The following is a 144,179-nucleotide window of genomic DNA, read 5'->3' on the forward strand; positions in this document are numbered from 1 at the left end:
GATTTCCCTGGTCTGGGTTAAGGCTCTGGAATTGGGAAATTTCAAAAGCTCCCAGGGGATTCAAACATATTGTCATGGATAAGAACCACTGCATGGGTCCAAGTCTTTATTTTACAGATGAAAAAACAGTGGATGGAAACCTCCATAGCTCTCCATGGCTGATCAATGGTAGAAGCTGTGCTGGATTTCAGGTTCAGTTCTTTTCCCACTTGGCATTCTTCACCGTGCTCAGGCCTAGGAAAGAGTCTCGTTCATTTCCAACCTCCTTTAGCCTTGTCTGCATTTAACAGCACTAGGCCTGTGGTAGGTGTTCAGTGAATATTAATGAAATAAATTCCTGTCTCCTGTCCAGTTGCCAATACTGGCTGTGTTGGAAAAACCTGTCAATGGAGGATGAATATACAAACTGCCATGAGGTTTGCAGAGGATTGAAGCATTGAGACAGTTTCTGAGGGTCTGTTTTTTCATTCAACAAGCTGTCCTCACATTACCCTAGAACCTGCAAGGACGTCTGTCAGTTTCCATGGTACTAGCTAATTGTAGAGATTTTAGGCCAGGTTGGGGGTCCCTCAGGGGTGGGGCAGGAGAGGACTGCAGAAATCTTACACATGAACCACATGTAAAAAGAAGGGCAAAAATCCACTACCAGATCTTGGTAGGATTAACAGACTTGAAAATGTGGGAATCTGGGGATGGTATGGATTTTTCCCTGGATCTGGGCATGTGCCCACACAGAAAGTGCTAGAAGAGGGGAGGAAGAATGACACAGTTTGCAGAACAACGGCGTCTAATAAGGATGTGCCCACACAGAGGTGGACGTCTGGTATGAACTACACTCCAGGTTTTCTTCTGAGTTTTTCGCAGGAGCGCCTAGGAATTTCATTTCCTCTCAAACTTCATGGGCCTGGGCCCCATCCCAGGGGATTTCAATTCTACAGAAAGAGTGGAGATTCTGATGCATCTGCTTAATTTAAGGGGAGTTCAAATCAAACTGACTGACAATGATCTTAGTCTCTCACCCATCCTGCTAACGCCTGAGACTCCACATAGAGCTGTCATCCCTTGTTTACAAGTTTGTCTCTTTAATATGAAAATTGCCCAGGGAGAGGTTACAATTAAGGCTTTATCAATTATTCCTTTCAGATAATGGGTGAATGAGTTTCTTCACTCGCTTTCATAAGAGGTAGTGTGGATGATAATCATTACAAAAACAATAATGAATTTCTAGCCTGCTGTCTTCACTCTTCACCAGGTGAGGAACCCGACCACCAAGCTTGCACAGTGCTTGACAGTTGGCTATTTTATCATTTAGTCATTCATTGCAGCATGTCCCCTTCTTACAGATGAAAAAAACCAAGCAACTTCTCCTGGCATTCTCTTCTATCACCAGCCTTGATGAGGAAGCAGCTCAGGTTGAGAGAAATAAGGCCTTCGAGTGGGTGGAGTCACTCAACTGTTAGACAGATAGCCCAGAGGCACCACAGCTCTTCCCCAGGAACACATGTGAGTCAGACCCTATCCCAAGCCACTTCCTCTTCCAAGCATGGCGATCTTGAAATAAATGATTAGAAAAACAAGCCAAGTATTTATTTTTTTATTAAAAAAACCCAACAATTTATTGAAAAAGCATAATGCTTTATACAAATTCCCATTACAAAACCCCCAAATATCTATTGTTCTGTTTCCAGGTATGGTAATAGAATACAAAAATATCAAAATTGGATAAATTCTGGTGTAACAATTCTGTTGGCCATTTTAGACTTTAGATTTCTTGGTAGAGTTTAGCAACTAGTAACCACATGCATTTACACTCACACATCATTAGGATCTACATATGGAGCAAAGGGTCTTTGAAGTATGCCTTCTAGGAGCATAGACTTTCAGGTGTGGAAGACACTCTAAAATGTACTAGGTTCAAATCCTCATATGATGCAGTCTTTTAGATAACTTCCGCCATGTGGTTTCACTATGAATTACCATTCCCAAAATAACTATCCTAGCAGTGTTGGCTGCCAGCTAATAGCCACACCTCTGATGGCATCACTTAACAGATATCCACCTTGTATACCTTTGCAGGTTATTATAATTCAAAAAATCTTCTATACTTTGGCTTTGCCAACACTTACACTTTTCTTTCACCCATTACATCTGCAAACTTGTCCTAGGTCAAGTCTGCATTCCTGAAAGGAGAAACCCTTAGACCCAAAAAAGCATCAGGCCATACTGATTGAAGAAACTAAGATGTCCTTAGAATCCTTTTCATTTAGTAAGCCGAATTTTGCTCTAGTTTCTCATCACTTCAGAGACTGGTTAAGGCGAGAAACCTCTTTCTTAAAATTTCCCTCTTTTCAGTCATTTGAAAAGTAATCCAAAACCTATGCACTTAAATTCCTTAGTTTTTTCCACTAGCACAAGACTTTTCACCTTACAAAACCACATTTACACGTCTTGCATCTCACCGGATCCCCACAACAGCCCTGTGAGGTAGGCAGGTCAGGAATTACAATCCCCTTTTTACAGATGAAGCAATCAATCTAGGGCAGTCAAGTGCCCTGCCCAAAGTCACGCAGTAACTGATAGCACCAAGACTCGAATCAGGTCTCCAGACACCAAAGCCAACACCCTTTCCATTACATCATCTTGCCCAAGTGAAGGAGCACTTTCCACCGACTGGAAAACTAAGAGCAATTGTTAAAATGGAACAGAGCACCAACCACGTGCTAGCCAAAGCCAAAAGAAAAGAATTGGCCAGTGGAGAAAGGGAGGTGCTGAACAATGTGAAGGCGTGTGTGTAGGTTTGGTTCAATGACTTCTTAACAGCCAATTGAGCAAATAAAAACACGACTTAGGCACATTTCATGTTCAAAGAATGAGCATAATATCAGCTAATTAATACTCATTCCACCTCTACCAGCTGGTTAAGTATCATTATCTCAATTTGACAGATGGGAAAAGAGGAGAAAGATTAAGTGACTTGCTTACAGCGACAGAGAGAATATTTGTCAGCAGATTATCACTACAGAAAGTCTAGCATTTCATTCAGACAAACATGCCATACCTCTCTGGGAAGAGTAAACTATATGATAATTACACATAAGAAAATACTACAAGTGAGGAGGGGGGTACGAAATCGGTAGTTAGGGGGGATATACAACTGTGAATAAGATGCTTAAAAATTCAATCAATAAAATTGTTACAACACCTGAGAAAGCAGCACACCGCTACTCAAAGGGACAAATATTTTCAAAGCAAACAAGAGTGTTGTAGGTCAGAGTACAGGGATTGTGTGGGAAGGTCAACAGGAATATATCACCTGGTCATGCAGACAGATTTGCTCCGAAAGCTCTGATCTGTAAGAGATTCTTATGAACTTTTAGGAATTAAATTGCAGGTATATGAAATGTTATCAGATTCAAGGGTTAAGCCCAACCTCCTAAAAAAACAAAGGCATGAAAAATGATTGACTGATGACAAAGCAAGTGCTATAAGATCATAGTAAAAAAAAGAATAGAAAATTAGCATATGAAAAGGGCACATGTGAAGAATTGAAATAATTCATACTTGGTAGAGTAGGTTAGGGCTTCTGTCAAAGACTCTAAAAGCTGATGAAGGAGAGTAAATAATATTTGACCTAACATATATGTGCAGTGCTAGAGAGAGAAATATACCAAATAAACTGCTTATTTAATTAAAATAGAATTAAATATATATATATTTAGATATATTTTAGCTATGCTGGTACCAACATAATGAGAATAAGAGTTTTTACTATCTAATTTTTTTTATAGAAAAACATGTATATATACATATCTATATATATTTAAGGAGCGCCCTCTCCCCACATTTGAGATGATTCCTCAGTGGGAAGCAGTAATACAAATGGAAAAGTCTTCCCTTCCATATTGAGGAAAGGAGATAAGACTAAGTCACTTCTAGCAATGGGTATTTAAAAAAATATGTGTTTTTGTAATACCACGGTTCAGACTACAATAGTCACAAGTCTAAGGTCCTAATGTCAATGACAGTATTTCAATGTCCATTTGCTGTTTGTTCCAATAGGGATGTCTCCTTCTGCTTCTGTGTCACACATAGTCTTTCCCACTAGAAGGTGCAGGTTTTGGATAGGGCCGTGGTGTTGGGTAAGACGTTGTTTTTCGAGGACAGGAGCAGCAAAGTAGGCCACCTCCCAGAAGGCAGAGAGAAGCAGCAGCCCAGCCAGTGAAGAGAGCATGACCAAACTCATACCTGAAAAGACAAGACAGTGCATTTGTTTAATCAATGAATCACTAGAAACTTTTCTAATATAATTAAGGAAAGAAATCAATATCATACTCATTATATTTTTTTCCATTGAAAATAATCCCCTATGATCCCTTGGGGAAGCACTTCAAGGTTTGTGAGCACACACACACACACAGAAAAGAATGTTTACATTGCAGTTGTTGACAACCGCAACAATAGATCAGGCAATGTAGCATGCAATCCCAGGTTAATCACACAAGTATTTCCAAAGACATTTCCATGTGTAGGAGACTTGCAAAGCATGTTTATATATTTTAGAAGTCGGGTTTGTTTGGACCATGGTTCCTCAGCTAAAACTTAACAAGTCATGTTACTGCCACGTAGCAGTCTATATCCTATAAAGAAACTACTAGAGTGTGATGGAGACTATTAGAGTTTTCGATAACTGATCCCAAGTACCTATATACACTGAAATCTGATATTTATGATTTTGCAAAAATAGGCTTCTAAGCAGTCCATGGATCATTCCAGATTAAGCTGATCAAGGTGGATGTATTAAGCCAGACTCTTGGGGAGAGGATCTGTGACTGACTGACGGTGAACAGTAAGGGTAGAGAACGATTGGATCTAGAGTTATAAGGCCCGAGTTTGAATCCTGATGCCAACTCTCAAGTGCTGCAATTGCGAGCTAGCATCTTCACCTCTCAACCTCAGTTTCTGCTCTTCTTAAAGCAGGATCGTGCCATCTGCCTCACTGAACTGTTTTCGGGATCACATGAGACAATGTAAACAAGTGTACAGTGCACCTAGCAATTTACAACATGCTTTCACATCCATTACTGGTAAAATTTTAGCCTGTTGACCTCCAGCAGTCCCTACATGGTAAATCTTATGGGATGGGCTCCAACACAATCACTGCAGTATGTGCTTTCCTGCACGTGAGTGATTATATAAAAAGAAGCACACTTAATCTTCAGCCACAGGGGTTTTTCATCCATTCATCCTCATGGTCAACAAACAATAATTATATCTTAACATCCTGACTCTGAATGTAGTTATTAGGCTTTAAAGATGTGATCACACTGAGACAAAGAGCCTTGTCTCTGATCACAGTGTCGTGTCAGCACCTGAGAGCCAAGAATCAGCTCTTTAACTTCCACAACTTGCGATATTAAGAAACATGACCTTAGTAAAGTCAGTTTTATAGTTGTGATGGAACATAAAATTTCAAAGTGGTGTCTCAGCTAGTTTTTTCATAAATAAATTGATTTTTCATAAATAAAATTAAACTATTGGGAAGGAAGTATTATTCATTAACCCCCTGCAGTCATACTATTTTTTTCCCGAAATCATAAGTGTTAGTGGTGAACAATCAGAATTAAGTGTTGTAAGTATCAGAATAAACTTCAAAAAAGGAAATTTCAAATATATTAGCATCTTTACTAATATTTAAAAAAATAGTCCAGCATACAGTTGGAAAGTATAGAGCTTGGAACTTTTCTACTTTTAAGTGTATTTTGTCATCAATATAGGTTATTAAAGCGATTATTAAACTCATTTTAACATGAGTCACAGGCCATTCAAATTATTTTCAAGTTTGACATAAAATTTCATAAAATTCTGAAAAGTATATCTGGGAAGCTATGGCACTAGCTGGATTTTGCAGAACATAAAAAGGATATTTTCTCAGAAAACAAACTATTTTGCGCATGAACAGCATTACCTGGCATTGACCGGGGTCATGGGGTCATAGAATTCTTGAACAATTCTATTGCCATACCATGCTGTAGCAACTAAAACAGCCAGACCTACAGAAATTCAAAACAAAAGACTGTTAATCACTATGGAACACTGAGCAAAAATATACAGCCCATTAAATTTATAAGTATTTTACAAGAATTAAATTTCATCATGCTGACATTTTTAATTTAGTCAATTTTAATTTAGATAATTTTAATTTAGGGAGATTAGAAGTTCAGACATGATTTATTCCAAGTATTCTGTTAAGACAGAGAAAACTAATAGGCCAGAGTTAGGCATAGTTTATACCCCTCTTGTCATCTTATTCACTTATAGTCCAAGGTCACTGGCACAAATAATGCTTTCTTTAGAAACTATTCAACGGATTTATGTCATTAAAGATCTCCTTCAAAGATACTGTTACACAGTAGTGTACTAACTACTTTAGATAAAACCAATGTCCTTATTACTATAGATAGAATCACTTGCAAAAGGGATGATGCAAAAACTCTTCTATATTCTTCTTGACCAAAACTAAAAATTTACATTTCTGCAGGATCAAAAGGAAAGTAAAGAGCTAGATAGCAGGGAAGAGCATGACCTGTCTCAGAAAGAACCAGACCACAGACCACGCAAATTCCTACTGCCCCACTGGCCAGACATGCCAGGTATTGCCTTGAGATTTGCTGAGGTGCCATGTCAGACCAATTTATGCAGCGTACCCTCAATTTCCCACACATTTCATATTTCAGTAATACCAGAGAGACTACTTAATCAAAATAATTCCGTCATTTACAAGAAGTATAATATCTCAATTTTTCTTATCCAAAGAAATTAAATAATCTTCTATAGTAATTCTAAGAAACCATCAATATAAACATTAAATCTTTCTATGCTACTCGCTTTTCCCCCTTACCTCACCCTCCAAAAATGGCCCAATCTAATTGCCTCTTAATACTTGACAAAAAACACTACTTCTTTTGGCTGCTTAGATAGACCATGAGTATGCTCTGGAATTTGCAACCCTCACTCCCTAGGAAGCCCCTGAAACAGAAGTGGGAATGATGCCATCACCGATGGCAGTTACAAGAAGGCAAGTGAAGCCACGCATAAGTTTATTCACGGCCTCTGACGCCAGATTAAACCATTGTGAATAAAATGCCAGTCATGCTTTTTCTGACAGAAGCTAATCTGGATAAACTGAAAGACTGATCACTTTAAACTAATCAAACCTTTAGCAAAGCCACAGGCACTCTTCCTTCATTATTGCTTAATTCCACATATTATGCTGGCACAAAGACCCCTGCAAGGTCTTTTGTCAAAGAGAAAATAAGAAAGGAAAGTCTAATTCTAGTTTTTCCTAGTGGTAGATTATATCGCTGGTGTCATTTTCAAAAACAATAGACTACTACACATAATATAGTATACATACACTATATATAATATATACAGCAGTCTATTGTTTTATATATATATATTTATACATACATAAATCCACACACACAAACACTATTTTATACACACACACTATCTTATTTAATATAAGCCTTGTTATAAGGCTTTACAATGGAACTATCCATGTCTTCTTCTGGCTCTCATTTTTCTTAAATGTCACATATCTAACTCATCAATCAACACTTGAATAAAGCAACAAATACATTTTTATTTTCTATGGAAAATATAACCTCATCCTTTTATCAAGGTTTTTTCAAGGGCTTTCTGTATTGTTTGCTTTTTTTAACTCATTTAACTTTATTTCCTACCATTTCAACATTCCACCTCCACTCTCACTGGCCTTTCTCTTCACTGATCTATGGGTACATCCACCCACCTGGAACGTTGTCCTCATTTTTCTCCAGTAATCCCAATCCCATTCAGTCCTTACAAAGCAGCATGATTCACACATTCTTTATGTTCTCTCTCACTACATAGACCTGCTTGCTGTGAGCACAGATCTCAAATTTTCATGTGGCTCCTGCTTGAGAATGTGAAAGTCAACTGGAGTTAAGGTTTCTATGTCTTCAGATTTAAAGGAGCTGAAATACATCAGTTGAAGTGCAACAAATCCAATATAATCTAAGGAAACTGAAAACTACATCTTAAACCATGTCAGAGACAGTGCAGTAAGGTGAAAAGGGAGCAGGGCCTCTCTTACCTGCAAAAAGAAATATCACGCCCCCAATGACAGCCATCCGCATCTTCTGCACCTCATCATCTTCCATGCACTTCATACATTTCATGCCAACAGTGGCCACAAAGATGGCTATTAGTCCCAGCAGAATGCCAATCACCATCAAAGCTCTGGTTGCTTGTAAAGTACCTGGCAGAAAAAAATTTTAGAACATGTAAAAATCAGGCCTAGACCAACAAGAGAAGAGTGGCAGAAGACCTAGTATATTTCAATATTGTGTGGAAGAGAGAAAACTGAACCAGGAGCCAGGAAACCCCAATTCTAGTGATGTTTCTAGGTAACCAACATAGTTTCTTTTCCAGAAAAACAAATGCCTGGCTGGATGATGAATAAGATCCTCTCCAGCTCTAACATTTTATGTTTTCAACAATAAATTCAAAATCCTCTGGAAACGTAATTAATGATCTGCTTGAATAGGTTTAGCTGACCTAATACATCTTTAATCCTTACTAACAAAGCATTTTAATTCTAAAATAACAATCATATGTATTATCCTTAAGGTTAAACCATTTATAATTAAACTGGTTAACGATAGATCTTGATATTAGTCAACAGCTATATACTCCAGTCAGCAAGCTCAGAAAAACCAGGTGAATATTTGAAGATAAATGAATTTCTTATAGATTGTCCTGGCTGGATAAGCAACATTAGCAGCTCTAGTGGCTGGAGTGTGAGTGAGGAGTATGAATGTCATTTTCTTAGAACAAAATAAGATGACCTTTGAGATGTTACTTTAGAACATAGTAGATTCATATTCAGAGATATCACCAGTTTTTAAAACTATTTAAACTGTCATGTTGTAAAGTAGTAGAAAATAACTCAATGTAGTATTTCTCAGGATTCCACTAATTTTCGAATTTCCTGTTATTGTCATTGTTGTACTAAGTCATGATCAATAGACAGAGTCAGGTTTGAGAGATTATCCCAATTTGTTTCTTAAAGAGTAAAAACATTATATCATCATTGTGGAATAAAGGCACAGACTTAAAAAAAAAAACAAGCTGAAACTACACTGGATAGATGAGATTGATTAATTCTAGATGTATTTCCTCCTTCAAATAAAGATCATTATCTCATTGACAATGATAACATGTGACAAGTATTTTTGCATATATAAATATTATTTACATTGTAACAAACCATGCTATCTTGGGTAAGCTACTTGTTATTCCTTAGGACCATGTTTCTATTAGGTAAAGTGTGAATAATGATACCTCTAACCAGGGAGTTGGAACAATCGACTTCTTGAGGTTTTTCAAAAGTGGCTGACATGACAGAAACGTTTTGTATCACACTAATTTAGACCTAGGCTCAGTCTTGGTAATTTCAGAGGTGAAAACTTATGGTACCAATCATAATTAACAATGAAGATTTCTAAAACATTATTCAGTTTTAATTTGTTAATATCCTTGCCATAACCAGACAACCTATGATAAAATCATAGTAATCTCTTTCTAAGAAGTATCAAAGGTATTTTTTTTACTGTATTTGAGAGAGATTTTGGAAGCCAGGATAAATTTTTACTTGATTTAATTATAAAGCAAAATGGAGGCACTCCCTGCTCCCCTCACATATCCACCTCCTCATAAGCTTGTGTGGCCACAGATGCACCCTACCCACACACTTATCTTAAGATTCCACAGTGGCATAAGAACTGCTGAATCAAAACACATGTTCCACGGACCATGGGCTTACCGGGAACTGAAGCTGCTTATAAGATTATTGTGAAACTTCTTCCCTGGAATCACAAACCATACTGTGGTATGAAAAGGAAAGTACCAAGGACTCCACAGTTACGGTGTGTCTTTCCTTCTGATTTACCAACAGGTTTTGCAAACACAATCATTACATAGAAGGAAAATGAAAAATAAAATAACGAAGCCCTTATATAAAACATACATTTCAGATTTGGTCCTAAATTCCACTCAGAAGGAAAGCATTACAGGCAAAGAAACACTGGAAGAAGGGATGCTGAAAGTCACAGTGATGATCCACGTGCCAGGAGGAAAGAGTCATCACCTGTCTGTTTGCCTGGACTATCTTAGTTTTAAAACTACAAGTCCTGCATCTCGAGAAGGTCCTCAATCTTGGACAAACTGGGACAGGTGGTCACTCTATGGGAGGATGATAGGATGTGGAAAGGTGGGTTTAGCAGGGCGGGCAGAAGACATGCATCATGCAGGGCTTTGCAAACTAGGGTCAGGGGTTTGGAATTTATTCAAAGTGTAATCAGAAGTCATGGGAGGGTCTTAAAGAAGGAGTGACAGAATTTTTACCCTCAGTAGAGAGAGTACAATTAGTATATTTTTCTTATGATAGTTCTTCAAATTTGTATAGCCTCTTACATCTCTCAGCCCCTCAGCTTTGCTTTCTCATAAATACCCAGTTGTCCAGCCCTTCATTAATCACTTTTGTTGCTTCCTCTGATTTCTCTCCAAGTTTTCCATTTTGTCTGCATTGTAGGGCCCCAAACTGGACCCAGCTTCTATAATAACCATTCTGACCTGTACCTCACATAAAAACAGCAGGCCACCAGTCCAGCAGGTCTGAGCACTAGGCTCACACGGCATTCTTCACGAGGAGTCGACGGGGCCTCAGCCTCATGAGTCATGCTTGTATAAAACCACCCAGGAGGGCAACCCACACGGATAAACCACTCCAAGGCTCCATCTGCACTCACCTGGAATGTCCTAATAGTCACAGTGTCCATCTCTCAGGGTTTCTTTCCCTTTCAAGTTCTCAAGGAAAACACATTTGATTCACACCATACCCATTTACTCTTTCCACTTCTTTTACAAAGAGGGGGCAGATATTTTATTCTATGTTTGCTACAAACTTTACTATGTTTTATTTCCTTATAGAATAACGTATTATTTGTATAATACACAAAAAATAACAGAGAAAATGAAGAAAAACTATCCCTAGGGACTCATAAAAACCATATAGAGTAGGGGATCATGTTTCATTTTTTCAAACTGATAAAGTAATGGTGTTATCTTGAAAAGAAATATTTTCCATTTATAGCCTAGGATCCATTGACATACAAAATTTATTTCTACTTTACAATACTAGATGGATATCAAACACAAAATCTCATCTTGCTTCACTGCAGACATTTGGATGGATTTTTAACTATATCGATATGTGGGGAGAAATGCAAAACATACAAAAAAAAAGGGCAGAGAATCATACCAGCAAGAAAACTCAAGGGCTAGGGAAATGTAAGGATGGATGACAAGTCACAGTAAGCAGGTGTTGTGTTATAAGTTATGAGGGTTTTATGCACAGGTAGAATCTAAATTGCACAGTTTTAAGCTGGAACCAGACGAATCCTTCAGATTAAGGTCTTATGGCAGCCTTTTATGTCAGAGATCTAAACTATGCAATTGTGAGCTCCCCGACGACGCGGGCCAGATATTTGTTCATATTTCCAACCAAAACACTAAGAACAGTACTTGGCAGGCTACGTGGATTATTCAATCTGTGTTCAATTAATTTAAATTAGAACATGTCTTTATTCTTTCAAAATTGTACTAATATGATAGGTAAAAATACTTCCTCTATTGTGTTTAGCTTAATCTTTGAAATAATACCGGGAAATGCCTCCCTGGAGAACCTGGCCGGGGTGTTACAATCCTGCTACAGAAAGCCAGTCTTAGTTGAGACCATTAAAAGCTAGAAACACATACAGGGAAGGAAAAAAAAATCATGCTTTTTGCTTAACTTGATTTATCTTTTAAAATTTTCTAGATTTTAAAATTATGTATCAAATGAGCTTCCAAGATGAAGTTTTTTCCTAGTGGAATGAGGATCGGCAGGGTAAAGAAGTTGAGAAATGTTTGAAAGCCACAGAATACAATTTTGGATTAGAGAGATACAGTATAGCCTTGGACTATTAACTCTGAGCTGGTCTAATTGGATCAAATCTAGAAGCAAATACATTCCTTTCCTGGTCCCTTCCATTTGCCGATATGTCTACAATATTATCATCACTGACTAAAGCTGTCTGTGGACAAAATGGTTAGCAAAGATTCAAAGGTTACACTATTGTTTCTCATCATTATTCAGCAGTAAAGGGAGAAGGCAGGCTTTTAATTATACTTAGCTAGACTCATAATCTTGAGAGTAAAGACCCCCTAAGGAGTTCTCACCATTTGCAACCTGAAAGTATAATTTGGAAAAGTACTTACAAAGATCTCTACTTACAAGACAAGAAATGAGTTGGAAGTTACCAACCTACTACAGTTAGGTTAATCGACATAAGTGCAGCAAGACAAGCATAGACAAGTATGTGGAATTCTCCTTCTTTTTCTAAAGTCTTACTATACAAACAGCAGAATCTCCTGTGAATACCTGACATTGTTTATACTATCTACTGGCTATATTACTACATTGTTACCCTATGTACTATGTATTATAAATAAAATACATGTTAATTATATTTGCATTCTCACATAGTCCCTCTTTACGTCAGTAGTTGCTTAATAAGCATTAGACAAATAAATGAATTGACCGTTGGGTAACTAGAACAAAAATGCTCTCTTCTCCTCTGCAATTAAATGAGCTCATCACAGACTGTCACAGAATTATGCTTTCACAGCTTTTTCACTTATTAAATCTTTCGTCCCTACTCCAGTTGAAAGTTTCTCAAGAGTGCTCATTGTTAGCATTTCCATTTTATTGATGGGTGTGACCTCAGAACACTGGCACGGTCAGTAAGCGAAGTGGCCTGGGATGAGGGAGGAGGTACCACTTTTCAGGATGAGAGCAATTTTGCTGCCTTTTTTGTCTCTTAGAGAAAATGCCTCACGATTAAATTTGTGGTTCGATATTGCCTCTGTGCCACTTACTCATCACTCCAATCAAGGAAACCTGAACCATGCCTTTTTGCTTTCAATCACTGCAGTTAGTAACAAAGAACATTGGCACTGGAAGGAAACAATGTTGGTACCTTATAAATCATCTTAGCTGCATCCCTAGGAACAAGAATAGGGCCTGGCTCACGTTTGTTGGATGGATGAATGAATCATGGATAGATGAATCATGGATTCATCTCCCCACTCCTCCCACTCTGCCCTATTTTATAAGTGGGGAAACTACAGCCCAGACACATCAAGTGGCTCATATACATGGCTAATTAGTGCAAAATCAGGGTAAGAACTGAGAACCTCCGATCTCAAGCCTGGATTTTTGTTTTGACTTCCCTCATGCCAAGAGTCTGAACTGATTCTTGAAGCAGATATGAACACCAACAGCCCCTTGAACACGCTTGGTTCAGCAGGCCTCATGCAGTCTGGGGAAGTGTAAGTGGGTTCCCCCCTCTCTGCCTGTGCTTCAAAGACTGTCCAAGTCAGTGATTCTGCCTCTTTGATTGAGCCTGACATCATGGTGAGAGTGCTGGGAAACCTCACTGACAACCAACACTCATTAAACACACCTACACACATGTGGATTCATGCAAAGCAAGTTGAACAGGCTGGAGGAGCTTATAAACAAATTACAGAATACCAAGGTTAGATGAGACTTAGCGAGAGTCTAGCCTAACCTCCCATTTGTCTGGGGCTTGGATTTTCCCTACAACATTCCTACAGAATGCTTACTTAATTTCTCTGCTTGCACACCTCCCACCACGCAGCCTCCTAGGGCAGCCCAATCTTTGGACAGCTCTAGCTATTAAAATTAAGCACATAAAACAGGCACTAGTTTGCCAAAAGTTTGAGAACTGGATCAAAACAAGGCAAGATGTACAATTTAATTAAGAAAAGTCCACCGCAACTGTATCTGGCACTCTCCTTTGTATATTCCAACTATCAGCTGCAGGAGTCATCAATGTCAATAAACATCAAGTACTTTGGACAGAACTGAAATTTTCTCAGCCACAGCAGAACCACAACACACAGTGTAACATTTGTTTCCCCGGGAAGTTTCTCAGTTACATTTTCATAAACTGCTTTGCGAGAACCACCTAAAAGAAGCCCTGCTGTATCTCGTTTCCTATATTGGTTTAAGCACCCTGCATGCCTGTAGACATTTTATGAACGTCACGTGCTTTTTACAGCTGACACCAGTTAGAGCAGAGGAACAAGGGCTTTTAACACGTCTAGTGCTACAACCTTGATAAATCCCTGTGTTTCAACCCTAAGATGCCAAGCAGGCTCCACTGGCAAAGAGAACAAGGTACAATTTCAGGAAACTTCTAGCCAAGCTTTTCACCTGAAAGCACTTCGTGGAATGCAACCTTTTACAAGGAATAAAAGGAACCTTTTACTATTTATATAGACAGATAATCCTGTTCACCTTTAGATGTCACAAAACGAGATGTACCCAAATCAACCAATGAATAGCCACCTCAAGTGTCTACATCAGGTGGGTGTGAGCACCGCCGCACAGGTGGAGAAATGGAGAGAGGTTCTCTGGGATCCATCCAACGGCATGCAGTGAGTCATTGGAAGGTTGGGGAGAGTCCCAGTGAGTCAAGGCTCCCTCTTCTGAGTATCAGTTTTGAAAGACAGGCCTCCGCCCCACCTTGGATAAGTTCTAGCTTTAATTAAAACAAAAAAGAGGAATCTGATCTGGAATTGAAAAAAAAAAAAATTCAACCAAAGAAATCTCCAAAATGTGTATGGAGGGGAGAGGGAGGGTATTGTTTAGTTCTTCCACCATCGATTCAGAAACTGTACTAGCTATATTAACTACGAATAAATCAAAACGAAATAGCTTAACACATTACCATGTGAAGAGATGATCTGAGTATTTACAACATGGATCAATCTGCTTCGATTTGGTCATTTAAGGAAGTTAAAAGGAAACCCATTTAAACCTGTTGAAAACGAACTATTTTGTTCAGAAGCATCAGAGACTTCTCTGCAATTGCCCGTAGAAACTTCTCCATCTGCCGATTCCTCCACGACACCCAAAATGCCTGACACCATTTCCTTACACGAATTTATCTTTCCATGGGGAGAGTCAATGGTTATATAAAGGAGTATACCTAATATACTCCTTACATTTGGTATAAAGGAGTCCTGATATAGGAACTTTGAAAAACTGAAACGACAACACTCAAAACCGTCACCAAAGTCCACAAGTGTTCAAGGTGTTTACGCAGATTCGGAATTGATTCCATAACTCTAAACTACACAGCTTCTGACAAAGCTACATGCAGGAGGCAGACAAAGCCACTGAAGTAAACCCGAGTGATGACAACACTGCTCACCCTCAGCACACAAGTGGGATGGTGGGCCGGCTTGTTTATCTAGGCAAAGACTAAGCCAGCTTTTCTTCCATTTAGTTCAAGGGCATAACACAGACGCACTGCTTGACGACTAACCTAACACCTCAAGGAAGATACTCTGGCCATGAATTGTTATTACCTAAGTGAGTGGGAATTTAATGAGTTTCTGACAAGGCACTCAAAAGCTTTTATTTAAAAAAATAATACAAATAAAAAGCGATCCTGTCATCCTTCTCCCCACCATCCTTAGGAATATTTCTCTCTACATAATCCTTTCCAACTTGACAGAAATAAGAAGTGAACATCTGTGACAGAGAAATACCCTTGTGGAAGATGGAAACTTGGAGAAGACCCACCCGTCTCTCACTACCTTCCTTCCTGGCTGACCGCTGCTGAATTCCTCAGCTGTGTCTCCTTTGTGACGTTTTTCTTCACCTTTACTCGTCCCTCATATTATGATGGGAAGTTATCTGGAACTTTTCTCCCTTGTCATCCTTTTTCCACCTGCCAGCAGCCTTCACTCTCCAAAGTAACAACACAATCTGCCTCCTCCGAAGACCCCTGGCTTGAAAGCTAAACCTGTCAAGGGGAATCTCAAGAGGCTTCTTCAAGGAGCTATGGAAGGGGATGCAAAGGGGCCTCCAGGCACGTACTGGATCTTAAAAATCAAAAGAATCAAAAGATTCAAACTCAAGTGTGAGTAGCAGACCCTGAGTTGCGATGTTCCATATAGAAATGTGACTTTCACCGTGAAAACTCATAGTAAAGATAGAGTAAAGAAACGTATCTAATACTCTGGGATTATCTATTTAATTTTACAAACTTGAGAAGCTATCAGGCTCCAAATTTTTCAAGGCACACAATTTTCTTGTCCAAACCCTACCATTCTTCAATTTACAGAGAATCTTAGAATGGCCAGGAGAGGCCTAGGAAGGAGCTCAAGCTCAAGGTCGGCCTTCACCTCTCAATCTTCACCCGACTCTCAATGGAATGTAAGAGGAAACCACACCCAGCGGAGCAGAAAAGCGCCACCCAGGGAGTTAGAGGAAAAACTGGAGCTTAGGCTCGGGCCTCCCCTTTCCCAAACCACCGTTCTCTCCACTTCCTCCCTACAAAGCACATGCTCAGAGGATTTGATCAATTGAAGACTAACCACCACGTAGTCACACAACAGAATCATTTGGTAGCCACTATTCCAAAACGGAGCCACTGCGGGTCCGGGTCTCTAGGTCACACCTGTGGGGATGGGGAATGCACTCACTGCTTAGATTCAGCAAGGAGTCGAAGACTTTGCACTGGATCTGCCCGGTGCTCTGCGATACGCAGGACATCCACAGCCCCTCATAGATGGCCTGGGCCGTCACGATGTTGTCGCCCGCATAGGAGTAAATCTTCCACTGGGGCAGCGCCGTGCTGACGATGGCGCCGATCCAGCCCAGGAAGGCCAGGATGAAACCCAACAGCTGCAGCCCCGCGTTGGCCATGACTTGCTCGGGCGCCCGCGCGGCTCAGGGGTGACAGGTGCAGAAGGCGGAGTTGCGGAGTTTGCAGGCGCGCACCCGGGACTCCCAGGGGTGGCGGAGCCGCGCAGAGGAAGTTATTGCAAAGAGCCCTGTTCCCTGCGCCGCTGCTGGAGAAGCTCTGGGTCCGGGTCCGGGTCCGAGTCGGTGCTGGAGTCGGGATGCCAGAAGCTGCGGCGGCTCCGAGACTGAGACGCCGACCCGCTGAGCGCCGCGATTTAAAGCAGCTCCGCCCCCGGCCCGGCCGCCCGCAGCGCCCCCTGGCGGTTTCAGGTCGGCTCGCTGGGAAAGCGAGAGGGAGCATCATCGGCCGTCGCGCCGTGGCGGGAAAGTCCAGCCGGCGGTGCGGGGACAACCTGAGAAGGATCGGGTATGCGGTGTGCTCCTGGGCGCTCCCCCTCTCATTTCTCCCCTCCCTCCCTTTACCCTTGTGAGCCTTCTCAGGCTTTCCCTTCATTCAATCTACATTCATCCAAAAATTACTATGCAGGTGTAAACACATTTTTAAATGATAAAGCTGAAAAATGGAGCCCTCAAAGGAGACCTAGAGTTTCATTTTCAACTTTTTTTCACTATCTTATAAAAGGCATCTCCTATTCTCCACTCTCCTCCCCTCCCTCACACACACACCTCTCCATTTTGCTCAGCTTCCTCCGCTTCCCCTTTCCTGCCTCTGCTCCTTCCGCTCACCGTCTCTCCTAGAATCATATATTTCTGCAAGGGATGTAAGCCATCTCTAACTTTATAAATTAGGAAACCGAGACCTAGAGAGGAAACAGGATTTCCATACGATCCCACAGCAAGTTAGTAGCATATCCAGTGCTTGGTTCTCAGCCCACTCTGCTTTCCACTGCATCTCAACTTGACTGAAATACATGTCCTTTAGTCTGTTATCATCCTCATGAAAATGCAACCTGACCTCCTCGGCTCCTACACACACACACACACGCACACACATACACACCCCGGCCTCTTCCCCACAGCAGTTTCTCTTAGAGCTATGATTCATTCTCAGGGGGACCTGGCCCATGAACCCCTCTCACCCCTCCCCAAAGGATGCTTCATTAATGAATTATCAGATGCTCTTCGTCAAAGGCAAGAGCGTCTAGTCTGTCTTCCCCAGCAGAAAGAGGACTGGGCTGGGATTGAGTAAGTCTGGGTTCTGTCTTGATTCTCACAGTGACTGGCTATAGCCACCACACCAGGTTTTGGTCTAGTTGAGCCTTTAGTTTCCCTTATGGGTCTCTAAAACTTCCTTCTTTGTAGTTACTCAGAAGTGATGTTGTGGTTTGGAATAATTAAAATGTTTTCCCAACTGATTTTTGTGTGTGGCGGGAGTGTGATGGGGAGGAGAAGCTTCTATAGTTTTAGTAAAAACAGAAGCGTCTCGGAGGCAGAAATAAATGTGCTAAGGAGAAAACAAGATATGCCCCAGTATTTACTATGGGAGCTGCCAGTTCGTGCAAAGGAAGGAACATTTAAAAAGTTCAGAATGTGAATGGGAGGAATGAGAAAGCTCTCTCCCTTGGGGGATGTTGACACTGGGGGAGGCTGTGCATGGGTGGGGACAGGGGGCACTTGGGAATCTCTGTACCTTCTGCTCAGTTTTCCTGTGAAGCTAAAACTGCCCTAAAAATGTCTATAAAAATGCAAAAAAGCAAAAATCTCACCACCTCACTTCTTCCTGGCTATCTCCAGATACTTTTTGAAGGTTTAAGTCCAAAGGACAGGTTTGCACAGAGATGTGAAGACTAGCAATGAAGAGTGTAACACACAAGCTGGATGAAGAGATTTAATTAGGAGTAATGGAGAGTCAAGCAGTGAATGCTGCCCTTCTTCGGCCAGTCTGTTCAGACCCCAGGAAGGCTCTAAGGCAGCTGTATAGGGCAGGACTGCATCCAGGTTGAGTCCCCAGAGTCTGGGCCCACAGTCAACAAGTCTTTCTGGGTCCAGATGGAGGTTCTGTGGGCCTGTGGGTGTGGATGAAGCAGTATTAATCCCATTTTATTTATTTATTCCCCAGGATTACTTAGTTCAGATGAGGTTCTTAGAATTTGCAGGTCCCTGTGAATCATATAACTTTATTTTTTTGTTGTTCCAGTCAATTCAGAATTAAAGCTATTTTTTAAATTGTTTCTCTATTTGTTGTTTAGATTGGATTAATGAAGACAAGATTTGAGTTTAGCGAATATACTTGTGCACAGGGCTTTTAATCTACTTGAAGTCCTGTTTCTATCAACTGACTGTTGGCAAGGAATGGGAGGGATGAATTCTGTGGTCAGTATGGCCCCGTGTTTTTGTTTTTTATTCCAGGTCTATGTGAGGCTGATTACTTCATTGCCCACAGCCATGTTTGTGGGGTTGCGGTGAACGCTGTTTACTCCGTTGTGACCCAGGCCCATCTCTGGCGTCCTTAATCCTGTCTGGTTTTCTGTCCTTCCCTCAGAGCAGATAGGTGAGATCATGGCTCAGCACGAATCCATCAACTCAAGGGGAAAAACAACTTACAAATGTTGGCCTTTCATATATGAAACATAAACAACAAAGACAGTACTGTGACCAAGAAGTTTCTAGAAAGCCTGGTAATGGTATGGCAAATGTCCTGACTTGTTGAGTAGGACTATCTGCTGTGTACTTTCAGATAAATTAATTCCTGTCTCCGTTTCCCTATCAATAAAAGTTAGGAATTGACTTCTAAAAGGCCACCCAAATCTAAAGCTTATGACTTCAAGTAATAATAGCTGACTCTTGCGGGTAACAACCATCGTCTCCAACTGTTGAGCTCAGAGATTTTTATGTGCTGTCTCCTGTGTGAAGGTGATGGAGACACAGAGAGGACAAAACACTTCTCCAGGGTCATGTTTGGTAAATGGCAGGGCTGAGATTCCAAACTACACACTTTGACGCTGGAGCGCATGACTTTAAGTATTATCCTACAGTAGTTCGCTGTGTGAATCAAATCAATGGAGGACAATTGGCTTTTTGGACGGCCTACACATCCTTACCCCGTGTTCCTACCTCCAGGCAGTAGTGAGATGTTCCACTCTGTGACTGCCCTTCTGTTCCTTCCTATCCCTTCACAATCTCTGTTGCTGCCCACTGAGATTCTACACTTTAGGAATCCTGAATCATGTCGGGGAGGTGTTGCTGCTGAGGAGGGAAGTACGAATGAAAACAGCAAAGAGCCTGCATTTACTCCTGGTCCATATGTGACTGATGCTTAAGCCCAGCCATGCTCCCAAGACCCAGGAATAAGTAGAAGACATACACAGAAGATGAAAGTACCGGTGAGACTAAGAGTAGTAGAAGAGACTGTAGGCAAAGAAACACATTCCCAAGAGGCAGCATGGCAGGGTCTCAGAAATGGTTATTGATGATAGTCAGAAAGCCTTTGGGATGTACGTTTTTCACTTCTTGACAGTGCTTGCTAACATTGACTTTTCACGGCTTCTCAGGTGGTAAAAGCAGGATGGATGGACACATTACTAAGTAAACAGCTCATTGTGTAATTATTTAGAGCTTGAGAGAGGGATCAGAGAACAAATGTGAAAATTTTACATGAGTTTTAGTATTAGAACACGCAGGTTACTAATATTAAAAACCATTGGTGCCTGCCTGTCATAACTACTCAAAACAGTCCTTTGAAACTCCTGGAGCTTTTGAGAGGTAGCAAGATGTAAGTGGTTAAAAGCACACACTTTCTGAAGCCTAGTTCTATCACGTACCAGTAGAGCAACCTTGGAAAATTTGTGGGACATACTTGTGCCTTGGACTTTTCCTCTTTCGGACGAGTAAAAGTCTACTTCATGGTGTTACGATCGTTAAGCAAGTTCATACATGCACCTTGCTTGGAACGGTGGTTGGCACACAGCAAGCACATGAAATGGCAGTTATGATTCTTTCAAGCGGAACAGGTACATTTAATTTGCTAACCCTGCCATTTACAAGTGATCCTCACATTTGTTCAGAAAGATTTTTTTCTTTTTTTGCCTTGATCCTATGAGAATCCCACTTAATGCCGTAGTTAAATCAATGGTGACAAGGTATTCAGTGTTTCTAGCGGGCAGATGCAATTTTGTGTCCAGAAATCGAAAAGACAGCAATGAGAGGGTAGGGGCTCTAGATGAGATTTCTAGGCTCCCTCCCCTGGCTCTGGACAGGTTTCCCCTCTGAGTCCTGTGTAGTTTCCATGGCTAGGACTAAAGGCCAAGGATCTTTTTCTGAGATAAGGTGGGCCCAGCACAGAGGGGGGATGGAGATGGGGCGCCACATAACTCTCTCTGCAGATCAGTGAAGCTCTTCAGAGGGCCAGGGGGAAAATCCCCAGTTTAAGATTTTTATTACCAAATCTCGGCCTTGTTATCATGTGGACATAAACTCCCCCTTAGGCCTTCCCCTCAGCTCCTAGCTTGGCAGATCTATCTCTTCAGAAAGGAGGGAGCAAAAGGTGGAATTAATTTCAGCCATAAAATCTACCCTTTGAATCATAAACATTTACTTTCAAGCAAGTTGCAGAAGGACTATTTCCTTACTTTATCCCTTTGCTTATATTCTATTTGACGAAAGGTTTCTTTTTAATCATTAGGGATGCTAGAAACACTCCACTAATTTGATTATCAAGAATGAAGGTCAAATTGCTAATGATATTTTACATTTAATCTCTTTTATGTAATGCTAACTATATTAGTCAGGGTTCTCCAGAGAAACAGGGCCATTAGAAGATATGTATATATTGCTGCATTAGACATGATGTTAGTTTGATTGATTGATAGATAGATAGGGAGATATTTTATGGAATTGGCTCAAGCAATTGTGGGAACTGCAAATTCAGAAATTTCTAGAGTGGGCTAGAAGTCTGGAGACTCAGTTAAGAGTTGATATTGAGGTCTTGAGTCTAAAATTTTGCAGTCTTGAGGAGGATTTCTTCTTTTTCAGGAAACCTTAGTCTTTGTTCTTAAGGCCTTCGACAGATTCAATGAGGCCAACCCAAGCTATGGATGGCAATTTGCTTTACTTGAAGTCTATTTAGATCATGTTAATCACATCTAAAAAAAAATACCTTTCCAGCAACATCTAGACTGGTGCTTGATCAAACAACTGACCACTATAGCCTGGCCATGTGGAGACATAAAATTAATCATAGTAACTAATGCTTACTGATCATTTAGATTCTCAGGGGTTTATTTGTATGAACCCATTTAGTATTCAAAAAAGCGAGTGAATTAGGTAACTATCACTATATGTGAGGAAACTGAGTCCCAGATGAATAAAGTAGTTTGCCCCAAGTTAAAGGACAGAGTTGGCGTCCAAACTCAGTAGATCTGGCTCCCAAGGCAGAGAGCTTGTGCAGTGCGCTGTACTAACCCTAAGCATGTGCTTACCTTGTACCTCCTGTGTGACTCTCCCAACCACCCAGAACAGTGATGTCCACAAGCTGAGCCCTCAACAAGTCCCCAGGTCAGGGTCATATCAGATGAGTAGTAGGCTCAGTAAGTATTGGATAACTAAGTGAATGAATGAACAGATGGATGGACTGATGGGGCGGACTCTCCAATCTTTACGATGAGGAATCTGAGGCACTAGAATACAACGGTGAGTAAACATAGTTTTGACCCTAAGGAGATTCTGGCTTAGTGTGAAGGGGAGATTAAAACAAAAACAATTGTCAATGTCATAAAAATCATACTTTTTAATACTTTGGTCTTTGGGAAAACACGGAATCTAGGATATAATACTGTTTCTTCCCTGCATGAGCCTGCATGAGATATTACGTTAGGCAAGTTAATTCATCTCTCTTTGTCTACTTTTCCTCATCTTTAAAATAAAATCTGTCTCTGTCTGTCTATCTATCTGTCTATCCATCTATCATCGATCTATAACCCACAGTGTTGTGAGTAGACAAAATTGATTGAGGTAATCCATATAAAATGCTGAGTCCTGTACCTGACCATAGAAACTGGTTGGTAAATGATAGCTGTACTCTAAGAACCTGGGTGAGTGTCCCACTGCTGTAGAATAGCGGGTGGTGGGCAGGCTGTGATTTCATCATGTTGAACTAAATAGTTAAACTTCCAGCTACATAAGGGGAAGGACATTTTAGACAAAGGACAGAATTTATACCAAAATATAGGGCAGAGTTACAAGCTGGTGAGCTGCATCTCAAATTTGACCTGAACGTGCATTTTGTTTGAACTTCCCAGGAATTTTCCAAAAGCTAAATTAACTTTAACTTTGACAAACTGGAAGATTTCCTTTGAAAAAAATCTAGACTTTAATTAAAAAGAGATGGCAATACAGTGCAGTTCTAGATGGATGCTCTGGTTTCCCGTTTCTCTACAGTGTCTGCTATTCCTACTTCATTCACTTATATTAGTTATATAGATCCTATCGGCCTTTGGTGCCAATGTATACATAGCAAATGCATGTAGTAAGTAGCTGAGTTGACAGGACTTTCATGCCATGCTAAAGAGTATGGACTTTATAAAGTACTAGGCGATAAGAACTGATCACAGAGTTTTAAGAAGAGATTTGAGAAGATTTGCATTTTAGAAAAATTTTTCTGGGTGGTAGGAGGCAGCGATAGAAGTCAGCTAATGAAAATGCTCTGGAAAGAGTGTGGGAATGAGTTGATGAGACGGTTTGAACAAGGTCACAGGCAACAGCATGGGAGACAGAGAGAAGAGTGCACCTGCCAGTGATGGGTGGAGATGAATCTTGCATGCCTTTATGTGACTTTAAATATTTATGTTGAGCCAAGAGTGGTAATAATATTTGAAAATACTAGGTGGTTTTGTCCACCAACACAGGGCACAGACATTATGTGTGTCGCTAAAAGGAGAATGGTAGATGGGAAACAGGACCACCATTCCCTCCATTCAAAGATGGAAGAGAAGCTGGACCTTTTAGATTTACACAGTATGTCAGCTTTTAATATGGTTCTTTCCTAGGAGATTTTCAAGGACAATAACATTATACACGATTTTAGTCTGTAAAACACTACTCTGCTATATTGTATGGAGGAAGAATGAGACTTTGGATGGGGAGGATTGGTGAGGAAGAATGAGTATTAGAGATTATTTCCAATTAATATGTAGATATGAATGATTAGCTCTACTTGGTGTTATTTGGATTTTTTCTTGAGGGCAATAGGAAGACATTAAAAGGTTTTAATTAGGAGCAAGACCTAATCAGGTTTGTTTGATAATGTGGTTTTTTGGTTTGTTTGTTTGTTTGTTGCTGAGGAAGATTCAGCCTGAGTGAACATCTGTTGCTAATCTTCCTCTTTTTTATGTGAGCTGCCACCACAGCATGACCACTAACAATTGAATGGTGTAGGTCCACACCTGGGAACTGAACCTAGGCCGCCAAAGTGGAGAGCACTAAACTTAACCACTAGGCCACCAGGGCTGGCCCTGTTTGATAGCGTATTTAACAACATTACTCTGAAGAGTGAAGAATGGGTTGTGGAGGGGGATTGTAGAGGAGTACAACAGTGCATTACAGGTAGAAGGATGCGACTGTGTTCTGGGTGAGAGCTGAAGGCCAGCACTGGAGGGTCCAAATTGAGAGAAAAATGGGAATAACCAGTTGAGTAAGTATACGAGAATTAGCTCAATGGTGTGCTGGAGACCAGTTAGTTGCCTAATTAAGGGGCTATTGAAATATTGTAAGACAAAGATCTCAACCTTTTCCTCTTTACTTACTCATATACATGGCAGAATGAAGGATAATGTGTAATTCCAGGTGCAAGCTATAAATATTTCCCAGTTCACAAATATAATCCTTGACATTTATTGAGTTCTAACTCTATCTCACTATTCTAGATCCTCTGCCTAAGAATTTTAGAAACATAAACTTGAATTCCCTCAGTTTTACTGAAAAAGAATTATTGCCAAATGTTGGCTCCAAGGAATAAACTAACTAGCTATTAAATTATTCTATTAACCAGACTATTTTATAATACTAACAAATTAATTATGATTCATCTTCTAACTGATGCTCACTGGCTGGCATGATAATGAATTTGTTGAAGTCAATGTAGCAAAAACGGCTAAGAGCAGGGGTTGGAGCTTCAGATTTCTGGCATTCCAATCCTGGCTTTGCTGGTTGCTAGCTGTTTAACATTAGGCAAGTTACTCATTATCTTTTGGATAGTTCATTTCTTCAACTGCAAAATAATGATACTAGTAATAGTACCATCATCGGGTGGTGGTAAGAAGGTTATTTCATAAAACATGTTTAGAAAAGGGCCAGGCACATGTTAACTGCTCAATAAGTCTTATTTCATAATAATTGGAGTAGGAGGAAGACAGTGAGGCTCTGAGCTAGTATGTAATAGTGAGGATGGATAATGAGGCAGAGAGAGATTTTGCAGTGAGAGAAGCTGCCTTATTGTGCCATAAGATGAAGTCTAAATAAATAATTAAAATCCCATAACCCACAGAAAAATAATAAAAACTAATTGAAATTAATTTTCCAAAGGCATATGCACGTATACGTACATTTTACCTTCAAATTAAAAACTAAACTTTCAAACTTTGCCCTGTTTTGGTCATCTCCCCCATCCCATTTTTCTCCCACCTGAGAAAACTTTAGAAAAGACTACTTGTTCTGTGAAAGTTACACAAGGTAGAGGTTAAACCAGGTGGAACCAGAATCAATGAGTAAACAGGAGAAATAGGAAGAGAACAAAGGATGCGATATTGCAAAAGTCCCACAGTTAGGAGTGAATTTGAAACTGATTTTCTGTTACTCTGACCTGTCATACCACACACACATGGGGTCAGGGCCAGTAGATGCGAGTGGTTTGCTGGTTGGATGCTCCTGGCCTTACTGCTGCAGAGGCCAAACGGGCTGGAATTTGGCTGCAAAATGTTGCTATCTTTCCCCTGGTACTTGCCTTCTTCTACCTCTTTGATATTAATGGTGGCTGCCACCACATTCCCACAAACTTCATTAAATATTTACTGACTACATAGTTTACTAAACACGGCTCCAGTACTTACAACAGGCAAAGACTAGTTTCTGATTTGAAATGTTATTATTTTGTGAGAATTATCTTTCAATCACTTGGCAGGATATGGGGGAGAGCATTTAATTATAATCCAGAAACCAACTGTGCTCTCCAATTGGTAGCCACTAGTCACATATGACAATTTAAATTTTAATTAATTAAAATAAAAAATTCGGTTCCTCTGTCGTACTTGCCATATGTCAATGGCTTAATGTAGTGAGTGGCTAAGTACTGGACAATGCAGATGGAGAGCACTCCATCATCACAGATTCTTCTAGTGTTCAGCACAGTACTGGAGTGTTCTGGTCACAGTTCTGCAATGGATTTGACCAAATACATGGATTCTACATCTTTTGACATTTGCTTTTTATATCCCTCTAAAAATGAGTATATTAATTTTCTATGGCTATTGCAACAAGTTAGCATGAATTTAATGGCTTCAAACAACAAGTTTATTATCTTACAGTTCTATAGGTTCAGAAAACTGAAATGGGTCTCACTGGACTGAATTAGGTTGTCAGCAGGGCTCCATACCTCTTTGGAGGCTCTTTGTCCTTGTAGATTCTAGAGGCCACCTGCATTCCCCGGCTCTTAGCTCTCTTCCTCCATCTTCAAACTCAGCAACTTAGGGCTAAGTCCTTTTCTCCTTGCCATCTCTTTAGTTGTCTCTCTTTTGTCTCCTTCTTCCAGTTATAAGGACCCCTGTGATAACATTAAGCCTACCAGGATAATCCAAAACAATCTCCACACTTCAATGTCAATTGTTTAGCAACTTTCATTCCAGCTGTAACCTTAATTCGCCCTTTGCCATGTCATGTAACATGTTTCCAGGTTTAGGGAGTTAAGACACAGATATCTTTGGGTTGGGTTATTGTTCTATCTACCTTGATGAATAAACGTTTTATAAAGGACAGTGATTTTCCTTGAAGTGAGATGCTGTGTAAATATATTATGGATAACTACTAATATGTTTCTGATTTAACAAAAATTCTGATTACGTGTAATGAAATAATTTAATTACAAGAAAAATAAGATATCAATAGGTTATACTTAATATGCACCAGACACTGAGGTCTAAGATTCTAAGAGCTTACATGTAAGAACTCATGAATGAATGAGTGAATACAGACATTAATGGCACCTTAACCAGTAGTGTGGAATACATGAAGGAGATGTAGAGAATATTAATCAGGAAAACAGGGTACTATCCCTAGCATAGCCACCTACTCACCCGTGCAATTTCTCTGAATTTGTTTTTCACGTGGCTAACAGGAGGGCAGATAAAATTTTCTCTAATGTCTCTTCCAACTCTTAAAAGTTTCCTTTATGAATTAAAGTAGAAGAGAGGATAAGATTGTAAAAAAGCATAATGTTGAGCAATACAGAATTGCTCCATATTGCTTCAAAATAAGACAAACAGGGAGATCTCATCAAGATGGTGGAATAGGCAGACTCTAAACTCACCTCCTCCCACAAAAACAACCAGGTTACAACTATTCTTGGAAAAATTACCCTGGAGAGAAAACTGAAAACTGGATAAAAAGAACCCTCACAACAAGGGATAGTCCTGACTGAGGTGGAAGAGGCAGGAATTCCTTCTGGAGAGAAAAAAGCCTTCAAGAGCAGCAGCGCTTCACAGCTGGCCGAGTGGAAGCCACCCTAAGGGATACAGCCCTCCCTGGAGAAGTGGGAACCTTAGCAGGGGCATATATACATACATACACTGCTATAAGCATCATCCTTCAGATTCAGCACAATTGAGACTAGTGTCCAACTATCTGGCTTCGCTGGCTATTAACTGCAGCAGGGAATACCCCCAGAAAAGCTATCAGACAAAAGCCAAAAACCTAACTCTTAAAGTGCCCTTGTACAAATTCACCCGTCTTAGAGAGCAACCTAAAATCACCAAAAAGAATGCTGCATAGTCCTTTGGTGAAACGAGACTTACCTGGTAGGCTCTGGGTGCATCTCGGTGAGACGTGGGACCTCTCCAGGAGACTGAGACATTGGTGGCGGCCATTGTTGTGACCTGGTACAGGCCTGCTGACACAGACCTTGGCAGATGCTATTGAAGTTCTCCCTCTGGTCTGATAGCCACTAGAGCACAGATTTAATCTAGTACAGCCAGGGCAGGCAGCCCACCCTAGGGATCAGCCCCACCCAACAGAAAGCCCTCAGACTACTTGCTGGCCTGCATAGGCTAGGTGCCTTGATCCTCTACAGGCAGGTGAGTGTGTCCACCTCTGTGTGGCAGGGCCTGTGTGAGGACTAGGTGAACTGTGCGTGGCATTGGTGGAGAGGTGGTGGCCTCTGCAGTGGAGCAACTGGGTACACTCCAGGGGGTGGGGAAGTCTGTATGGACCAGGGCTGTGTTGATGATGTGTGTGGATCTGTGAGAGGTGGGGCTTATCAGTGGGGAAAAACCTGTGCTTCACAAATAGCCACAAAGAAGATTGGCCCACCTTCCAAAGCCTGAAACAACTGGGTGCTCCCATGCCTGGGGCCAGCGCTACTCAGCTACACTCCTAAGAGAGCTGACAACAGACTTTTAGGCCTGAGGCCTACAGCAACTGTAAGCCCTTGAGCCTAGCAATTAGCTATACTGGGTACCTACACAATTAGCAGGAAAACTGACAAGATTGTGCTATTAGACCTTGCAGCCAACAGTGCTGGGCTCCCCAAAGCCAATTTACAAACAACTGGCCAGGAAGGGAAAGACTAGACTACCTGGGTACCTGAAATAAGAGCAACCCATCCACAGCAGAAGGGCATGAGTAGCCCACACAGGCATCACTCTTGGATCATTTGGACTGGTGACAAGAGGGAAGCAACTGCTAGGCCTGAAAAGGCATCTCTTACACAAGGCCACTTCTCCAAGGTTAGGAGACACAGCTGACTCACCTAATACATAGATGTAAGCATAGAGAAAGAGGCATAATGAGGAAGCAAAGGAATACATTCCAAGCAAGGGAACAGGACAAAACCCCAGAGAAAGAACTAAATGAAACAGAAATAAGCAATCTACCTGACAAAGAGTTCAAACAAAAACTCATAAGGATGCTCAGTGATAGGAGAAGACTGGATGAACACAGTGAGAACATCAATAAAGAATTGGAAAATATAAAAAAGAACCAATCAGAAGTAAAGAATACAATACTGGAAATGAAAACTTCACTAGAGGAAATCACCCAAGTTTAACAGAAACAAGAAAAAAGAATTGAAAACAATGAGAACAGTATAAGGGAACTCTGGGACAATATCAAGTGCACTAACATTCATATTATAGGTGTTCCAGAAGGAGAAGAGACAGACAAAGGGGCAGAAAATCTATTTAAAGAAATAATAGCTGAAAACTTTCCTAACCTAAGGAAGGAAACAGACATCCAAGTACAGGAAGCACAGAGAGCACCAAACAAGATGAACACCAACAAGCCCACACCAAGACACATTATAATTAAAATGTCCAAAATTAAAGATAAAGAGAGAATCATAAAAGTAGCAAGAGAAAGGCAACAAGTTACATACAAAGGAAAGCCCATAAGTCTATTGGTGGACTTCTCAGCCAAAACACTAAAGGCTAGAAGAGAGTGGCATGACATTTTTAAAGTGCTGAAAGGGAGAAGCCTACAGCAAGAATACTCTATCCAGCAAGCTTATCATTCAGAATGGAAGGAGAGATAAAGAGCTTCCCAGACAAGCAGAAAGTAAAGGAGTTTATCACCAAGAAACCAGTTCTACAAGAAATGCTGAGAGGACTTATTTAAGTGGGAAAAAGAAGACCACAAATAAGGGTAAGAAAATTATTATTTTTTTTAAAAAGGCAATAAAATCACTGGTAATGGCAAAAATACAGTAAAGGTAGCAGATTAACCACCTATGAAGATAATATGTAGGTTAAATAGAAAAGCACTAAAATTACTTATTTCAATGGTAAGAGGGTAATGGATAGACAGACACAAGAGATTAGATGTGATTTAAAAAACATAAAATGTGGGAGGAGGGGAGTAAAAGAATAGAGCTTTTAGAAAGAGGTCAAGCTAAAGAGTCTACCAACTCAATATAGATTGCTATATATGTAGAATATTATATAGGAACCTCATGGTAATCACAAACCAGAAACCCATAATAAGTAAACAAATAAGTAAGAGGAAAGAAGTCAAACATATTACTAAAGAAAGCCATCAAATCACAAGGGAAGAGAACAAGAGAGAAGAAAGGAACAGAGAAGAACTACTAAAACACCCAGAAAATAAAAGTAACAAAATGGCAATAAATACCTATTTATAAATAGCTGCTTTAAATGTAAATAGACTAAATGCTTCAATCAAAAGACATAGAGTAGCCGATTGGATAAAAAACAAAACTCATATAGATGCTGCATACAAGAGACACACTTCAGTCCTAAAGACACTCACAAACTGACAGTGAAAGGATGGATAAAGATACTCCATGCAAGTGGCAAAGAAAAGAAAGCTGGGGTAGCAATACTTATATCAGACAAAATAGACTTTAAAACAAAAACTGTAACAAGAGACAAAGAAAGGCACTAAATAATGTTAAAGGGAACAATCCAACAGGAGGATATGATGCTTATAAATATCTATGCACTCAACATAGGAGCACCTAAATATATAAGGCAATTATTAACAGACATAAAAGGAGAAATAGACAGTAACACAATAACAATAGGAGACTTTAACACTCCACTTACACCAATGGATAGATCATCCAAACAGACCATCAATAAGGAAACATTGGCCTTAAACAATACATTAGAGGAGATGGACTTAGTAGATATACATAGGACATTCCATCCAAAAACTGCAGAATACAGTCTTTTCAAATGCACATGGAACATTCTCCAAGATTGATCACACATTAGGCCACAAAACAAGTCTCAATAAATTTAAGAAGATCCAAATAGTACCAAGCATCCTTTTTGACCACAAAGATATGAAACTAGAAATCAACTACAGTGAGAAAATCAGAAAATCCACAAAAATGTGGAGATTAAACAAAATGCTACTCAACAATGATTGGGTCACTGAAGAAATCAAAGGAGAAATCAAAAAATACCTGGAGACAAATGAAAATGAAAATACGACATGCCAAAATCTATGGGATACAGCAAAAGCAGCTCTAAGAGGAAAGTTTATAGCAATTCAAGCCTACCTCAACAAACAAGAAAAATTCCAAATAAACAGTCTAACAGTCCTCCTAAAGGGACTAGAAAAAGAAGAACAAACAAAGCCCCAAATCAGCAAAAGGAACAAAACAATAAAAATCAGAGCAGAAATAAATGAAATAGAGACCAAAAATAATTGGAAAAAAGTAACGAAATCAATAACTTGTTCATTGAAAAGATAAACAAACTTGACAAACCTTTAGCAGGACTCACCAAGAAAAAAAGAGAGAAGGCCCAAATGAATAAAATCAGAAATGAAAGAGGAGAAATTACAACAGACACCTCAGAAATACAAAAGATTATAAGAGAATACTATGAAAAGCTATATGCCAACAAATTGGATAATCTACAAGAAATGAATAAATTCTTAGAATCACACAACCTTGCAAAACTGGATCAAGAAGAAGCAGGGAATTTGAATAGACCAATCACCAGTAAGGAGATCAAATCAGTAATCAAAAATCTCTCCCCACAGGGGCTGGCCCCGTGGCCGAGTGGTTAAGTTCGCGCGCTCCGCTGCAGGTGGTCCAGTGTTTCCTTGGTTCGGATCCTGGGCGCGGACATGGCACTGCTCATCGGGCCACGCTGGGGCGGCGTCCCACATGCCACAACTAGAAGAATCCACAACGAAGAATATACAACTATGTACCGGGGGTGTTGGGGAGAAAAAGGAAATAATAAAATCTTTAAAAAAAATAAAAAATCTCCCCCCACAAAAAAGTCCAGGACCAGATGATTTCCCTGGTGAATTCAAAGATTCAAAGAAGACTTAATACCTTTCTCAAACTCTTCCACAAAATTCAAGAGGAGGGGAGCCTTCCTAACTCATTCAATAAAGCCAACATTATCATGATTCCAAAACCAGACAAGGACAACTCAAAAAAAGAAAATGACAGGCCAATATCACAGATGAACATAAATCAAAAAATCCTCCACAAAATACTAGAAAATTGAATACAATAAATACATTGAAAAGATCATATATCATGATCAAGTAGGTTTTATTCCAGGGATGCAGGGATGGTTCAACATCCTCAAATCAATCAACATGATTCACCACATTAACAAAATGAAGAATAAGAATCACAGGATTATCTCAATAGATGCAGAGAAAGCATTTGACAAGATACAGCATCCATTTATAATAAAAACTCTAAATAAAATGGGTATAGAAGGAAAATACTTCAACATAAGAAAGACAATATATGACAAACCCACAGCTAATATCATTATAAATGGAGAAAAACTGAAAGCTATCCCTCTAAGAACAGGAACCAGGCAAGGATGCCCACTTTCACCACTATTATTTAACACAGTATTGGAAGTTCTAGCCAGAGCAAACAGGCAAGAAAAAGAAATAAAGGGATCCAAACTGGAAAAGAAGTGAAACTGTCGCTATTTGTGGATGACATGATTTCATATATAGAAAACCCTAAAGAATCCACTAAAAAACTTTAGAAATAATGAATGAATACAATCAAGTCAAAGGATACAAAATTAACCTACAAAAATTGGTTGCATTTCTATACACTAACAACGAAGTAGCAGAAAGAGAAATTAAGAATACAATCCCATTTACAATTGCAACAAAAAGAATAAAATAGCTAGAAATAATCTTAATCAGATAGGTGAAAGATCTGTACACTAAAAACTATAAAACATTGTTGAAAGAAATCGAAGAAGACACAAAGAAATGGAAAGATATTCCATGCTCTTGCATTGGAACAATTAACATAGTTATAATGACCATAGTTCCTAAAGTAATCTATAGTTCAATGCAATCTCTATCAAAGGTCCAACAACATTTTTCACAGAGTAGAACAAAGAATCCTAAAATGTATATGGAACAACAAAAGACCCCAAATAGCCAAAGGAATCTTGAGGAAAAAGAACAAAGCTGGAGGTATCACACTCCCTCATTTTAAAATATACTACAAACCTATAGTAACCAAAACAGCATGGTACTGGCACAAGAACAGACACACAGATCAACGGAACAGAATCGAGAGCCCGGAAATAACCCCCCCACACACATATATGGACAGCTAATTTTCAACAAGTGAGCCAAGAGTATACAATGGAGAAAGGAGAGTCTCTTCAACAAATGGTGTTGGGAAAACCATTCAAAAGAATGAAAGTAGACCATTATCTTACATTATGCACAAAAATCAACTCAAAATGGATTAAAGACTTGAATGTAAGACCTGAAACCATGAAATTTCTAGAAGAAAACATAGGCAGAGGGCTCTTTGACATCAGTATTAGCAGCATATTTTCAAGTACCATGTCTGACCAGGAAAGGGAAACAAAAGGAAAAATAAACAAATGGGACTACATCAAATGAAAAAACTTCTACACAGCATAGGAAACCATCAACAAAACTAAAAGACAACCTAACAATTGAGAGAAGATATTTGCAAACCATATATCAGATAATGGGTTAATATCCAAAATATACAAAGAACTCATACGTCTCAATAACAAAAAAACCAACAACTCAATTAAAAAATGGGCAAAAGAGGGGCTGGCCCCGTGGCCGAGTGGTTAAGTTCGCGTGCTCCGCTGCAGGCGTCCCAGTGTTTCGTTGGTTCGAATCCTGGGCGCGGACATGGCACTGCTCGTCAGACCACGCTGAGGCAGCGTCCCACATACCACAACTAGAAGAACCCACAATGAGAAATATACAACTATGTACTGGGGGGCTTTGGGGAGAAAACGGAAAAAATAAAATCTTTAAAAAAAAAAAAATGGGCAAAAGATCTGAACAGACAATTCTCCAAAGAAGATATACAGATGGCCAACAGGCACGTGAAAAGATGTTCAACATCATTAGCTATCAGGGAAATGCAAGTCAAAACTACAATGAGATAGCACCTCACGCTGGTCAGAATGGGTGTAATTAACAAGAAAAGAAACAAGAAGTCTCGGAGAGGATGTGGGGAGAAGGGAACCCTGGTACTCTGCGGGTGGGAGTGCAAACTGGTGAAGCCGCTGTGGAAAACAGTATGGAGTTTCCTCAGAAAATTAAGAACAGATCTACACGTATGATCCTGCTATTCCACTCATGAGTATTTATCCCAAGAACTTGAAAACACAAATGCATAAAGATACATGCATCCTTATGTTCATCACATCACAGCATTATTCACAACAGCCAAGACTTGGAAGCAACCTAGGTGCCCATCAAGGGATGAATGGATAAAGAAGATGTGATATATATACACAATGGAATACTACTTAGCCATAAGAGATGATGAAATCCGGCCATTTGTGACAATGTGGATGAAACTGGAGGATATCGTGTTAAGTGAAATAAGTCTGAGGGAGAAAGTCAAATATGATATGATTTCACTCGTAAGCAGAAGATAAAATCAACGAGAAACAAACACATAGCAACAGAGACTGGATTGGTGGTTACCAGAGGGGGAGAGGGGAGGGGGAGGGTAAAAGGGGTAATTAGGCACAAATGTGTGGTGATGGATTGTAATTAGTCTTTGGTGGTGAATGTGATGTAATCTACACAGAATTCAAAATATATTACGATGTACATCTGAAAGTTATATAATGTTATAATCCAATGTTACTGCAATCAAAAAGAAAGAAAGCATACATCTTGTGACCTTTAGTACTTCTGTTGAATGACAGAGAATAAAAGAATTCATTAAAAAATTCAAAAACCCCGACAAAACAGTAGGTACAAGAAGATGAAAGAGAGGCGATTTAATAAGAGATAGCAGAGCATGTTTGCATTTTTGTTACAAGATAACTTATACTATGGTTGTAGAGGTAAACAACTGGGTAGAAATAGTCAAACTGAGCCTGGAAACTGTGATTGCATACACTGACTTATTTAGGATCAAGATTAGAAGAAAGCATACCAAGAGAGCATATTTCCAGTTGGGTTAGACTGACATTAACTATTAGTCCAAAACATTTTCCAACAAGTTTTCATCTCCCTGCTTTATTTAATCGGGTGTTTAGAAAAACACATGAATATTATTGCCAGTAGAAGGGCTACGGTTTTGTCAAAAGCTACCCGACTTTACACAAATAAACCTTTGCACTCAACAAAGTTCATAAACAACTGAGACTGTTGTGCTGTAAGCATTGACATGTGTGTTACGCAGGAGTTCACTGAAAGATCATTCCAAAGGATGAGATAAGGGCTTTTTCTCCGTAAAATTCTGGAAGGAGGAGCTTTTTGAATGAAATAAACCTTGGGCTTGAGAACTCTGAAGAACCACCACTTTCAGATCAAGGTGTTTTAAAAAGATTTTGTTTAAAGGGTGTTATTCTAGAAATCAGTCAGATTCTTAGAAATCTTTGGGCCAATGATACTCTAAAGATATTAACAAATTAGCAGTTTTGAGTGCCTTAAAACACTCTACCTTAAATGTATCCTTATTCAAAAACTATAGATAAAATTAATATAATATCAATTGGAAATTTTCCTGTATAGGAATTGAAAACTAATTAGATAAACCTACCCTATCTCTGTCTATATAATCTAGCTACATGTAGATCATCTTTCTATCTGTGATATTCTGTCAACTATTGTGCAGCCCATTGAACATGTCAAACTTATTAAAATCTCACTATAATCTGGAATTCTTCCCCTGATTCTGAAAAAGAAAAATATGCTCCCTCTCCTGGTGATTATATGGTTTCTTACTGTCTATTACACTAATTCATTCATTCAATCATTTATCCATCTTTCACATTCTTCAAGGACCTATTATCTGTCAGGCACTGGAAATATAATGATGAAAGGCTCATATTCCATTGTGGGTGGCAAACACTTGACCAAACTATTATAATGCCATATGGTAAGTTCTATGAAAGATGTAGGTAAAGAGTTATGGAAACAGGGTGGAGGAGCACCTAAAATGAGACAGGAAGGGAAGGCCAGAGTTGTCATTAAAAAAGATTTACTTAAGACTGAATCTTGAAGGATATGAACAGATTGTTCATTATTTCTTCTGTTCATTTACTCATTGCTACTCTGTGCCAAAGCAATGCAAAAACAAAGCCATCCCTCTTCTCAAGTAATTCAAAATCTATTTGAGAAATAGACCTATAAAGAGCTAGAGTAGACGGTGATTGTTGTTAGGATAAAACTGTGTGTATTTCTGGCACAATATGGGGAAGCTGTGGTAGGGTGGCAGGATGAGGTACTGAGATTGGGGAGGGGAACACCAGGGAAGGTATTTCAAAAATGGAAGTCTGAGAAATTTAGGTCAGATTTATATCAGGTAGGGACCCATGAAATAAGCATCCTCAAGGGAGGCAAGAAAGAGAGGCTGTGAAGAGCCCACCATGCCGAAGAGTTTGAGCTTTATCTTTCAGTTTATGTGGAAGCCCTGAATGATTCTATGTAGGAGCACTGGACATTTTCTGTGTGCTCCTCCACATCCATTCTGCAATCATCTCCACCATGCTCTGTGTCCCAGAAGGTGAATCCTTATAATTGCACCTGTGGTCTCTTTTGCCCTCTGACTTTGAATGAAGAGAACCACCTTTAGGAAATCAGAGGGCTGGAAGAGAGTTGGGACTGCTATGGTAGATGCTATTGGTACCCTACCCTATCTTCTTTGTCAAGATGGTATACTCATCTTACAAGTGCTGCAAGTATTGACTACTAGCAACTTATATTTTAGCAGCAAGGAGGAGAGCCCTTAGAGAGAAGAAGAGATCATCTTACCAGGAGATGTCTAAGGTTGTTCAAGCCTCCACTTTATCAGTGGCCAGTAACCAGTGATTGACCAATGCAAGGTAACAGCCCAGCCCACTTGGATCTAGATAGTACAACCCCTGTAAACAATTTAGACTCCAGAGCGCCTCATGGGTTTAAGCTGAGGATGAATTTCTTCTAAAACCACATCTTTTTCTAGCTTCTTCCCCAGCCTGTCCTGCTTCCCTCACTCCTTTAAAGGTTTATCCTCATAGCATTCCCTGAATAAATCATCTGCATAAGATTCTCTGCCTCAGACTCTATCTCTAGGGAGCCTAATTTAAGATAGTTGGTATCAGAACTAGTCCTGTAAAGCAAACTCTAAAGATTTAATTCTGAAGTTGGATTATATACCAGCTGGATGGCAATGAAGATCTCATTCCTAGCAGTAAATGGAATGTTGATAGTTCCTTGGATGTTGTAGTAGTACAGTTGCTAAAATAATAGGGATGTGTTACCTTTTACAGTGTCTCTGGTGTTTGAAAGATACAGGGAAAATAATAAAATTAAGGAATGCAGAATTGGGTCACTATTGGTGAGTGTCTGCTGGTGCATTCAGGATAGAAAATGACTAACAATAAATTTAAAGCTGAGTGAAAATCAGAGGTCCTCCTTGGCAGTCTTTAAAGAGATCCTTGTCACTTGCAGCTGGAGGGCATACTGAGTGCGTGAATGGGCACAGGACTTAATTGTCAGAATAGCAGACCATCAGAGAAGGCTGAATTCACGTCCTAGGTAAGACTCTAGAAGCCATGATAAGAAATGTGCTTCAGAGAGTAGGGGAGATAAGCCATATAAAGATTCAGTGGCTTGTCTCATCTGTGACACTTTTAGGGATGTAGTGATCTGGGACATCCTCTCCAAGGTAAAGGGGAAAGTATTTTGCCTTGTGCATTCTACCGTTAAAAAAGAAACAAAGTGAAGCAAATACCACACTTGGGAATACTGCACAGAATGATTTCGCAAGTGATGTGGAAAGCTGCCTGTTTTCAGTGGGGGCCTTGAGCAAGAAAGGGCACATCTATGTACCCTACGATAGTACAGTCTTACCACTTGGGTCATGTGACCCAGCAGATCCTACAATGGTGCAAGAGTTATCTGTAGGAGATAAAGATGTGATGTGTGTGGAGTCTCTGACAGGCCCCAACAGGAGACTTTGAAAGCAGACAACTGAGATTCCAGAACAAGATCATACCATCTGCAGCAGAGAACACCATTCAAAATGCAGCTGTTGGAACACTACTGGGCATAGCTTGTTAGAGTTCTCCAGAGAAACAGAACCAATAGTACATACAGTATTATATGTCATATATATATTATGTTATATATTATATATAACATACAAATGATATGATATAAAATGTATATTATATTAATATATAATTATATATTGTTAATACGAAGCTATAGATGATATATAAAATGTATTTTTTATATATATATATATGAGGATATCTATTATAGGAATTAGCTCACACAATTGTGGAGGCTGAGAAGTCCCACATCTACTGGAGACCCAGGAAATCCAGGGTAGAATTCAGTCCAAGTCCAATGGCTGGAGAACCAGGAGCACCAACATCTGAGGGCAAGAGAAGATGGATGTCCCAGCTCAGGCAGAGAGCAAATTCACCCTGTCTCTGCTTTTTTGTTCTATTTAGGCTCTCAATGGATTGGATGATATCCACTTGTACTGGTGAGGGATATCCTCTTTACTCAGTGTACTGATTCGGATACTAATTTCTTCCTGACACATCCTCACAGACACACCCATGAGTAATGTTTTACTAGCTCTCTGGGCATGCCCAGTCAAATTGACACATAAAATTAACCATCACAAGTCCACCCCTTGTTAAGTTGGAATCTATAAGCATCTTTTTAAACTATACTTACTTTCCAAATAAAGACAATAACAAGGTCATAATTCCACCTTACATCAACAACTATCCTGTGAATTAACCATCACAAGTCCACCCCTTGTTAGTTGGAATCTATAAGCATCTTTTTAAACTATACTTACTTTCCAAATAAAGACAATAACAAGGTCATAATTCCACCTTACATCAACAACTATCCTGTGTACAACTGAAAATATGCTAATCCCTTCTCCAGAAGAGGAGGTAAAGTCCTTGAGTGATGTTTACTCTTCTCCAGATATTTCGTAACTTAAATACTATGATGCAAAATACTTAATACTAATATACATGAAGTATACTAATATAAAGTATGAAATACTTAAATACTAATATAAAGTCAATACATCTTATTTTACATGATAAGGGAATAAGAGAGGAAAGAAAATAAGGATATTTGCTTAATATATTTTTATATATACAAATGTATTCATAACAAAATTAGGAGGAAATACTCATGACAATGGCAGTCCTTGTTTCTATACCTAGTAACCTGGTCATAACTGGTGTTTATAATTACTTTCTACTACCGATTCTGTATTCTCTTTGGCTTCAGCAAGCAAAGAGTCATGGTTCAGCTGGCCATGGTTCTTTACCTGGCAGGATGACCCAACCTTTACTCCTGAAGGGTCTGGACCATTAATAGTCCTGCCTGGTATTATTGGGTTATTGTAATTTTTCATTGACCTTAATTTTAGGGTGTGGTAATACTAATAGATGCCCTAAGAGATCTCCTGTATTCTAGACATACCCTTCCTTACCTCCATTGTGGAGTAGTATTCCAATTTCCCATTGGTAGACAAGATCACAGAGAGAGTAAACATCTAACCAAAGGACATCAAGCAGCCATGAGACCAGAACTGCTTATTGTAAGCTGGTGGCTGTCAGACCCAACAAGTTATAAAATTTAACAGCCCCAGCAGCAATTATTTATAAAATGGAAGTGCTACATCTTGAATCAGCCTTAAGGAGATCCAAAGGGCATTACTAAGCTGGATGAACAAGTATCCTAGACTTCCACGTCATCCAGTGCAGTCTCAGCAGACACCACTCACACAGCTCACACTTGTGGCTTCATGGGAGATCCCTTATGACCAGCTTAATAGAAGAAAACAACTCAGACTTGGTCCATGGATGGTTCAGCTCAGTATTTTAATGTGGGCTAAAAGTGGGCTGCTCTTACAATACAGCCCCACTCAGGGGCAGCCTTGAAAGACAGTAGTGATGAGAAAGTCCAGATAGTAGACAAGGCTTTGGTCAGTATTACTCATCATCCAATTTTGTAGAGAGAAGAATGGCTCAAAATAAGGATATACAGGAATGAGTGGGTAGTAGTGAATGGGTCAGAGCACTATAAGGATCAAAATTGGCAGATTAGGGACAAGGAGGTTCAGGAAAGAAGAATTTGATGGACATATGAGATTGGGCAAAAAGTAAGAGAAATTTACCATGATATGTTAGCACCTACCAGAGAGCATCTGTGGTCAAAGAGACACAAAACAACCAGGAGTGGTGGATGACTGGTCCAATAGATTATAAACTGACCTCTGTGCTTTCTCAGTGGACTCATGAATGGAGTAGCCATGGTGACAGAGATAGAGACTATCTATGGACCCAATAGCATGGGTTCCCTCTCACTGAAGCTGATCTAGCTAATGGCACAGCCAAATGTCAATCCATCCAGGAACAAATTTTAATGCTGAGCCCCCAATATGATACCATCCTTTAAGGAAACCAGCCAGACACTTGGAGGCAAGTTGATAACATTGGACCCCTGTGATCCTAACAAGGGCAACAATTTGTCCTGAGCAGTAGTGACACATATTTCAAGGATGTGTTTACCTTTCCTGCCAGCAGTATTTTAGTCAGCATTACATGCAAGTGCTCACAGAGTGATCTATTGGATGGGATCCCACATAATATCATCTCAGACCAAAATACCCCCTTTATGCTGAAAGAGGCATGACAGTGGGAACATAGCAAAAGGATCCTTTGGTCCTACCATATATTGAATCATTTGAAGCTATTGACCTGATAGAGTATGGAAATGCCCATTTTAAGGCACAGCTGCAGCACCAGCTTTGAGATGATACCCTGTAAAGGGCACACTATCCTTCAGAAAGCAGTACATTTATTCTAAACCAATGGCCATTGTATGGTGCTGTGTCCTGAATAGGGGCAATATATGAGTTCAGAAATGAAGAGATGGAGGAAGTCGTGGCCCTCCTTCACCATCACTGCAGGGCCTCACTGAGAGAATTTGTGTTTCCTGTCTCCTCAACTTTAGATCCTGCGTGTCTAGAGGTCCTATTTCCCAGAGGAGGGATGCTTCTGTAACAGAGAAAAAAGGGGCTTGTTCTGCTCACTGCAATCTGGTGCCAATCAATTTCAAATAAGCCAGTGGTTGAGAAAGGAAAATGCATATGATTAGCGAGCATAATTGGAAGATGGCAGACTAGTGTCCTAAAGAACCATCTTAAAATCACACAGAATCTTGAGGCAGTTATATTGCGGAAGTGGGCAGGGAAGGAAGGGGGGTTAGGAATGTCTACTATCTGGTGTGACAAACTTCAAGGCTCCACATTATCTCTTTCTTCTGTCATTCATGATGGGTACCAATGCGGAATTTTTCTTTCTGGAGGCCATCATGTTCCTGGGGAACTTAGAGAACAAAATTGTCTTATCACATCTGAGAGCTATTTGTAAGCAAGAGTCATAGAAATAGCAGATGATGTATTTTGTAAAAGTGAGAGGTGTTTAACCATCTGGCTATGTGCAGGCTAGAATGTATTGACAGACTAGTGAGTCAGGCTCATAGTTAAATACTGCTTCCTTCCCCTAAGATGGCCCCCCTCATGTTAACTTAAGATCAACTATTATACTTCCACTTGGAGACACAGCAAGAGTCCCACTAAACTTAAGCCATGGCTGCTACCTGATCACTTAGAATTCTTCAGCAAGCAAAGAAATGAGTTGGTATACTGGCACAACTGTATACACTGGTGTATTTTAACCTAATTATCTCTAGGAGGTAGGACTATTTAAGAGGGGCATAGAGGAATATATTTGGTACTCAGGTGAACTACAGGATATCTCTTGGTACTTCCATGCCTAACTTTAATTATAAGTGAACAACTACAGCTATCATTGCCTGGCAAGGATATGATAACCAGGGTATCAAGCCTCTCAGGGATGAGAGTCTGAGTCATTTGAAGCCTAAACCATCTGAAGTTCTAGCTGAGAATAAGAGGCATTTAGAAGGGTAGGAGAAGGAGATGATGAATACCACTTACAAACTTGAAACCAATTGCGGCAAAGAAGGCTGTAATTCATCCTACTAATGCTCCTCTTCCAAGTTTTCCCAGAAATTGGGACCAATTCAAATTCTGAAGAAGCTGAGAATAATTAATTGGGTGTGGCGATGGCCTCCTTACTCTACTGAGGACCACAGCCTCATCTGGTGGTCGTTTCCTGGAACTACAGCTCTCTCATTGGGTTTTGGTAAGGCTTTCTCCTCTTTCCTTTTTGGATGCCTTGTGGTAGTGGCTTTCTCTTGTTGAGAGTCCCAGGAGCTTTACCATTCCTTGAATCTTGCTCACATCTTTAAAAGTAGCCCCATCATTTAACTCTTCCCAATTCCCCCATTTTTGTGTGACAATGATTTCCTGTCACAATCCTGACTTATAAAGTAGGGATAAGCAGGGAGAAATCTGATCAGATTTATGTTTAGAAAGATCAATCTGGCAGCAGCATAGAGGGGAGATTGTAAGAAAGGTAAGTCTAGATGTAAAGAGATCATTTAATAAGTTATTATAATAGTCCAGAAAGTAATTGAAAAAGTTTAAAGTTCAATAACCATGGAGATAGCATGTTGGGGCTAAATTTGAGAGGTAGGCAGTAAAATTGATTTAAAGATTAAAATGTTGTAACTTCCTAAGTGAACTAAAACCACACATGGTGTCTTATTAATTCATTAAACAGTGATTGTGTCCTGTCAAAACTGACTATAAGAGAGCCATTTTAAAATGGAATTGGAGCTGTCTCTCCAGAGAAACTGCCTTGTTGTCTTGAACCCTGGACTCAGCCAAGCCTTTGGACGGGGCCAAAATGGCAGTTGTTTTACAAGAAATTGTTCGAGAAGTCAGCAGGAGAACAGACATCCTGATCACAAAGACTGAGGATTGTCAATCAATAGGCAATCAATGGTTAACCAAGACTAGCTCTCTGCTTCCAATTCCAATTAAAATATCATGTAAAACAACCTCTCCCTTCTTTGCCTTTAAAAGCTCCTGACTTTTGCTCCCTAGCAGGACACTATTTGGGCTTCTACCTGAATCTGTGCTCCCTGAATTGCAATTCTTTGATCCCAGATAAACACTTTGCCTCTTAAACTGGTTTATGTGTTTTCAGGTTGACATATGGTGTCAGAAGTGGGACCTGAAGCCATCTTACTTGTGTGGACCAGAGTCCCCTGGAAACATGTTTGGTACCAACATGAGCCCCCTTTTGTGCTCAGCCACTTCCACAGACAACTGACCCCTCTGATCATGGGACCCCATAGGCGCAGACATCCCTCCCTTTGGTTGAGGTCGGTACCTTTCTTTGAGATCAATGCGGCGGCTTTCATCATTGCAGAATTTTCTCTCAAGAAAGCAGGGGATTCTTTGGTTATGGTGGTGATGCAGATCTTGCTGAGGGAGGAGATTCCCTCAGATGATTGCTCTGAATTCTCTGAATTAGAGGGGATTCCCGCAATAGAATTGAAGGAGATTCCCTCAGTAGAAATGTCTGCTTAGACAAACTTTGCTGTGGGAGAATATGCACGTGAGGTAAAAGCTATTGCTAAGGGGCATCTTGGAAGCCAAAACTGCAAAATTGGTGTGCATGGGTCGAGCATTTAAGAGACATTAGGGCATTCACCACCTCCAGAAGGCTCCTGTGATAGGAAAAGTTGGTCACAGAGCAGGTTAGATCAACACTGGGTCACCCACCATCCTCAAGAAAACTTCCAATTTGGGAGATGAAGTACAATGGTGTACACTAACTGCATCATCCCCATCCCTGTGGCACATGTCTTTTAGGTATTAATTTGGCTCCAAGAGACCCAAGGCTTAGCTAATCCTGTAATGTGCATATAAAAAACACTATTTCCATTCCAAGTTGTGCACTCTTCTTTAACATGGAGCTTTCACTTTCTGAAAATCCCTTACAGGTAACTCCCTCGGGAACTCCAGCTGATTTTATGCTCAAAAATTGTGGTCCCTCAGGGCTGGCTGGGTGGCGCAGCAGTTAAGTTTGCACTTTCCACTTTGGCAGCCCAGGGTTCGCCAGTTTGGATCCTGGGTGTGGACTTGCACACCACTTGTCAAGCCATGCTGTGGCAGGTACCCAAATATTGAGTAGAGGAAGATAGACATGGATGTTAGCTCAAGGCCAGCCTTCCTCAGCAAACAAGAGGAGGATTGGCAGCAATGTTAGCTCAGGGCTAATCTTCCTCAAAGGAAAAACAAAGTAAAAAAATTGTGGTTCCTCTTCTTGTAAATTTCTACCTCAATGGAACAAAATTACTAAAGGTGACTTAAAATTACCATGATCACTTTGGTGCTCTTTAGAGCTTCCAAAACTTGTCTTTTTATGTAACCAACTTGAACAACCACAAATTTAAAATCAGGGTGGCAGAAAGGAATGCATTTTTCGATTGGCTTTTAGAAGCATCCAAACAATGAAAGGAATCTAAAACTGGCGCCAGCCTCAGAGGAGTTACATTGACCGTTAGAAGGAACGTTCCAATTAGGTAAGATCATTTAAGAAGTGCATTTAAAAGTGAAGCCTTCAAAATTCCAAAGTAGCCTTATTGAAGTGTCATTGCAAAAAACTAATGAAAAATTAAGATGTAAAAAGTACCTAAAAGAAAAGACTATACAAAAGTCTGTTAAGTTAATGGCTTTACAGACAACCCCCTATCTACCTTTGAAGGTAGGCCCCCATATAGAGATTTTCCATTAAACTGCTATGTTATTTCCTTAAACAGCCGAAAGGAAACTAAAATTAAAAATTAATGAAGTTATTTAATAATGCCAGAAATATTTACTGTTTGTCCCAGCTGAAACCTGACAAGATATTTGAAAGGATTTAATAACTTGTGATCAGAAAATTTGGCCAAATTGGAAGCTGATATTCAGAGCCTGGTAGGATTGCTTTTTTTAGGCTTTCCTCCCCAAGCTACAATGAAGCTATGTACTCAGAGGGAAGGAAACAAGCTAAGGATAATGTAGTTGAATGAGTGTGTCAGCCCTTGCTAAGCAACTAACATCTCCTGTTTATCTTAAAAGGCTTTTAACCTCTCCTGGAACTGTTATCTAGACCGTCCCTGATTTAAGACTGAAGGGAAAAAAAGTAGGTGAAAGAAGCTTTTGGAGACGTAGATTGCTATGGAAGCATCCTTGCCCAAAAATCTAATTTAAGGAAAACTTTAAAATGGAGGCTGTAAGACCCCTGTTTGCATTTGTTTGTGTGTTTAAATGCGCATCTATGCAAGCATCTTATACTCATGTGATGTTTTTCTACCTCTGAATGGTATTATCAAGACTAGTTTATAAGAGAGCGCTATTTAATTGACTTATAAACAAGGTGTATATAAATTGAGTATACGCTCAAAAAAAAAAAAAAAAACCCAATAACTAACCCAAATGAATTTCAGGATCACATGATCTAGGAAACTATTCAATATTAAAGCTAGTTTAAATTTGTTGGCTTAATTAAAATAGGCATGTCTTTGATGTTATCAGCATTAAACATAAAACTCTTGTTCTATGTAGGTTTACCAAATGTTAAGCAAGTTCATGTTATCTCTGCTACAAAAGTGGCAGCAAAAAAAATTTGATGGTTGATTTTATCTAATGTTTCATGAAGTTTTTATAAGCAATCTAAACATAATTATTGGGAACAAGTGTACTAAATAGATGTAAGTAAGATAAAAGGTGAACTTTTTATGTGTTATGGTATATGTACTTAAAAATATCTTCCAAAATCATTTTGGTAACTTGAAACCTTAGAACTTTGCTAAAGTACCTTAAATTACGTAAATGTAAGTATCTAGATCATTTCCAAACAAGACAAAATATTAGACATTAATTACTAAGTACAGAGTTATCTACTTTTGGCTTCTTATTACAGAAAAAGTTAAAAATATTTGGGTTTATTAATAAAAGTGTTTTGTTCCATGCTGAAAAATTTCTATGAGAAAGCACATGTTTCTAGAAAGTATTTATAAGTCTGCCAATCCACAGAATACTGATGTAAAAGACAGTTCATAATTGCTTACTTCTTAGTTTTCACTAAAAATTAAGGGTTAAGAATTCTAATTAATATATGTGATTAAAACTACTAAAATTAATAAGGGAAACATCTCTTCATGCAAGGAAGGCAAGATATATGTTTCCAGTAATAGACGGTGTGAGGAATGGAAATACATTCATTGTGAAGAAGAAGGAAAGTAGTTTTTCTCCTAAGGAGAAGATGGGAAGGATGGAAGGCAGGGGACAAGAGCTGAACAAAAAGGAAATCATGGAATGCTTGTGAAGGGAGATCTTTGGAGAGGCATTTTGTGCCTGGCCAGGACTGGCTGGATTAAAATGAATTTAATTGAAAGAATGAACTTTAATATCAGACAGAAACTGATGCAGGACTAGAATTTGGTTTCCTCTCTATTAAAAGACAGTTTTCTTGGACTGTTCATCTGCTCTTGACAAAGAGATTATGAAAGGTTTTTCTTTATTTTTGAGCAAGTCTACCTAAAAGGCAGGAATTCTATGTTTTGTCAAAATAATTTTCTACATTTAAAAGGCTGAGACCTTGCTATTGAGAGCTAATATTTTTTTTAACTGTTTGACTCTCTGTGTTTGCCTTTAACATCTTGTATTGTCACTTTGGTTAAATGGATAACTAAGCATTGTTTCACAGTGACCTATGATCCTATTTATAGACCGTGTTTTGAAATCTTTGATATTTTTGACAGACTTCTCCAAAATTCAAATCCTAAATAAAGGCTTTTATTTTTTTTTTATCTGAAAGTAATTTTGAGAATTTTCAGGGGGCCCCTGGGACTTTGCAAAGAATTGGTTCTCTCTTCCTATAGAAAGGGAGATACTAACTAATTAAGCATATTTGGTATGTTAAATCACATGGGAAGCATTGTCAAATAAATGTTGATAAACCTTCTTAGGTTATATTGCATGGGTGAATGTTATTAATATGTGTTCTAAAAATTATACAAAATTCTTAAAAATCTTATATGTCCTAGTATAATGTTATCAGTCATAATTCTAGGTATCTTAAAGTATTATATATCACAGAAATGATCAAATTTCCTTGTCAATTGCATTGTAATCAAATCTTTATCCATGCCATCTTAAGTCTTTTGTCATTTATAGTTAGTGTTTTACTTTGATGCTTTTTTTTCTGCTTTTTCTCCCCAAATCCCCCCAGTACATAGTTGCATTTTTTTTTTTTAATTTGTGGGTCCTTCTAGTTGTGGCATGTAGGATGCTACTTCAGCATGGCCTGATGAGCAGTGCTACGTCTGCACCCAGGATCCAAACTGGTGAAACCCTGGGCCGCCAAAGCAGGGCACTCAAACTTAACCACTCGGCCATGGTGCCAGCCCATATGCTTTTGCAAATACATTTCATCTTCAGGAAGATTCATGAAAAGCACCCTGACACTTTCAGTTTTCTGACAAACTTTCAGATCATAAAACTAAACTAGGTAAGATATTATAGAACTCTAATGGAGAAACTGATGGCCTCATAAAATGGCTGACAAAAGATCAAGAACAAATATTAATTATATGTGACTACACAAACCAAGGAAGATGCTCTGATGTTTTGTTTTTCCAGATTTAAAGAAGTCTTTTCTCTTAAGCTATCAACAATTTTGTAAGATATACCTTTGTGAACAAAGATGAAACATTTTCTCTTTCTTTCTATCTGATCCCTCTAGAATTCAGAAACCCTTGGTGAGTATTCTTATTTTCACTTTTATAAATAATCAGGCCAAGTTTTAATATAAACAAATTAGTTTTACTGTGATTATCTTTGGTTAAAAAAAAATAAGGATAATTGTAGAGAGAAAAATTATGTTTGCACCCTTGTAGATATTAGATTCTAGTCCTGTTAACTGTCTTTGAAGTTTTGTTATAAACTTGTAGGCTGGACTCCCCTGGCCTAAAGTATTTGCTGATTGTTCACAGTACCCTCTTTAAAATATACAAACTCACTCCACATGAGATAGTCACCATCGGATCAATGTCTATTGGTATACAACCTTCTGCTGATTTCTTGTTGTCTTATGCTGGTATGACCAGCTACTATAAGTCTCTAATGTCTTATACTCAGGTCTATCCTTTACAGCTTATAGAAGCTTTCCTGGATTTCAATTTAGAGAATCCTATTGGTCACAGTCTAGAGCCTGGTAACTGGGTATTCTGGAAGTGTCCTCAGAGGAAGACAGCCCTTGAGCCTGGTTGGAAAGAGCCTTACCAAGTGCTCCTGACCCCTGACACCGCTGCAGAACTAGAAGGCATTTAATCCTGGAGTTACATCTCATAGCTAAGAAGTCTCTACCTGACATCCTATCCTGTACAAATGCTGGAGGCCTCCAAACCAAATTGACTAGGAAGAAAAACAACTGACATCTGAGGCAGACAGCTTTCCCCACATGGCCAGAAAAGGCTTCTATACCTTTTAATCACTCTTGCTTCTTACCTTGTTTTCTCCCTCTCTTTCTTGGCAAGACAATACCCTGATATGCATCTTCCAATCTATTATAAAAGGGGGAATTCTTTCTGATTGTTGGGGTTGTCATCAGAAGCCTCATTCTGTACACGAATCTATAGATCCTTTAATTACCAATCTCTCTGTCATTCTTTCCCTAATTCCCTATGCTAAGTGTCTAGAACTCCTGGCCTAACCAACCAAGTCTTTGGTTTAGTTGATTTCATTATAATGACTCCAAGATTTGTGCTCCCTTAGGGTATATTTTCACTTGTACTTGGCAGAAAGATCTATAGGGAACACACTGTTTAAATTCCTTTCTAACTAGAGATCATAATGCAATTTGATTATTGGTTATACCTATTTTATTATATGATCAATCAGAAACTCAGCCTTGGGCATCACCTCTGAATCTACTTCACAGAGTAAATGTGAAATTAGCTGAATGCATAGTCAAGGGTGTTCAACGCCTGATGGTAGCAACCCCTGGTAGCAAAGATACCAGATTTGGAAAAATACTTTTTCCCTGGGTAGGCATTACTATGAATGAATGTATGATCAGAAATTTATCTATAACCCTGGAGGATGTTGCTAACTCTGTCACTAAAGCAATAGCTTCCCAGGAAAATTCTTTGGATTCCTTTGTACAAGTTGTATTATGTAATAGAACTGCTCTTGGGTACCTCCTCGGTGAACAAGATGGGTTTGTGCTATGATAAACACCTCTGTTGTACTTGGGTAAACACCTCTGGAGAAGTAAAAACTGAACTAGACAGAATCTGAGCACAGGCTAAATGGTTAAATCCAATGCTGACTGACATCCCATAAGTTCTTTGATTGCTTTAGCTGGCTGCCCTCAGGAATTGCTTCCTCATTCAGAGCTATTCTCCAGTTTGGACTTAGCATTTTGTTGTGTATTATAGAAATTCTCACTGTTGTAAAACTGTCTCTCCTGCATAGCTCAATGTTAAAAAAAACACTACTCAGATAATGGTTGCTCAGTACTTTGAAGTGATTACTAAGGCTTATGAGTCTTCACCTGAGAAACTTCAAGGAACTGCAGACAACATTTGCCCTTAAAGGAACTTGATGGTAAGGCTCTTCTCTGCTCTGGCACTCTTGTTGCTCAAACACGGCTTAATGCTCCTATCAAAACCACTTTCCCTCCTATGTGGGTCATGGCGTACCTGAAATGAGCCTTCTTGGTAACCAGGAACAACAATGCTTTGATGGCTGATCAGCAATGCTTTCCAATTGTTGATCAGCAATGCATTCAAATGGTTGATCAGTGATGCTTTCAGAGAAAGATCTCAATCAAAAGGGGAAAATGTCAAAATTGACTGTAGTGGAGCCATTTTAAAATGCAGTTGGGGCTGCCTTTCCAGAGAAACTACTTTGCTGTCTTGAACCTTGGAATGGGCCAAAACTTCAGACGTGGTCAAAATGTCAATTGTTTTACAAGCAATGGTTTCAGAAGTCAGCAGGAGAATAGACATCCTGACCACAAAGACTAATGACTGTGGGCTTTCTTAAGATACGATGAATAGTCAGCCAGTGTTCAGCCAAGGCTAACTCTCTGCCTCCAGCTCCAATTAAATTCTTCTTTGTAATACAACCTCCCCTCTTTGCCTTTAAAACCCTCTGACACTACTCAGGTTTCTACCTGAATCCGTGCTCCCAAAATTGCAATTCTTTAACCCCAAATAAATGTTTTGCCTCTTAAATGCTTTGGATTTCTTTTTTTGCAGGTTGACCATTCCTATAGATCAAATAAATTACTCTTACCCTCTAGGAGCTTGTGGTCTTAATGGAGAATCATGCCTATTTTGATAGTTTTTATAAAAGGCAAAGCAAAGTAAATGTTATATTACAGTTTTAAGCAAAAATCTGTGAAAGCACATAATAGGGAATAGCCATCACTCTCAGGTTACAAAGTACAGAATTGCCTAATTTCCAAAACTAAACACGTATCTTCAAAGAAATTACTGCATTAGCCAAACATCTCTGAATAACTTCTTAAACCTCCCAAAAAGCCAAATGTGGATTTTTTGGCATTCTTCTCCCAGGGGCTGTGTTTAATTATCTTAATAATATTCACTACTGCTATTAAAAGAATTACAAAGAAATTGCTATTAAATATTATTTAAACAGTCAGCATTTGATGGGTTTAATGTGTCTATAAATTGCAAACTCTAAATTTTCATATAAGTATAGTAGAGTAGTGAATAATGTGTATGTTATGTATATAGACTTCATAATTATACATGCTGTATACTTTATTACATATTGTATATTCTATATACGTGAAAATAAATTAAAATTATATAATATATTAAAATTGTATATGAATATATAATTTCAGCCCAAATTTTTATTTTGTCAAAACATTCAGAATTAAATGACTATAACCCTTGCTCCTGCAGAAATGAATAACAAACAAAAATATGAAAATGCAGAAAAAATACCTAAAGATTTCAGAGATCAGTGTGGCTAAAGTATAAAGTATATGAGGACAAATGTCTGGAGAGAGAGAGTTTTAAAAGTTAACTGAAGCCAAGCTATGAAAGATCTTCTTGGCCATGCTAAGAATTTGGTGGGCATTTAGGGACTGACTGAAAATTGGCAGAGGAGGGTCAGGTAACTGAGTTTGCCAGATTGACTGATTGAGTGGATATAATTCCATTTACCCAGAAGTTTAAGTAGAGGGACTAGGAAGACTGAGCTTTTACTCAGAAAAGAATATAGGACAAATAGGCACAATTCTGGGACAGAGGAAGAGTTAATCTAACACCAGTGTGACACTGGAATTTGTGGATTTAGGAGGCAAAGGAATGGGACTAAAGATACCCCTCCCAGCCCTGAGATAGGATTTTGGCTTGGATGGTTACTACTAAATAAGAGGTCTTTCATAAACTCTTTGTTCCTTCTGTGATATATCTCAACTTAGGGAATTTCTCTTCTCCTCCTCCCCAGATCACACACTTGCTGAACTTCAGGAATTTAATTTCTCCTCCCTTAGTTACACTTTCTCTCACTGAACTTAAGGAATTTGAGTTACTTCCTATCATTTTTTAATCACCCTATTTGGCAATCCTGGAATCATTTGAACGTGGTCTCACCTCATTGGTATTATTTCTGCCCTCTGTAAACAAGTCTAGTGTATTTCCTGGGTCCATTCCTGGTTGTGTTATCTCTTATTCATTTTTTTTTTGAGGAAGATCAGCCCTGAGCTAACTACTGCTAATCTTCCTCTTTTTGCTGAGGAAGACTGGCCCTGAGCTAACATCCATGCCCATCTTCCTCTATTTTATAGTTGGGACGCCTACCAAAGCATGGCTCTTTGCCAAGCGGTGCCATGTCCACACCTGGGATCCGAACCGGCGCTGGGCCCCCGAGAAGCAGAATGTGCGAACTTAACCACTGTGCCACCAGGCCAGCCCCTCCATCTTTCTTTAGTGTAAGCAGCATAACGCTGTGGAAGAACTCTGGAGAGGAAAAGAAATTTTGGTTATATTTTTTGCCATTGATGGCTGTTTAGCTTTGGGCAAATACTTTACCTCACTGGGCTTCTGGTTACTCATTCATGAAATACAAGAAGGGGGTGAAATAGATACAAGTTAGTGACTTTCCTATCCGTAAAATTCTGTGAATCCTAGTTTGTCTTAGGTGACCTGAGAGCCTGCCTATCTGTTCTCCCTTTATGGGTCATGATTGTATATTTATTATTGTATTTATGAGTTTATATTTAAATAATCTTATTCATTTATTTATGTAATATATATTTATTGAGTTAGTGCTGACTATATGCCAGGTACTGGCCGAGCACAAAGAACAGGACAATTGCGGCCAGTCCCTTTAGAGCTTACAGTGTAACTAAGAATACAAATGAATGTTCACAAGGGTGACGAAAGTAGCAGAAGACAGAAGTAGAGGGTACAAAGGGATGTAAGACAGAGGAATCTCTCCTAATCAAGAAAACCTCCCTTATAGGACTTTACTCAGAAACCTAAAGAATGAGAGTGTCCTGGGAAAGCAAAAGGAAGAATGCTCCAGACAGAGGGAATAGCATGTTAGAATGACTGGAGATGGGTGAGCACAAGGATTTGAAGGAAGGTCTGTATAGCTGGAGAAGAGAGAATGAAGGAGAAAGAAATATATAGAGGTGGGTGTGTGGTCAGATTTTGTTCAGGGCATTTGAGCTAGCTCCAGGTTTTGGATTCTATCATGTGGACAATAAAAAGCTTCTGAAAAGTTTGAAGTATGGATGTGCCCTGATCATATTTACATTTTAAGAGTTTCAATGAAAACAAAATAATAACTAACTTTTATTGCATGCTTACTACAGGCACAGCTGTAAGTTCTTTACATCAATTGTCTTACTTAATCCTCACAAGAACTGTATTAGTTTCCTAGGGCTGCTGCAACAATTTGCTACAAACAGAGTGGCTTAGATAATAGAAATTTGTTCTTTCACAGGTCTGGAGGCTAGAAGTCAGAAATCGAGTTGTCTGCAAAGTCATGCTCTCTTTGAAGGCTCTACAGGAGAATCCTTCCTAGGTTTTTCCTAACTTCTGGTGGTTGCCAGCAAGCTTTGGCATTCTTTGACTTGTAGATTCATCACTCCAATCTCTGCCTTCATCTTCACATAGTATTCTCCCTCATGTCTCCCATCTTCTTCCTTCTGTCTCTGTATCCAAATTTCCCTCTTCTTATAAGGACACCTGTCACTGGATTAGGGCCCCTCCTAATGCAGTATGACCTCATTTTAACTTCATTACATCTGCAAAGACCCTATTTCTAAATGATCACATTCTGAGGTTCTGGGTAGATGTGAATTTTTAGGGGGGGGGGCGCTATTTAACCTGTCACAATAACCTTAAGACATTAACCCAAGTTAAGAGGTGAGAAAACGGAGGCATTGTGACATTAAGAAGTATGTCAAAGGTCTCAAAGATAATATGTGGCTGAAGTGGATTGGCAGGGAGGCCACTTAGGAAACCAATGCAGAGTGATGATGGTAGTAGCAGTGAGGATGGAAAATGTAGATTGTTCTGGTGAATATTTTTAAAGTAGAATCAATAACATTTGTTGATGATTTTGATGTGAGGATACATGAGAGGGAGGAGTTAAGAAAAATTACCAGTTTTCTGACCTGAGCAACTGAGTGGAGTTTCTATCATTTACAGCAATAGAGAACACTGGCCAAAGGCAGCTTTAGAGATAAAGAGAATACATTCAGAGTTGTTAATGTTGAGTTTGAGGTATCCATGGAACATCTAAGTGGAAATGGATGTAATGGTCTAGCATTCAAGAGAAAGGATTGGGCTGGAGCATCAGAAAATTAAATCATTCATTCATCATTCACCAAGTATTTGTGAGTACCTACCATGTATCAGTTACTGTTATAGGCACCAAGGACATACCTGTGAACAAAATAGGCCATTTCTGCTCTATACATATGTCATTCTTAATGGTGGAGATGGATGATAAACAGCAAAAATAAACAATTTCAAATAGAGAAAAGTGCTGTGTAGACGACAAAAACAGATCATATGAAAATGAATGATTGGTAGAGATTACCTTCTTCAGTTTGGATTGCATGAGTAGGTTTCTCTGAGGAGGTGACATTTGAACTGAGACCTTCATGATATGAGGAGCTGACTTCCTGGAGCTAAGTGTACAAAACCCCAGGGGCAGGGATGTCCTTGTTGTTCATGAGGAACAGAAAAAAATGACAGTGAAGCTGGAGCATAGGGAACCTAGGAAGTTGGGAGGGTAGTAGGGGATGAGGCCAGGATGCCAAGGTCAGTAGGAAGCCCTGCATGGGTATATGTGTGTGCATGTGTGTATCTTTGGAAGTAACAGAATCTGATTTTTGTTTTGTTTAAAGCCATGGAAATGGAAAATATCACCCAGGCAGAGATAGCAGAGTGAAGAAAAAGACATGCCTGCAGTTACTTAAGTCTCATGGAGAAGAGGTGGTCAGACCAGAAAATAATACGCTTTCACATCTACTTCCCCTATTAAATTGAAAGCAGTTCCCTCATTGCCAAAACACTTTTCTTGCACAAAATTGTGTCAATATATATTTAACAGATTAATTTCAAAAGATAAAAGGCAATAGTAAGGTAGGACCCCCATTTGTGGTATTTTTAATCAATGACACCAAGTCTTTATTTTTTTCCTGAGTCCATGTCCTTGGCTATGTGACTTTAATTTTTTTTTTTCCACAAAAAGAATGTAGTATACTTTCCCAACTGTTGACTTGCATAGGATTTGACTGTGTGACTTATTTTTCCAGGTGGAAATGACAGTGTGCCAGCTCTGAACGCAGACCTCAAGGGGCCTCATGTGTCTTTTCTTACACTCTTGCCTTTCTGCCATCACCATAGGAAAGAGATGCCTTGGCTAGACCCAGGCAGAGGAAGGAGGATAATGGATGCCAGAATGCAGCTGCCCCAGCTATGCTGCCCCAGAAAGCCCAGCCTAGAGAAGATGCCCTTTGTTAAGATGCGGGTATGTACTGTCATGCGTTGCTTAATGACAGGGGTACATTCTGAGAACTGCACTGTTAGGCAATTTCGTCCTTAAGCAAACATCATAGAGTGTATTTACACAAACCTAGATGGTATAGCCTACTACACACCTAGGCTATGTGGTACTAATCTTACGGGACGACCATCATACAAGTGGTCCATCATTGACTGAAACGTCATTATGTGGCACATGACTGTGAGTGAGTCTTGCCTAGATTAGCCTACATCAACCCAGTCAACTCACAAGAATAAAAGTTAGAAAAATGAAGGTTTGGCATTAAAACCACTGATTTAGGTGGTGGTTTGGTATGCAGCAGTAGCTAGCTGATACACCAATCTTTTAAAGGGGTGACCTAGTTGAACAACCTATAGAACAATAAGGAATTGATGGGTGTAAGGAATTGATGGGTGAGTCAGTGCAAGGCATGAAAGACAGCAGTTAGTCAGCACTCACATCTAACTGTATCTCAATATTTCATGAAGGTTCTAAGAGTCCAGGAGAATATATACAAATATATATACATTATATGTATATATATATATATACACAATATATACTATATATATATACCACATCTTCTTTACCATTCATCTGTAGAAGGGCACTTGGGTTGTTTCCACATCATGGCTATTGTGAATTGTGCTGTAATGAACACAATTATTAGGGAAATGCAAATCAAAACTACAATGACATATCACCTTACACTGGTCAGAATGGCTATAATTACCAAGGTAAAAAACAACATATGTTGGAGAGGGTGTGGAGAAAAGGGAACACTCATGCACTGCTGGTGGGAATGCAAACTGGTGCAGCCACTATGGAGAACAGTATGGAGATTTCTCAAAAAATTAAAAATACCAATACCATAGATCCAGCTATCCCACTACTGGGTATTTATCCAAAGAATTTGAAAACAATGATCCATTCTCTTTTGTCAATGACTTTGGCTCAAGGGCCCCCAACAGTTTTGCTAAAACTGCCTTAGCCTGCAGGCAGTCTAGGATGCACCCAACCTCCTCGCCCTTCCTCCTTTATTCTGAGTTAGACTTGGTTGTGGTCTGGTTTCTCTCTCGGTCTCCTCCAGTTCCCTCCATATCTTCTTTCACACAAATGTTTCCTCTAATAAATTTTTTGCACATTTAATCCCATTTTGGCAGCAGCTTCTTAAGGACCCAGCCTAACACTCTGGCCTTCCTGAGTCTGTTTCCTCATGTTCAAAATAGAACCCACTCCGTAGGATTGTAATAAGGTTTAAAAGAACCAATGAATTTAAAGCAAAATTGTATAGTGATTGGCATTTATAAAGTTTAAATTAATTAATAAACTCATTTATTATTGTGGTTGTTATTATTACCTGTTAAGGTATTTTTGTAAGTCAAAAACGTGTACTTCATTAGCAGATTCTGTGCTGAGGACTGTCTGTTGCTAAAGAGAAATAGGTGTAAAATAAGTGGAAAATGAAATAATGATCAAGAAGCACCCTATAGACACGATTGATGCAAATATAAGTAGTCAAAAAAAATCACAAAAAGACCTGTGGTTATTTTACCTATTAGCCATCCATAGTGAAAAGTGGTATTTGATGCCAGGGTGAAGTAACCTGGCCTTGGTGTTATAGAGACATTGGGACTAAGTTCTCTTGATTATGGAAAAATTCAAGAGCATTCAGGTTAAACATCTCCCAAATATAAATCAGAACGTCAAGGAGAAGTCTAGCAAGTGCCACAAAATGTTTTTCTTGGCTTGAATTATCCCAGTAATTACATACATTCTACATTTTACTTAGGTAGAGGGCAGGCACACAGGTAATTAATGGTCTTAATTTGATGGTGATTGCAATTTGGATCACGCGTTACTCAATGTTACTTGTCTGAAACTGAAACTGGAGGGCAACTAAAGGAGTGGGTTTGTTTTAAAATAAAGGAAAATAAAAAACCTTAACGAAAGATGAAGGGAGTTCAGGATTGCTTCTTTCTAATGTCAAACACAATTAAAAATTTTTAAAGAATAAGGAAGGATTACCAAGGGAATTTTAGTTTGCTTTTCTAGACACTGTGCTTAGCACATAAATCCTCAATAAATATGTTGCGTTTAATTATATTGGAGTATTTCAGAAATGGGATACAGGGTTCAGAACAGAGGACAGGATGTAGATCTCCCCTACAGATCTACAAAGGATGAAAGTGGAAGGATGAACAAGGTGAACATTCAAGGTCATTTCCAGCTTTAGGAATATTTATGCACTATTCTGGAATGCTTAATCCAACAGCAAATTCCACTTTCTGTAGCAAAGTGCCGTTTGAATTACTTAACCCAGACAGAGCTAATCAGGTTAGCTTCTAATCATGTAATTAGAAATCAAATTAGATATGGTTGAGAAAAATTGCACAGAAAACTGCTGTATTTGAATGTGATGGCTTTCTTTTTCTTAGTGACTCATTAGTATAAACCAAAACTACAATTTCAGGACATCAAAAGGACCTTGAAATGCTGCTGTTGCTTTCAGAATAGTTTGGGACCCCCAGTGAGCATCTCTTAAGAGTTTATCAGGGCTCTGTTCCTTTTCTCATGTCATCTGCCTCCAGGCAATGGGTAGATTACTGGTTTTAAGCAATTAGGATAGCCCTAAATTATTTCATGTTTGGCTCTCTTCTTTCTTCTGCCCTTTAGAAATAGGTGTCAGACAGACCTGAATGTGCAATCAGCTCAGTATCTAGAAGTTGTGTGACCTGGAAAGGCCCTTGATCCCAAGTTAATCTTAACTTCCTTCTGAGTCTCTACTAAACCCATCGTAAATGCTCAATAATGTTTGTTGAATAAATGATCTTATAAAACGGAATCAACATAGTATTTTTGTGAGGATTAATTATTATTATTATGAGAATTAATATAAAGTCACAGAGACTGCCACACACTTGGCAATCCTGTATGTTGCTTATTGTTATATTATTAACTAGATTAACTATAAGACTGTGCTACCTTCATCCATAATTCTGTCTGAGTGACCTAGTGTGAGCAATCTACTCCAATAACCACTTCACTGTTCTCTCTGCTTTCCATCTCTTCTTTTTAATCCCTATTTTCCATTCTACTACCAGTTATTTTTCTAAAATATAAATTTTATCATGACAGGCCCATGATCCCAAGCCTCCAATAGCTTTCCATTTTTTTGTGGATATGGCCTTCAAACTCCTAACAGTAAAAAAGCCCACACACACACAAAAAAATCCTACAGCATATACTCTAGAAACGTTTATATTTAATTAGCTATTTATTATATTCATAGACCATTAAGTTGTTATACTACTTACATTATAAACACATAAAAATAAACCTTAAAAAAAGTTGTGATCAAGATTAAATAAACACTAATTTAAAAGGTTCTACTAATCGTGGTGGATATATTTTAGTATTCAAGCCACAATATTCACTTAAGATAAAGTCCATTTTAACAATTGAGATATCAAGTAGTTGATATCTCGATATAACTTTTTTTGTTTGTTTGTCTCTACCAGGCCTACTTGTAAACATCATTTTTAATCATAGAGTTGCAGACAAAGAGCTGGTTCCAGTAGAAAAAGTGACAGCCCTGCTGTTCCTGTGGAGTTTGCCTCTTTTAACATTATTACTCTTTTCAACTCATGGTTTCTGTGTTAGTTTCCTATGGCTGCTGTAACAAATTATCACAAAACTGGTGGTTTAAAAGAACAGAAATTTATTCTCTCACAACTCTGGAAGCCGGATGTCTGAAATTAGTTTCTCTGGGCTGAAATTGAGGTGTTGGCAAGCTGTGCTCCCTCTGGAGGCAGGCCCTAGAGGATAATCCTTTCTCTGTCTTCTAGCTTCTGCTGGCTGCCAACATTTCTTGGCTTGTGACCACATCACTCCAATCTCTACCTTCGTGATTACACTGCCTTCTCTTCTGTCTGTATCAAATTTCCCTCTGCCTCCCTTTTATTAGGATGCATGTGATTTCATTTAGGGCCCACCTTGGTAGTCCTCAATAATCTGCCCATCTCAAGATCCTCAATGTAGTCACAGCTGCCAAGTTCTTTTTTGCTGTATCAGATAACATTCATAGATAAGGACATAGATATCTTTGACGGTGGGGGCGGGGTGGGGGGGGGTGATTATTCCCAAAGCTCCTTTGCAGGAATCTTTAATAAGCCTAGATAGGCAGAATTCTGAAGTGGCTCTCCAAATTTCCATTCCCTTGTATACACACCTTTTATAAATCCTTCTCCTTGGGTGTGGGTGGAATTGTGACACGACAGATTTCATTCTTGTGATTATGTTATGTTATATGGCAAAATTGATTTTGAAGATGCAATTTATGTCCCAAATCGGTTTATTTTGAGTTAATCAAAAGGAAGATTATCTGGGTAGCCCTGACTTTAAAAAGAAGAGATTTGAAGCATGGGAGAGAGATTTTTCTCTTATTGGTCTTGAATAAGATGGAAGCCACCATGAGTACTACAGCTAAAAGGAACTGAATTCCTCAATGAACTCATTGAATAACTTGAATGAGTTTGGAAGAGAATAGCAAGGCTCAAGTGGGATGGAAGCTGCAATCACTGCTTTGATTGCAGCCATGCAAGACCTTACAAAAGATCCAGGTAACCCATGCATGGACTCCTGACCCGAGAGAACTGTGAGATAATAAATGGGTGCTATTTTAAGCCACTTAGTTTGTGGTTCATTGTTATTCAGCAACAGAAAATAGTAACAGGATAGCAGTACAAAGCCAGGTAGCCTTTTGTGAGAATTGGGGTATCTAAACTTAGACAAAATCGTCTACTGATATGGATACATGTAAACTGCAATATGTGGCTGTACTCTCAATGTAAATAAGTGAGAGGAAGTGCCACTGTCAGCCTCCCAGCCTTGTGGGCCTCCCAATTTATTCATCTGAGGATACTTTGCTTAGCACATGTTTGACATTTGACTAGTTGACCTAAAGCTAGACAGACTACCTAGCTGGTCTAACAGAATCTGAAATCATTACTCTGACATTTAAGGACCCCTACAATGTGATTTCAACCTATTTTTTGATCACCCTCCCTCAATCCACCTCCCATCCTCGTGGCCCATTTGTTAATGCTAGAGCACTCACTCATCTCCAAATGCATAGTTCTGTTTTCTACGTTTTTTAAGACTCTTATTTCAACAGCTTCACCAAGAATTCCCTTGTTTCCCTTCACTTGCTAAACTCCCTTTCGTTATTCAAGATTCAGCTCAAATATGACCTCCATGGGAATCCTTCTCAGCCAACTACCATTTTTGGTACAGGTAAAATTTGTCATATCTTTGTCCATTAGGCCTTTGTACATACCTTTGGTACAGCACTCATATCGCGGTATTATAATTAGTTTTTATTGCATTTATTACTGAATTGTGAATGTCTTGAGGCCAAGAACTGCATATTATTGATGTCTTGTTCCCCTACTGTGGTGGGCATCCTCTCTTCTGATAATAACACAACCTTTTCTTTGGGAAACTATTCTTTCTCCACGTGTTTTGTGTTGACTGTCACAGTCCTTTTGTTCCTATGATGGCAAGACAGGTGGACCAATCATTGTACCCTCAGGCCTGGGCTACAGTCTGAAATGGCATGTGACCTAAACTGGGCCAATGCGAGTCCTTTCTACTTTTTAAAAATAATGACAGTAGGGAAGAATTTTGTCCTCCTTGGTTGTAAGACTGTGGGGAATGTAAGCCTAGAACTGCTTGAAACCATGAGTTAGGCCTTGTGGAGTTTCTGCCATTAAAGAATGAAGGCGATAGATAGGAAGAAACAGAGGGAAGAGATGGGAAATCCTAAAGGGTTTAAGACCCTGGATTTGGATGTCCCTGAGACCAGATCTACCCCTGCCGCTTCTGATATCCCTACCTTTTTGTGTCAGCTCATAAAGTCTTCTCTTTTGCTTTCAGTAATTGGATTTCTATACACATTACAGAGTTCTGCTTAACACATCTGGAATACCTAACAAGTGGACTGGTTCACAGAAGGTGTTCACAGTAGTTGTTCAATGAGTAAACATTATTCTACAGATCTTTCATTTTAGGAGTGGTTTTTATTTTATTGATCTAAAGAAAAGAAACTAAAAGAATCTCAAATATATATAAAACATTATGAAGTTATTTTTAGAACTCCCTTGTGTTAGCCTTACTCTCACACACAAGAAACCCTCCTAGGAATCTGGCCTCTTTCTCACACCATCATTATACACTATCAGAGATAATTAAATGTCTGTGATAAATAGGATTGCTGTGGCTAGACTCAGACTCATTTGCTTTTGACTTGTTGACACCTTTCACTTTGTTGTTTTTATATTTTCGTTTCTACCAACATATAGATTTCTGTGATCTTTCTTTATCTCACTTTAGCCAAATACTTAAACAGTTACTGACTTGTTGAAAATCCCCAGAGTTTAATCTTTTCTTTTAAATTTTTGATTTGGGAATATAAGGGCAATGTGCTATGCGCTTTATTTATTGTTGGCTTTTTGAAAACTTTCTAATAAAAACTACTTAAGAAATAATTTTGTAGAAAGTTCCACCTTTTCTTTGGGATGAGTTAAAAATAATAAGAATCTAAGAGAAAACATCAAACCTCAGATTACTAGAAAAATAATGTGATTCATGGGTTTTGCATATTATTCTCTAGTGATTCTAATAATAAACACACATGTTGTTATGACAGTTTAGAAAGACAGTTTTCCTCACAATCCTGTAAGAACCAACATAGGGCATTTTAATAGTATGTTCACATTTGCTAACATCCAGTGACGTGTATATAGTCAATGCCAGGAGATCACCCATATAGAAGGAAAATCGCAATATAACTAATTATTGTCATGCTTAGGTATGAAATCAGACTAAAAAGAATGGAGCAATATCCAGGTTCATAGTTAGATTTCTAATTTGTCGATTTTCTTTTTTTTACTATTCTATTTGAAGGACATCTGAAGTTCACATTTTACCTTTTAGGGTCTTTACCATGAAGATCTTTAGGGTCATTAAAAAGTGAACTGTGAGCCAGCCCTGATGGCCTAGTGGTTAAAGTTTGGCACTCACCACTTTGGCAGCTCGAGGTTAACTTCTGGGTGGCAGATCCACACTACCCATCTGTCAGTTGCCTCGCTGTAGCGGTGGCTCATGGAGAAGAACTAGAAGAACTTACAGCTAGGATACACAACCGTGCGCTGGGGCTTTGGGGAGGAAAAGAAAAAAGAGGAAGAGTGGCAACAGGTGTGAGCTTTTGTTCTTTTAAGTTCTTATACCAAATAAAGGTAAACAATAAATTAATAATCACGTCTTTAGGTTATTTTTATAACTGCATTTTATGAGATTAAGAGGCACCAAACTTGAATATGTCTTTTCCTTTTTTTCAGATTGTTCTGCTTTAATTGCTAATAAAATATTGCTATAGTAAGCATAAGATGATCTGAAAGCCATTATAACTTTCAAATTTAGATAATCCTTATTTGTAACAAAATGTTTGCATACATGGAGCATAGATACATCATGTCTGAGTGAATCTGTAGATTTTCAGACTAATGTGCCTGTTGATGGAAATTTTTTGACCTGCCAGGCACAATTAACACTGTAGTAAATTACTGATCTGTGGTCAGCCAAAGGCATGTTTATCCAAAATGATTAGATAACCTTCCCCAGTCTTGCTTAAAACCCAGCGTTATTCAAATTCGAACATATAAAATAATTTACCTTGTAATAAACCTGACATTTAAAAGCAATTACGGATATGATATTCAATAAATGGTATTGAAATAGCTCTGTATTTTTAAGAAAATAAAGTTACATCTTTCCTTTACACCACAAAGTCTTGCTAAAATAATATTCAATGCTATAAAAGAAAGCAAGCATTATTATTACAATTATGAATCATTTATATAATTTTGAATTTTAATAACTGTAGATTCATTATTTGTGTTGAAAATATTTTATCATTCAATTATCAAGCATGTTATACAATATTGCACTCAAATTGAGAAATTATCCTGTGTGAACTAGTATACAAGGATATTAGTATAGTCAGTAAGTGTTTCTTCATGCTAGATTATACACTCTCTCACTTTATAGTCTCAAAAGATAAAAATTAATGCTTCATATTATGAAAATGCCTTCTGATTGTTATCCAATATACGCAAAGTTTTTTTCAAATACCCTACCCACTTTAAAGGAATTTAAATTAATCATAAACCTCATTTTTTTAATCTCAATAAGTTGCCTCCATTTTTACAAAGGATGTTCTGAAGGAGTCAATATCCTCTCAGGGAGTATGTCCTAATTCATACTTTTTGTATTATTGGCAGAATTCTGGAGATGTGCTTCTAAGACAGGAGACTTCTCCAAACTATGCAGCTAGTGAATAGCAGAGCTGGGATTAGAATCAAGATTCCAAAGTTCTCAGTTAGGGGAGAGTATGACTTGACTCTACTTAATCGTTAAACCACACTTTTCCCTAACTGAGAACTTTGAATTTTGTCATTGAAAAATTTCCCACGTTAATTACCTCCTCTTTATCCTCACAGCCTACACTTTGGTTGAAGCATTCTATCTTTTTTAAAAAAATTTTATTGTGGTAAAATACATGTAACACTAAATTTGACATCTTAATCATTTTTAAGTGCACAGTACAGTAGTATTAAATGTATTCATAATGCTGTGCAACCATCACCATCATCCATTTCCATAACTCTTTTAATCTTGTAAAATAGAAACTCTATACTCATTAAGTAATAACTCTCCATTTTCCCCTTCCTCTCAGCTCCCGGCAGCCACCATTCTATTTTCTGTTTCTATGATTTTGACTACTCTAAGAATCACATATAAGTGAAATCATACAAATTTGTCCTTTTGTGACTGACTTATTTCACTGAGCATAATATCTTTGAGGTTCATCCACACTGTCAGAATTTCTTTCCTTTTTAAGGCTGAATAATATTCCATCGTATGCATCTACTACATTTTGCTTATTCATTCATCCCTCAATGGGCACTTGAATTGTTTCCATGTTTTAGCTATTATGAATAATGCTGCTATGAACCTGGGTGTACAAATATTCTTTGAGACCCTGCTTTCAATTCTTTTGGATGTATACCCAGAAGTGGAATTGCTGGATCATATAGTACTTCTATTTTTAGTTTTTTGAAGAACTGTCATACTGTTTTCCATAGCGACTGTATCATTTTACATTCCATCAATAGTGCACTAAGGGTTCCAATTTCTCAACAACCTTGCCAACATTTGCTTTCTGTTGTTTTGATAACACTCATCCTAATGGGTATAAGGTAGTACTTCATTGTAGTTTTGATCTGCATTTCCTTAATGATCAGTGACGTTGATATCTTTTCATGTGCTTATTGGTCATTTGCATATCTTTTTGGAGAAATGTTTGCTCAAGTCCTTTGCTTATTTTTGAATTGGGTGATTTTTTTCCTGTGGAGCTTTAGGAGTTATCTATATTTCTGGATGTCAATCCCTTATCATATATATGGTTTGCAAATATTTTCTCCCATTCTGTGGGTTGTCTTTTCACTCTGTTGATAGTGTCTTTTGATGGAAAAATTTTTAAATAGTCATGAGGCCAAATATGTCTATTTTTTTCTTTTGTTGTTTATGCCTTTGATGTCATATCCAAGGAACCACTGCCAAATCTAATGTCATAAAGATTTTATCCTATGTTTTCTTCTAAGAGTTTTATTGTTTTAGGTCTTACATTTAGGATCTTGATAAATCTTGAATCAATTTTTTATACGGTGTTAGGTAAGGGCCCAACTTCATTCTTTTGCATTTGGATATCCAGTTTTCACAGCACCATTTGTTGAAAAGGCTGTCCTTTTCCCATTGAATGGTCTTGGCAGCCTTGTCAAAAATCATTTGACTATACATGAGGGTTTATTTCTGGGCTCTCTGTTTTATTCCATTGGTCTAGATGTCTGTCTTTGTGTCAACACTGCACTGATTTGAATACTAAATCTTTGTAGTAAGTTGTGAAATCAGAAGTGTGAGTCCTCCAGTTTTGTTCTCTTTCAAGATCGTTTTGGTTATTCAGGGTCACTTGAGATTCCATAGGAATTTTAGGATGGGTTTTTCTATTTCTGCAAAAAACATCATGGGGATTTTGATAGGGATTGCATTAAATCTGTAGATTGCTTTGGGTAGTATTGACATTTTAACGATATCAAGTCTTCTCATCTGTGAACAGTGGACATCTTTCCATCTACTTACACCTTCTCTAATTTCTTTCAGGAATGTAGTTTTCATCGTACAAGAGTTTCATCTCCTTGGTTAATTTTGATGCTAAAAATTTTATTGTTTTAGATGCTGTTGTAAATGGAATTGTTTTTATAATTTCCTTTTTCAGGAAATGAACGATTTTCAGATTGTTCATTATTGTTGTATAGAAATGCAACCGATTTTTGTGTCTTGACTTTGTGTCCTGCTACTTTGCTGAAATCATTTATTAGTCCCACCAATTATTCTCTGTGTGAAATCTTACGGGTTTTCTACATGTAAGATCATATTAGTTGCAAACAGAGATTATTTTGCTCCTTTTCTAATTTGGTTGCCTTTTATTTCTTTTTCTTTCCTAAATCCTCTGACCAGAACTTCCAGTATTATGCAAGTGCTCTTTATCTTTGCCTGGACTAAAACAGCAAGCACTTAACTATTTTCTTTGCCTTCATTTTTTTCTCCTTTCCTCTTCTCAGTTATTCCTCCACACTTTACCCTGTTCTAAAGGGATCTTTCTAAATTCCAAATATGATCTTTTAGGGCCTCTGATTTCCCGAAGACTAAAGTTCAGTTTCTCAGCACGACTCTTAAAGTCTGTCACAAACATGATCTGAACTTACCTCTCCGACCCTATATCACATCCTGCACTCTCATTATGCATTTTCCCACTTTAGTGCTTTACTCATGCTTTTTTTTGTCAGCCTAGATTGAAAGTCTGCCTCTTTTGTGCTGTTTGTAAATTCTTCCCTTCCTTTAAAATCCAGTTCAAGTGTCTCAGCCTGTCTAAAGCCATCTTGGAATCTCCCTGTGACTTATATTTCCTTCTTCATGATCCTACAGCACTTCAAACTAGTCTCATGGCCCTTATTACATTTTAATTTATATTAGCAACAGTTTATCTCTCTGCCACAATTTTTAAATTCTTTGAGGGGAGGAATTGTTTGTTTTAAATTTGCATCTTCTCCAGGTCATAGGGAGTAGCACAGAGGCCTATAAGTAGTAAATCTTCAATTCATTGTTATAGATTGGGATTCTAAACATGAGACTTATACATATTGAGGAATAAGAAGTATTATAAAATAGTAGGAATTTGAGATTTTGAACTCTGTTCCTTGGGTTCTCTCCTTGGGTTGAATATAAATTTCTTTGTGAAATGGGGAAAATTATTTTCTTCTAGCCTCAAATTCCTGTTTTGTAAGCCCAGCACGTGACTCTGTGGATTTCATATCATAATAAGGCCCACTGAGAGATGCTATAAAGATAAATCAGAAATAAGTCATGATTTACAAAGCATATTTTCTTTTACAACGTAAGAAGAATATCTAACCATTAATGCATTCGTTTCCCCAATTCAGCAACTTTCAAAGGAGAAAGGCCACATAGGACTGAGGACATAAGTAGCATAAAAATCTGGTGAATTCCTCCTGAATACAAACAAATGGATCAGTCAGATAGAGAAACTCACTCTATAAATTCTCTACCACATACGAAAGGTGGGCAGGAAAGTAAGAGCATCTCCAGGGAGAGCAGCACTGGTAAGCTGATTGCAAATTGTGTAGCGTTTTAAGATGAGAGCAGGCTGCTTATTCCCCGGATGTCATAATTAATCTCCACAGTGAATTTTTACTGGAAAATTCAAACATGAGTTCATTGCTCAAGACTCCAACATACCAAGATTGTATTAGAAAATAGCCGATGGTCTGATTTATTGTATTGGCCTGGCTAAATTGAAATTTAATGAACAGTCTTTTAATTAAATCCAGTTCTGCTGCAGATTATGTTTCTTTTTTCCGGTTACCATTCTTGGAAGGACTTCAGTAGTTATTGAAATTTATAGTTCAATTTAGTAGGTAAATTTACCTAAATAACAAAACTTATGGCCATTCCTTTGGAAAGTTTTCATGATCCAGGACATTATTGAAACCTAATTCATTATTATTATTTTTAAAGAAAGCAGCTTAACAAATTGAAGATGATCTCATCCTGGGCTAACTTTCTAATATCCTATTGTTTTGATGTATATGTTTACTTAACTTAATTAAATTATTATTGAATAGAAGTCTTTAGGAACTTTTTTTAGAGCACAGTATGATTTGTCATCAGGGTAGCAATTTTCTGTGTATAATTGAGTACTTATAAAGTGCCAGAATTTGGTCATGGAAGTGTTTTAAGCACTTCCCACAATCTTGTTTGTACTATAATTTGCCCTATCTCTGCAAAAATGTTGCTAAATAAAGATTATGATCAATTTTGCTCCTGAATAAACAATCCTGACATTTAAGTTCAAACTTCACACATCTTGCATGAAGGGCTCCTAAATCTGACTCTCTCTCTACCTATTCAGCATTATTAACCATAAGTTTGGTCCACATACTCTTGAGCTTTAATTCCATATAAGTTATTAGTAAACTCTCGTTGAATTAAATGAGTGAATTCAGACCAACTTTATTGCAATCTTACAGTTGTTTCTAACCAGTTAATGGATACAACTCCATGCTTTTTTGATAAATTTCTTGTTCTAGGTTGTAACAAACTGTATATTCAGTCAAGGTTCACTTAGTGAAAATATTTTAAATATCAGCATTAGTTATAAGTGTGAGGAGGATCCAATGAAAAACAAAATCTCATTCTTCACAATTTGATGGTTGGAGCAGGCAGGCAATACTTATAATGTGATCTGTGCTGGTGATCAAAGTATCATAGGACACTGAGGAAGAGGAGGCAGGCTAAGTCTGCTTGGGAAACAGTATGTATGAGTTTTGGCTAAGTCTTAGAGGATGAGTAAGCGTTCCCAAAGCAGAGAATTGGTTAGAGTATTTCAGAAAGAAGAGAGATGGGGCAGAAAGATGCAAACAGAAGATGGAGAAAGGTGTGTCCAGCAAATTTCTGAAATTTTAGTGTAGCTGTAACCTATGGCTGAAGAAGGAGCTGTGGGGCTTGATGTGAATGAAGGCCAGGATTCTTAACTGGGCTGGACTGGCCTATGTTGTGTTGGGCTGAGATAGGCTTAACCCTTGGCTGACTCTTGACCTCTAAACTGTGGAGCAAAGAAGAAACTGACTACAGTATTTAGGGCAAAGTAGATAAGAAACAAAGAAACCTTGCAAAACAAGCATAGATGCCCAAAGAGCTAGACCAGAGAGTCAGAAATCTAGGCCAAGGAAAAGGGTTGGGTTTTAGAAAGATTTCTCTGGTGCTAGAGTGGCATGTGAGGAAACTGAGGCAGGAAGGTCATTTTAGGAAGCCTTCTCAATCATTAAAATGGAGATGATAAGAAGCTGCACTGACATAATGAGAGGGTGGAAATGGGGAGGGTGGGTGAGGTAAGAACAACGTATAGTTAGAGCTTTCAGGCCATTTACGTTTAAGGTAATCATTGATTTGGTTGGACTTAAGTCTTATATCCTGTTACTTGTTTTCTATTTTTCTCATTCTGTTTTTATTCCTTTGTTGTACCTGCAAGGCGATGAGGCGACAAGATTGGACAGAAGGAGAAGTTGAACTGTGTTGCAAAAAGGATTTGGTCAATCCCATAGGGAGCTCTTGATTTGGAACGACCCTTCAGAGTCTTGCCAAATTGGAGAAGGGGGCCATGAGTTTGTTTCCCTACATCCTGAGATGTGAGCTGCTTCCCAGGAAGGAGTACATGCTTCGATGAGAAGCTCTCCGTAACTGACAGCAACACCAGGAAGAAGGTCTCAGCTGAGATCCACCAGCATCCAACACTCTGAGAAGCTTGGGGGAGTGAATGCCTAACTTTTAGAGGGATTTGGGCAACACAACACAGCTCTCATTATATTTGATATAATGTGAGCTGAGGCCTCCAAAAAATAAGAATATCTGAGGATTGTAAAGGCCTTAAAATTGCTCCAGGGCAGGATGTAGGAGTGTTCAAGTCACAAGATAAATACAAGCATTCAAAATTTTCATTTTGACACAAAATTTAAAACCTTGGGTTATTTTAAAAATCCTTCTTATCTTCAGCAAAGACTATCATTCACATCTTGCTTCCTTTTAAAGAGGGAGATTCATTTGTCATTCTGAAAGAAAAAGTTTTTTTATTCTTTATTTTGTGATAGGATAATACTTTCTATCTTGGTAACTGCAAAAGTTTGTATCTGATGATGGCTATAAAAGTGCACAGTGAAACTGTGGAGTGTGATAGAAAGCAAGATCATATATATCATTATTACTTCCATGAAACAATCTTTCTATTCTTTGTCCTTTTGGAAAATTGATGCTTAGAACTTGAAATTATAGGCATAAATTGTCCCCCCTCAGGAATTTACTCACACACCAGATGAAACCTTTTGAATAGTGAAATTTAGCTTGTGAGCTAGAGACTCAGAAAGACTATTCCAGTGAGAATTTCTCCAGGAGGACCTTCAACACACGCTTGTTGAATAAGCAACAAGTATGTAATACTTTAGGATTAGAGGAGGATCAAGGGGAAAATCTTTCCACATGTCTAATTAATTTTCGTCAGAGAATATTCCACATAAATCAGGACCTACAGAATGCTTCGTTTTGAAAGAGTTTTGTTACCCAAAAAGAAACCTATTAGTTTTGTTTTGTTTGCTGAACTTTTTTGGCCACAGATCCCACTTTATTGTAAAACTCGTTGTAATTCATCAGAATTAGTGTTCCATGGGAACACAGTGGGGTCTAATTTATATTGGGTTCCCATGTGGTGTTAGGGAAGCTGACACAGCTCCTAGCTGCAGAGGGGTGGACAGCCTCCAAGATAGCCCTCGGAGATGTCTCTCCTACTGGTAGTCACACACTGGGTAGTCTCCTCCCACATTTTACTGGCATTAGTCTGTGTGACTGATAATTTGGCAGAATTGATGGTCTGTTACTTCTGAGATTAGGTTGTGAAAACATTGCAGCTTCCTTCCTGAGAGCACACTGTTTCTCTCTGAACACTCACTCTGTGGGAAGCCAGCTGCCATGTCACGAGTACACTCAGGCTGCCAATGGACGGGCCTATATAATGAAGATCTGAAGTGAGCAGCCAATAACCAGTGATGCACTGGGGCCTGCCAACAACAATGGAGTGGGAGGACATCCTCTCAAAGTTATGCCTTCAGATGACACTGTAGCCCAGCCAACATTTTGACCTCATGGAGAGATCTTCAGTCAGAACCTCCCAAGCAAGCTGTCCCCCAGTTCTTGATCCATGGAAATAAATGTTTGTTGTTTTAAGATGCTAAATTTGAGGATAATTTGTTACACAGCAGTAGATACTTAATGCAATAATTTTAACTAAGTCAATCAGTGCATTTCACTCCTCTTGCCACAGTGATAGAAACAAAGGTGAACACTTGACCCAAGTTAGTCCCTTTAGAATGACTTCCAGGACTTTTAGTGGGGATTCTAGTACATGGACAGTCTCTGATCTCCTAGATGGTGAACTGTGTGTGCAAATGTTGGCATCATTCTTTCAGGATGAGGAAACCCAACTGGAGAACACAGCTGCCATTGTGAAGAGGATAGAACATAAAGAATTGAGCAGACAGAGCCAGAACGCTGATAAAACAAATTTTAAAAGCTTGAAATTCCATCTTTCCTCTCTATCTTTTCACTTATGTAAGCCAACTAAAACTTTTATTGTTTAAACTAGTTTGATTTGGGTTTTCTGTCATTTGCTAACAAAAACATCCCAGTGTGTATACACAGGCAGAAACCATGCCTTTGAACCTTAACAAGCATCTTAGCTTACATTGTATTATTAGAGCAAAAAGAGCCGTCTTGTCAAAGAGCCCTGAGTCTCTGATTCGCTGGATCTCAAACACCTGGTCATAGATCTTGGCAACATGATTAGCTCTCCTTCCTTTTCCCTGGATGGTGCTGTCTTGAGTCTTGCTTCTTGTCAAATGAACTCCCTTCAGCGTAACATGGTTGTTCACCTCATTTAGGTTGTCTCTACTGAGCAGCAAATCCTACTACTCTGGATATGCTATGCTCCAATTTAGACCCCATCCCCAGATAGCAACTGCCTCTGAGGGGCCAGTCCTAAAGTCAGGTCAGTTCTACTGGCCCATTCTACCTGACCATACCTTCTCTTTTCTCTCTAGTGATTACTACTAACGTCTCAGTTCCAGCAGATCTTTTAACTAACTCACTCACAAAGCTACTGTGAGGTTCAAATGAAACTGTAAAAAAGTCTGATTTATAGTAATTGCTCAGTAAATGTATGTTAGATGCATAAAAGTTCTCTTTAACTTGAGATCTAAATGTTCAGAAAGGAACATGAAATAAAAAGCCAGCATAATTTGATTATTCTATCATTTTTATTATACAATGAGTATTCATTATGGAAAAATTACAAAATCTAGATAAGTAAACCACTTTCTCAATTAAAATAATCTGAAATATATCCATCAGCGGGAACTCCTGACTATTTAGATTTTGATGGAAATTATCTTAGCCTTTTTCTAATAAAAACTGTATATGTACTTTACAAAAATAAGCTCATTATTTATTAATTAGCTTTTTATCATTTAAAAATTTATCATGAACATCTTTCCATGTTGACAAATATAAATATGTTAATTTGTTTATTGAGTTCTATGTCATAATAATCATTCTATTACTTATTTCTTCCCGCCTATCTTTAGGGAAACAGTGACTCAGGCTCATTATGATAAACAAGATTTTACAAAGGAATGGCTGGAAAAATGACTAAACCAGCTTTGGCTTTGTTGAGACTTGTCGGTGAGAAGGAAGAACTAAATATTATTTTCTCTTGCTCAAACAAAAGTAGGTGTGCATAGACGAAACCTGTGGAGGTTCTGTGAACTGAATCAGAATTAATACAAAGTCTCCAAGCAAATTTTATATTCTGAGAAAACCTGAGGCAATACAGAGAACATTTCCTTTTACCCTAAACAGCTGACATTCTTTTATATGAAGGCCATGACAGTGCAGTAGAAGATGACAGTGCATAAACAGGCTCTCAGGAAACCTGAGTTCTGGATCTAGGACTGTCAATTACACTTCAATAAATTTGGGAGGGCTTCTTTCTCTTTTAGAAGTCTCTTAGAGGTATTCTAGCTCTGCCCTTTTATAGGTCTTTAAGATTAGATTGACAGACGTGTTTTTTCCTTAAAAAAATGCATGGAGAGTCAGTCATGTGTAGGTCTTGCTTCTTTAGCTATTTTTATTTAATTTGAAAGTTCCTCCTTTTGCTAGAAGAAAGGAGAAATATCCTCAATTTATGCTGTATCTTTAGTTATCCAATTTTGAACATACCAGTTAATTTAAATGGGTTCATTTAACTTTGTATTTTGCAAACTAATTTTAGTGAATTATTTTAGTGTCATACATTTTGGTAAACTTCACTACTAGGTTAATGTCAGTCATTGCAGCTCTTGCTAAAAGTTTAGGGCAGCTGGATATGTCTATTCAAGTTGTGCACTGCATATCTGCAGGGATGTAATTCACACAGACTATGATATGAACAATGAACCAGACTTGTGTAATGTATAAGCTGCGTACACTTCTGTTGTGACCATGAGTGTTCTCATGATTGTTAAACTTCTCATATAGGCAATCAAGTGGATATGAGTAAGTCATACATAGGGGAGGGTTGCATTTATTCGTGATAATTTAATATATCCTGATACCAGTAGTGACTCTCCTGCTGTCCTTTCTCTCCAAACTCTACACTTGGTAGATGCACTGTCGCTCCAGGCTTTGAGATCAAGAGTGTCTCTATTAAGAAGGAACTTTGTAACTCATAAGCTAATAGTTCAGGTAGAGAGAATTGAGTCAGACTCTCTGATGTTCTCAATTTTCCCACTGGCAAATAGAAATGGCAAGCAATGTTGGAGTATATGAGGGAGCCATTTGCTGTAAACTAACTCAGCCTTACTTTGTTTTTCCAAAAGGGCCTGACATGGCCATTGAGCATGCATTGTGTATCTGCTTTAAACATTTCCTATGGCAAGAGCAAATGCCCTTAAGATGAAGGTGCAATTTCCCCCACATTAACATTTCCTTAAGGATAAGCATCTCTCCCTAGACTAGGAATTGATTGCTGGGCTCACCTGTGACCACCCAGCTCCAGACAACAGACCTGCCACCCTGCTGTGTCCATGGAGACAGCAAACCTACCTGCTGTGTCCATCAATTGCTGTGCTGACAGAGCAATTTCGTGACTGTTGTAAAAGGGACATTTCAATCATGTGAAACACTCTCTTTGAGGGTTTATAAGCACTGTGTACACCCCACTTCTTTGGTGCCCTTCTTTCCTTGGGGAAGGAAAGCCCCGGACTATATGGGCCTCACATTTTGGCTCAGAATAAACTCACCCCAATTTTCATTTATAGATTGGTTAAGGATTACTTGCATTGACACCACTAATATCTGCTCTTGAAATTACATTCTTACCTTGTTGCTTGGTACCTGAGTTGTTTGCTAGTTTTCTTCTTCCAGTAGAAGGTAAGTTCTATGAAGGTAGGCATTTTTGTCTTCTTCATTCACTGGTATAACCCCAGGTTAGAACAGAGCCTTGAATTCAGTAGGTACAAAATAAATAATTGCTGATTTGTTAATTAATGGACCGGGTACTGTTATTCTGTCCAATTCAACAGGCAGCTGGCATTTTGCCTGCTTTTGAATCCTCGTTCCAATTCAGGCACCCAGACATCTACCTTTAAACCTTCTGCCATTCTCCTTGGTTTTGTGTATTGCCAGGCCCCAAACCCTCTTACGCTGACTCCCATTGTCTGCTGCCTCAGGTGGTTGACCACCTGCCTGGCTGGGCTGCCGCCTGTCCACGGCCACCATCATCCTTTGTTTCTGTGTTCCACCTCTGAGCTGTTTGCTCTCCAATCTCAGAGGTCTTAGTCTGGCTCTGAGCACCTGCTGCAGTGTGAAATGCGTCTCATCTCTAGGTTTCAGGTCCCACCTCTCAGCTTTCCTCAATTCCCACTTAGCTCACATCTTCCCAGGACTTCTTATGGTTGAAGCCCGGTTGATGATAGATCTTTCACTTGAACAACATTCAGAGACTTTTTTTTAAACCCAAATAATTTGGAAAAGCTTTGCAAAAGAGTCAGGGCTCATTGTCAGCCAAAGAGCTTATCACCAGACCCTTTCAGAATGGACACCCAGCTCCTTCATGTCCCCTGAACCTTGGGCAAGTTACTAACATTCTCTGGATCTCAGTTTCCTCAAAAGCAAGTGGAATTAAACAGCTAGCATTTGTAGAAGTGCATAATATGGCCCTTGATACCTAGTAATTATATGCAAATTAGATTCCTCCATCCTTTTTCTTAAAGGGAAACATAAAGGCTGGGATTTGGCAAAGACCTGCCTTAGGTATCACGGTCTTCCTAATGCGAGTGGCTTATATCTGATCTGCTTGTCAGGGCCTGCCTCTTCAGCTCCATCCTGCCAGATCGTATTTCCTAACTAATGGCGTTGGCCTTTGACCACTCACCTCTGGTATTTCTGCCTGCATCTCGATCCTGTACATGCTGATAGCTGCCTGAATCTCAGAACACAGCCCCTTTGTTTGTTCTGCCTTCCAATCACTGACATAACCAGTCCAACTCTTTCTGTCTCTCAGTGTCCTTAGTTTGATATATGTAGGGTTTAAGAAATCCAATTTAGACTAAGACTTTTAAGGAGTTGAGAACTCTTCCTTTCCTTCCCATGCTTTGAAAATGAGGCTCAAAGCAATAAAATATTTTTCCTAAAATAATGATCCTATGTCTGAGTTGGGGCTGAAACCTGAATCTTCCAGAGCCTTAGTCCATTGATTCATTCACCCTGCTCCCCGTTCCTCATCCACAACCTACCTCCACTCCAGGGTATCACAGAGACAATTAGCTGGCAAATTCTTACTTCACACCTATGGCAATTGAGGGACTTTATGAATGATTCCATAAAGCATACAGGCTAAGAACATGTTGCATTTTTAGGAGTGACTCATTTGTGAAAAAAGAAATATGTTCCCATATTCCTAACCTACTTGGCGAGCTTAAATAGAGAAATTTGAACTAAATTCTGTTTTTTAACATGAAAGTTCTAAGAGAGACTCTCCTTTTCTGAGCTTCTTAAGTATAAGGAGTGGATATGCCTCAAATATAGTGGTAATACATGGTATTTAAGTAATTTGCATTGCCTGAAATAATGCTATTGTGCTCAAGGGAGTTTGTGCGCTCCTAGAGAATATCTTAGACATCTTAGTCATCTTTGATTGTCCAATATCTAGTACAATGCTCAGGCAACGTTTTTTCTTTATGAATAAATTCTTCAGAAGCCATCAACGACATAGAAAATATATCACAGTCCAGAATGCACCTATACTTTTAAAAATATAAGACAGGCATAGCATTGCTTTGGTGGTCTTGTAAGGGATCTGATCTGTACATTTTCCCTGCAATTAAAAAACTTATCTTACTTGTTAGGAAACTCCTGACTCCCTGTTTTCTTTCCTTTTTTGTAAGGATAAATTTTGCAGGGTCTGTCTTATCTTCCCTTATGGGTGACGAAAGCAAGAACAGGGACTTTAGGCAGCAGAAGTTGAGCTAGTTAGGTTTTATCTCATGTAACCATAGAACTCAGACATAGAAAGGTTCTGGAGAGACTAAAAGGCAGGTAAAGAACTCCAGATACCAAGAATACAATCTGTTCTACCATGTGAGAGATGGGACCATCAATCACTGAAGGCAACAACAGGGGTTTCTCTAGTTTCCCTCTAACACTGAAAATACCTTTTTTTTTTTTTTTTTTCCTGGAGCCAGGGTCAGAGGTCCTTAATGTATATAGGGCCAAATAGTTAAGTTATCAACAAGTTTGCTTTAGCCAAAAAAATTTCACAGCCTATGAAGGATTCCATCAAAAGGAGTGGCAAGCTGACTGTTTACTTCCCCCCCTCTTGCCCTTTCTAACACCCTGAAACACTCCATTCTTTATCACTCTGCAGGACTAGACTCGTTGCTGGCCATCTGTTTGAAAAACAGTTCTCTTGTGGTTGAACGTAACGCTTGCAGCACGTGGAGTTCAGCATGTAAGATTCATGAGTTCTCTCCCACATACAGACATTGACTTATCTAGCTAGATTAAGCACATCATTTATTAGACTTAATTTTTAGTTGACATTCAGTTGGTTTTTTTTAAAGACAATACCAATTGTTAAGATAGACAAAAAAGGCTCTTTAAAAAAAAGACTGAAGGCTACAATACCTAAAAGAAGATTTTTAAAATGTTTTATTTACTCTATGCCATGTTCTAGTACTATATTTGCTCTATATTTGCTCTAATCTTAAGCATCAATAATAAGAATATAAGCAAAAAGTATTTAGGTCTATCATTGTGTTTGACATCTTCAGATTAAAGGTAGCAGAGTAAGGAACAGTTAGAAAAGTTTAAATAGTATTAGACTTAGAGGTCTTTGAATTTATAGCTATACTATATTTCTTTATAAAAGGGGATGTATACTTACAAAACTTCTAAAGATATTTTGTGTGTTATTGTGAAGTACTATAGTTCTTTTTTTCTCCTTCCTACACTGAACCCCTGTCATTTTTATATATTCAGAAGGGATGCTCAAACTCCATTAGTGAGATACACTTTAGGATAAATGATATGCAGCCCTACCTTTTCCTTTCACATATAATTCCTGAAGGTCAAATAGTGTTTGCTTAATAACTTACTGACTGCATTCTTGCAAATGTTAACTGACCAAGGGGATTTAGCCTGTTCCATTTTGTTTTGCAGACTTGGCATTTAATTTTGTTTCAACCCCTGGGCTCTTTGTGCTGTCAGAGTTACAAGTGTAGCCTCATTATAGATCTGACTTGTGTTGGATAAAAGCCATTGGCTATTGCAGAAACTAGGCTGAAAGGAAACCCATATGATAGGGGTAAGAGGAAATGTTTCAGACATGAATATGGCTCACAAAAGAAGTAACCAGTTTGTTTTGTGCTAGATCCCAGTTATGGTTGAAAGATATAGACATTTCTTCCCAAAGAGGATTTCAGAGGGTTTGAAGAACAGAGTATGATGGTATTACTTGAAATCATGAACATAAATTGAAGCAGATATTCTTTCATGCATTTATTCATTCATCATTTACCTATTTATTCAGCATTTAAAGTTGATTGCAGTTTATTCCCTTCAAGAGCCTTCCCTCTACCCAAGAAGATATTTGTGGGTTAATCCAAATTAGTGCCTCACAGGATATCCATTTTTTAGAAGATTCAGCTTCTCCAACTCAGTTATTACCGTCCTCTTGTCACCTTTCTTCTCTAATCCTTGTCTATTTCTTCACCCTTGCCTTGGCTTAGCTCTTCCACTTTTTGTTAACACCAGATTAGTTACATAGCTCCAAATTTATATCTCTGTTGTTTCAGTATCTTGATTTCAGATCTTCACATCTGGAACAATACCAGCAACCATCTCCTTCATTTTGCCAAGCATCACAACCATTCTCTTGTACTGCTTTTGCTTGTAGGTGCTACTGGGCACAGCTTGGAACTGAAGGAAATTTAGGGTTGGATGGTTGAGGCACAATTTGGAAACTAATCCCTGCCTTCAGAATAAATTTTGCTGAAACTATCAATTACAGATTTATTTATTTATTGAAAGATTCCAGAGATCTTTTAAGAAATTGTGAGGCCTGGAAATCACAATCTCTGTGGGTATCTGCTTTTGCATAACAACTTCTCGGGTGATTCTGTTGATCAAAAGAGTTTTAGAGTTAATCAGCTATGAGGTACTGAGACTTGAGTCTAGAAGGAAGAAGAGAAATTAATTAAGTGCTGAGGAGAGGGGAAAGGCAGGGATTCCAGGTAGAGGGAAGAGCTTCTTCCAGATACCGGGTGGTGTTGATGGTAATGGAGACTTACGATTGTTGGGAGAAAGAAAAGATAATACTCGAAAAGCAATTAGCTCAGTCCATGAAATGTAATAAGCCCTCAATAAATCTTTATAACAATAATAATAATATGATAATAATTGTTATTATTATTACAAAAAGCAAGGATTTAATATTAATTCAAAGGAGAGATTATGTACAAATGGGAGCCCCACAACACACTCATAAGAAGGTACTGTAGGGGACTGGAATTGGCCACCCCAAGATATGTCTCTTTGGCATGAGGAATATTTTGGGCTGGTTACTTTTAAAAAACTGTAGTCAGGAAAGAAACTCTGAAAAGCAGAATTTACTTACCCTTTGTTAAGAGACATTTACATTTGTAAAAGAAATCTCCATCTGTAAAGGTGTCTCCCTCTCTGTACCAGGAAGAAGGGGGGATGACCTTATCTCTAGAAATGGCTCATCAGTGTAGAAGGCAAGGACTCAAGTCTGCATAATGACCTGACTGTTGTTTACTGTACTTGTGTGGTAATCTCCCATAACTGACTACCCCCACCCCCAACATCCTCCTTTGTCTTTAGCTGAAGATGATATTTAAGGTGGTGGCTTCAGCCATTTTGGCAAGTTGCTCAGGTTGCCTGAGCCTCTCTCATGTATACATATTATAAAGTTTTGTTTAATTTTCTCCTGTTATTCTGTCTCATGTGAATTTAATTCATTCTCTGGCCATAAGAACCCAGAGAGTGTAGAGGAAATGACTTCCTCCCCTACAGTAACATTTAAGAAGATCTACGAAGATGGAAAGGGATCTCAGCAGGTAGGTTTGGAAGACAAGAGAGAAGAGATGAGTGGGAAGAGAAGGTCTTTCTAAAACAGGGCAGAACTTCACAGTGTTTCTACACGCGTATAAAACAGGATGTAAAGTACAATAGAGCCTTCCACCTTCCATGAGTGATGTCACCCAATTTCACTCCCTCCCTGAGGGAAGATTGGTTGAAACTATTTCACTGATAAATTCAAACAGGTAAAGTTACTTGCTCTCTAGTTTCAGCACAGAGCTTTTGTAGTACCAGGATAATAATCTAAATATCAACAGTGTCAGACCCTTAATTCCATCCTATATAATGGTGGTGAGGATCTTACATCTGAATCCTACTTTATGATCTTAAGGAGTCAGGATTTTGGACAGGTAGCAGGCGGAGAGGAAACCTGTCCCTGAAGATTTGCCACATGTGAGTAGCCTTTGCTCTCCTTCGGAAGACTTCCATTTCCCTGACTCATCTACATTGGCGTTCATAGTTTCCATTGGATGCTTGCCTATGTTCCACTTTGATTATTGCGGATTCCAGTCCTGATTCTGGTACTTTCTAGCTCTGTCAGGTTGGATAAGTCACTTCCAAAATGGTCCTCATTTTCCTCATCTGTAAAGTGGTGATATGATACCTTTGCAAGTATGACTTTAATACAAAATTAAATAATATAAATGAAAATGTCTATAAACTCTAATCAAATATGACCAAAATGAGGAATGCTGATAAAGAATTCTTCCCATTAATTCTTTAAAAATTGCTATATAGAGACCTTTTACTCATTTGAGACATAGATAAAGACATTTACTTGAATTTTTTGTTTTGAGCCTCACTTACATAGATTTCTAAAGCTCCCTTATTATCATATAATGCAAACTAATAAAATCTAAATTGTACCTTGGATTACAACCAAGTATATGGAATTCCAGGCCATTATTTTCTATTAAAATGCCCTGCTTTTTAAAAATATATTCCAGATAGACTACACTATTCCTGGTCCACCTTAGAACGACCTCTTTAGAATGCTCATAGCAAACATATCTTCACATGGCAGAGAGATAGCAAATATCTATTAAGAGTCTAAATAGTGTCAGATATTGTTGCCTTACCAGAATATTTCATTTTTGATGAGTTTCTAGGCCTAGCATGATGCCTGGCACATAGGACTCATTCATTTACTTATTCATTCACTCAACATATATTTACTGAAACCCAGCATTCAATAAAGCTAATCATACAGTTGCTATTTCCATGAGGCTTAAATTCTTAAACAAACAAACGCCCCCAGCATGTGAGTTTCTACGGTGATGCAATCACTGTACTTAGTATTGTTGAGCATTTAAAGCACAGGCCCTGCTCCAAAAAACAAGAAGGATCCCTGCTCCCAAGTTGCTTATAGGATGCTTGTCGTAAACTCATCCTCAGTAATGTGATGTACGTTCACATCCCTTTGCCTTTGCTCAAGATGTTTCCCTCGTCAGGAATACTCTGTTTCTTTCTTTTGTGTTTAGCGAATTCTAATCATTTAAGAACCAAATCAACCATCATCTCTTCCATGAAACTTTTTGTAATGATTGCTTAGAGCTATTAATCACTCTATCATTTATGCTCCTAAAACATTTTTCAGAAACCTATGTTTCAACACCAGATCAATCGATTGACCTATCAATCTATCTATTCTCCTATTTGACTGCAAATTTTTGGAATGGTATTTTATTGCTATTTGAAAATTAAGTGCCTAACCTGGGCCTGACACACATTCTACTTGGTGAATTCCTTTTTGTTTGTTAAACATCATCTAGAGACATCAAATTAACCGATAGAAAACCTGAAATGATGACATGCTGAACTATGTGGTTATTAATTACAAGTCCAACAGACAGAGGAGAGTGAGCTAAAGATATCAAATCAGGCTTCATGAAGTTCATATTCATCCCTTGGTTGATGATGAGGATTATAATAAATGGCAAGAAAAATAAAAAGCATTCCAGCCAGAAGAAACAGCGTAAACATATGTTCAGAGAAAGAAATAACCAGAGGTTACTGCATAGTGACTAGAATGGGAACTACACTGAGAAGGACTGAGCTAGCAAAGAGAGGGTGATATATAACTGTCTTATGAGAGGTGTATCAGTCAGAGTTCTACAGAGAAACAGAACTAATAGGATGTGGGAGACTATATAGATACATATGTGTGTGTGTGTGTGTGTGCACGTGTGTGTTGTAAGGGATTGGCTCACTCAATTATGGAGGTGGGCAAGTCAGATTCCAAGATGTGACAAGAGAGTGGGCAATCTGGAGACCCAGGGAATCAAATCCAAAGTTCAAAGGTCCGTGAACCAGGAAAGTCAATAGTGGAGTTTCTGTCTGAAGGCTGGCAGTCTCCAGACCAAGGAAGAACAAATGTTTCAGTTCTAGCTAAGAGGAGGAAAAAAGCTAATGTCTCAGTTTGAAGGCAGTTCTGGTGGAGAGAATTATCTCTTACTTAGGGGACGGCCAGCCTTTTTGATCTATGCAAGCCTTCAATGGACTGGATGAGACCCATCACATTAAGGAGGGATATCTGCTTTATTTAGTATACCGATTTAAAGGTTGAAGTCACCCAAAAACACTCTTACAGTAACACCCAGAGTAATGTTTGAGCAAATATCCGGGCACTCTGTGGCCCACTATAGTTGATACATAAAGTTAACTATCACAAGACATATAGACAAAATATTAGGAAAGATAAACTTTGTCCAGCATTATTAATAAGAGGCTTTCTGAAAAAGACTCCTCGAAGGACACATAGGGTTGGGATAAGTGGATTTGAAGTTCCAGTGGGTGTCATTCCTGTTGACAGAGCAGCATGAGCAAAGGTCAGATCAGGAAAAGACAGGATATTTGTGGTTCCAGCAATGGTCATCTACTCAGAGCACAGCATAGGATACAGAGGAGTAACAAAATGCCCCACCACACCTCTCCTCCCCACAACAAGCGAGTCCTTTGAATTTCTGTTCTCCTCTCCCTCCCTGATGCTTTTCCAGCTCAAGGCTGCCCATGAAAATACTGCTGGATGTATGAGGTGTGAATAAATTATGAAGATAAAAAAAAATTAGGCTGATGGATTTGTTTCTAAATTAGTAGAATTTTAGGTCACGTGCCAAGGAATCAGAGGGGCACTCAAGGCCTGGAATTGCTTCTCCTTGGTGGGCTGAAGGAAAAGGGTCTTGCAAATTAACTGAAACAAGGTAGAGTCCCAGGACGTAGAGCTGAGTAGGATGGCATGAGAGCTATTCAGACTGAGTAGGAAGGTGAGCACAAGCTGTGCCCTAGGGAGCACCAAGTCAATGCAAGGGGATCAGTCAATTTTCAAATCCAAGATGTACTGGATTTGAAAATCCTGGTACTGAGATTTAAATGACAGATAAACTCCAAAGTCTTCAAATCCAGGAAGCCATTGGAAGACAGGGTAGTGATACAGTGTGATGTGGGGCAAACAGCAAGGGAAAGAGTGAAGGTAATTTCGTAAAATGTAATTAATTGACGAGGAGTTGTTTATACTTGCTTCCCCAAACCTAGTTGGTGGGAGATCACTCTGGTTCAAAGGCTAAGGATTAGAGCAGCTAGGAATTAAGTTTACCGATAGTAGTAAAAAATGATGTTACCTGGTCTGTCTGCTACTTGGTCACTCTTGCTCTCTTGTCTAAAACCTTCAGTGGTTCTCAATGAATAGCAAGTTAATCTATGCTCCTCAATCTGGAATGGAAGATCTTCCACAATGTGACTGTAACCTGCCACTCTAGCTTCATTTTTTCTGTACTGTCCTAAACAAATACTAAACTATGGGTACAGTAGAGCACTCACTGCTTCTTCGTCTTACACCTTCTCCTCCAGCCTCTAAAGCCCTTGATGACATTACTTATCACTGATATCATTTAGCACCAGTATATTGAATGAAACTGAAAGTTAGTCATCTACTGTCTTAGATAGGAACTTTGTACCCTTGTCATTCCAGATGAACTGAGTTAAGAATACATCAGTTAAGCGAACTGGATTATAAAGGTGGATGCAAGGGCAACACAACCTGACAGTTTATAAGAGCGTGTCCTACAATTTCCTGACAACTTCAGTGTTTCCTTCCACAACCTGGATTAAGTATACACTGAACATTCACCATTCACTTCACCTTCATGATTTAAAAAGATGAGCTGAAACTGACTCTGTAAGTGAATGCTTAAATATGTAGAGAGAAAACAAGAAGGACATGCAAAACAGTGAGGAAAATATTAGTAATTGAAAGTGCTTGAGTTGACTGAAAAAAGTACAACTTGTGAAATAAATCCTGATTCTGATGGATTCGTTTAATACCAATTTAATAATGAACATGAGGATATATGTGAAAGGGCACAGGGCATATGAGAGACAAATTCTTGTTAGGGTGGCTTCATGAGTTACCTGTTAACTCAAAGGGAGTAAAATGCTAACATTTGTTCCATCATGGTTCACTCAAAGCACCCTTGATGTCTTAAAAGTACTGTGTATGATGAAAGTCTTGTTTTTCCAGGTGAAATAATTTAAAGAATGAGTAATGATAAATGCATTGCTGCTGAATTTGAGGTGTGATTTTTGATGAATGACTCACCAAGTCACCTCTGAGGTTTGGCTTAAGTAAGATTCACATTCTGTGTAAGGTAAGAGATATATTAAGAGCATAAATTTCCGAGGGCCCCACACTCTCCCAAGCATTCTCTGAATCAGAGAGTTCAATTAACCCATCATGAACTGACTCATGAATCCTCTACCATTGGTAATCCTTCCTCTATTTGAATGTCTCCAATGTCAAGAAACCCACCAGACCAGGTCACCTTCCTTTCAGTCAGTTCTACTTGTTGGAAAGTTCTTCCTTAATTGAGCACAATTCTGCCTCTCTGTCCTTTTACAATATTTTCTAGTCACGTTCTCTGAAGCCTCCTAGAAAGATCATCATTCCTTTCTCATATGACAATCCTTCTTTTATTTAAAACCCACTGTCATGTGTGCTATCTCCTTTAAACTTAAAATACCCTCTTTACCCCATCTTCCTTCAGTCATACCTAACATGCGATGGTTGCCAATCTCCTCACTAACTTCACTAACTGGAACCTTTTCCCATAGATGGACTCCAGTTTATCTTAAATGCCGGTACTCAGGAGTAAACACAACAAATCCAGGTGTGGTCTGGCTAGGATGAATAGTAGAGTCCCAGTCCAACACCACATAAGTCTATGTAATAGGTTTTTCGATTGGAACCATTTTAGTCTCAGTTTCAACTGAGGTCACTAGAAAATAAATATCACATTCCAAAGTGAGTTGAGTGACCCCAGGCAGGAGTTGCAAAAGAAGAATCTTAGAACCAGTTTTGCAACATTCGATGGACCAGCTATCTCCATCCTGCCCTCCCCAGATCTCCCAAAAAAACAAGCTTAAGTCCAAGAAAGGAGATAAATATTAGAAACTATTTCTGGAGAGAGCTATTGGTATATATTGAGTACCACTTCCCTGTCACCATGGAGGAGGGTGAGAGTTCCTGTACCTCACTTTAAGCCTAGGGAAAGGAGTTCAACTCGTCTACTCCTAAAGTCTGGGATTTGTTCCCTGGATCTGGAGAGACGTAATGGACTGCTGTATGTCGTACGCCTAAGAAATTCAAAGGGCAGGGATGGTGGCAGGGGCATTGCTCTGAGGTTTGCATCATGACTGTAAGCCCATTGACTGGCTGCAACGGGCTTGGCCTATATACAGGAGCACAGATAATTACATCACTGGAATGAGGCTGGCTCTTTGTGCCTTGGAATGAGCAGAATAATTTATATTACCTAAGAATTTCAGCATTGTCATGAGACTTACCCTAGATTTTATGCAAGAGGCAAGGGAAGAATTGGCCTAAAGTGAATGGGTTTGGAAGGACCATAGGTGTCAAAAATAAAATTGCCTCATGATTACAGCTTTCTCTTCCTCTATGTTCAATTTACTAAGTTGTTTTATATATATATATATATATATATATATATATATAGGTACACATATATATATGTATACCTATATATAGCCACACACACATATATATGCAGACACAAAAGCATATGCATACATATACATACATATGGCACATATGTAAAAGAGCAAGGTTGTAACATAAAAATAATGATAGCTATAGTTTATTGATTATTTTTTTCCAGGTACTATATTAAGACCTTTACAATTACTTAGTTTTCACAGCCATCTTAGAATTCATAATTCTTGTTTTATTGAGCAAGGTCTTAAGTAGCTCGCCCAAAAGCTCACATATGTTAAGCGGCTTAGCCTGAACTTGGCTCGGCCTGACTCTGAGGTCCAAGCTTTGAACCACCAATTTATTTTGCCATTAGTTACAGTCAGCATGGTTTTGACAACAGCAACCGATTTTGTTGTGTAGGTTTTTCCAGTGGGAACTAGGCAATTAAAAAGAAGTGAGAAGATTATTAATAAGATGTGATATCAATCAGCTTATTCCTTCTAAGGACTCGTATTATTATAATGAGTATAGAAGGAACAGTTTGTGACACTGACAGAAACAGCAGAGTTAACTCAAAACAACTTGCTATTATTCTCAACTGAAAATGCAGACCTGCTTCCACCTGCAGGCCAAAGGGACAACTGCAGTATTTCCAGTTGCACAATTACCTCCATTCATAGACCAATGGTCAGGGTGCTAGGCTGAGGGCGCCGCTCACCTCATCACCAGGTGGCTCTGAAGCTTCAACCAGGAGTAGTGCAAATACTGGGCAAGTGGGGACACAGTGCATATGAATTCACCAAAATATCTTGGGGGTCATGTGGAACAAAGAGCTCTGGAGCTGCAAAGATGATTGAGTCACTTCTGCCAGCCTGCTATTTATCTTGAGGGTCCCTGATTCAGAAAGAGCAAGTCCAACATTACCTCCCCTTCTGTCAAATGTGGGGCATATGAGGATTAAACTAAACTCAACATCATATACGCCAGGCAGAATATTAAGCACTTGGGATGCATTGGTGAGCAAAACAAATCTGGCCTCCTGGAGCTTAGATGAGATAACGCATTTGAAAATATTTTGTAAACACTTCTAAGCCATGGGCATAGTGATAATTGTCCTTTGTGTTTATACTACACTGGGAAACCCTGCATATTTATAACTAATGTGCTTGTGTACTAATATTGGGAGTGGTACTATACCTTAAGGTTGTATTCAGAGTTACCTGAATGGAGCTCTTCACTTCACACCATGAACCTAGCTCTGGTTCACCCACTGTAGCTTCTCAAGGACAGGGACTAGATTTTCCATCTTCTGTTTTCTCTATGTCCCTAGGATCTAGCATAGTGCTGGAGTCAGAATAGGCTTCCATAAATGTGTGCTGAATGGAATGGAGCTAAACTAGGATTGAAGTGATAAAGCTAAATATTGGAGTCTTAAGCATGGGCAGAAAGTGAAAGTGCTTTGCCTATATAGACTTCTGAATGATTTATTCTGCATCTGCATCCTCCATCCTCATCGCTCCCTGTACATTTATCTCTACCTCAGAAGTACACTCACGTCCCACCTATGAAGTCCTTCACCCATGAAGTTCTTCCTACGCTGTTAATCTGCATGACTTTCAGCTTCCCTTTCTCGGATCTCCTACCACACTTTGGCCTCAGCCATGGAAATTAACACTTAACCATGACTGTCTTATGTTATTCTCTAAAAGTAGTAAACTTTGATTTGGTTCTATAGTTGCATGAATAGTTCCCCCGCCCTCAACCACATACGATGTGCGGTACAATTTGGGAAATAAAATAAGTAAGTTACAGTCTATAGCTTTTTTGTGGAATAAGCTCTGATTTCCAGAGATACATGTTTACAGTGTGTGTGTGTTTGCATGTGAAATGCATGCATGTGCTCAATGTTTTTCCCTTACTTAATCCTTTTCATTAACTTCTGATATTAGGATTTGGAATCTGCTGTCGGTACTAACTAGGGAAGAGTTGGTACCAAAGATGTAATTCTGATTTCCCATTCCACGACTTTGTCTGTGATCCATAGACTATGACTCTGAAAAGTAGGATGCTGGTTTTAATACTGATTTTCCTTCTCTTCTTCATCTCTCAAAACACAGTAGTCTGTCCCAGAATCAGAATTTTATACAAGACAGTTGTAAAATGTGAACTCCTGGCCTTCACTCCCAATTTCCTGAATCCAAAATCTGCAAGGATGGAGCTCCCTGGTCTGCATTTATAACAAGTGGCTTTGGAGATTCCAGGGTGCAGGCAAGTTGAAGAACCATTGCCCTGGGGCTCTCTGTTAGCAGGAAAGGTACGTTGTGAAAGGTCCCTGGGTGGAAAGCTAGCAGCTAAATTCAGTACTTTTCCTATTATGGCCATGTGCTTTCGGAATTGGTTTCCTCTCCCAGAGCAACAGAGCACGAGCATTTTAGATTTTAGGGCATAGGGAAAGAGTTTCTGTGACTCAGCGAAGCAGCATGCATTGCATGCATTGTGACTGCCTTACGCAATAGGTAATTCCATTCTTTGAATGAGCACTTTAAAAAATAAGTATTATTTTCCTAACTGCTGAGTGAAATAAGTCAAATAAAATATGTAAAAGTAAAATCCTTTGTAACGCACCTGACAAACTAGTGATAACTACTGTTAACATATATGTATATATCCCTATTTATGGCAATAATTGGGCTTATATTCCTCATGCTGTTTTATATCCAGCTTTTGCATTTAAATTTACATTTTACATATTTGAATACAAAAGGATTAGAATTAGAAAACAACAAATTTTAGTCACAAAATGTTCTTTTAATATATTCTTGAAAGATGTTGTATTGATACTGATTTTAGCCTTATACCCTGAATACTATGTCAAAACCATTATCAAGTGGAAAAAATAATCCCTTCGTGAGCTGTGACTAAAATAACTATCTTAGTAGCTGGTTCTTCCTAGAGTAATGACCTATTTCTAATCCTTTTCCCTGCTCCTCTCTCTCTGCCTTTCTCTTTCTCTCTCTTGCATTAAGAACCATGCAAAATATTTTTTATTATTATTACTTGAATTTTGTATTTTAGTATAGAGAAGCTTATCCAATGTTGATAAAATGGAGCTATGTATGCTCTTTTAAGTATTTTTTCAAATACTAGTGGTTATGGAATATTTATACCCAATAAGGCTACCCATTCAGGGATAGGTAAAATTCCAGTTGCCCCTGCCACGTCAAAAACTTTTTTAAAAAACAACCTTTTTCCTAACATAAATAGGTTTTTCTTTTTCTTTCTTTCTTTCTGGGGGAGAAAAAAATTGGTGCATGGGGGAAAAGTGATCATATAGGGAATTCTTGGTTATGTCACTATTCTAAATGATTTGCAGATACAATATCATTTAATTCTCACAAACTTCTTATAAAAATAGTATTAATACTCTCACTTTACAGAAACTGCAGCCCAAGTACCCTCAGCCTATAAGCTTCAGAGCAAGGATTTATACCCAGAGCCGTCTGGATTAAAATGCGTGCTCTTTCCCACTCTGTGATGCTGAAAGGTTGGAGGCCGTGGCTCTCCCTGGGGCCCAGGTGCTGGAAACTCTTCATGGGGCTGTTCTGCCCAACACTTTGGAATGCAGGCTCCCTTGAGCAAGCGCTTATTTAGCATAGTTTCACCAATAGCCTGTCTGTCTAAGGTAGTCAGCGACTATTAAAATTGTCCTAATCATAAAACAGTACTCAGTCAACCGTGCAGCCTCCTTACTGAGCGGGAGGCGAATAGCTCACTTTCCCTGGAGGGCCTGAGAAAGATCAGCTTACAGGCGTCAGCATGGGGTGTGACCCTTCTTCCTTCTCTCCATCTTGACTCTAGCACGTGCCTCTGGTGACCATCATCTCACATTAGCCCAAGTTTGGGCAGAAAATGTTAACAGGGCCCTTTTTCTCCCCCACTCAAAGCATACTCAGTCCTTTCACTGACCTGGCTTCTGATTGGAGGCTGGTTGCTTCGTATGATGACCTCCAGGACCCCTCTGTGGGTTACAGCCTGTTGGTATGGCTTTTACCACAATTTAAGACGCCTGCAGTGGGTTGTGAGGAAAAGGAAAAGACAGTATCTTCACATCCCTAGCTACCAGAAGCTCAGAAGACTGACAGTGTTCCAGCTATCTGCATGGGCCCAGGGCTGGCAGCTGCCCAGGTGTCCCTTCCAGGCAGAATGCTTGCTGAAATAAGGGATCTTTTTCAGTATGTTGCCTGCTTCTTTGCCTTTTTCTCTACCGGGTTCTTGGTTGTGGCCACCTGGACAGACTGTTGGATGGTGAATGCCGATGACTCCCTGGAGGTAAGAAGTCAGCAACTTCTTTTTCTGATCCAAGCCCACACAAATTTTCTCCCAGCCCCACTGCCTCCGTATGTTTACTAGGACTAATGACAGAAATGATAGCCAACATGGACAGACTTGCTCCTTACTTACTACTTATTGAGTTTCTACGTTATTAACTCATGTGATTCTCACAGCTAATTTATGAGGTAGGTATTGTTGTCATCCCATTTTACAGGTGGGGTAACTGAATAACCCCTCTTTTTTCAGAAGGATAAATTCACACAGGGGTAATTATGTAATCTCTGCCACTGAGCATTCAGAAATTCACTTCTTCCATTGCTGCATACCAAACAGAATAAAGTTCCAGTAGCATACTTTCTCTCAAATATAAATTTGCTAATCTTGATGACAGCATTAAGAGTAATGTGATAGGCTTTCTTAAGACATAATAATAGTCTGAGAAATCAAACTTGAGGCATATAAAACCTACTCAATTAGTATGCAATAGAAAAATGTTATTTTAAGGAGTTCCCAAGTAGGAGAAAACATCCCAAGGGATGACAAGCCATTTCAGTCTGTCCCAAAGTACAGTGGGCAGCTAAGAAACCCTCTCTCAAAAATGAGTTGCTCTTGGGAACCAGCTGTTATACAAGAGACGAGTGAGCAGTTCATGTTTGAAGAGTTTACTTTTCTCACTGGAGAAGCTCAGAAAGAAGTAATTTTGAAGTTTAAAAGTGTTTCCTGTGGCTATAGGTATCTGAGAGAGGTAGAACCAGAGTGAAAATCAAACTTCAGAATCAGTTACTGTTCATTAGTAAGGTTTCAGAAAGTGTTGGTAAGAAAAAGAAAGCATGTATCAGGAGCTCAAATAAAGAGAATATAGCAACTCAATATGCTCTCCTATGTATATCCTGAAGGGAACAATTTACTCTAATAAATGCTATAATGTCACTTCTGTGAAGTTTAAGGAAGATACCCGACAGTGAGTTTATATATTTTTTCTCCTAATTTTATTTATTAGACTCTCAAGTTGGAGTTAGAAATGGAAAGTAATAATCTTCCTATTTTGATGTGTATTATGTTTGCTGTTTATTTTTTTCTTGCTTTTAATTTTCCTCTGACGTCTACATGGCAGTTCAAAACCAATGGAGTTATAAACACTTCTTTAATGCTATATTTCTGAAAATTGTGAGAGAATTGAAACACTATCTACTATACATGAGTCCAGTGATGCATTTTATCTGGCCAGGCATATAAGTGGGCAATGAAAAAAAAATGCTCTTTGAACAGTGCTCAGAGAAAAGTGCAGATAAAAATATCTGTGCCGTTAGCTTGCTGGAATCTGGACTGCCAATAGTGGGTGACTAACACCAAAATACATTGTACTTGATCACACTTAAAATTATGTTTTTAAAAATTTGCAAAATCTCATCTAAAAGCATGTTAAAATATTTTCTAAAACAATTTCAAAATCTTTCTGCTTAAACTGATGGAATAGCTAACTTCACTTGGTAAGGAATGGAGGTTTAGAAAGGGTCAAACCTTGCTAAGAGAGATTGGGAGTCTGGCATTTAAAGTGCCTTCTTGCTTTCATTTCAGTACATCCAACCAATTTGCCATCCGCTCTGTGCAACACTTCTAGTTAAAATGAATGGAATGAGCAGTCCAGGTTATTCACCTCGAGTAAATCCTTGCTAACCTTGGACAAGAGTTAGTGAGTATTTCTTAGCTTCTTTCTTATTTCCCATTCTTGAAATGTATTTCCATAAATATTCCCCAAGAAATCTCCACATTAAAAGAAGAACCTTGTAACAAATGAGGCCCCCTTTCACCCAACAATCTCTTTATTTGTCAATATTTTTAAAGATACAGGGAACTCTCATAATAATTGCTCCTTTGGTTGGCCAGCATATCAAGTCATACTATTATCCATAAACTTCAGTGTTCTGATCCTCACTGACTCAATTATACTGTTCTCTCTCCTTGCTTCCCTTCTCATGTGTATATCATCTTTGGTCCATATTACCAGCTTACTTTAAATGATTATTGGACAAAATTGACACAAAAATGCTTCAAAAAATCATACCCATGGAAAATTTTTAAAAAGGAGTATTATGAATTTTCAGCTTTGTTAATATTTTAAGGTGATATAGGCATCAAAGTTGGAACATGGATTCTGTAGTTCAATTTGACATAACAAACGTGAAATGCATGTCATATAAAAGGTACAGGGTTAATCCTACTAGAGGAGACAGAGATAAAGCTAGAGGGAGTCCTGCCTTCCAGGAGGGTCCGTTTAGGGAGGAAAAAAGATACACATGAAGCTATGATAAAAACGCAGAAGCCAATTCATATTTGAGAAAGAAATCAACATGGTACCACTGGAGCAACGAAGATGGAATGATTATTCCGTCAGGGACATTGAAGCAGGCCACAGGGAGGAAAAGGCGTTTGAGCAAAACCCTGAAAAGATGCAGAGGATTTCAAAACGTAGAAACGACAGCAGCAGCCTTCCAGACGAGAGGACACATAGCAGAAGAACAGAATGGGGAAAAGCTCCAGGCTGCTTAGAGGATAAGGTGAGCAACAGGCAGCACGAGGCAGAAAGAGCTCAAATATTCTTTTGTCTTACACAGAATACTCAAAAGACTACGAAATATTATTTTACCTGCCCTGAAGTTCTTTACATCAAGTAAAAATGTTAGGAAAAAAGAAATAGCACCTGGAATTGCAGTGTACACAGCTCTAAACCAGGGACCTGGGGCTCTAAGTCATCATGCCGTTGTCATTACTGATTCACTTGTGTCTCTGGAAGACTGATGTGGTGATGAGAACTTGGGTTTTGAGATTATTTCAGCCTGTGTTCACATCTTAACTGTCTTCCGTTGAGCAAGTCACAGCTCATGTCTCCAGTTCGGTTTCCTCAGTTATAGGCAAAGTTAAACTCAGTTACTTTAAGATCTTTTTTAGTCTTTACATTCTTTAACACCAGGACTCCTTGACTTTGACCATGTCTGCAATCCCAGAGAGACAGCTAATCACTGAAGGACCAATAGCATCTAGAGCTTCCCCAGAAATTTCCACTGGGACTCTGGTATGAAGATTCTTGACTTTTCTGTAACTTCATATGCTCTTTCTTCCTTTCTCCCACACTCTTTCTCTCCTTACTGTTTTTCTTCCTCCTTCCTTGCCTCCATCCTCTTTCTTTTTTTCTTCCTCTTCTTTCTTCTTCCTTCTTCCCTGTTCCCTTTCCTCCCTTTTCTATCCCTTACACTCTTCTCCTTTCTTCTTTCTCTTTCCTCCATTTCTCCTTCATCTCTTTATCCCTCCCTTTCTCTCTCCCTTTTTTCTTTTCTTTCTATCTTACTTTATTCCACAAATTGTCTTTGACACCTGCTGTCTACCTGGTACTGTGGTAGGTTCAAGGTTATGAAGGAGGATGACACCTGGATCTCTCTTAAGTTGCTCCCAGCATATTGAGGGAGACCGACAGTGAACTGATTGCTACAGTATGATATGACAAGAGCTGTGATGACCAATAACTCTGAGTGGCCTGATCACCCAGTCTTGTATAAACAGTGAAGGCTACTTAGAAGAAGAAATATCTAAACTAGTACTTGAAGGACAGGAGAGTAAGGTGGGAGAAGCAGAGAGTATTCCAAGCACAGGAAATAGTATGGGCAGAGATCCAGGTATGAGAGCACTGTGTGTTCGTGACTTTGGACGTGTTTCAGCATGAGAAGAGTTTCCAATGCAGGGAGGAGAATATAGGAGCTGAGTCATCAAGGGCTTTGTGTACATGTAAGATATAGATCGTATGCCATAGACAAGGGCGCTTCACTGTAAACAAACATAGAAAGGTCAATCAATCTGGCTACTTGTGAAGAATGGTTAGAAAGGGTAAGATGAAGTATAGGGAGACAAGTTAGGAGGCTTTGCCATAAAATAAGAGGGAAACAATGATGGTCTGAACCAGTGCAGAAGCAAGCATGAAGAGACGTGTGAAGATATGGGAAAACTCTAAAGAACACCAATTGATAGGATTTCTAATTGACTGCATGTGGGGAAAGAAGAATGATGAAGAGGGAGAAGTCAAGGCTGAAATCCACTTTACTGTTCTTGGGCAATTGGAGGAATGCTCACCTAGAGCTTAAATGGAAGAAAATGAGTTTCTATACAGAAGTCATCAAGCAGCAATGTCCCTGGACCATCCCACTATTGTTTTCATACTTTGATTATGACACAGACCTTGGGGAGCCAAGAATACAATGCTTTGTAGTGGAGAAGTTTACAGGTTGGACTTGATGTTGGAGAGACCTAACCAGGCAGTGGCTGTGTGAATTTAGACAGACGTTTAAATTGCTATAAACCACATTTCCTCTTCTGTAAAGGGAGAATAATAATATGCACATCATAAGTGTCTTACGAGGATTAAATGAGTTTGTATCTCTAAAGCATTTACCACAGTACCAGGCAAATACAAATCAGTCAATAAACATTAGATATATTATTGTCTATTTGCAGTTTATTGTTTTGTTTTTGTTCTGGAGGAGGAGATGACATTTTATATAATTTTCACTTAAGGGAGAGATATGAGATGTAAGTTCTATTCCTATTTTCACTATTGATTCTCTTGGAGAAATTTTGTTTATTTCTCTGAGTAGTGGTTTGCTCATTTTTATATTTATGACTGTTACTTTTCTGTCTAACCAAAAGAACAAGACAGATAATAGAGACAAAATGGCATGTTATCTATTATATATATTTTAAAAAGAAAAATTATGGGTTAATAACATTATTGATATGTTAATTGTATCATAAGATATGTCCTTCTTAATTATTCACATTGAAATAGAGAGGTAGTTCCTTCTGGGAACAAAGTTACTGGTTTCTCAGTTATCGGGACCGAAAAGATGTTTTTACAAGATTATTCCATTTTTAGTTAATCTTTTGTTAATTATTTACTGAGAACCTTCTATACAGCAAGCGTGGTTGTGACTAAAATTTTATTACCTCGAAAGAAAGTTCCCCACTTTTGAATTTGTTTGAGTTTATTTTATCCCTATAACCAGGTTCTCTGCTAGGATTTCTATTTGCATTAATGATGCTACAATTCTTTCATACATAAATATTAAAATTATTACATTTCACATGTACTCTAATAATATATATATACTAGTTTTACTTTCCAACTGATTTCAAACTCCTTCAGCAGATGTTGGAAACTACAGATATTCTCTCATTCATCTCTTGATCTTCTACAGCACCTAGCACCGCCTTCCACATAATGGGGACTTATAATCCATTTGTTAACATGAATAGATTGGGTACCTGTTAAGATATTTGGCATATTTATTAAAAGAATGAATAAATGAATGAAATATAATGTGAGGTGATCTTTGGAAGTCTCACTTTGAGACCTAAATGAGAAATATCTCTTTAGAGACAGCACCACTATTTTAGGCAGGATCTTTTATCTTGACACAATTTAAACTTTTTTGAGATACGGATTTGGTTCCTCTTTTTAATAAGATAGGAATGACTATCTAATCTCTGGGATACATAATAAAGTTGGTGAAGAGTATATTCTGGTCTAGAGAATATGACTGTTCTGCTTGGTGCTTCAGAGAGAGAAAGAAATGAAGAAAAGGAGGGAGATGGAAAGAAAATAATATTTTATAAGCATTCTTTCAATAAATATTGTGATCTCTGTCACTGGGCAGTAATCACTGTAAAATTGTGATGCTATGCTTTCGTAAGGAAAAAATTCTAAAATGAGTAAATATGTGACAAATAATTTAAACAATAAATGTTAAAATTGAAATATTTAGATAGTTCAGATATAGAAATTAAGTAGTATAATCACGAAGGCCACAAAAATTATATTTTACCTACGAAGTTTGTGTTATCCCATTTTTGTCATGTATACTTTTAGGCAGTGCTCCACAAATAAGCAAGCGGGACTAAACCAAATATATTTTAGCAAGTAAACTCATAGTGCGCAAATGGAGTATGCAGAAAAGCAAGGCAATGTCTATTATGTTTATTTTAATCTTGTATCCTCATCTTTATAAATGCCTGTCTTAAGTTCTTTTAGACTCTAGGATAGTAAAGAAAAATAAGATAAAATATAAAAATAAAAAGTTTGGAATCCTAGTATAAAAAATTCAAATGTAATTTGTGTTAAAATTGAAAATGTTTCAAGTTTTAGTAGTAAAACTAAATTATTTACTATAATTATTTATACTAAATTATACTAAATTATTTACTATAATATTACTAAAACTTTTGCATCTTAATAAATATATTTAAGTAAATACTGGAAGCAGGTAAGTTGTATCTTCAATGTTAAAGCATACTAGCACAAGGATGTTAAAGTGATGTGAAAAGTATAAATTCCAATAATATGTTTGCAATGTGATTTTTAAAATAATACATCTTCATAACTTATTTTATTTTTCTCTTGGTTTGTGCATTATTCTTCTCATATATATTTTATTTATACACAAATTTCAGTGCACATACGTTTATAATCTAATGCATATTGATAAAGAAAAATCTTGTTTATTAGTGGTCAATCAACAATAAATATTTACTAAGCCTACTGTGTCTAATTACTACATAAATATTTTTTCTCCTTTATAACTGGAGGAGAAATAAATGCCAATTAATTAAACTATTTTTAAGTTTCCTTAATTCTCAAGAGATATATAAAATATGTGGAGGCGAGACAAACACACCCAAAACTACAGTAAACAAGACAAGGCAGGCAAAACTGCTTGCAGGTATTTCTGAAGTGGTGAGAGAAACTGGCAAAGACTAGGATAGAGAAGCCTTAATGGGAGTCTGCTACAGGGTTCGGAACAAGGAATCCCAGGACTAAGGTGTTAATTGATGCCACCATAAACCCAACCGGGAAGAGACATCCCCAGTGTGGTTTCCTAAGGCTTTTTCTGAATGATGTCCTGCTCATCCTTAGTACTGTGGGAAATACTTTCCAGAGCCAATTGAGTAGATAGGTTCCAGGCTGACCCAAATCAGCATGCACTCTCTAGTCTCAATAATAGTTTTTGGCTCCTGGATTTAGCTGTTCTAGTCTACTCAGTCAAAGCAAAAGCACATATTATGCGTCAATTGTACATACAGTGTATCAGTAATCATTTTCTACACTGAAATTCAAAGGAGAGCTAATGTGTATGGATTAGAAAAATTGACAGATATTTTTCCTCAATAAACATCTATGGAGCATTTGTTATGTGCCAAGAAGGAGGATCTATAAGCTCCTTGAAGCAAGACGCCATGCCTGTTTTGGTCATTGCAGCATCCAAGCATTTAATTAGCCTGTTGACTGACACATGACAGACATTCAATGAATATAGTTTGAAAGATAACCAACAAACAAACTTAGGTGACAGATGCATATAAATGCACATAAAAACAGATAACGCAATACTAAAAACATTATAGAAATATGGACAAATTACTGTGGGATCCAGGAAGAGATTAACTCCAGCTGGAGGACACTGGGAAAACTTCATGGAAGAAGGGACATCTTTGAAGTGGGATTTGAATAATACATAGAAATTTGACAAGTTGAGAGCAAGGGGAGTTATCCATATTATTATATACTGTCGTGGTCGGTGTTGGGGGGGAACTCAGATGCCTATAGGAACCAGGTAGCTGAGATCTGTGAGAGAGGCAGACTGGGTAGGAATAGTGAGGAACCCGTGAGCACAAGCCTCACCCACAGGGGAGCAGCCACTCAGCTCCCATTTAGGTGTTAATTCTTGCCAAATGGGACATGGAGTCCAGGTGGCCAGACTGACAAGTTTCCAAGGGAAGCCAGAGCTCTGGACTGTTCTGTACTATTGGCAACGAATTAATATTAAGAGATTTATGCTGGCCTCATGCTTGCTGCTTGTAATTCTATTGTCACACCTTGGATAAACTGACTTCTCCGGATTTAGGAGACAATCCTCTCCTCACTTCAGGATCAACAGATATTCATTGAAAAAACACACAAATCATTTTCTATACTATTTATTAATATATAAATTGCACATTAAAAGGAGAAAGCTTAAATTTGGAATCCTCTGGTTTGAATGATCCTGTGAGGTAAAAATTATTAGTTAACATTTTGCATTTTTGTCCCTTCAGAAAGGTTAACTATAACATTTTAAGCATCAGTTTGCTTTTTAAGAACTTCATGTTAAAACTTTTAAGAACTTAGATTTACTTGCCTTTTAGAGAGTTCTTTATAAGCCATTGTACCACAGAGGGATAAGTAAGTGAAGAGTGGATATTATAGACAAAGAGGGCTTTCCTAAATATGACAAATAGCGTAAAATCTTTTAACCTTGTCTTTTGTACACAAAGGCACCTTTAAGGGTGTCTCCAGTAAGTGCCATATTAACACAGAAGTTTAGTTAATTTCAGCCACTATTCTCACATACCTTAACTGAGTGCGAATACCAAGCAATCTAGTAGTGTGCCCCTGAGCATTAATACCTAATGAAATTGGATTCTTTGTTTCTTCTAATGAGCTCATTGCTTTTCTAAATATGGTCATTGCAGGTAAATGATCAATAGCCTTGAAAATGACACCACTACTGAATTATTTTGGCAAGAAAGAAATACTCTTCTCAGTGTAACATAAGTATTCTCACATGTATATCTCAGGCCACTTTTTAAATAACCTCATATGTAACAAGAGTGGCTGGAGTCGGTTTGTTCCTTTGTTTTAGTGGCTGAGTTAGACAGCAGGAAATCGTAGACAGTCACTGTCTAATTGTAAAGCGGTAACTTCAAATCCACCTAACTAGCTCAAGTTGGAATAAACTGGCTCCAGTATGTTCCTGTTGATTGAGAGACCGAAGGGCAACAGGCTGTGACAAGGCCTGTTTTCTGACACGGTGCAATAGTTCAGTAGAAATCATCTCCACTGCATTCAAATCCTAGATCTGCCGTAACACATTACCACAAATTTGGTGCCTTAACACGAGAGACATTTATTCTCTCATAGTTCTGGAGGCCAAAAGTTTGAAATCAAGGTGTTACTAGGGCTGCACCACCTCTGAAGGCTCTAGGGAGAAAGCATGCCTCTCCTCTTCCAGCTTCTGGTGGCTGTGGGCACTTCTTATGGCCACAGCGTTCCAGTCTCTGCCTCCCTGGTCACATTACCTCCTTCTCTTTTGTCTGCATCTCTCCTCTGCGTCTTTCTTATAAGGACACTTTGTCATTAGATTTAGGGCCCACCCTGGTAATCTACGATGATCTCCTTATCTCAAGATCCTTAACGGAATTACATAGGCAAAGTCCTTTTTTCCAAATAAGGTCACATTCACAGGTTCTAGGGATAAGGACATGGATATATCTTTTTGGGGGCCATTGTTCAGCCCATGACACCTACCTTTCTCCACTTTCATTATGGCTAGTTAGTAAAGCTGAACACGGTCACTACTCAGGTTATTATGTTTTGGTACTTTACTGATATTATTATTTATTGAGAAAATCATTTATATTGTGTGTGTGTTTGTTATTTTTAATTCTTATAACCATCCTAGCATTGTCTCCTTTATGCAGATGGGAGAATGAGGCTCAAAAAAGGTGAGATCTTGACCAAGGATAGAACACAGCTAATAAGAGCGTCAATTTATATCTAAAATATATATTTTTTAAAGTTTGGCTTAAATTTCATGCATATAAAAATTTCCATGTTCACATCCTTCTTTAGAAATTGATCTGTTTAATTTCACCAGATGGATTTTCTTCACTAAATTTTCGGTCTCTATGGTTCCTCAGGTTCCTCAGATAATACTCCATAAATTCCAGAATAGTGTTTCCAAATTCAACGTTGGGAAGAGTAAGCCAAAGTGAGGTTTTGTAGAATAATGGTCATAGGATGAGAACAAAGTTAGGGTTTACCACTTCTCACTTTCCATTTCTAGAGTTCTGTAGCCTGAAATGGACTGGAACTTTTGAAAATGGGGGTTAAGCGTAGTGGAACGCTTGAAAATATATAATCGGAGTGCTGTGTTCGAGTCCTATTTCCTCCATTTATTAATGAGGTTTTCTTGGAGTTAATCACTTAACTTTCCTGTGCCTCATTTTCCTTATTTGTAAAATAGATGATAATAATTTATATCTCACAGGGTCCTTTAAAGAATAACTGAGATAATAATATGCTAAACAGTAATTGCAATAGTATAGACTCAATACAGAATTATTAATTATTACCAGTTATAAGTATTTTACATAAAGGGATAACAGAAGTACCACATTCAAAATTGTGATGGTGTAGCAAGCAGTAGAGTTTTATCTGGCACACAACACAGCTTCAAAACAGAACACGGGGTGGAGCGTTTCATAGTGCAAATATTCACTGATATGATTTCTTCTGCAAATCAGTGTTTTATGTTCCTTCCTGTCTTAATTCCCCTGCCTTTGCATTTCTCTCCCTGCTCTGCCCTGTTATTTATTCTTTCTTTAAGGAAGAATTGAAGTCTTCATTTTCCAAGATAATTCTCAGTTAAATCTCACTAGACTATTCCCAGATTTCCAAGGTAATGTGAATCTGTAATTGAGTCAGAAGAAACAATCATATTAGCTCTGTTCCATATGCATGAGCTCTGTCAAGAATACTTGAAGCTATTTTCTGTTGGCATGTTTACAATTCTAAGAAATCTATCGTGGCTTACAGTCCGTGAACAAAGTACGTGAAAGCTCAGAGCACTGGTACCTTTTAGCTCTAAGTGGATACTTAGAATCACCTGCACAGCATTTCTAAGTAAAAGTGGTTTACACCAGTCAGACTGTATGAAATTAATGCTCAGTTTGTTCATATCCATATCATAACTTAAGCATTTGTAGTCTGTCAGTGGAGCAAGGAGGAAGAAGTTCTGGGGTCTTTATATTTCATTTACTGGCGTCTTTATGTACACCTTTCTTTGGCAATTATTTTTAATTTACGAGCCTCATATACATATAGTAACATCTTTCTTCATGGAACTCATTGTTCATGATGAAGAAAAATTAACGTACGTTCCTAATAAACTCTAGATGTGACAGTTACCACCTATTGTTATATTGATTTTAAAATTGTTTTTTGATGAATAAATGTCAGCACAGGAAAGTGAAATGAATTGTCTCCATGTTAACCTATGACTCAGTGATGGAACCAGCCATAAGAATTGGCATATATTTAGTTCTGATTTTATCCATCTTAGACATGACTTATCCAGCCTCTCCCCACCCCAAATCAGGAAGTGACTTCATTTCCTGGTCGGGAAAGCCTTTCCTTGTTAGTGCCTAAGGGAAAATACTCTAAAGTGCATTGATTGTGTTTGTTGTAAATGAAATTCTGATCACGCTTGTAACCACTGTACTTTGCTGTCAAAGTCACCACAGCCAAGTTCTTTCTTTGATCAAGGGGGACTGAAGTGCGTCTGCATGAGTTGTTTCACATGTTGTCTTCTCCAACATCTAGGTGAGCTCAAAATGCCGAGGCCTCTGGTGGGAGTGTGTCACAAATGCTTTTGACGGGATTCGCACCTGTGAGGATTATGATTCTATACTTGCCGAACACTCCTGTACGTATGGCGTTGACATCCCCCCTTGCCAGGGAGGGAATTCCAAAGTACATTGAACTCAGGTTTCCTTTGCGTGTTTTTGTTTTCAACAGTACTGTATTAAGGTTCTATCAAGTTTTAAATGTTTAGACTAGAAATTTAGTTTACTTCTGAAATGTGAATTGAAATATTTTTAGTCTATTTTATCTTTTCCCATGTATTTATGAATTCCTTTATGGTAAAAACATTATCTTATTCATCTTGCTATCCCTCAAAGGGCCTGGCATAGTGACTTATACACAGTATGCTCATAGTAAACACTTTTTAAATGGAAATGAATTATTTAGGGTGCTGTAATTCTGTGATTGGAATTGACAGATTGGATGAAAAGCATTTCCAAAATGTCTTTTAGCCATGTCTTATTTCAAGGAGAAAGTTTACAGTATTTCAAAGGAACAATTGCTAAGAAAGAGAGAAGGTGGAGATAGAGAGGTAGAGAGAGAGCCAGAAAAACAGATAAGGAGGTAGATAGGCAAGGAGAGACACAGACTATGGGATCAGGAATGAAAAAAAAAAAAAACATGACATTATTAGCAGAAACAGTAAAACCAGAGGCTTCAAATTCTTTACCTTTCGCTTTAAATTATAATTGCTGTTAGCAAAGCGCATGTTTCCGTGAATAAAGAGATTTCATAGATTAGAAAATCTTACTGTTGATTCTCCCAATTCTTCTCTATCCCATTTATTTATTTATTTAGAACATCAAATCGTGCCAAGAAAGGCTGGTGCTGTTATTAAAGCAAATTGGTTTCAGTCTCTTTCAAAGCAAATGATGGGTGATGATATAACATGGCAACTTCTTTTCTCAAGATCAATGAAACGTAAATCCTTGGAATGTGACTTTTTCCCCTGGATAGCTATTTCAGTCCAGGCAAAAGCACTAAAAAAGAGCAGTGCTCTAAAATATCTCCCTCCACCATTTAGGATTTGAGCGCCTGGAACATTTTTTAACATAGTTCGTAAAGCCTTTACTTCATTTCTTTAAAAAAAATTTCTTAATTCTTTCTCTTTTTCCCTCCTTGCACTAACCTAGTTCTATCTGTAAAGAAGTATGATTTGGTCAATAGGAATGGAGTCCATGTGGACGCTAGACTATTCCAGAAATGCCATGCTGTGTTTACAGCTGAGAAGCAAAAAGAAAGATGAAATATTTCAAACTTTTAAGTGTCGTTATGTACATTTATGCAGGAAGAAATAAAATCACTTATGAGCTCACTGCAAAGAGAAAAACATTGTTTATATATATTTTAAAGTTATTTTTTTTTATCTTTTTTAGGCTTTAAAGTTCTTTTTTTATATTTGGCCTATGCTGTCTCATCTTTTTCTTTGGATATATTCTTACCTTTAAATTTCAAATAATATCTACATACCCATTACTTTCCTTTAAAAATTCTATCGTAAGCTTAAAGACAACAAAGATGAAAATGTATTCTAAGAAAATAATATATTTATACCTTCTAAGTTAGGATGCTACCTATAAGGGAGTAGGATTTTATCTTTAGTCTTTAGTGTCTTTTATACAATCACAATTAGATAACCTTTTCCATTGCCCTGTATACCTAGAGTATGCAGACCCAGATAAATCTTTTTTTTTCAGGGCTCCTGTTCATATAGTTTGAGTCTCCCTCTAATTAGAGTGTTTAACATTACTGTGGCAGCCAAATCTCAGACTATCCCCCCAAATTTCTGGCTGGCCAGCCTTAGCAACCTGCTTGCAAAGCTGCCCTCTTGGAATGGGGCTAGCCATGGGATGCCTGGAAGACAGAGTAGGTATAAGTCCTGGAGTTTCACAGAGCATCTGAATCATGCCATGTGTGCGATCAAGGGTCAGAAAGGGGACGATCAGGGCCCACAATGATTTCAGGACACCCCATCCAGATGGCAAACCTGGATGGTCCCTGCTTTCAAAAGGGGCTTAGAACATTTCAAGGGAGGCACTTCTAAGTGTGGGACCCCTTGACTTGGAGCGCTGAGTGGGAGGCCCATCAGTACATACCATTTGAGGATCAAGAAGATCAGTTGAAATAAAAACTGACATCACCTAAAGAGTTACATATTTTTTTCTTTCCTCAATTTTGAGAAAAATTAACCCTAGAATTGGCCTAAATTTGAAATTTGAGCCTATACTTTTTGAATAATGCCACATTTTGAGATATCAAATATTCACCTATTAATAAGGTAGAAGTTGATTTTATGCATTGATGTCCTCTCTTGGATGGATCACAAAAATATTTTTTATTTTAAAGAAGGAAAATTGGTCACACTTTTACAAATGACCTATTACTAAACAGGCCCTACGTTTATGTCACCATTGGGAAAAAATTATTTAAAATACAAGGAAACTTCAAATCACTATGAAAATAAAACAATTACTATACCATCAAAGGAATAAATTTTGTTATTCCTCTCCATTAGCCAGCTAAAATAGTAGCAGTTCTGGCTTCAGGTAATTAACTCTCCATTTTTGGCAAAATTTCCCGATTTTTGATTTAGCATAACTAGGACTCAGTTCAGGAGGCTTTCACAGTTGAAGATGCTTACAGTGTAGAAGACGACTGCCATGATTCCACTTCCATTTACCTGATCTTCTCTCCTCTGGAGCTTCTACTGTATATTCTCATCGGATATAGCTTTAAAATGTGCTCAGTTGACAATGCAAGGTTGAAGGTTAATATGGAGTATTGGCGGAAAAGGGTTACAGCCTGAAGGGATGAAACAGAATATGGTCTGGCTTCCAGAAATAGTCATGTACTTAATAACAGAAGCTCCTTCTCCTTCTAAACATCTGTTCATGGCTCCCATCAGCCCAAATAGACAAGACGTGTATTCAAGTATTTTATCCTGCTTCCCCATGCCAAATTTTGACCAATTATTTTTCATTGTTTTCAGTAAAACTTCAAACAAAGATAGTGATCATTTATTTATTGAATATGTATTAGGTAACTTCTGCAGAACTGACACTCTACTTTCAATTCAGCATTCAGCTATAATACTTGTGAACAAGACTCAGTCCAGAACAGGAGATAAAAAGGGAAACATTTATTTAGTTCCCACTACATGCTGGGCATTTTGCTAGGAGGCTGAAAAGACTATGTAATAATCAGTGTGGAAACAGATGATAATGTCAATAGTCTCATAATATTTTTGCATTTTATGAAAAAATAAAGGATATTCATTTCCAAGTTCATGCAAATTTAAAGTCTGATTCTTTCAGTGGGCATGTGTTAATATTTGTGGTTACCTGTTTTTTGGTGTACGTCTGTGCATTAACGTGTTTCCTTCCTCTGACTCTGCTGTAACCACATGCCCTGATCTTCCAGTAAAGCTGGTGGCAACTCGGGCGTTGATGATTACTGCAGATATTTTAGCTGGATTTGGATTTATCACCCTCCTCCTTGGTCTTGACTGCGTGAAATTCCTCCCTGATGAGCCATACATCAAAGTCCGCATCTGCTTTGTTGCCGGGATGACATTACTAATAGCAGGTACTGGTCTGGTCTAGTGATGGGGGTAGAGACACTCATCTAAGATCTTAATATGAAGGGGAAGGCTGCTGTTCTGAAGCAGTTCATTTCAGGATCACGTGATTTTCTTTTCTAGATTGAAGGAATAAAGAACCCATCCACCAGCCCTCCTTTCCTTAGCTTTGGAATCAGATAATTAATCTTTTGTTAATATCCCAGATCACAGTTTATTGAAGCCCTCACATTGTTTTTTAACCATTAAAAAGTTATAAAATGCTTTAAATTTTAGAAATAATTTCTTTTGTGATTATTCCTAAAGTAAGCCCCAAGCCACCTCCTCCTTATCTACTTGTACTTACCTCCCCCCCCAATTCTTTTTAGCAAAGAACTAAATTGTGCCAAGTCCTATGTTAGACTTTTCTCATATTCCAACTCATTTGATCAGAAATGTAACCATAAACAGATCATATTATTATCTCCAATCAAAAAGCAGGTGAAATAAATGGAGTTCTGAAGACTGATAGATCAAGTAAGACGAATGATAAGTCAAGAATCACTTCACACGGTGTTTACCAGAGAAACAGCAAAATTGATATTTTACTCAGGTCTGCCATCAAATTGAAAGTTCAGTCTTTCTTTTTCACAACATGATGGCTTCTTTGGATCTTAATGCAAGTTGGGAGGAAGTACACTGTTGAAGACATCAATATGCAGGCAGATTGAAAACCAATGGGCGCATCTTCCAGAGACAAAATCGTCTTCTTTTTTGGTAGCAGCAAAAAGTTAGCAAAGCAAATATAAGTGGGAACCTGACCAGGCAATGTAGGGCAAATGGACAGGGATTTGGGAACTAAAAATACCTGGAGAGATATATGCGTGATGTGTGACTTTAGGCCAGTTACTTAACCTGTCACCTTTTCTTGGTCTGCAGAATAGGGTGAAGCCTCAGCAATAATATCTACTCTGAATTCCTGTTGTGAAGATCTAACGTGGGCAGAGTAAGCCCATAGCAGAGAGCCTAACCCACCACACAGTCAAAACTAGGGCCTCCCTGAATTTTTCACACACAAATATGGAGTCAAGGCCCTGATGCTTCTTAAGTTGTATTAAAAAGTCACAAGAATTTCGTAGTTTTTCCTTTTTAGGATATTCATTTCCATATCCACTGTAGTAATAACATAAAGCTTTGTATGTAACAATGTTTTATTTAACAAATTTAAACATCATTTAATGCTATGTGATTTTGTTCCAGAATATTTTTTGAGATACATCTGGATATTCCATGTTTTATAAAATGACAAAACAAGTTAAATTTAAAGAAAATCAAGTAGATGGTGAAAATTCCTGCAGGAATGGCTGAAGAAATGACTAAATTAAATTGCCAGAGATGGCCAAAGCCTTGGCACCATCATTTGAAATTAGTATGAGATATATCTATTTCAAAATCTGTTTCTAAGTTTCAAAAAAGGAATTTCCATCCTAAACCTGTAAGTTAGAGTATTATAGGAAAGGCTTGGTAATTTATAATTTATACCCTGTTATCTAAAGGAGATTATATGTTCATGACCTGGCCCTTCTTAAACTTCTTGCATTGAACAATTGGGAAAAGAATGCAATGAAACGGTGACTTAAGTAGATATCACAGCTTCCCTAGAAAAAGAATCTGAAAGGTTTTTGGAGGCTACAAATTTCGGAAACACCATTTTTACATAGCGTTTCACCCTACAACTCCCTACGTTTTTTTCTCATATCTAGTCCCTGACATGAACTTATACCTTTAAAGCAAGAAGACTCTAGAGGCATCATTTCAAGCCAATCAATTGTCAGATAGACTAACCTGTGAGGATTAAATTTTATGTAAAAGGAGTAAAATTTCTTAGACTCTTCTCATATGGTATGTGGATGGTAGATGAGATTTATTTTAAAATGAAGACAATTTTTCTAGTATTTATTTTTAATCTCACACACTAAAATGAATGACTTTAAAAACATAGTTTCCATGTGGGTGCTGATTATGTAGCCGGCATAGGTTCAATGGTGAGTCTGGGTGATTGGGGCAGGGGAGCAAAAGAATACTCTTGAAGACAAATACTTTCAATTTTAAAAAAAATTAACATAGAATGAACATATGCTCCGTATTATTCATCTGCTATTTTGTGTTTTTTCCCTTTGTTTTTAATATTTTCCTTTATATAGCACTAAAATAGCATTGAAAAGATAGGAAAATTAAAGAAAACCGTAGTGACTATTTTAGGTTTACACAGATGAGTCCTGCACTATTTAATTTTTGCATTTCTCTTTATGCATAAACTGAGGTATAATTGGGAAGAAATACAAGATAGAAGGCAAATGGAAGACATAGAAGAGGTGACCAAAATTTGAGTTGACCATGAATCCGTAGTATCATTATTATCCCTCTAAATGATGCCATCCATTTTGGGCAGCAGGCAGATCCCCTTAGATTTAAATTTGAAAAAGGCTTGTGTTATTTTTGGCATCTTTCCTTTCTTTCAGGTGTCCCAGGAATCATTGGCTCTGTGTGGTACGCTGTTGATGTTTACGTGGAACGCTCTTCTCTGGTTTTCCACAATATATTTCTTGGCAATCAGTATAAATTTGGTTGGTCTTGTTGGCTTGGAATGGCTGGGTCTCTCGGTTGTTTTTTGGCTGGTGCTATCCTCACGTGCTGCTTATACCTCTTCAGAGGTAAGAACAAAATAAAATAACATACTTCTTTGCCTCCAGTATCATTCTTCCCAACCCAATGGAAACACATCTCACCAGCCCAAAATAATGTTGCTTACTTGATGTCTACCTATTACCATTAAAAATTTCAATTGTTCAAAGACAAATGATTTGCAATACTCAAATCTTATTACCCAGTTAGTGGTTTATTTGTAGGGGAAAAAAACCCCAAACCCCACAGCTACAACTGTGTCCAATATCACTTAAAGGTGCTGGCCTGTGGCTCAAAGTTCTGCATGCACTGCTTTGGTGGCCAGGGTTGCTGGGTTTGGATACCAGGTGTGGGCCTACTCCGCTCATCAGCCATGCTGTGGAGGCATCCTACATACAAAGTGGAGAAACATTGGCACAGATGTTAGCTCACCAGAAACAACAACAACAACAAAGATATCACTTAAAAAACAAAAGGAATTCCTTTCCTCATCAGAAAGAAAAAAGGGAAATTGCTTGGCTGATCTTTAAATCTAAAATTAGCTTTCAGGATGAAAATTTTGGATTTTCTTCTCAATTTCTTCAGACGATTTCTTCTTAGAAGATTCATATTCTTGCCTCTTTTAGGAAAGCATATATAAAGTGACTTTTTTTTTAAATTTTCCAAAGTTTAACGAGTCATATTTATTTTTGTATCTACATTTTTCTCTTTCAAACAGATGTTGGACCTGAGAGGAACTATCCTTATTCCATGAGGAAGGCCTATTCAACTGCAGATGTTTCCATGGCCAAGTCATATGTGGCCCCTCGGACAGAGACTGCCAAAATGTATGCTATCGACACAAGAGTGTAAAGTGCCACATATCAGTCTGTGTGTATGTGCTATTTAAGTAATCAATCAATATGTTCAGGTTAACAGAATAGGGTCAATCCAGGAACAGTTATTTAGGCTTCATGTTCAACTAAATTAATTGCTCAGTTTAATCAAACAGTTTGATTCTCCATAACTTCTCCATTTCTATTATTCTCATGTTCTTCCTCATTCTTCCTGCCTTCTCTCTCTTTCTCTGTCTCTCTCACTCTCTCTCTCTCTCTCTCTCTCTCTCACACACACACACACACCATTTTCGTATATTTTAAGATAAGTTTGCTAGGATAGAAAAATATTTGTTTGTGATTTCTGTATTGCTATTAGAGATTGTGACATGGTGACATTAAAATAAAAAGACGTTTTAAGAATAGAAAGCAAGCTTCAGAAGAAGCCAGAGATTCTAATCTTTGAAGAGATTGACAAGCTTTTAGTTCTTTCCCAGGCTTTTGGTTCACTTTCTGTATTCTCAGCTGAGTGAGTTATTTGATAACTTTGAAGAAGATGATTCTTCCAAATTCAAACTAGTATGTCAAAGCCTTCCATTGCTCTGATTCTGTTTAAGTAGAAAAAGAGAATAACAGCTTAATGTACTAGCCACTGGTGGGAGTTAAAGATGAGAAGTTTCCCCTCCACACTCTAGATGTCAAAAGCACAGTGTTAAATTAATACCAGAATCAGTGATGACTTTCTTCCTCATTAACAACATAAGAGATCTGTGTATTATTATATCACTACTCCAACTTTGCCTAAACATTGGTGAATTATTAGACTAGAGCAGTAGTAGCTAAGCCAGGAAGTTGACTAATTTATTGATTGGGTATCCAAATGCGTTTCATGAATTTACCATTTTAGAATTTGCAGATTCAAGTGTCTGCTCACTACTGGATCCTCAGCATCCAGCAAAAGATCCTACATGATAAAATTTAGCAAACATTTATTTATTGAAAGAAATAAAGGTTCACAACTCTCTACTGGAAAAATCAATTTTCCTCATAAAATATGTGCTTTTTTGAAAAAATAGAATTATATACATACTTAAATCAGTGAATGATTGCTAAAGGGATTTTACTCATATTCATAATGTAATCACCTTGAATTTTTTAATTAGTAGGGTTTTTAAAAAGGTTATAAAATTTCATCTCAAGTTTCCTGATTCCTTGTAATTCACATGAATAGCATTAATACCCTTGCAATACTTTAACAGACTCTCAACTGAACTAGAAATCAGTTCTCTGGAAAAATGGAAATTGAATTGTAAATTTCTCAGGACCCCTAAAGAAGTATTCCAAATTTAAAAGCTAAAAATAATGTGAAAATGAGATGACAAAATCCTAATACATATATTAATGTTGTTGAGAATGATGTTTATGACTTCACACGCTGTCTCTTTACCAATATTCTTAGGAGAAATTCCAATCTAATCTTACAGTTAAGAGCAATTGATTCACTTTTATTTCATGGATATTATTAATTGTGTAATTTAAATGTAAAAAGTTATTTCTAGATCATGTTTACCAGTTACATAAGTATTATTCTATGCATTTTAAAACTTTTTTTTGTATTGTACTTTTTTCTCAACATTGGTTTTTAAAATTTTTATTTCCACCTTTATTTTATGATATAATATTGGTCATGTTTTGTATATCCTAATAAGTCTCTTGAAATCCTTCTGGGGAAAGGCAAGATAAAAATTAATTAAATAGTTCATTAGCTTTTAGAGATTCAAATTTTTCCCTCCTTAAAGATTTTATTTGTATGAGGAAATATTTCAGAGGATTAAGGCAATATTCGACATCTATGGCTGTTTTGAATGTTTTCTCAATAAAAGTGTTTTTGATACCCTGGAAGGAATATTAGTATTTGTTTCTTTTAATTTCTTTGGGAATGTTATTCCTATTCGAATATAATTGGATGAAGCATCACAATCTAAAGCATAATGAAGAATATATTTTGTATATCAACTAGTGAACAGCAATACAAATATTGCAATACAAATATCAGCGCACTAAATTCTGGGTACTATAATTTAGTCATATCCTGTTAATGGCAATAAGAAAAAATAAAATTTATAAAATTGGATAATTGTATTTACCTATCCTTTTTTTAACTATTTAGTTTCTAATATCCTATTATAATTGAAATTAGCCTTTTGTTACTATAAAACTTGTATACATGCATTGTAGAAAGTTGGAAAACATAAACAAACCAAAAATGTATCTTGTTTAAATACAGGGGCTTTAAATTCTCTCCATCTAGAACATCACTACTCCTACAACCGTATTGAATATCTGTACATCCTTCCAGATATTCTCATTTATACCCACACACACAAAGACACACATGGACATAATTATTTTCTTTTTTAAGAGATCATTCTGGATGTGTTGTTGTGTAACTTACTTTTTTTCCCCATTAACTCTCTCTGCCTTTTCACAGCAATACATTTCCATCTTATCTAATGCCCAATCCATATTTAAATTTCCCCAAGATTCTCAAAATGCACTATAAACCTGGTTTATCCAGACCAGGATCTGCAATCCCCTCGTTGTTACGCCCCTTAAGTCTTTTTAATCACACTACATTTGTTTTCACTGACTCTGACCTGTTAAAAAACACTGAACCAGTTTTCCTACAGTTTGTTCTATCTTCTGGATTTGTCTGGTGATGTCATGTAGCTTGTTTCTCTGTCTTGTATTTCTAGTAAATTGGAATTTAAATCTAAAGGTTTGTTGGAATCAAGTTAAATAGTTTCTAGAATATACCATAAGTGACATGACAGCATATCCAGAGATGTAATATCTTGTTGATTTAGCCTTCAATATGCTAAAATTTTTCTTGGGATTAGGGTCATAACAAATTGATACCTCCATTCTTCATCTATATATATATGTTTTCCTTTAGTAACAAAAACAAGTGATTATTGTGGTTTTATTTTGGAACTATAGGAATATCCCTTTTCCTATCAACCATAATAATAATTTTAAAATAACACTTTTAACAGTTGACAATCATTCTTTGAGTCAATACGTTTGTTAGGGTTTGTAGAAAGATGATTTTCTAATTCTATGTCATCTGTCTCTGTAGTAGAAATTCTTCTGTAAAGTAAACCTGTAAGTCGCTTCATCTGAGTCTGTTTAGTTACCCCAAAAAGGTAGGATGAATGCTCAATTCTTTTGCTTTATTTACCAATTCATTAATACAAGGTAGGTGGCTGGTTTATTAGTGGGATAGTATATAATCTAGTGTCCAAACAGGGAGAATTTGAGAGTAAAAGTGGGTGCCATTAGTAATTAAGTCAGGATTTTCCTGGGCTAGTGAGGAGATGCAGTCAATCTTTCAGCTTAATGCGCACCGTGTGATTTTTCAATTGTTCTTTATTTTTGAGTATCACTATGAACTTGTAAATTTTTATTGATTCAATGAGTTTTAATCCACTATAATTATTATTATTTCAATACTTAAACTTTTAATCTTTGGTCAGTGGGGCTTCTTTAAGCTGGCTCTTGTGTTTTCCTGACACAGTCCTTCAAAATTCTTTTTCAGTTATCTTAACATTGAAGTACATACAGAAAAGCATAAGTTTATAGCTAGAAGAATTTTCACAAAGTGAGTATAGCCATATAATCAGTATCCACATTAAAAATAGGTTATCCTCCCCAGAAGACCTTCTCTCCTCACCTCCCCATCATCCTCCTCAGCATCCTGTGGGTAACAACCATCCTAACTTCCAACACTGTAGATTAGTTTTGTTTTTGAACTACTGTATATTTAATTCTTTGTGTCGGACTTATTTCACTCAACATTATGTTGTGAAATTCAAGATTCATCTATGTTATTGCTGTGGTTTAGTTTATTGTCATTGCTGTACAGTATTTTATTACATAAATACACCACAAGTGTTTAATATATTTTACTGGTGATGGATATTTGGTTTGTTTCCAACTTTTAGCTACTATAAATAGTGCTGCTATGACCATTCTTGTACGTGATTTAGGAAGACATATGCACTCCTTTCTCTGATATCTAGGAATGAAATTTCTCCATCCCAGGTGTGCATATATTCAGATACAGTGGATATTGCCAAACAGTTTTCCAAAGTACTTGCACCAAATTGCACTCCCACAGCTGTATATGATGCTCCACATCCTCGTCAACACCTAGTATTGTCAATCTTTTTCTTTTTAGCCGTTCTGGTAGGTGTGTAGTAGTATCAAAAACCAAAAATCTATAGTTTTTAGCTTTCATCTTCCTAATAACTTACGAAGTCAAGCACATTTTTATTAGCCATTTGGAGATTCCATTTAATGAATTTTATGTTCAGTTTCTTTGCCAGTGTTTCTGTTGTATCTGTCTTTTTCTCATTGATTTGTAGGCATTCTTCATATATCCTTGATGTGAGTGTTTTGTCAGCTATATGTGTTAAAAATATCTTCTTCTAGCTTGTGGGTTGCATTTTCTATCAATGCTATTTTCCAATATATATAAAATGATATTTTCTGATGAAAAGAAGTTTTTAATGTAGTCCAGTTCATCGTTTTTTTCTCTATGGTCACCATTTTTTGTGTTTTGATTAAGAAATTTTTGTCTACACAAATCACAATGATGTTCTCCATTGTTTTCTTCTAAATTATTTTAATAATCCTTTGTGTTTTCTTTATTGTACATTTTATTTAAATGTAACATACATACAGAAAAGCTCACAAATCATAAGTATATAATTTGATAATTTTTTACAAACTGAATACACTACACAATCAGCATCCAAATCAAAGAACAATGCTATATCAGAAGTCCAGAGTCATTTTTAACACGCTTTCTAGATTGTTCCTTTCAGCTTTCATAGCCGCAGTTAACTGACCCAAGTTTAAAAATCACTTTTAGAAAAATATCTGGGTAAGGATGATTTTCATACAAGGTGACTGGATCGTATAACTGTACAGCTTTCCAATTACATCTTTCACCATATAATTTTCTTATTTCTATACTGTAAGCTTTAAGTTTTCAGATATATGGTATTAAAATGTAATAACCAATATATAGTTCATAAATGTATTATTAAGAGCAATTGACTGACTACACATACAAACACACACACACACACACACACACACACACACATAGCTGATACTTATTGCGATCAGGATCAAGTGGAGCAATTGGAGTATAATGTTGAAGAGCGTTTCTTTGGTCTCCCTGAGTTTAATTCCTCTGAACATAGGTTGAATTTCATGGTGCTTAGGATGTCATAAAGACTTAGTCTTTCATTTTATTTGAAAGCATTAACAACTATTTCTTTTTAAGCACAGTAGGAATCTCTGTCACTTTCTCACTTTGGGAATCAAGTTTGCTGCTCAATTTAAATATGAATCCAAGGGCTTTTGAATACATTTATTTTACAAAACAAAATGAATAATTTCCATAAGCAACATTTTATTTACAGACTAAAGGGTCATGGAACAATGTCTTATACATATTCCCGATGAGCAGATCTATTAGCTTTAACAAATTTCTTGTAAAAATAGTTATACTTTGGTTAGCATTTGTCCCCAGAAAACTGAAGTGAGGTCCTGAAAAAGTAGGTATAAGGTTTATTTTTAATTTGACACTCAAACCAGTAAATTTTAAAATAACTGACTTCTTTTGTTTCTCTTTATACAAATTTTAGAAAATATGTAAAAATATAAAATATAGAAAGAAATGAAGGGAGTGAGAGTATTCTAGAAAATTTTTTAATAATGCAAAATATGGTAAAAAAATGTTATAGAAAGGAGAGAATGTGACCTGGATTATTACTCTATTTACTAATTAGCCTTCCATAGCGACACTTGCCTGTTTAATTATTCACATCACCCTATCTTCACTTAGCCCTCACTTTACAGAGAAGTAATCATAGAAATGGGAATCTAAATACACCACAGAGTATCTAACTAATTCTCTCCATTGAAAAAGAACTAGAACATACACACACACACACAACACACCCACACAGAGTGATAATCAGAAGGGTATCTATTTGCTTCCAATGTTTTTAAAATCTAAAAGAAAAATTTTAAAGTTAGAAAAGAATCATTACAATAATGATTTAGAAGCATAGAATAATAATGATTTAGTCCTAGAAAGAATTTTTGAGGTCATCTTGCTTAATTCCCTCATTCTATGAATATGTTTACTGTTTCAAGTAACTTTGATAATAACGTAGTAGGAATAGCATAAAGGATTTAAAGAAAATAATTGGTGTCATACATCACTAGACATAGTTGATCAACAGTTGACCAACTTTTTTTATAAGCACCAATTGTTTGAATATTTATTCCTGCAGTTGGAAATTATGTTTTTCACTTTTAGTCTCATGCTGTGGTGTAATCTCAATTTCAAAACATATATTAATGAGCTTCTCAAAGTGTATTATACTTACTACCAACAGTATTTGAAATATTTTTAGGTGGTACATTGGATTTTTATTTTATAACCATCTATTTATTTTTATGTGAATTTGAGAAAGAACCAGTTTTCCACTTATGATACAATGTAAAGTTTCAATTTAAAATACATTTAAGTTTGAAACTGAGTTGATTTAAAAATACGCTAAATAAAAATACATAAAAATGCTTTTTAGGTATTCAAAAATGAGAAAGTCCATATTTGAGTGACTGAACTATGGTACCAATGGGTTAATCATTGTAGTATTCTTAAAACAAAATATACTCTAAGCAAAAGGTAAAATAGTTTATTAAATTTCATTGTTCATGCAAAGCAGAGCCACAGCTAGGATTGGAGTAGGCAAATAAAAAATGGATGTATACTCAAATTCAACATATAGGTTTTCTCCGGAGCCAAAAAATAAGAATATTTGTTTGTTTATTTGGTTATTTAAAACAGATCTCAAAAATCATGTCATTTCACTCATAAATACTTCACTATATATGTCTAACAGATAAGGACTTTTTAACAATATAACCACGATATCGTTATCATTAATAATTAACAATTCCTTACCATCAATTTTCCTGATGTCTATGTTGTTTCAATTGTCTGAAAAATGTCCTTTTCAATTGGATCCAAAATTTAAGATCCGAAGTTGTCCACACTTTGCAGTCAATATGACTCCTAAGTAAAATATTGTAATTTTAATTCCTATACACTCTATTTGAATCAGAGTTGGAGACTTTTGAAAAATAAAAAGTACTGTAAGGTTTCCTTTGCAAAACCTCAACTCCTTCCAAAAAACTGAAAGTATAAAGGTTTGTTGATAATACTTAGGGGGAAAAAAAGAAAAACTGGGATTGAAAAGGAAAATGGGAGTTTAAAAGAAAGAAAGAGATGCTTTGGTGATACAGCCTTCGTACAGATAAAGGGAGATGAAGCCAAGCAGACCTGACCCTTTAACTGTCTGCCTGAGTTTGCTGGAGAAGGGGTTGGATAAAGCTAGAAAACTGGGGAGAAATCATAAAGCATTTTTGCCATTTTCTAAATGAAGTTTTTGCACGCAAAGCTAAGCCTATGTAGCCCAGAGAATCGGGGGAAGGAGTGGAGAGGCACTTTACTTGGAAATTGTAGTTTCCATTCCCTCAATTAAAACAAACATTATACAACGCCTTTGTTTTCTGAAGCTGCTGTAGGGTAGTATTGACTAGAGGAGGAAATCAGAGGGGGACTCTTTTATTGAAGAAGGGAAAGCTTCAAGTTTAGTAAATAAAAACAAATTAACCTAATTTGGCTAATACAGTAGAAAATGAAGCAGTCAGCAAACCTTGTCAAAATCAGACAAAGATGAGGGAAACTAAGGGGAAAAAAATGCATTTGTGGAGAATAAAAATCAGGGAACTAAAAATGCAAGGGAGGCTTAATCACATGGGGCTACTGTCCCAGTAATGGCTGTTCTGAGCATATGCCAATTCTGGTTGCCTTTTCAATGGAATACTCTCCTTATGCTAATAAAATTATAGTTAAAAATATATTTATAAAGAAACTAACTCTTTTCTAAAGCCTTACACAGTCTCGTTCTGATCCCAAATATGTGTGCCTCAAACAAAGAACAAAACCTGCAGTTACACACACTCATTCTTTTTAGTGACCATCTATTGTTACTTGAGTGTGTCCCTTGGGGTGGCTGCCCCTTTTACATTTAGCATTTTCTCAAAGGATTCCTTTCAACTTCACATTCTCCTTTAAAAAATAGTCCTTACATCTCCATATCATCCCAGTAATGTTTGGGCATCCTTAAGAGACTGGCATCCCATCCCTTCCAACTGGAGTCCATCCTCGTCCAACTCTCTGCATGTAGCGTTGATCTATTTTGTCAGTCATGTCACAGGTGACAAGCATTCCACATGATATCAAGGAAGCATGCAATCATCCACTGATTATTTAAACTAAGTCCCTGGGCTTTCTTGTTTTGTGTCTCTCAATATTCTTCAAGAAAACAATGACAGCTCCAGTTCTTCTAAATCTAGGAAGAAATTAGTCGGTTGTACCTAAGACTCTAACATTAAAAATCTACCCATATTTAGATACATAAAACAGAGAATAATCTGAATTGCTACATGACTTCAGTTTTCATGTCTGATGAAAAAATATAAAATGATTATTAAATATAAAGAAATATATAATTATATCAATTACTAGACAAAGGGAAATTCTCCTTGTTTTACTTATTACATCCCATAAATAGATTTTCCAAAGAGGAAACCCTCTCTCAATAAATATGATAATAAAACTAAGATAGCTACATTCATTAATAATTTCAGTGCTTCTGAGCAATACCACTTTTCATCTTATTAATATAAAAATCTGAAATCTTGATTGATATACACTACTTGCTTCATGAGTCAGATAGTAGGTGTAGACTGGCATAATTTTGGAATAAAAAGATAACTATTTTCCAAATGCACAAATAAAAATTAAATTTTGTTCATCACCAAGCTATTCCATTTTATAAAGGGATATTACTATTATTTCATTTTCCCAGAACTACATTTAGTAAAATAACAAAAAATTCTACTATTTTCCAGGACCTAGTAATAAATAGGAAAAAAAGAAAGCCTGTATAAAGTTATTTTGTACAAAATCACAAAGCAAAATGAATTTAAAAGTAAAAGATTCCTTTGGAATGTGTATTCTATTTCCTTTCTTTGCTCTGATTTTTAAAAAATCACTCTCTCTTGAAAGCGGGGTCTCAGAGCCAACACATTTTCATTGTCTCATTTTCTTTTATATAAACCTGAAATATTTCACATTTTGCCTTAAATATAATATTCTGGTTGAGTTTCATTTCATCATCCACATGAATGCTATTCAGTCCTATCTCAGCTCTATTTCATTTCCGTGAAAGATATTGAATTTTAAAGTTGTCTTTTATAAAAATTGTGCTCCTAAAACAAATGAAACAAATTCTGGAACTACAAAACTGAAAATTAAAGGGGAATTTGTGGTCAGGTGAAAAAGAAATAGGCTAGCCCTGTAGGGTCATTGCTGTAGATGTTACACACCGCATGAGCGCTGTATACACAAATTACCCCGCCTTTGCAGGCAGCTCATGCTCACAGGGCTCATCCTCGGAAGCAGAAATGTATTTCAAATTTTCTAGACTCTTTGATGGCAGGCATCTCACTTGATGCTCGGCCTCATTGGGAGCCATATGAGCTAAACTACTGGATTCCTCTTCGCAGATCTGAACCTCATTATTATTCTACTCTACTAGGGTCTGTCACAAATCTGTTATCAATAGTAACCCAGCTTCGTGCTCTCATTTAGCCATTAAATCAAACCAAGCTAATGGGCTAGAATCATAAATAGGCTTTCATGCCCTCTGCTGGATGTGCAAAGAAATAGCTACACCCTTTAGCTGTAAGAAAAACCTCATTTAAGAACTGAATGCTCTTTAACACGGGAAGAAAAACAAAACCTAGTCTCATCAGAATTCAAATCTGAGATGCCAGGTTAAACAGAATTTTAACGATTTATTGATGAACTAGGATGCAGGTAAAGATTTTCAGAGATGAGATGACAGAAAAGGAACACACGTTTATCTTTAGAAATTTCTTCTTTAAACGTCATGATGATCACATAATCCACATGAATTTTATTATTTTATTATTTACAGTAGTTTTCAGTGGACCATAAAGAGCAGCTGCTACAGAACTTCTAAGTTTTTGGAGGTCAGAGCAAAGCGGTGGAAACTCTAGTATCCTTAAAAGTGATACTATGTATGTTGAAGAAATATATCCAGAACTGTGTACAGTAATTGACATATAGCAGTCATTTAGTAAGTATTTCTTAGGCATTAGATGAAAAAGCAACCTGTGATATTTGGGAAGAGATCTTTGTCAGAAACGTTCCTATGAAAACAAACTATTTTTCTGCCAGCCCTACCCACCTGCCTACAGTCCAAATAAACCAGCCCTACCCACCTTTCCCCCACTCCCAAAATAAACTGACCAACCACACGCCAAGTATGTAGTTTGGTTAGACTCGCATTGACACTACTCAAAAATAAATTCCAATCGCTTCAACTTGAACTTTCACTAATGTCTTCAGCAAACTCCAGCTGCTACATCATTAGCCCTGTTTCCAGATGCGTTTATACTTTTCTAGGTGTTAATTATAACCACTGCCTGTTCCGTAATTGGAGTGGATTTTAACATACATAGCTCAGGATATGGACAAAAACTCTTTCCTTAGAGTTACTTATTTGACATAAACATAATTATAACCCACTTCTCTGATGTTTATTTTTAGAACCACTTTTGAAGATAGAAAATCATAGTGGAAAAATACCTGGAATAAGAATCGAAAGATCAAAATGTCTGTCTCTAGTTTTGTCTCTCGGACTAATTAGCTATGCACGTTGGGTGAGCCAATTACCCTTCCAGAACCCACATTTTCTCATCTGTTAAACGAAGGCAGTGATATGTGTATATATACTTTTTCCTTTTGTTTTTACTTTTTTAAACAGAAGTTTGTCAAGGTTTTCAATTATAACAGTAATGCACACACATTATTGAACAATTAGAAAATTCAGAAACATGAATAAAAGTTAAAGTTACCTGTAGCCCTATCACCTAAAGACATTTATGCTTAACATTTTATTTTTCCTTCTGCTAGTATGATTTCCTTTGCTTGCAATTGCAAGCTCTAACTTTGCCAAACATTTATTCTTTTAACTTTATACTTCTTTTTATTAAAGTAACACACACATTTCGTTTTAAAAGTCAAATAGTACTTGGGGCCAGCCTGGTGGCATAGGGGTTAAGTTTGAGTGCTCTGCTTCCGTGGCGTGGAGTTTGCTGGCCCACATCCTGGGCGTGGACCTACACCACTCATCAACCATGCTGTGGCAGCAACCCACACCAAAATAGAGGAAGACTGACACAATTGTTAGCTCAAGGCCAATCTTCCTCACCAAAAAGAAAAAAAATGAAGTCAAATAGTACTATATGCTCATGATAAAAAGTAGCACTTCTCTTCTACCTGATCTCACATAGCATTATCTCCAAGTCCTATTTCTTGAGGCAATAATTTTCAGCTCTTAGTGTTTTGCTTCAGATATTTATGACCTAATTTTCAAATGATGTACTTTACCATTATTTCTTGATTTTTCTTTTAATTTTAGATGTTATTCACAGACTTTCCACAATCTGAGATTAGGATTTAGCTTTCTTATTATATCCTGCCACCTTCCCCCATACACACTTACCCCTCTGCTTAGCTTGTCAATATAAATAACTCCCATTTTAAAATTCAATATTAGGTACATTACTCATAGCTTAACCATTTTGGGGGGATTAATCCAACTTTTGTTTTTCATAGATTTATAATTGCCTCGTTTTTTCAGTTTCTCCACTTTCCATTTACCAATCACTAATTTATTACCACGTTTTCATTATACATTTTTCCTTAATCATCACTCTTTCCCTCCTACAGCTATTTGTTGTCATGTTCTGATTGGAACTGGCCTCTTCTCTGGGTGGCTTCAATGCTATCTTTCTGTAGGTTAAGTTCATCCTCATTTCCAGAATTCTGTTCACCTCTCCTGCTTCTAATTCTTGAGCCTTTCTGCATTGCTACAGCATGAATTTGCTTGATTATTCTGTTTCTTCCTCGGAGACACATAGCAAAATGGAGAAACCTGAAACCCCAGTCAATGACGATTTATCCACCTGTATCCATCTCGTACATCTTTCCATGTACTAAAATCTTGCTGCTAATTTTCTTTGTCATCTTCTTGCCACTCTCTTTGTTCTTGTGAATTAAAGACATTTTTACTCATTTACTGTAATCGTATCAGATTTCAAAACAGAGTGGAGATGTTCAGTCTACCACATATAACTTGAAGTTGGGAATAACCAGTTTACAAAATTGTTGTGAGAATAAAATCTGAAAGCAGTGTGTACCCCCTAAAGCCCCCCAACACAGACATTGGGGATTATTAGGGTACATTAACACAAGCTCCCTCAGCCTCTTTCATCAGTGGATACTAATGAGGTTATTTTAACCGCACTAAGCAGCTATCTCTGGCTCCTACTCACACTCACTTTCAAAAGGCCTCACGCCATCAAATTCTGATCCAGTCATTTTTGGGAATTTCCAGAACTAGGGAACATTACTTACAAGATTCGTTTGAATACATATTAAGTGCCAGATTATTTTAGACGCTTGAGGTAAAAATCAGTGGATAACACAAAGATCCCTCCCTTCGTGGATTTACATTCTAGCAAGGGAAGACAAGCATCAGATTATCAATAGAATTCAGCTATGTAGCATAGTAGAAAATGATAAGTGCTATGGAAAAAGGAAAAGTGTGTCTGAGACAAGGAGGTGGAAGGGCCAAGGTTGGCAGAGGTTGCAATTTAAAGCAGGGTAATCAGGGTGGGCCTCATGGAGCAGGTGACTTTTCAACAAAGACTTAGAGGAGGTGAAGGGGTGAAATAATGTTGATATCTGGGGGAACAACAAGTAACAGCAAGTACTAAGGCCCAAAAGGACAGATGGGGGTAGGATGACACCTGGGAGGTTTGAGGACACTGTTCCTGGAGCAATTGAGTAAGGGTGAGAGTCATAAGAGAGGAGACCTGAGAGAGGTACTGATCCTACAGGGCCACGTGTCGAGGACTTTGTTATTTTCTCTGAGCGAGATGGAATTTAGTTAAGGGACATGATTCTCTTTATGTTGGAAGAAGATTACTCTAGCTGTTGTGTTGGAAATAGGATACAGGAGGGCAAAGCTGGGAGCAAACGGACCATTTAGATGCTATTGCAGTAATCCAGGCAAGAACTGCCAGTGAGTGGCTCACACCAGAGATGCAGTAAGATCTGCTTAGAATCTAGACCTGTTTTGAAGGGAGGGCCAAGGCAAGCCATTTCCTGACAAAATGAATGTAAGAAATGACACATAGGGAGGACTCAAGGATGACTCCAAGTTCTTTGGTCTGAGCAACTGGAAGGTGACTGTTTCCATCAATCGAGGTGAGGAAGGTTTGGATCAACAAGGCTGGGAAAAGAAGATTAGGAGATAAGTTTGGTCAAGTTAAATTTGAGAGGTCTATTAGACAAACAAATGGAGATGTCAACTGTTTTGTTCAACAAATTTGTCAGCTGAAGACCATATGACATCTGCCATGGATTTCTTTTCCTGGTCCCCTTTCTCATGGCCAGTGTGATGGTGTCTCACTGTTGGTGCAGAGGAGTCAGTGTTCTCACTAAGAAGTTGGTGTCTGTGCCAAGGGGATCTCATCATGGTTCTCCAAGAAATGCTAAGCCTCGAGGCATCAGAGAAGGGCTGTGGGCTCCGGATTCTGCATTCACCCACATGGGGAGCCTTCTCCTTCTTCTGACATTACACATGCCCCACTGCTTAAATAATCTCCTCCATCTTCCATCTACATCTTCTCCCTTCTCAGGCTGAAACAAACAACTCCTTGGACTGAGACTTGTGCTCTTCCTCTTTAGTCATCCTTCAACTACCAGTGATCCATCTTCCTACTCTCTTCCCTCATCCTAACTTAAATATTCTCTTTCTGGTTCTGAGTCTGGACATGTCTGAATTTACGCTTGGGCCACTGCTAAATTATGATTTTTGTTGACTCTGTAGTAGGAGAGAGGTCAGGTTAAAACAGAGATATTGAGGCAGAGAAAGCTGTGGTGTGTACTGGAGTGGAATCCTAAACTTAGTAGAGACTACTCCCAGCACTAACTACTGCCTATCTGAGTACTGAGGAGGAACGGTAACTTCGTTATGTAGCATGAAAGTGTAACCCAGCGGTGTTACACTAAGGGTCCACTAACTTACTGCTGAAATACCTCCCTGACCCAAATTCTTTCCTAACTTTCATTCTTCTTTCATCTATTTGTCCTTTTTCAGACCATACTAATTGATCTCTGGGAATTCTCACAAAATTAAAGAATTGTTCCTAAATTTTCATGTTTTGGAGTTAAAAATGTTTCTTATAATTTTGTTACTCAGCAAGGGCTCACTACCTGATGCACATAGAAGCCAATACTATGGCACTGGCATTTGATAAAAGAAAGAGCTTTATTGCAAGGTCGACTGGCAGGGAGACAGGAGGCAAAGCTCTCAAACCTGTTTTCCTGATCCAAGGTTGGGGTGAAATTTAAGGAGTTGGGAGCTTCTAAACTGTAGCTGGGTCTATGTAAGCTGATTGGCTAGTAATCAAGCTTCTTGGGCTGCTGGAAACTGGATTTTCCTTACTGAAGTTCTTCTTACTTTAGGACTCCAGTGGCAACATTTCTGAAGATTCTTGGTTCCTGGGTTGTCCTGGGGCTATGGGTTCCCACCTGGCACATGCACAGTGCCGTCTCTGTTATCGAGCAAGGTTTGATTAAAGTAACCTGATTTCAAGAAGCAAAACTAATCTAAGCTGGTTAATGTTTTATGCGCTGTTTCATTTTCAACTGATGATCCAGATCTAAAATCGGCTTGATTTCAGAATTTCTTCATATGGAGGTGGAGGGCCTAACATGCCAAAGCATGAAACAGGATACAGTTCAGGAGTTTGAGTTTGATGGTGAATTCCAGCAGTTGGACTCACAGTTGCTTCCGTCCCTGGAAAGAGAAAGATGGGGACTTGTAATCTTTCTTTGTTAGTACCCTTGAGTGAAATCTGACTCCTAGCAGCCCTGTGTAGAGCAGAGGAGAGGCCTGTCTGGACTTTTTGTACCATCCTCTCATCTTCCAGCACTGTTCTGAACAGTGCTCAGTTGCTTTTCATAGGGTTTTCATGTGGTGGACAGTGACCCTGCTCGTATTTGAAATACTGATAGCATAGCTTTCAGCATCACAGCAACATGCACCCACTGTAGTATGACAACCAACAGATGGCTGGTGGTGTTCCCTGACCAGGAAATGAACCCCAGGCAGTGGTGGTGAGAGCGCTGAATCTTAACCACTAGACCAGCAGGGCTGGCTATAGTCTTTCTAGTCAGCATAAAACAGAAGTGCAACGAACTGCCTAATAAAATCTGGCATTTCTTGGATCACTGGAGTGGCAGAAAATTATTTGCACCCTTGAGAAAAAGTTTACAACCATCTTGCTCTCTGCAGTGGTAATAGTCACTATAGTAAGAAAATTTGCTCTCATGAACTGATTATATCATCATTGACTAAGCCATCAAGAAATATTTGCAATTTAGCAGCTGAATCTAGAAGGCATACTCTTTTTGGTAGATCAGAAGACAAGATTCCTGTAAACACTAATGGCATTTTAGCTAATTTTCCCATCATGGGAAATGCAAGTCTCACTAGAAACATTAAAAATTATGTCTGAACTTCATTATTTTATATTTACACTCTGCAGATTGCAGCTAATACAATTAATTACTTTAAGCATTTCTCTATGATGAATAGTAAAAATGTTAAGTCGTGAAAAGTTTGCAATTAAAGTATACACACATAATAAAGAAAAGGCAAATTTTAAATTTTGAAATCAAAATTCTTGACTTTCGGATTATGCACACTACATGCCACTAAATATCAAAAAATAAGTATTTTCTTCCTCAAATTGATCACCTTAAGAGACTAGGCACTTATTCCAATACCTCTTTTGGAAATCTTTTATAATATTTCCTTGAAAGACTGTTTTATTGTTTTCTTTTTTGTGTGTGTGAGGAAGATTGGTCTTGAGCTAACATCTGTGTCAATCTTCCCCTACTTTATGTGTAGGATGCTGCCATAGCAGGCTTGTGTAGGTCTACACCCGGGATCCGAACCTGTGAACCCCAGACCACTGAAGCAGACTGTGCAAACCCAACCACTACGCCACGGGGCTGGCCCTGAAAAACTGTCATACAGGAAATCAACAGTAATATTTTATAACCATTTCTCTCTTTGTATTTTTCCTTTTGTTCACCTGAGTCTTTAGCTGTATCAGAATGATTTGATTGCTTCTTTCCAAAACAATAGTTAACAACCTTAAATTCACCTTTAAAGAAGAAACTAGGTCCTTAAACGAAAGCTGGCACTTTGACTGTTTTTGTACATTAAAATTAGTTGTAACACAGCCATGCCCACTCATTTACATATTGTCCCTGGCTGCTTTTTGTACTACAATGGCAGAAGTGCGTAGTCCCCACAGAGACCATATGGCCTGAAAAGCCAAACATATGTCCTATCTGGCCCTTAATAGAAAAAGTTTGCTGACTTCTTCCTTAAAGGATTAAGATTTGATACCATTGAGAAGATTCCAAAGAAAGTGCTACAAGTATCAAAACAATTCAAAGAATAGTTACGTATTAGGCAATAGCTGCATCACCGGAATCCGCAGGTAGGTTACTCAAGATCACTCCTTTGGGGTGGGTAACGTTTATTTAGAATCATGAATTTTCACAAATTTGTCTTATTTTCTATCTCACTGGTTTGCAGAGCAAAGTATAATAATTCAAGTATTAATATAATATGTGAGGGGTAGAGCTATATTTGGAAGATAAGTTTCACCTCCTGGTTCAGCACTTTTCTTAAAAAGTTATTTATTTAATTGAATAATCTATTCCTAGGCTATTACATAATATTTCTGGACCTCAGTTTTCTCTTATGCAATAAAAGGATAATGATAGTATCTACATCTATAAAAATAAGGCTAAATGAAGGTAAAGTGCTTAAAACAAAGCCTGGCACACAGCAATTATCCATTAAAGTTTAATTATCACTAGTATTAGTATTAGCACTATATATCAAGAACTGTACTAGGCTAGGAATACTCAAGCATTTTCTTTTATTTATGATATTATTTCCCAATATATCCTATTTTAATGGTTAAATAATGATTTAGTCATTATCATTTTTAATGTTATAACACAGAAATTATTAAATGAAAAGTTTCTTGGAGTTAGAGTCTTTTGCAGTTAGGAGTTTAGGATGACAAGAGCTAAGTCCAAGGGACTCAATAAAACAGAGCTAACATTGGCAAAGTGTACTTGCCCTCGTACTTCCCTCCAGTGTGGACACTTGTGCTGAGCGTCCATTTTCCGGGTGAACTGCCCCTAGTGTATTCAATACAAAGTCAATGGTATCTTAGCTATCCTTCTGCCTGGAGTGGTCAACCAGATTGACTCCACACTATTATTAGCTCAAATAAATTTCCACCACTGCCATTATCAATATCATGCTCCAGGCAACGGGATGTTGACAGTTGCTCGCCATGGTAAGAAAGTTTTATTGTCATCTCCTTACTACAAATTTGGCCTTTGCCCTTAATCTTGTCCTAAAAACCACAGGTAATTCATTTGATAAACATAGCTAAGCCTATGTGCTCGAGAGCTTTTGTAAAATCAAACACATATTATATCAGTTTTCAATTTTCTTCAAAGCAAGTTTACATACAATACCATGTGATTTGGAGGCAAGCAAGCATTATTTTTACTTTTTAACAGATTAAGAACCTAAGAAAATGTGGTTACAAATGCCTGTAAAAGTCCTATGGCTTTGACAGAACTGTTGGTGAAGGTATTAGAGTTTTCTGTTTAATTTTGTAAAACCAATACCCTCAACTGCTGAGTCTTTAGCCAGAGTTCAGATTTCTCACACCTGTAAGAATCACTCCAATTGATCTGACTCATTTTAACATGCCCTTTCCACCTCTTTCTGCCCTTTTCCCTTCTCTATCTCATCCCTTTCTCTCATCTGAAAGTGGTTGAGAGTGCCTGAATTCAAGTCACAGTTCTACCATCTACTAACTGTGTTGCTTAATGTCTAAGTGCCTTTCTCCCCTCATCTCTAGAGTGTTCAGAATGGTAGCAAACCCCTCATAGAGTTGCAGGGAAGAATCAATGAGATATAAGATGTCAAGTGTTAGCACAAAGCAAGGCAAATGCTCAATAAATGTGAGCTTTTACTATTATCATGTCTTTCCAAGAGAGTGTGTGAGTGAAATACCCCTTCTTCCCTTGCCTAAAATGAGTCACAGAATATTTACATGTAGAACATAAAGTACAGGAAAATGACACTTCAAAAAGGATCCCAAAATAAGATCAGATCCTGGGAGAGGTGCGGGGAGAAAGGAGCAGAGCGTGTGAGGGCCTGCTTCTTGTCTGTCTCTGTCCAGTCCTCCTTCCCCTCCCCAACTCAGAATCCAGCATTTAATCATTGCTGGAAGACCAGTCTTTCTATTTGCCCTGCAACAAGAAAAAGGGGAGATTATCTCTGAAATTGCAGAATAAATGGGGTCAGGAAGTTTGGAGAGTTGAAGGGCAGTGTTATCAGGAAGATGAGACCAAGGAGACGCTAAGCCAAGATGAGTGTCCCCGGGAGAGAAGTCTCCCCAGGAAAGGCCTGGCACATGCTTGCTGTTTGTCAGGACTGAGGGGACCCAGCTCTGAGCCAGATGGGATGGAAAAGGATTCAATGTATATTTTATGAAGTTTATTATGTTTTGTTAAAAAATATGGACAGACAATGGTGGAGATCCCTCTCCTGTGCTCTCAAATTCTCTTTCCTGAGGAACACTGGATTATTTTTCTGCATCAAGTCCTTTGTCCTTGTCCTACCTCCAAGACCCCAGACTTTTTCTCTTTATTATCTTTAAATGTCTTACTTCCTCATAAATAAGGGCTTTTATATAGCTTCACAACCTATTTTCAATGAAAACATTTTCAGTGAATTAAAAGACCTTCATTTATAACAAACTATAAAACTCCTTGTCATTACATATTTTTTCAAAACTAAATTTAAAAAATAAACAAAACTATTAACCTAAAAAACTCAAAACTTTTTCTTTTTCTTCTTTTTTTAAATCACTTTTATTTTCTACCTATTCACCCTCTCGTTTAGTTCTTGATCCTAAAAGTGAGAGCACTGATCCTGATTTGGGATACAGATGGTTATAAAGAATTTTGACATTTTTATCTTCTTCTTTCCCCACTTTTACTAAAAATTTGCATACATTCCTTTAAAAAAATTCACTTTCTGTGGTCCAGTTTTTCACTCTCCATTTACACATTTGTGGGGGAAAAAACTGGTTGAAAATCTCCTCTTGTTTTCTGCTGAATTATCGGATAGGAGGGATTGCAAAAGCATCATTTAAAGAGATAAGATAGTGAGATAAGAAAACATTGAAGTAAGAAATCATTTTTACCCCTACATGAGTGCTGAAAAAATTCCCACCTGAATTACGCTCGAATTGCTGTGATCTGATGGTTGAGAGAAGAGAATGAGAACGCCTCAGAGACTACTTCATGGATGATCCCATTCAAGAAGACATATAGGCATTGAGCAGATCCTTTCCGGGGTTATATCAGAGATGGTAAGGAAACCTGAATTCAGAAGATAAGTCGGGTCGGGGCAGAATAATAATGGAAGAAAGGACTATCTAGGAGACCCTGGGGCTGGATACAGGAAGAGGAGGTGGGCCTGAAGCAAAACAAAATAACGTGGTTTTACGGCTTGTATAAAATAGATAAGTTTTCATTTCAGTCCTTAAATTATCTCCAACTTCAAATAGTGAGCTCCTCCTCCTCTCATTCTTCATCCTTCCCCTTCTCCACCTTCTTGACTTTCTTCTGGTCTTCCTCTTTCTCTAACAATATCTCCCCTTCTTCCTTACACTCCATGGGAGGATCAAAGGAATTAATTCACCTTTTTTGGTTCATAAAGAGCTTCATCATAACATGCTATGGACCTGGAAATGTAGATCCTATGAAAAGGGAAGGAAAACTGAGAAATCTGAGCACAGATCAGCAGAGAACTGTGAAAAGCCATGATTATTGGCCCAGGAGATGCTCTTGGGGCCTGGGTCTCTGGCTGAGATTCCTAAGGATCTTTCCCAGACAGAAGTCTCATCACACATTGGGATAGGCTGGGCTGGCAAGACCTTCCTTAAATACCTTTTATAAGGACCCCAAACCAAGTATTTTTCTTTCTCTCTTTAATATTTCTAGTCAAGATAATTGGCAACCTGAGCCATATAATGTTGTTAGGAATTGCTAGTGAGAGAAATTTCCTATTTTATATATTTCAACATCAGTAAAGTTCAGTTCACTCTAGCCTTTGATAGTAGGTCAAAATTTTCCTCTCAGCTCTTCTCAGTGGAGGGCAACTTCCAGGAGATCCTGAGAGTCAAATCTCTGACCCACAAGCCAGGAGAGCAGAACTGTTTCAACTAATCTATTCAGCAAATAGCAGTAATAATGTTAAATAAGTTCTGAATAAATAAAATGAAAGTCTAAGAGGAAGCCAAGGTTAATATATCAAATCTATTCTCTCTATTAAAATGTTTTAAATGACCCATTTCCTACATTCTGTATTCAGGAAGGAAAGTCCTATTGTCCTGTTCATGCTCAAAGGGTGGTAGGGAGTCCAGAAACCCTATTTCATATTCTAAGATGTCACAAGTGTCTTTCAAGTGAGTTCTCATTTTCTTCTCCCGCTTCTGACCAGTGGCTGTGAGGAGGACTCAGAAGTGCAGTGTGGGTGTATGAATCTTGCAGTAGCTGGACTCAACTCTAAGCTGTTAGTACAAACTTTGTGGGGACTGTGGAGGTAGAAGCTGTGGCCTGCGCCAATCCCTCCCTCTGTAGCCATACAAACATCCTATGGTGGTTCCCTCCCTTCCCTTTGGGAGAGCAGTTCCTTTTAAGGAAATTTTAGGTAGGAAGAATCATTCATTTGGAGAAGTGAGAGTATAATGAGGATCCAGTGGGGAAAGGAAATCATTGAGTCTGGGTTTCTGACTGCCTTACAATATCGATTCCTGGAATTTACTTCCAAAAATTGCTAGTTAAGAAGCAGTGATTGGAAATCACAGAGATACCACTTCCTAAATTAATCTTGTGTACTTTGTTTTAGAGAGGAGAAACAGGAATGCCAAGAAGCAAACTCTAGAGTCCATATCCACATCAAAGACTATGTGAATGGCTGTTCACTGCCTGTCCAGCCACCCTGAGCATTCGTGGGACAGGATGGGAGGGGGTGATTGATGGGATAACCTAATACTCAACCAGTGTAGGCAAGGGAAAAAATAAATGGGAAGGGGCAACTGAGCCTGTGCCCTCTAAGATGGAAATCAATAAAAGTAAACTTTATAATACAACTTAAGCTGGAGGAGTTTGAATGTTTCTTGAGCAAAATAAGATCCAGAACAATACCAACGGGATTAGGGAGGAAAGGATAGAGTGAGGAAAGGAGTAGGGATTTGGGGAGCAATCCCTACCATTGAGGAATCACCCAATGGAAACATTTGGAGGTTCAAGCTATAAGACTGTACTCAGTGTCCAGAGATAAGGTGGCCAAGCTATGGTGTCCTGCCCAAATTTTCATTGGCTCCCTATCCTCTAGCAATTTCAGACAATTTTAAGTCTATTAGCTAATCTGCAACAAAGATCTATGTGGTATATTTATCCAGTAAAGTGAGAAAGTAGATAACATCCTCTAAGAGAAGTAATAGCTGCTTTTCTGAATTTGTGTTTAGGAATTAGAAATAATATTCTAGAAACCCCTGACCTAGTGCCTAGAATTTGGTGGATGTGAAATAAATGGTGACTATATTAGTTTTTTAAAAGACAATTTCTTCCCAAGTATTGTCTTTTCCTGTCCATAATAACTTCAAGGTAGTATAGAGAATGTCATTCTAACGCCCTGCGCTCAGTGCTATTGCATGCAGATTATTGAAGTGGTGTATCAACTTTGACTCTTTCTCTCACACATACTTGTTCAGGCAAGTTCAAAAGCATGCATGTAAACCACCATCCAGGAAATATAAAAACATCAGATAAATGGAAATATAATCATGGCACATAGACTGCCTTAAGAATTATAGCGGTACAACTGGGTAGCTTACTGAAAATTAAAAGCAGAATATTTTTAAAATTCAAGGTAGTCTGGTAAAAGAGTTTTCCTCAGAGTGAGAGAAGGGCTAAGAAAATCAGTGTGGATTCTCCTTTTGAGAAACTCAAGTCAAGTTGGAGGAAACATAATTGCATTTATTTATTCAACACCTCTGGTTAAATAAAGAAAAATAGACCAATGTAAACATGCTTATCTCTTTAATATATTTCGTTAGAAGGTCAATCTCTGACTAACATATTTTGTTAGAAGGTCCTTCGTTAGAAGGACCCTATTTCCCTGTATACTCAGTGGAAAGTGTTTTTGATTTTAGGAGAAAGAGCTGTTTTCATTGGAGACTGTAATTGTCCTTCTCCAAAATAACCATTTCTCAAATTGACAATGTGTTTCCCTTGTTAAATAATGACTTAGAAAAAGAAGCCAATAGTGAATATAATCACTAAATCTTCTACTGGGTTTTGATATTAAACCATTTTAGTTTATGCTTGCCCTGCTTTTTCCTTAGCTGTTAGTTTTCCTAAGATACGCCCTGCTCTATCTATTGAAAATCTTATGCTGACCCACGTTTCTGAAGGGCGGCTGATCGTCCCTACCAAGCACACTTGAGGCAACTGTGGTGTGCGATACAGTACCTTAAGGGGAGAGTCTCACAACAGATGGTCCCTGGAGGAGGACAACGCTTCACAACGAACAAATAAACTATCAATTGTCACCTCCCAGAAATCATAAGTGGGTCATTTTTCTACTTACAGCTAAGGCTGGCAATTACAAGTAACTCTAAAACTTCCATTTCCTCCATTTTTTTACCTCCCAATATAGACTGGAAAATAATAGGAAGGGTATGGTTTTGGGACTGTAAGTTGGGAGGAGGTGGCATCAGAATGCTGCCAAAGAAGGGACATGAGTACTGACACTTGCCTGCCCAATTCCAAGTATCTCAGGCTCTGCCTTGGCAGCAGACAATCTGGAAAGTGTGGTTCAACATTACTGCAGACAAGTGAGGCAAAGAGAGCTTAGTAGGTGAGACTGTGAACACAGGGTAGGCTAGACTGATATCAAAAGCACAGAGACACTCTTCTGTACCTTAAACTCTACAACTCACTTGGAGTGACCAGCCCTGTATGTCTCTTCCCTTCTGCTTGTTGACTGAGCAACCTGCTTATTTCCTAGACCATATTCAACTATGAGTCGTTTCCGTAAGACACATTTTTTTTTCTTTTGAGGTCTCCTTTCTTCTGAAGTTTTCTCACTTAGATTCTTCCCCAGTGAATGCCTTTGAGTCTCCAATAAGCTAGGTCTTGTAAGTTCATAAATCTGCTTTTCAGAGGTTAGTTGTTCAATTCAGCGCAAAACCATGAGGTCTCAAAGAGGAAGTCCCAAAGTGTGCAGACAGCTTACCACAGACAGGGTCCAAGTCTCCAACAGCAAAAACAGCCATGGTGTGTCTTTGGGAACCCATTCGGGGTCTCCTCAGCCAGCACTGGAGGCAGAAAAGCACTGCTCCACAGAGAAGAGCCATCAGGAATATCAGCAGCAAGAGCCTGATTTCAGAAGAAGCAGGGGAGGAGTAAGATGGAGCATGCAGGGAAGTGAGGAGCTTCTCTTGCTTTCTGGAAAGGGGGCAAGAACTCAGAGAGATGGAATGCAAGCAATCTGGGAGGCTGAATTCCTTAAGCAATCCCCTCACCACCACTTGCCCATTTTTCACTGAACCTGGAATGTTCACTGAGCTCAGAGTGGGTCGATTTTGCCAGGTGATCATGACTGTTTCTCTTTGGAGATTAGAAGATTGTTCTGAGGAGCAGACTTGGTTCCTTAATTCATTCATCCATTATTCCTTTCGTTCAGCCATCCATCCGTTCATTCCACTTGTATTTAAGCAACGGAACGGATTTTAGATGCTGGGTTTGGGCATTCAAAGGTTAACAAGACATGGCCCCTATCTTTGAGGAGCTAACCATCTAACTGAAAACACTGGTAATGCTTAGTTTGGAAAACACAGAAGTCAGGATTTAGGAGATTCTAACAACTCTCTTAAAATTTCTGAAGGACTAGCTCATAAAAGAGGTAGCAGTCTTATCTTAAGGTCAGAACTAAAATCAGTGGAGGAATTGTTCTGGGAGATTTCAAGAGAAAGAACAATTATTTTACCTTTAAAGATCTCCGCACTCAGGAATAAACTATTATTCTTATAAGTAGTAAGCTCCCTGTAATATGGAGTCTTTAAGTAAACACTGGCCAACAAGGGGAAAGTGATCTTTCTATATATATTGATTCACGTTACTCCTAATTTTTTTTTTAAGCTGGGTGATTTCATATGCCATCTCAATTATTTAGGAGAAGGAGTGTCTATATATCACAAAAGGTTTTATGGAACAGATTGAGGATGTCCTTACCAGATATACCAGCCATTTGGGTATTGATCTTTATAGTTTATGCACCTGATGGTAAAGGAAAAACAGTTAGCACTGGACCTCTGGATGGGCAAGGCCCATCCTTTGGATCATAATATTTGTCCTGACCACATCTGTTTCCCCAACAATCACCCACTCACTGCATCCCGCCAAAACAATTAAGCAAGTGTTCAACATATGCCCACTTCATTCAACGCACTGAGAATACAGGTAAATGTGAAACTGTCAGATACATAAATAGATAACTGCACTGTAATAGATTTGATTCTAGAGTTATGAATATTGTTGTGCACTGAGAAAGTAGTGACTAACTTTTCAGGCTAAGATGTCATAGGTATTAGGTATTAGGCAGATAACCCTTCCACTGTTCTGTTTATTGAGAGACCTTGAGTTTTTTAAAATGTACTTTCTCCAGGAAAGGTTTATAATCTTTATTAAGCCTTAATTTCTTGGTATGGAATAGCAGGCCTGCACCCCTGGTTAGAGAAAGAATTAGGATAGAAGGAGAATGAATGAGTGTGGCCATAAATACCAATCACTAAGGAGTTACAAATTGATCTCATTGGTCAGAATGGTCAAACCACTTGTGTATCAAGGCACATCTCAATCGTTCCTGAGATAAGTGTTAAGAGATCACACAAGAACATAGTCCGCAGTTTGATTTTCAGGAGGTTTAGCTCCCCAGGTGTAGACACTTATGTGCTATTCATTCCAGAGACCCTTGTCATGCCAGACGTGGTGAACTGAATGTATGTTTGTTGATGGACTTTCTTCGTAGCTCCGTATGTATGCCACTTTTAAAGTATTCTGGGATTAAGCAGTGGAAACCTGTTCATCACAGCCCGATAAGCCTCTGAGATGGAGCTATATTTAATCATGTCTTCTTCAGCCATTGTTAAAATAACACTCAATACTTTTCAGCTTGAAAGCATTCATAAATGTCAGTTAATTTATTGCTCCCAGCATCTCAAAGGAGGCAGAGTGTCATGTTTATCATCAGACTAGTCAGAAATGACTTTTTAACATATGTGAAATGTCAACTTTAAAATTTTACCCCAACAATTGAAGACAAAAGTCAATCACTGAGACAACAAGTTTTGGGGTATATTTGTGTGTGTCTGTGGGGTTTCTTTTTTTTTTTTTTTGGTGCACCTAGAGGGTTTAGCAAAGCACAGAGGTATAAATGGCTAGGAAAAAATGGCAGCTGAAGTATGACTTTAAAAAGCATCCTAAGACAAATGATCACCAATAAAGGATTTTAAAAATACTATGAGGATATTATGCTAAGTGAAACAAACCAGACAGAGAAAGATGAACACCATATGATTTCACTCATACGTGGAAGATAAACAAACACATGGATAAATAGAACAGATTAGTGGTTAGCAGAGGGGAAGAGATAGGGGGAGGGCAAAAGGGGTAAAGGGGCACATATGTATGGTGACGGATAAAAGTGATTATTGGTGGTGAACATGATGCAGTCTATACAGAAACTGATATATAATAATGTGCATCTGAAATTACACAATGCTGTAAGCCAACATAACTTCAAAAAACAATTTTTAAAAATTAATGGCATATCCTTACAAAGGAATATTACCCAGTCATCAAAAAGGATGTAGCTTTATTTTTATAATTAAAAACTTGTTGAGTAAAATGACATAGAGAGTTCAGCTCTACTTTGTGTGTTTTCTTTTACACAAATACAATGATTTCACCAAAACAGCCATTATGTGCATATACACCAAACTACTAATAATGCTTACTTCTCTTGAAGATGGTATTATGAGGAACTTTATCTTTCTAATATTTCTATATTGTTTGAATTTTTATAATGTACCCACATCACTTTTGTACTCCTAAAAATTTTAAATATTATATAGAAATCTTAAAGATGTAGTATCCCACTTTAGAGATGGATTTAGGGAAATTCTCTTAGTGTCCTGGTCCAACAAAAGAGCAGAAGGTTCTGTTTTTGAATCTTGAAATCTAAGCTCATGACCAGGAGTGTTTCATGTCCCTCCATATGTAAATCTCTATTTCTCTTTGTTCCATATAAAAATAGATCATATGCTTATTATAATGTCAATTCTAAATATTATTTTATTTCTCATTTCTAAGTTTTGAGCCAGTCAATATTTTTTGCAGGTGTATTAATTATCCAAATTGATTTACTTTGCTTTCTCTTTTTGACACCATGCACCCACTGGTGGGGGTTCTGATATACAATAAAAAGGCCAGGAGGCAGTTAGCTGGAGAAATGCAAAGCGATCATGTAATTTCAGAAGTGCAGGCACCTTTGGGTCATTTATTTCATCCTTAGGATTTTGCACACTGTACAACTGAGACCCAGAGTGAGAATGCCAGTGGGGAGGTCACTAGCTGACCAAAGAAATTAAACTAGACTATAGGTCTTCCGACTCCTTGTGCTTCTTTCCTCTACCATTATTTCTATGTCGTTCTCAAGTTCTATTTTTAAACAGAAATTTTTTAATTCTTAAAAGAAATAAAGCATCACCTCAACTGTAGCAATATTGTAATTACTCAAATTTCAGATGCAGGTTCTTCAGTGTAGGACAAATTATATTTTTGAAAATAAACTTGTTAGTCAAATATTTATATATATATAAATATATATATGTATACTTGGTTAAATTAGGATGATGATGCTGAAAGGAAAAATGTCAGGGAGAAATGAGAACTGGCTATGATGTTTAAGGAAGACATTTCCAATAATCAGCATTCTCTAGAAGCAGTTGCTGAAGATTGTTTCTGCCCCTACCAGAACAACTACTGCCCTACTTTACTTGGACGTGAGATGAGATGTGCTCTACAGAGATGGTTCGATTAGCTGATCTTTATTCTTCTCAGGGCTGAGAATCTGTGGACCTAACATTACCTACAAATTCATTAATTTGATAAGTTCAAGAAGAAAATGGCAGAGTTGCTCCATTGGCTTCTCTGCTAGAATCACCCAAAATTTCCTGTGCCAGGTATTCTCCTAAACTGCTTGTATAACTTCATGTGAACTAACTCACTTTCACGCTTATAACGCTACAAGTTGGGGTCATTATTATAATATTCATTTTACAGCTGAGAAAATTCAGTCACAGAGGGGTTAAGTAACTTGCCGAAGATAACAGAGCTGGAAGTGGCAGAGGCAGGCTTTAAACCTGAATGGTCTGGCCGTGGAGTCCGTGACTCCTACCACCAGGCAGGACTGCAATGGGACGAGTAAAAGCCAGCTCCAGCCTCGTATTACCGTGTGGAGTACTGCCTGAATGCGTGCAGTATCCTGTGCTCCAAAACGCTTTAAGGAAATGTGAAAAATACAAAAACAAAATTAGAAATGAGAGCATGGAGAGCATCAAAGAGAATAAGCCAAGAGCGAGATGAGTTTGTGAACTGAATGTAGTAAATCTCATATATAAAATTAGGACTGAACTCCAGATCTGGCTTAAGCTTTCCAGCAGTTAATAGGATGAGAGAGAGAATTGGTTATAGAGCGTCCTCTAAAATTAACAAAAAGGCAGCATTACTCACTCACCAGTTGCACAATTACTCCTGGTATAGAAACCAGAAAAAATTCAAACTATCGGGCTTTATAAAGAGGCCACTGTTAACAATAGAAACAATTTTTTAACAGTATTCTTAGAACAAAGGCAATAACAAATTTCATGGATCTTTTTCTCTTTTTATCATTCCTTAACAGGCCAAAGAGCAATTCAGCTACAATAATTTGGGGGAGAACTGGGTCCAAATCATATCACCCAGAGACTGGTGGCCTGACCTAACTAAGCCGGGGTAAATTGTATAGTATCTGGAAGAATATGTGGACTATATATCCCTCAGGTATTTCGCCAGGTGTATAGTTTCATTTAAACATTGGATATACAATATGGCTCTGTAGTTAAAATTCTGAGCTCAGGAGTCAGTCCTAGGTCCAAATCCAAGCTTTGCCTTTTTCTTTTGTTTTTTTTTGAGGAAGATTAGCCCTCAGCAAACATCGCCACCAATCCTCCTCTTTTTGCTGAGGAAGAGTGGCCTTAAGCTAACATCCGTGCCCATCTTCCTCTGCTTTATATGTGGGACGCCTGCCACAGCCTGGCCTGGTAAGCGGTGCTATGTCCGTGCCTGGGATCCGAACCGATGAATCCCGGGCTGCCAAAGTAGAGCTTCGCCACCGGGCCAGCCTCCAAGCTCTGCCTTTTACTTGCTTACTCTTGAGCAAAATACTTAACATTCTCAAGTCAGATAAGATGGTGGCATATCATCAAGAATCTATTAATGTGATTAATCTACAGAATCCTGTATATGTATGATCATACTTATATTTTATAAATTACTCTATTTATGTACATACATGCGCATAAGTGTACTTGGTTATTTCCGGAAAGAGAAAGGATTCAAGGTATAATTATGAGGAGGCTCTGTCATGTTTTATTTCACATACTAAATTACTTAATATGTATTTAAATTTTATACAAATGCAACATAGCAATGCATTGTTCATACTAAAAATACTGTTACAAAAATAAATTGAGTAGGTTAGATCAGAAAAAAACAGTCTGGTGTTTGAAAACAAATTTAAATAGAACTGATAATAGATCCCACAAACGCCTTCTTGTGGTGGGAGCAGGCTGGAGATACTATGACTACTTACAATCCATTCACTTACCTTATACCACCTCCCTACAAAATCAGCCACTTTCTTGCCTTCTCTGTCTTTATTTTCTGCTAATTTGCACTTTGTTTGAGGTGGTTTCTTGTTTTCATTCAAAAGCAATGGTATTAAATAAAAATAAATATAACAGACACTTGCAGGCAAAATGATGTAGCCAAAAAAGTTCGTACCTAAATACTGGTTGAAATTCTGTAATTAATTTGTTACTATCTCTCTTTGGGTCTCAATTTCTTCACTTGAAAAGGAGACCAGTCACCTCAGTGACTCTCAAGACAGCTTACAAAGTTCCTCAATACCATATTTTCCTGTCATGTTGATTGGAGAATTAGACTCAATATTTATGATCCTTTTCAATCATGAATTTCTTTATTGTATTATTCTGGGTCAAAGGCAGAATATGAAGGGGCAAGATGAGGCAGCCATGAGGTCCAGAGTTATGTAAGCCCACCAATAATCAAAAACTCTATGTCACAAACCACAGAGGACAAAGAAAAGGGCGAGTCCAAAATTAATTCAAAGAAATGGCAATGCAGGGTCATGCAAAACTGAAAGAGTAGTACAGAGTTAATAAGCAGATTGTCAGTAATGAGATGATCCACCAGAGACAGGTGAATGATTCCAGGGCCAAGAAAAGCACCCCACCTAGCATGGCCTCTTAATCTGAAGACAGTGGCCAGAGACCCTGGCCTTGAGGGTAACAGGCAATGATAATTAAAAACAGCTAGCTGGCCGTGAGGGCTGCACCCAGGAGAAGACAGTCCTTGGCAGAAGTGCTTTTCTGACACTTGCACTAAGTCACAGTACGTTACAGTGATCATTAATCATCACCAGCATTATTTATGGCACCTTCTCCCCATCTCCCAAATGGAATTCTGGGAACCATTAAGTCTACAGCACAAAAAGTGAGAAGATTGAGTCAATTATCCGCATAATTTATATCAAAATCCCTTTGAAATATACACATAAGCAGGTCAAAAATTTTGTTAGTTTGCTGATATTTGAAACTGAATTATCCAGAAAACTGTCCTCTGTCATCACTGCGACTCTTGGGTATGGATGCAACCATAGATGCGCGATGATAATGATCATTTGGAACTCATTTGGAGCTTCTCAAACGACTTGAGCCTTTTTTATCCTTTGAATTTTGAAAACGCTAAATAAGAACATGGAGCCTCTTGCAATTTACTTACGTTTCATTTTCTTCACACGGCGGGTCCGAGAGCACCAACTGAAACATGTTAAGAACAATAAAATCCAAACATCTCATCAGTCTAATCCTTTAATACAAACAGTGACTAAAGACAATGTGGGTTTATGGCATTTCGTTTGTTTTTTTAATTAAAAGCTCTGTAGCAGAGTCTATTGTTGGTGCACAGAATTTTAATTGAAAAAAATCTCTGGGTAGTTCTCCATCTCAACAGTGACAGGAGATATACGTTATGGGCCAGATTCCTATCCCACACGCTACCGTAGAAGGATGTTAAAACACCTCTTGTTTTTTCTATAGGCAGATTTGCCTGCTCTAAAGAGCTTTTGCGCATCTTGCCTTTTTTCTTTGTTTTCACATTTTAGCTACAAGAAGGCGGTTCAATATTTGTATTATTTTCATGCAAAGGAGTCAAGTTCCCGACATGAAAACAGAAGTCCATTCCATTAACATTAACGGATGCTAAATATATGCATGACGGAGTGACTTTAACCAGCTCGAAGTCTAAGGTTGACTTAAGATCACATGGCATCCCTGTTGAGATTTACATTTCTCCCTTTATCAAAGAAGAGGGCAAAAGCGATAACATTGATTGCTTTGTTTTAGAAGGCTGAAACTATAAGCCTTATAACACAATTATCTTAGTTGTCTGTGTTGAACCTTATAGGGTACAATAATCCACATCACAGAGAAAAGAAAGTACTCTTATCCAGAGGATGTGTTTGTTTGTATGTTTGCTTATTCCTTGAAGGAGACTCCTTCTGGGTACAATGGGAAAATTGTTAAATGTCGTTTACGTGCGACCCTAAAAACTGGGTTGATGAAATCAGTGAAGTATTTGTTTTCCTGGACCATAGCATACAAAACTAAATACAAGCAAGAAATTACAAAATTTAAAATGATAGACTTGGGAATTTTGTGTGAGATATGTCTTTCTTTTCCTTAATCCCAAACTCATCTTCTTCAGCACCTTATATTTACTCCACCAAGTTTAGCTGGGCAAGGAGATTTGTGGAGTTGCAGATGGAGCCACGAATTGGCCATCAGAGAGCATGGTAATGAACAATTTACAAGCACAGAAAATGAGTTGCACTCTCTTTTGCTAGAAACTGCAAATAGATTTGCATACTAACTGAGAGATAAATGAACATTCAAATTTTGTCCATAAAGAAAGCTTATTTATGAGTAGATGAAATCACTTGGGATCCAGCTTAACAGATAAACAAATAAAGCCATCATTTCACTTTCAAGTCACTTCCTAGTCTTCTCCTGTGCTATACCCGAGCAAGGAGTACACAGTATTACATTATTACCACCTCACTGTCAATGCATCAGCTGGCAGACTTGGGGGTTATCATGAAATGGCAAGCAAAGTCTTAATATATTTCAGATCTAAAGCTTTCAGATACATCGCATTTGAGTAACACAGATACATAAATGCAAGTATTAATCAGAATGAGATGCTAGAACAGAGGAACCAAAATAAATTCTAAGATGGTTCTGTCTATATTGTTCGGCAGTGAAAACCCACCCAGCCTCAAGTATGTTCACAGGCAACAGTAAACATGTCTTAAATTAATCCTGCCATAGCATTTTGCTATGTCAGTGCCATTTTTGATTCAAAAAATTTTACAGCATAACCAAGTTAATTAAAGATTAAATTGCATCCTATTACTTCAACAGCAATAGAACTAAATAAAGAAGAAATAAGACTAATGTCATGGACTATTTTGTTTTCTGAACTTTAACCAATAAATATAATGTCACAAGATGCTAGTAACACTTTCTTAAAAGAAATCTTTTAAATGTAGTAGTTAAGTTACCCAAAGAATAAATCTATAACAAATCAAGTCTTAGAGTACCTATGACAATCATCTTCCAGAAAGAGAGATGGTTACCTGGAATAGTGGCAAACACAAGGTTCCTGTTTTTGAGATCACTGAAGTGAAACTAAAAGGTCTTGACATACTGAAAAAACAAGCTGCTCAAAGAGAGTGGTTTGCCGTCTGTGTTGGTCTCCCTCTTTCTCAGAACTTGTTAGCTTCTCTCTAAGTTAGGCTTCCTACCAGAGCACTTGTGAATGCTAGCTCCTGGGGACAGGTAGAGCGCACGCTGTGGGTAGGAATGTTGCCTGCATGTTCACAGGTACAGAGTGCTAGAGATTTCAGTCTAAGGTCAGAACTCTGGGACTATTTGTCAAGCCCTTAAAAGCAAGGCTAATACAAGCGGCTGCAAAACTACCTGGCTGCTTAAATAACTTAATGACATTCAAGTGCATGTTTTATTCTGGGATATTTCTGGGTATTTTACAGAGTCTCGTATTTGGAACATTTATTTAGTTTTCTTTCCTTTGTTGATTCCTCTTTCCTCTTTTCCTACACATCATTTTCAGCCCCAGCTCTAACTTGATCTTGGGCATAAAGCTTTCCCTGTCTCACAGTGATCACACCCTATTTATTTACTTATTTATTTATTTTTTTGGTGAGGAAGTCTGGCCCTGAGCTAAGATCTGTTGCCAATCTTCCTCTTTTTTTTCTCCCCAAAGCCCCAGTATGTAGTTGTATATCCTAGTTGTAGATCATTCTAGTTCTTCTATGTGAGATGCTCCCTCAGCATGGCTTGATGAGTGGTGCATAGGTCTGCGCCCAGGATCTGAACCAGCAAATGCCGGGCTGCTGAAGCAGAGCCTGTGAACTTAATCACTTGGCCTTGGGGCCGGCCCCTTCACCCTATTTTTAAACAGGGTATATTTCAATGTTTATTTTAATGAAACATCCAACACAACCACCAACAAATAAGTTTGCAAAATTATCTAGAGAAATTCTGGAAAAAAAAAAAACAATAAAAAGGCACCAAACTGCTATATAAGACTTATTATAAAAGTGTAGAAATTTAGAAAAATTGGTACTAATGCCTGTAAACAATAAGATACATGTAACAGAATAGAAAGTTCAGAAATAGATTAAAATAAACATGGAGATTTATTTTAGCTGCCATTTTAAATCAGAGAGGAATAGATATTATTCGGGGATTGATGAAGAACTGAGTGGTGAGGTAGAAAGAATGTAACAAAGGATTTTTAAGATGCTTAACCACATTCACAAGTAGATAAATATAACTTATAATTACAATCAGATTGGCAAGTTCAAAAAGTCGATTGTATGGTGTGGAGACAAATCCTCTCATACATCATTGGGCAAACTATACAGCCTCTTTGGAAGACGATTAGGCAGTATCTATTAACCTAAAACCTAAATATACCTTTTAGCCAAGAATTCTCTTTCTAGGAATGTACCATGCAGACACTACAACACATGGCACAAATAATTACATGCAATGATGTTCACCAATGCATTGTTGGTAATAAAATATTGGAAGCAGCAAATATCCATCAATGTGACTGGTTAAATACAAAATGATTATATCCACTCAATAGAACATTAGGCAGCTTTTTAAAAAGTGGAGGCAGGGGCTGGCCCAGTGGAGCAGGGGTTAAGTGCACATGTTCCGCTTCAGCGGCCTGGGGTTTACCAGCTTGGATACCCCCTGCAGACATGGCACCACTTGGCAAGCCATGCTGTGGTAGGTGTCCCACATATAAAGTAGAGGAAGATGGGCACGGATGTTAACTCAGGGCCAGTCTTTCTCAGCAAAAAGAGGAGGACTGGTGGCGGATGTTAACTCAGAGCTAGTCTTTCTCAAAAATAAATAAATAAATAAATATTAAAAAAAAAAAGTGGAGGCAGATCACAGATGCTGTTATGGAAAGGCCTCTAAGAGTTGTCATTAACAAAAAGAAACAAATTGTAGAACAATGTGTACATCGTGCTGCCTTTTATGCAATAAATAGGGAAGTATAGCTATAATGTTTGCTCTCTACATAAAACCTACACATATGTACTCATAGAAGCACAGATTGTCTCTGCTTGAAACTATTGATAGTAATTGTCTCTGTAAAAGGGAAATGAGAGACTGAGGAAACAAGAGAAGGAGGGAAATTTGCTTTTTACTGGTTCGTATTTTTGATTTTAAGAAAATTCTCTATATGTCATCTAATCATTTATACATACATACATACATTTCTAAAGGCCAATTTTGATGCCAATCATCTAGAATTCAGAATAAACATGTTGTAGTTCAAGGCCCAGTATAGCTTACCAAATGCAATTCAAATGACAATACGTGTATTCATTTGTGATCACATACGTAGATTGCATTAGAAACAAACCAGTCATGTTAATTATCTAAACTACTGTTCTGAATTGGCCATTAAGGTGTATGTATTAGTTGAGCCGCAGCTGGACGGGCGAAGCAGGCTGTGTGGTTGCCTCGGTCTGTTTAGTATGCAGCCACATACACAGCCATGAATTTCAAAGCAGAGGAAGGGCTTGGTGCCAATGCCAACAGGAGATAAGTAAACCAAGCCTACAGTATTATTTGTCCCTAAGACACCCTCCATTTTGAGTGTCTCTGAAGCCTGTAATTAAGCAGAATGAAAAATAGGCTTTTCACTGGTGAACTTATTTATTAGGCGGTCAGAAGCCTGATTTCCATCCGTGAAGTCAATGATTTTAAGAATTCCTGGAAAGGAAGGGAAGGTCAGATGACTAGAAGAGAGATGAAACAGAATCAAGGGCAGGGTGTTTGGTTTAGCTCTGCAAACTGAAACTATGACCAACCGGATACATAGATTAAATAATTCTGAAAAAAATGCGTGATCCCGTAGCAAGTGGCTGACTGGGAGTACGGCAGCTGAGCGGAGGTGGAGTTTATAGACACAATAATACTGCAAACGCCACTATTATATTTGATGCTAAAATAAAAATTCATATTCATCACCACTTTTCTCTCCCCAGATTGCTATTTTTCTGTTTATTTCTGTGAATTTCTCCTACCACTTCCAAGGTCAACATGGTAAGATAGTGGTTTCTTTTGTGCATTCCCTTCCCAGCACCATGACAGTTTGATGGTCTTGGAAAAAGAAGTCTGCCTATGAATGTCTTTTTACCCATATAACTTTTTAAGCTTTTTATTTTGAGATAATTGTAGATTCACACGCAGTTTTCAGAAGTAAAACAGAGGTCTCATATATGCTTTACCCAGTTTTCCCCAAAGGTAACATCTTGCCTAACTAATGTACAATATCACATCCATGAGATTGACACTGATACAATCTACTGCCTGCATAACTTTTGCAATTTACGCTTTCTCTTTCGTGACTAATCCAGTAAGTTTGTCCAACTGCATGCTTACGCACGTGACTTTACGGTACTGAGTTACCATCACTGGGAAGTCAAGCTGAAGATGGGTGATTGCTGTTCATAACAATATGATCTCTTATGTCACTAAGATTCTATGGACTTTTTATGTTTGAGTATCAGGGTGGAAGGGAGCAGAACTCTTGGAAAGAATCAGGAAGAAGAAGAAAGAGGATGTGTACTGTGATGATGTATGGGATTACACTCACAAGACTTACTGAGCACTTTGGACGTTGGACCCTATAATCCTCATCTTTGTAACAAGAGAATGGGTAGATACATGTTCAATGGTACAGTGCTGGTCATTTAGCCAGCCTTTCTCCTATGCTGGGAGGAAGTAAAACCTCCAGGAAAGGATGCACGTGAGGAGATGTGAAATGATT

General features: G+C 38.0%; 3 protein-coding genes across 4 annotated transcripts; 1 reads left to right on the plus strand and 2 right to left on the minus strand.

Annotated features, from left to right (window-relative positions):
* Positions 1-1,578: 1,578 nt before the first annotated feature.
* On the minus strand, positions 1,579-17,209 carry CLDN1 (claudin 1). The gene is made up of 4 exons (XM_001500088.5): positions 16,669-17,209; positions 8,138-8,302; positions 5,966-6,050; positions 1,579-4,245 (listed from the first exon to the last, which is right to left on the minus strand). The coding sequence occupies exons 1-4, from the start codon at positions 16,889-16,891 to the stop codon at positions 4,083-4,085; spliced, it is 636 nt and encodes a 211-aa protein (XP_001500138.1). The 5' UTR covers positions 16,892-17,209; the 3' UTR covers positions 1,579-4,082.
* CLDN16 (claudin 16) lies at positions 15,481-109,796 on the plus strand. 2 transcript variants are annotated; one of them, XM_070242687.1, is made up of 6 exons: positions 15,481-17,297; positions 54,932-55,055; positions 100,793-100,895; positions 104,255-104,419; positions 106,913-107,104; positions 107,794-109,796. In XM_070242687.1, the coding sequence occupies exons 1-6, from the start codon at positions 17,089-17,091 to the stop codon at positions 107,925-107,927; spliced, it is 927 nt and encodes a 308-aa protein (XP_070098788.1). In that variant the 5' UTR covers positions 15,481-17,088; the 3' UTR covers positions 107,928-109,796. The 2 variants fall into 2 exon arrangements, with proteins under 2 accessions (XP_070098788.1, XP_001916494.5); XM_001916459.5 differs by lacking the exons at positions 15,481-17,297; positions 54,932-55,055 and adding an exon at positions 88,720-89,325.
* An 8,090-nt stretch (positions 109,797-117,886) lies between these two features.
* TMEM207 (transmembrane protein 207) lies at positions 117,887-140,731 on the minus strand. The gene is made up of 5 exons (XM_003363331.4): positions 140,437-140,731; positions 138,522-138,559; positions 132,630-132,674; positions 131,632-131,774; positions 117,887-123,006 (listed from the first exon to the last, which is right to left on the minus strand). The coding sequence occupies exons 1-5, from the start codon at positions 140,503-140,505 to the stop codon at positions 122,870-122,872; spliced, it is 432 nt and encodes a 143-aa protein (XP_003363379.3). The 5' UTR covers positions 140,506-140,731; the 3' UTR covers positions 117,887-122,869.
* Positions 140,732-144,179: the final 3,448 nt, after the last annotated feature.

This window comes from Equus caballus, chromosome 19 (assembly GCF_041296265.1).
Source record: "Equus caballus isolate H_3958 breed thoroughbred chromosome 19, TB-T2T, whole genome shotgun sequence".
NCBI classification, from domain to species: Eukaryota; Metazoa; Chordata; class Mammalia; order Perissodactyla; family Equidae; genus Equus; species Equus caballus.

Bases quoted from the DNA above. Each gene is read 5' to 3' on its own strand.
- CLDN1 (XM_001500088.5), bottom strand. From the start codon at position 16,891: ATGGCCAACGCGGGGCTGCAGCTGTTGGGTTTCATCCTGGCCTTCCTG. The intron at 6,051-8,137 runs GTAAGAGAGGCC...GAATTTCTGTAG, and splicing joins CGTGATATTTCTTTTTGCAG to GTCTGGCTGTTTTAGTTGCT. The intron at 4,246-5,965 runs GTAATGCTGTTC...TTGTCTTTTCAG, and splicing joins ATGACCCCGGTCAATGCCAG to GTATGAGTTTGGTCATGCTC.
- CLDN16 (XM_070242687.1), top strand. From the start codon at position 17,089: ATGCCAGAAGCTGCGGCGGCTCCGAGACTGAGACGCCGACCCGCTGAG. The intron at 100,896-104,254 runs GTACGTATGGCG...CTGATCTTCCAG, and splicing joins TATACTTGCCGAACACTCCT to TAAAGCTGGTGGCAACTCGG. The intron at 107,105-107,793 runs GTAAGAACAAAA...TCTTTCAAACAG, and splicing joins CTGCTTATACCTCTTCAGAG to ATGTTGGACCTGAGAGGAAC.
- TMEM207 (XM_003363331.4), bottom strand. From the start codon at position 140,505: ATGTCAAGACCTTTTAGTTTCACTTCAGTGATCTCAAAAACAGGAACC. The intron at 132,675-138,521 runs GTAAGTAAATTG...CTTTACCATCAG, and splicing joins CCGTGTGAAGAAAATGAAAC to GTGCATAAACTATAAAGATC. The intron at 131,775-132,629 runs GTAAGGACATCC...TTCTGAAATCAG, and splicing joins CCAAATGGCTGGTATATCTG to GCTCTTGCTGCTGATATTCC.